This window comes from Meles meles, chromosome 7 (genome assembly GCF_922984935.1).
Source record: "Meles meles chromosome 7, mMelMel3.1 paternal haplotype, whole genome shotgun sequence".
Taxonomy (NCBI): Eukaryota; Metazoa; Chordata; class Mammalia; order Carnivora; family Mustelidae; genus Meles; species Meles meles.
The window spans coordinates 104,229,764-104,373,942 of record NC_060072.1 but is presented as its reverse complement, the minus strand read 5'-3'; the positions used below and the strand labels follow the sequence as shown (position 1 = coordinate 104,373,942).

The 144,179-nt window shown below is 40.5% G+C and overlaps 3 protein-coding genes across 7 annotated transcripts; 1 reads left to right on the top strand and 2 right to left on the bottom strand.

The window, feature by feature from the left end:
* The first annotated feature begins 41,914 nt into the window (after window positions 1-41,914).
* Window positions 41,915-112,053, top strand: C3AR1 (complement C3a receptor 1). Of its 4 annotated transcripts, XM_046011158.1 has the most exons (3): window positions 41,915-42,140; window positions 94,327-94,477; window positions 108,032-112,053. In XM_046011158.1, exon 3 carries the CDS (start codon window positions 108,044-108,046, stop codon window positions 109,490-109,492), a length of 1,449 nt encoding a protein of 482 aa, XP_045867114.1. In that variant the 5' UTR covers window positions 41,915-42,140; window positions 94,327-94,477; window positions 108,032-108,043; the 3' UTR covers window positions 109,493-112,053. The 4 variants fall into 4 exon arrangements, with proteins under 4 accessions (XP_045867114.1, XP_045867117.1, XP_045867115.1 ...); XM_046011161.1 differs by lacking the exon at window positions 94,327-94,477; XM_046011159.1 differs by lacking the exons at window positions 41,915-42,140; window positions 94,327-94,477 and adding an exon at window positions 103,030-103,150.
* Window positions 71,440-83,792, bottom strand: NECAP1 (NECAP endocytosis associated 1). Its single transcript, XM_046011162.1, has 8 exons — window positions 83,673-83,792; window positions 78,009-78,109; window positions 77,749-77,853; window positions 76,995-77,076; window positions 76,074-76,182; window positions 75,807-75,987; window positions 73,488-73,590; window positions 71,440-73,162 (listed from the first exon to the last, which is right to left on the bottom strand). The coding sequence occupies exons 1-8, from the start codon at window positions 83,765-83,767 to the stop codon at window positions 73,114-73,116; spliced, it is 825 nt and encodes a 274-aa protein (XP_045867118.1). The 5' UTR covers window positions 83,768-83,792; the 3' UTR covers window positions 71,440-73,113.
* A 20-nt stretch (window positions 112,054-112,073) lies between the features above and the next one.
* Window positions 112,074-130,784, bottom strand: FOXJ2 (forkhead box J2). 2 transcript variants are annotated; one of them, XM_046011155.1, is made up of 11 exons: window positions 130,654-130,784; window positions 124,306-124,652; window positions 122,982-123,056; window positions 121,971-122,039; window positions 121,678-121,818; window positions 121,015-121,213; window positions 117,977-118,357; window positions 117,457-117,558; window positions 116,684-116,893; window positions 115,968-116,066; window positions 112,074-114,847 (listed from the first exon to the last, which is right to left on the bottom strand). In XM_046011155.1, the coding sequence occupies exons 2-11, from the start codon at window positions 124,636-124,638 to the stop codon at window positions 114,759-114,761; spliced, it is 1,698 nt and encodes a 565-aa protein (XP_045867111.1). In that variant the 5' UTR covers window positions 124,639-124,652; window positions 130,654-130,784; the 3' UTR covers window positions 112,074-114,758. The 2 variants fall into 2 exon arrangements, with proteins under 2 accessions (XP_045867111.1, XP_045867113.1); XM_046011157.1 differs by lacking the exon at window positions 130,654-130,784 and adding an exon at window positions 124,871-124,947.
* Between the last annotated feature and the right edge of the window lie 13,395 nt (window positions 130,785-144,179).

The window sequence follows — 144,179 nt, the reverse complement described above, 5'->3', positions numbered from 1 at the left end:
GGGAGCCTGCTTCTCCCTCTCCCTCTGTCCCTCCCCTTTGCTTATGCTCTCTCTCTCTCAGATAAATAATATCTTTTAAAAAATGAATAGAAAATCTGAACAGAGCAATTTCAAGTAAAGAGATTGAATCAGTAATAAAAAAAATCTCTCAACAAAGAAAAGCTAAGGACCAGAAGGTTTCACTAGTGAATTATTCCAAACATTTAAAGAATGAATGGCAATCCTGAAACTTTTTCAAAAAACTGAAAAGGAGGAAATACTCCCCAAACTCATTTTATGAGGATAGCATTACTCTGATACCACAACCAGATAAGGATACTACGAGAGAAGAAAATTATAGCCCATTATTGTTAATGAATATAGATAGAAAAACACTCAACAAAATATAGCAAACCAAATTCAATGGCACATTTAAAAAAATCATTCACCATGATTAAATGGGAATAATACCTGAGATATAAGGATGGTTCAACATATGTAAATCAATAAATGTAATATACCATATTAATAGAATAAAAGATAAAAATCATATGACCATCTCAATAGATACAGAAAAGGCATTTGACAAAGTACAACATACTCAATGCTGAATAGGTGAAAGTTCTTTCTCTAAGATCAGAACCAGACAAAGGTGCCCACTCTGACCACTTCTATTTGGCATAGCACTAGAAGCTTAGCCAGAGCAATCAGGGAAGAAAAAGAAATGAAAGTCATCCAAACAGCAAAGGAAGAAGTAAAATTGCTTTTGTTTGCATATATGATCCCATATGAAAAATATCCCAAGCACTCCATCAAAAAACTTTTGGAACTAATCAACATATTCAATAAAGTTGCAGGATACAATTATCATACAGAAAATCATTTTGTTTCTATAGACCACCAACAAAACATCTGAAAAAGAAATAAAGAAAACAAATCCATTCATGATAGCATCAAAAACACTAAAATAATTAGGAATAAATCTAAAAAGGGGCAAAATAAATGCACTGAAAACTATAAGATTTTGATTTTAAAAAATGAGGATAAAAACAAAAGGAAAGATACCCTGTGTTCATGGATCAGGAACATTAACATTGTTAAAATGTCTATACTACCCAAAATCATCTATAGATTCAATGCAATCCTTATCAAAATCCTGATGACATTTTTCACAAAATTTTTAAAAAATAAAATAAAATTTTAATTTTATTTATTATTACTTTAAAAAATAAAATAAAATTTGTATGGCACAAGAAAAGACTCTAAACAGTGAAAACAAAAGAAAATAACTGTAACATAACATTTCCTGATTTCAAATTATACTACAAAGCTATAGTAATGAAAACAGTGTGCATAAAAATAGACACATAGATCAGTGTAGCAGAATTGGAAACCCAGAAACTCTTGCATATATGGTAAACAAATTTTTTTTAATACATTTTATTTATTTGACACAGAGCATGAGTGGGGTGGGGGGCAGACTCCTGCTGAGCAGGGAGCCCGATGCGGGGATCGACCCCAGGACCCTGAGATCATGACCTGAGCTGAAGGCAGAGGCTTTAACCCACTGAGCCACCCAGGCGCCCCGGTCAACAAATATTTGACAAGGGAGCCGACAATACTCAAAGGAGATTCCATAGTCCCTTCAAAATGGTGTTGGGAAAGTGGATAACCATAAGTGAAAGAGTGTGGTTCTTACCCTTATCTTATACCACTAATAAAAAAGAAAAAGAACTCAAAATAGATTAAAGACTTTAAGAAGACCTGAAACTATAAAACTCCTAGAAAAAAACATAGGGATAAAACTCCCTGACATTGGTGTCAGCAGTAATTTCCTGGGTATGAGAGCAAAAGCACAAGCAGCAAAAGCAAAAATAAACAAGCCCACTTACACCAAATTTAAAACCTTTCTAGTCAGGCACTTGGGTGGCTCAGTTGATTAAGCAACTGCCTTCAGCTTAGGTCATGATCCCAGGGTCCTGGGATGAGTCCTGCATCTGGGTCCCTGTAGGGAACCTGCTTTTCCCTCTCCCTCTGCCTGCTGCTCCCCCTGCTTGTGTGCTCACTCTCTCGCTCTCTCTCTCTCTCGAAATAAATAATAAAATCTTTTTTAAAAATAAAAATAAATTTGGGGTGCCTGGGGTGGCTCAGTGGGTTAAGCCGCTGCCTTCAGCTCAGGTCATGATCTCAGGGTCCTGGGGTCGATCCCCGCATCGGGCTCCCTGCTCAGCAGGAGTCTGCCCCCCACCCCACTCATGCTCTGTGTCAAATAAATAAAATGTATTAAAAAAAATTTGCTGACCATATATGCAAGAGTTTCTGGGTTTCCAATTCTGCTACACTGATCTATGTGTCTATTTTTATGCACACTGTTTTCATTACTATAGCTTTGTAGTATAATTTGAAATCAGGAAATGTTATGTTACAGTTATTTTCTTTTGCTTTCACTGTTTAGAGTCTTTTCTTGAGCCATACAAATTTTATTTTATTTTTTAAAGTAATAATAAATAAAATTAAAATTTTATTTTATTTTTTAAAAATTTTGTGAAAAATGTCATCGGGATTTTGATAAGGATTGCATCTTTCCATTTGTTTTTATCCTCATTTTTTTAAATCAAAATCTTATAGTTTTCAGTGCATTTATTTTGCCCCTTTTTAGATTTATTCCTAATTATTTTAGTGTTTTTGATGCTATCATGAATGGGTGGCTCAGTGGGTTAAAGCCTCTGCCTTCAGCACAGGTCATGATCTCAGGGTCCTTGGACTGAGTCCCACATTGGGCTCTCTGCTCAGCAGGGGGCCTGCTTCCCTCTCTCTCTCTGCCTGCCTCTCTGCCTACTTGTGATCTCTTTCTGTCAAGTAAATAAAATCTTTAAAAATAAATAAATTAATTAATTAATTAATGAATAAATAAATAAAAGCTTTCTGCTTTCTAAGAGAGCACTTACAAAACACATATCTGATAAGGAATTAATACCTAAAAAATATAAAGAATTACTACAACTCAATAGCAAAAAACCCCTAATAACCCAATTTAAAAATAGGCAGAGGAACTGAATAATTTCCAAAGACACACAGAGAGCCATGAAAAGGTGCTTGACATCACTAATTATCAGGGAAATGCAAATCAAAAGCACAGTGGGGAAAAAAAGCACAATGAGATATCACCTCAAACCTGTTATAATTAAGAAGACAAGAGATAACAAAGATAACAACTATTGACAAGGATATGAAGAAAAGGGAACCCTAGTGCACTGTTGGTAAGAATGCAATTTGTACAGCCCCTATGGAAAAGTGTGGAGGTTCCTCAAGGAATTATAAATAGACTCATGATATGATCTAGTAATACCACTTCTGGTTTCATATATATTAGAATATTGTAGGGATGTCTACTATATTCATTGCAGCATTATTCACAATAGTCAAGATACAGAAACAACCTAAGTGTCCATCAACAGATGATGGATAAGGAAGATATATTATTCAAACATGAGAAAGAAGTAAATTCTGCCATTTGCAACCATTTGGATGGACACTGAGGGCATTAGGCTAAGTGAAATAAGTCAGGTAGAGAAAGATAAATACTGTATGACATCACTTATGTGTGGAATCAAAAAATGACAAATTGAGGAACAGAGAGTAGAGGTGTGGTTACTAAGGGTTGGGAGTGGGGGAAATGGGGAGATATTGGTCAAATGGTACAAATTTCCAATTGTGAGATTAATAGTCTAATATACGGCATGGTGATTATCACTAATATTATTGCATATACTTGAATGTTACTAAAAAATAGATTTTAAACATTTCTGCCACACAAAAGAAAGGCAAATATGTGACAGGATGAAGGTGGTAGCTCATACTACAGTAGTAATCATTTTGCAATTTATAAATGCATCCAATCAATACACTGTATACCTTAAAATTATATAATGTTATATGTCAACTATATCTCAATGAAACTGAGGGGGAAATGTTGTATGCACACAACAGAATGCTATTTGGCAATAAAAAGGAATGAAATACTGCCATATGGTACAATATGGATGAATCTCAAAAACATTATGCTGGTCCTTGGCAAGATGGTGAAGGAGTGCAGTCTCTGTTTCAACTGGTCCCCTGAATTTAGCTAGACATCTACCAAGGCACTCTGAACACCCACAAAATCAGCCTGAGATGTAAGATTATATGTCTAGATCTCTACGGGGGGCAGAGGGTCATCAGTCCTGAGGCATGAAGGATGGAGTTGGGATTGCATGGACAGATGTTGGAGGATAAACAGAGTGGGGAGTGAACTACCAGAAGCTAGCCACTGGAAAGTAATACCTCAGTGCAAAAGTGTCCTATGCTGGAGACCAGGGATAGCTTGCAGAGCTGTGGCAGTAGGATAGGAAGGAACTGATAACAGGGTTCAAACAGAACACAGGGGCTTAAGGGGCAAATACTAGGATCAGGCAGCTACAGGCACAGATCTAAGCCTACAGATTGGGGGAGGGGGGGTAGCCACCACCACCACTGGCTGGGGCTCACCCAGACTGGGATCACTTGTGGCTTTTGAGGCACAGGGGGCAGAGATAATTGGGGGCTGGGGTCCACTGCTGAGAGGATTGCTGGGGGCATACACCACCTGTGGGAAGCTGCAGTTTTCAGTGGCACTTATGGGGGGGAGACTGTGTGTTCTGGAGGATTCAGAGAGGAGAGGACTATGGTTTCTCTCCTCTGTGGTGGAGGTCTAGGTATGGACATTTTCATATGCTCTGACCCTCCAAAAAGCTGCTAAAAGCCACCAGAGAAAAAAAGTCCAAAAAAAGTTTCCATGGAGTCCAGCCCCTTGAGAGGGGGCAGGGCAACTCCATCCAAGCAGGACTGACTGAAAAACAATGTGTCAGGTCCCTCCCCCAGAAGACAAACTGGAAGAACAAGAGGACAACCACAGAGTCCCCATGAAACTGTAAAACCCCAAAACCAGGGGAAAATAGTATATTAAGCTTCTGGTGTTGCCTCACGGCCTGTGCATTTCTTAGATACAACTCTTCCTTTTTTTAATTCTTTCTCATGTTTCCTCTTCTTCTTCTTCTTTCTTCTCCTTCTTCTTCTCCTTCTTCTTCTCCTTCTTCTCCTTCTTCTTCTTCTTCTCCTTCTTCTTCTTCTTCTTCTTTCTTCTTCACCTATTTATCATTTCAACTAGATGTTTAATACAACGTATTCCATGGTAACTTTTTAACATGAACTTTTCCACACATGCACTTTTTTTTTATCTTATTCTTTTTTATGTATATACAGATAAAAGTTTCAATGTAGTCCTTTTTTCCCTATTCAATACCACCTTTATATATATATACCAGCTTTAATTCCCCGTATTGCTGTGAAGTAGTATTCTCTGACAAAGAGAACAAAATACACCCAGGAAGAACTGAAACACCCTACCTCACCCACATCGAGGGATTATAGGTCCCTTCCCTTCACTCCCCCCCACTTTTTTGTAGTTTTTTATTTGTTTTTGTTTTTGTATTTGTAAATCTTATTCTTGGGTTTCATTTTGGCTGGGTTATTTTGCTTTTTTGTTTGTTTTGTTTTGTTTTGGTGGTAGCTTCTGATTGCTCTGAACTTTCCCAGGGTGCTCCTTGCCTGGATTGTGGTTGATATTTTTGACTGCACATCCCCTCAACCATAACTGAAATGACCAGGAGGAGGAACTCCCAACGAATGAAAGAACCAGAGACAATGGCCTCTTCCACAGACCTAATGGATATAAGATGTCAGAAATACACTTCAGGGTAATAGTTATGAAGAGAATAGTTAGGATGGAGAAAACCATAAACAAGAACATGGACTCTCTAAGGGCAGAAATGAGAGCAAATCAGGCTGAACTTAAAATGCTATAAATGAGATGCTGTGAAACTAGATATTCTAACAGCTTGGGCAAACAAGGCAGAAGAATGAATTAGTGATTGAGAAGACAAACTGATAGGAAGGAGCAGGAGGAACCCTGAACAAACACGTTAAAATCCATGAGAATAGAATTAGAGAAATAAACAATGCCATAAAATGTTCCAATGTCAGAATTATTGGGATCACTGAGTGGATGGAGAGAGGGAGGAGACTAAAAGATATACTTGAGCAAATCATAGATGAGAACTTCCCCAATCTGGGGAATGAAACAAGCATTCACACCACAGAGGCAGAGAGGACCCCTCCCAAGATCAAGGAGAACAGACCAATGCTCTGGCATGTAATAGTAAAACTTGCAAATATTAGAACCAAGGAAACCATCTTAAGAGCAGTTAGGGGGAAGATATTCTTTATATACAGAGGCAAGAACATCAAATAACATAAGACCTGTCCACAGAGACCTGGAAAGACAGAAGGGCTGGCAAGCCTATTCATGGTACTAAATGAGAATAACATGTAGCCAAGAATACTTTATCCAGCAAGGCTGTCATTCAGAATGGATGGAGAGATAAGAGCTTCCAGGACTGGCAGAAACTGAAAAGATACATGACCACTAAGCTGGCACTGTAAGAAATATGCAGATGCATTCCTGGAAATCTATAAACTACCAAGACTGAAACAGGATGACTAATAACCAGTAACTGTATTGAAGCAGTGATCAAAAACCTCCCAAAAAACAAGAGTCCAGGACCTGATGTATTCCCTGGGTAATTCTACCAAACATTCAAAGAAGAAATAACACCTAGTCTTCTGAAGCTGTTTCAAAAAATAGAAACAGAAGGAAAACTTCCAGGCTCATTCTGTAAGACCAGAATTACCTTGATCCCCAAACCAGGCAAAGACCCCATCAAAAAGGAGAATTTTGGACCAATATCTCTGAAGAATCTGGATGCCAAAATTCTCAACAATAGGATCCAACAGTACATTAGGATCCAACATTACATTAAAAGGATTATCCATCACAACCAGGTTGGATTTATCCTTGGGATGCAAGGGTGGTTCAACATCCACAAATCAATGTGATAGATCACATTAATAAGAGGAGAGAGAAGAACCATATGTTTCTCTCAATTGATGCAGAAAAAGCATTTGACAAAATACAGCATCCTTATCCTTAATCAGTTTTCTGATTAAAACTCTTCAGGGTGTAGGGATAAAGGGAAAATTCCTCAATTTCATACAAACCATCTATGAAAAGCCCACAGCAAATATCATTCTCAATGGGGAAAAGCTGAGAGCCTTTCCCTTAATATCAGGAACATGACAAGGATGCCCACTCTCACCACTGTTGTTTAACATAGTACTAGAAGTCCTATCAACAGCAATCAGACAACAAAAAGAAATAAAAGGTATTCAAATTGGCAAAGAAGAAGTCAAACTCTCTCTCTTCACAGATGACATGATACTTATGTGGAAAACCCAAAAGATTCCACCCCCAAATTGCTAGAACTCATACAGCAATTCAGTAATGTGGCAAGATATAAAATCAATGTGCAGAAATCAGCTGCTATCCTATACACTAACAATGTAATTATAGAATGAGAAATTAGGGAATTGATTCTGTTTACAATAGCACCAAAAGCCATAAGATACCTTGGAATAAACCTAACCAAAGAGGTAAAGGATCTGTACTGGAGGAACTACAGAACACTCATGAAAGAAACTGAGGAAGACACAAAAAGATGGAAAAGCATTCCATGTTCATGGATCAGAAGAATAAACATTGTTAAAATGTCTATGCTGCCCAGAGCAATCTGTACATTCAACTCTATCCTGATCAAAATACCAATAGCATTTCAAAGAGCTGAAACAAACAATCCTAAAATTTGTGTGGAACCAGAAAAGACCCTGAATCACCAAGGAAATGTTTAATAAAAGAAACAAAGCTGGGATCATCATGTTGCCCGATTTCAAGCTGTATTACAAACCTATAATCACCAAGACAGCATGGTACTGGCACAAAAACAGACACATAGATCAAGGGAACAGAACAGAGAGCCCAGATATGGACCCTCAACTCTATGGTCAAATAATCTTCAACAAAGCAGGAAAAAATATCCAATGGAAAAAAGACGGTCTCTTCAATAAATGGTGCTGGGAAAATTGGACAGCTATATACAGAAAAATGAAACTCAACCATTCCCTTACACCATACACAAAGATAAACTCTAAATGGATGAAAGACCTCAGTGTGAGACAGGAATCCATCAAAATCCTAGGGGAAAACATAGGTGGTAACCTCTTCCACATCAGCCACAGCAACTACTTTCAAGACGTGTCTCCAAAGGCAAGGGAAGCAAAAGAAAAAATGAACTTTTGGGACTTCATCGAGATAAAAAAGCTTCTCCACAGCAAAGGGAACAGTCAGCAAAACAAAGAGGCAACCCCGGAAATGGGAGAAGATATTTGCAAGTGACACTACAGATAAAGGGCTGATATCCAAGATCTGTAAAGAACTCAAACTCAACATCCAAAAAACAAATAATCAAGTCAAAAAATGGGCAGAAGATATGAACAGACATTTCTCCAAAGAAGAAATACAAATGGTTAACAGACACATGAAAAAAATATTCATCATCATTAGCCATCAGGGAAATTCAAATCAAGACCACATTGAGATGCCACCTTACACCAGTTAGAATGACAAAAATTGGCAAGGCAAGAAACAATAAACGCTGAAGAGGATATGGAGAAAGGGGAACACTCTTACACTGTTGGTGGGAATGCAAGTTGGTGCAGCCACTTTGAAAAACAGGGTGGAGGTTCCTCAAAAAGTTAAAAATAGAGTTACCAGAGTTACCCAGCAATTGCACTACTGGGTATTTACCCCAAAGATACAGATGTAGTGAAAAGAAGGACCACATGCACTCCAATATTCATAGTAGCAATGTCCACAATAGCCAAACTGCGGAAAGAGCAGAGGTGCCCTTCAACAGATGAAGGATAAAGAAGATGTGGTCCATACATACAATGGAATATTACTCAGCCATGAGAAAGGATGAACACCCAACTTTTGCATCAACATGGATGGAACTGGAGGAGATTATGCTACGTGAAATAAGTCAAGCAGAGAAATTCAATTATCGTACGATTTCACTTATATGTGGACCATAAGGAATAGCATAGAGGACACTAGAAGAAGGAAGGGGAAAATGAAGGGGAGGAAATCAGAGGGGGAGACAATCCATGAGATACTATGGACTCCGGGAAACAAACTGAGGGTTTTAGAGGGAAGGGGGATAGGGGGATGGGTGAGTCCAGTGATAGCTATTAAGGAGGGTATATATTGCATGGAGCACTGGGTGTTACACACAATGAATCATGGAACCCTACTTCAAAACCTAATAATGTGCTATATGATGGCTAACATAACATAATTAAAATAATTATGCTAAGTTAAAGGATTCAGTCATGACAGACCACATATTGTGTGATTCCATTTATACAAAGTGTCCAGGATAGACAAATTCATAAATACAGAAAGTAAATTAGTGGTTGCCTAGGGCAGGGGGTGGTGGTATAGATTTTGGAGTAATGATTAAGTGGTGTGAGGTGTTTTTTTGGGTAATGATATGTTCTAAAATTGACTGTGATGAAAGTTGCACAAATCTGTGAATATGCAAAAAAGACACTGATCTGTGTAAATGACTGAATTATATGGTATGTAAACTATACCTCAAGAAGGCTCTTAAGAAAAAAAATTTACATCTGAATGTCTATCAACTCATGAACAAATAAATAAAATGTGCCTGAAATATTATTTATGAAAAAGTAAAAAATACTGACATATACAACAACCTCAATGAACCTCAGAAACATTATGCTAAGAGAAAGAAGTCAGACACAAAAGAACACATATTAATAATTTTTTAAAAGAAATATTCACAAAAGGCAAATCCATAGAGGTAGTGAGGAAATCAGTGGTTGCCTAGGACCAGGAGTGGGAACGGGGAGTGACTGTAAATAGGCACAAGGAATCTTTTTGGAGTGATGGAAAAGTTCTATATCTATATTGTGGAGATGGTTTTATAACTCCATAAATTTACTAAAAATCATTGAAATACATACTTAAAGCATGGTATATAAAGTATACCACATTAAAGTTCTTAATAATAACAATAACAGGGGCGCCTGGGTGGCTCAGTGGTTTAAGCCTCTGCCTTCGGCTCAGGTCATGATCTCAGGGTCCTGGGATCGAGCCCCGCATCGGGCTCTCTGCTCAATGGGGAGCCTGTTTCTCGCTCTCTCTCTGCCTGCCTCTCTGCCTACTTGTGATCTCTCTCTCTGTCAAATAAATAAATAAAATATTTTAAAAAAATAATAATAACAATAACAACTTTAAATGGAATAGATTAAATTATCCAACCAAAAGACATAGAGCAGATGAATGGATAAAACAATATAACATGCTTCCTCTAGGAGACTCCATCTTTAAGGACACTCACGGTCTGAAAGTAAAGAGATGGAAAAAGATATTTCAGGCAAATGGAAATCGAAAGAGAGCAGGTTATAGCTATACTTGCACAAAATAGAATTTACGACAAAGACTATAATAAGAGACAACAAAAGTCAAAGTGATAAAAGAGTCAAATCAACAAGAGGATATAAAATTTGCAAATATTTATGCAGCCAACATAGGATCACCTAAATATATAAGGTAAATATTAACAGACCTGGAGGAAGAAACAGGCAGCAGTACAATAATAGTAGGAGACTTCAATGTCCCACTTTTCACAGCAGATGGATCACCCAGACAGAAGATCACTAAGGAAACACTGGACTTAAATGGCACATGGACCTAACGCACATGTACAGAACTCCATCCAAGAGCAGCATGATATACATTCTTCCCAAGTGTACATGGAACATTCCCTGGGAGAGGTCACATGTCAGGCTACAACATAAGTCTCACTAAATTTAAGCAGACTGAAATCATATTAAGCATATTTTCTGGCCACAGTGGTATAAATCTAGAAATTAATTGCAATAAAACACCTGGAAAATTCACAAACTATGAGGTTAAACAACATGCTCCTGTGTGCATACATACTATTCATTGAGTCACTCTGTATCTTTTGATGGAGGAGTGTAGTCCATTTCATTTAAAGAAATCATTATTATTATTTGATTATGGTATACTTCACATACCATAAAATAATGTTTTAACCAATGGGTCAAAAAAGAAATTAAAAAAAGAAATCAAACTGGAAATCAAAATATGTCTTGAAACAAATGAAAATGGAAATACAAAAAAAGAAACACAACATACAAAAACTCATGGGATGCAACAAAAGCAGTTTTAATAGGGAAGTTCATAGCAATAAACACCTACATGATCAAAAAATATTATTTCTTTGAAGTAAAAACAAGAACCAAAAAAAAAGGCAAACATCCTTTAAAAAGTGATATGAAGGGGCACCTCAGTGGCTCAGTCAGTTGTGTCCAACTCTTGGTTTCAGCTGAGGTCATGATCTCAGGGTCCTGAGATTGAGCCCCATAACTGGCTCTGCACTTACCGGAGAGTCTACTTGGGATTTTCTCTCTTCCTTTCCCTCTCCCCCTCCCGCTGCTTGCACTCTAAATAAATAAATAAATAAATAAAATCACCTTTTTTAAAAAGTGATATGAAAATCAAACCAGGCTACTAAAATCATTATGATGTTGGTCAGACAACCGTTCCAAATAAGCAAATCAACGTATGGCAGCCAGGCTCAGAAATGGAGAGGAGTCTGTGGAAAGCAAGCCTGAAAGGTTTGTTAGAGTGAGGGATCCAGAAGAATCTACTATTCAAAACTTCACAGTGCATTATTGCAAAGCCTGTTAGTTGAGAATATTGAGTTGTGTATTCTTTTGGGTTGTACAATCCCCTCCACACTAGAGGTTTTGGTGTTTGCCATTTTCACTTTTATGGCTTTTGTCACACTGTCCTCCAGTATCTCACAGATGAATTATTTCTCTAGAATGAAAGAGACATTTCAACCTCAAATCTTGCATCAAAACTTAGCAAAGAAGTAGGTCTTTGCCTTCAAAGTGTTTGGACTCATCCTGATAATGGAACCTGGGAAAGATATATAGGAAATAAACATAACAGGGCAATTCCTGATGAAGAAACCAAGGCCAGGAACGTGATGGAAATAAAAATAAATCCATTAATTGGTCGCAAATATTTGGAAAGTATTTACTATGTGCTAAGCACTTTGTAGTTTGTGGGAATACAACAGGGAACATTGTCTTTCACTAATTCCACAGTGTACCTATTATGTACTGGGGACTTTTCTGGCATTGGGGAAAAGGCCATGGGCAAAATAAGTCCAAATTACCCATACTCCTAATGCAGACACTGTATTAGGGAAAAAAAGATTTTCAACAAATGCTTATATATTTAACGAATACTACCCAGAAAGAATTAGTGAATAATAGTGAAGAAAAATGGGAGCGCATAACCCAGTCTGGAGCTGGAGTAGGGTTGCTGAGGAAGGAAAGCAGGCATCTGGAGGAAGGGATGACTTAGAAGATGAGTAGGAGCTGTTTGTCCCACCACATCCCACAAGTGCCAGGAGATTTAGAGAAAATACAAGGTTGCATGGTTAATAAATGCAATGGTTAATAACTAATTAGATGAAACAGGGTCCCTTTCAAATGTGAAAGAGACTCAGTATTTTATAAGAAATTTCTTTCGTTCTTTGTTTTAAAATAATAATAATAATTAACTTGCTTACTCACCATCCAATCAAGTAAGTACTATTATTTCCCCCTTTATAAACAACATATCCGAGTCTCTGAAAAGTTAAAAATTTGCCTGAGCTCCTGCAAAGATTATGCTAGAATTGGAATTCAGATCTAGGTAATATGGCACTCCAGCCCATATGGGTAACCACTAGGTTATAGTCCTCTAAGAAAAGAAAGACATCTTACCAGATAAAAAGCCACTAACAGAATAAATATAAGCTGACACAATTTTTTTAAAAAGACTAACAAGAAAAAGGGACAAGATTAGTATGGAGGGAAGACTGGACTGTGCTAAGGGGAAAAAAGGAATTTGTGCAAGAGGCAGAGAAAGGAAAGATATACACCAACAACAAAGTGAGGAAACCAACATAGACAAACAGGATGGAAAATAAAGCAACAATCCAATGACTCAATGGGAACCCACAGTTTCCTCTTTGGTTCTGCAAGTGAAGAGCCCTAAACTGGGACAATATGTTTCTCAGAGGTCAGACAGGCCAGAGTAAACCAGAAATGGTTATGAGTGAGTATTTCTTTTTTGTTGTTGTTTTTTGTTTTTGTTTTTTAATTTTTTTATAAACATATAATGTATTTTTATCCCCAGGGGTACGGGTCTGTGAACTTTACACACTTCTCAGCACTCACCATAGCACATACCCTCCCCAGTGTCCATAACCCCCTCCCCCGTCCCAATCCCACCTCCCCCCAGCAACCCCCAGTTTGTTTTGTGAGATTAAGAGTCACTTATGGTTTGTCTCCCTCCCAATCCCATCTTGTTTCATTTATTCTTCTCCTGTCCCCCTAACCCCCCATGTTGCATCTCCACGTCCTCATATCAGGGAGATCATATGATAGTTGTTATTTCTAAACCAACATTAAAGCTCTGCTTCTCTTCCCACAAATGCTGTGGACACAGTCTTGGAGCCAGACTGTAGTCAAAAACATTAACTAAAGAACTTCGGTCAAGTAGCGTAGACAGCACCCATACTTCCAGACTACTGACTGGGTCTACGTATAGAAGATGAAATCTGTAGAAAACAGGGAATAGACACTTACACCTATATTTCTTTTACAGTCAAGGGCATACTTAACTTTCACTTTAAAGTTATAGCCGATCCCCCAAACCACCATATTATTAGATTCCATCCTGATCTTTCACAGATTATCATTTTCCTACTTTTTATAATCTGTATACCATGATTATTATTTCTGTTGTTTTTCATTTGCCAACAATAGAAAGAAACCTACTAAAAACCACTGAAAAAAAATAAATGTAGAAGATGGCTGCTCATGCATTTCACAGAATCCAAGAAGGAGATGAACAACCAGGCTTCCATAAGTGTCAACCAAGGTAGCTTGGGGAATCACAGACACAAACATTTTTAGATCTTAAACCTAGGGCCCTGCCATCAATAAGGCTTGATTCTTAAAACCAGCCCCTATGTCTCTCAGCTCAAATTCAGAATCCCTTAGAGAATTGGATTTTATAGCCTGGACCAAGTATAGAGAGTAAGGTAATCACAGATGTGATTACTAAGGCTTTTGTGGACAAAGCCCAAAATAATTTTTTAGTAATAGTAGATAACTGAGGATAGCCCTGAACTTCCTGTTTCATCCCAGTGTTTCCCCTTATGCAAATATTCTCTTAGAAAATACAAACAACTTACAATTAGCTCATTTATTTGGCTGTAGGATATATTGGTCAGATTTTTAAGACGGCATAAAGAGGAGTGGGAACATTGATCTTTCTGTGACCAGTCAGGTATCAAAATCTCGAAAGGTAGGATAGGTGGGCCAAAAGTAACAAGCAACTGAACATGAATGAATATTAAAAATCTGTATTTGTGTCCAGAGATGTTATGGTAAGTGATGCATTGGGAAAACATCCTCAGCCCACAGGAGGCTCTGCCACCATGACTTCATCTCCACTTCACAAGTGCCATAGAGAGAAAGATGATAAATATATAAAGTCATCAAGCAGGAAATTATATAAATCAAGCAGAAAACTGTATAAAAAAGTATAAGGCGGGGGCATCTGGGTGGCTCAGTCATTGGGCATCTGCCTTGGGCTCAGGTCCTAATCCCTAATCCTAGTCCTGGGATCAAGCCCAGCATCAGGCTCCCTCCTCTGCAGGAAGCCTGCTTCTCCCTCTCCCACTCCCCCTCCCCCTGCTTGTGTTCTCTTTCTTGCTGTATCTCTCTCTGTCAAAAAAATAAATAAAGCCTTTCAGACCAATATCCCTGATGAATATGGATGCCATGATTCTCAACAAGATCCTAGCTAATAGGATCCAACAATACATTAAAATGATTATCCAGCATGACCAGGTGGGATTTATCCATGGATGCAGGGGTGGTTCAACATTCGCAAATCAATCAATGTGATAGAACAAATGAATAAGAAAAGAGAAAAACCACATGGTCCTCTTAATTGATGTAGAAAAAGCATTTGACAAGATATAGCATCCGTTCCTGATCAAAATAATTCAAAGTATAGGGATAGAGGGAACATTCCTCAACTTCATAAAATCTATCTATGAAAAACAGTGAATACCATCCTCAATGGGGAAAAGCTTGCAGCCTTTCCTTTGAGATCAGGAACACGACAATGATGCCCACTCTCACCACTTTTGTTCAACATAGTATTAGAAGTCCTAGCAACGGGGACGCCTGGGTGGCTCAGTGGGTTAAAGCCTCTGCCTTCGGCTCAGGTTGTGATCCTGGGGTCCTGGGATAGAGCCCCACGTCAGGCTCTCTACTCAGCAGGGAGCCTGCTTCCCCCCCCCTTCCTGCCTCTCTCTGCCTACCTGTGATGTCTGTCTGTCAAATAAATAAACAAAATCTTAAAAACAAATCTTAAAAAAAAAAAAAAAAGAAGTCCTAACAAGAGCAATCAGACAACTAGATAACTGGAAAGGCTCACCTTAACCCCTTGCACACCCATATTAATAGCCAACTGACCAGAGGACCACATAAAATCTTTTAGGGAGTAATTAAGCACTGGATCATATGTGTCCTTAATTTATGGCAACTTTATCTAACTGAATTTTATTGCTAAGTAGTCCAATTTTAACTTTATAATTCAATTTAGGAAAAAACCTCTGCCTTACAACTACAAACAACAAATTATATGAAAACAAAAAAAAAATCTTAACAAAACACATCACTTCCTATATATACTTAACCTGGCATTATGTCATAGGTACCTCCAAATCTTTAGTTTGGATCACGTTCACCAAAGACAATTAAAATGTTTATATAATTAAGGATTCTTGGTTTAATCAAGTACTGCCTTTCTCCGTATAAATGTTTTTTATAATTCACAACAAAGAACAAAATCGGTGATTTGCACCCTAAATAGTCCCTTTTTTTTTAAGATTTTATTTATTCATTTGACAGGCAGCGATCACAAGTAGGTAGAGAGGCAGGCAGAGACAGAGGGGGAAGCAGGTTCCCCACTGAGCAGAGAGTCTGATGCAGAGCTCAATCCCAGGACCCTGAGATCATGACCTGAACCGAACGCAAAGGCTTAACCCACTGAGCAACCCAGGCGCCCCAATAGTCCCATTTTAAAACCATAGTTACCAACTAAATTACAGAAATACCTCAATTTTAGAAAAAAAAACAAAAATTGGATTTCAAAAAAATTGCTTCATTCATGGAAAGCCAATAATATGGGGATTCTTTCAAAGAACACTAAATGTTCCTCTACAAAATTCAAAAGCATAAGTTTGGGGAAATATTATTTCATTTACTTAGCAAAAAGTTTGAAGTCCCATCTATAAGACAGGCCCTGGGAACATAGAGATTAATACTACATAGTCACTGCCATCAAGAGTCATCTGTTCAACATAAAAATTATTCCACTTGAAATCACTGCATTTCATAATCACTGACCAGGAATAGGGCCAGGCTTTTTCATCCATCTCAAATTTATTTTTGTGTGTGGTGTAAGGAAGTGGTCCAGTTTCATTCTTCTGCATGTTGCTGTCCAGTTTTCCCAACACCATTTGTTGAAGAGACTGTCTTTTTTCCATTAGGTATTCTTTCCTGCTTTGTCGAAGATTATTGATCATATTGTTGAGGGTCCATTTCTGGGTTCTCTGTTTTGTGCCAGTACCATACTATCTCAATGATTACAACTTTGTAATACAGCTTGAAGTCTAGAATTGTGCTGCTTCCAACTTTTGTTTCCTTTTTCAACATTACTTTGGCTATCAGGGTCTTTCTGTTTCCATATAAATTTTAGGAATGTCTCAGCACTGCAAAAAATGCTGGTCGTATTTTGATAGGGATTGCATTGAATGCGTAGATTGCTTTGGGCAGCACAGACATTTTAACAATATTTGTCCTTCCATTCCATGAGAATGGAATGTTTTTCCATTTCATTGTGTCTTCCTCAATTTTCTTCATAATTGTTCTATAGTTTTCAGATCTCTTACCTCTTTGGTTAGGTTTATTCCTTGGTATCTTATAGATTTTGGTGCAGTCCTGTAAACAGGATCAATTCCTTGATTTCTCTTTCTTCTACTTCATTGTTAGTTACAAAAATGCAACAGCCTTCTACACATTGATTTTATATCCTGTGACTTTGCTAAATTCCTGTATCAGTTCTAGCAATTTTGGGTGGAGTCTTTTGGGTTTGTTTTGGTTTGGTTTGGGTTTTTTGTTTTGTTTTGTTTGACAGCGAGACAGCGACAACAAGAGCAGGAACATGGGCAGGAGGAGTTGGAGAGAGAAAGCAGGCTTCCCAATGTGGGCTCCATCCCAGGATGCTGGGATCATGATCTGAGCCAAAGCTTAATGACTGAACCACCCAAGCGCCCTCTTTTGGGTTCTCTACATAAAATATCAAGTCATCTGCAAAGAATGAGTTTGTCTTCTACTTTGCCAATTTGGATGCTTTTGTTTTTTATTTCTTGTTGTCTCACTGCTGAGGCTAGGACTTCTAATACTGTGTTGAACACCAGTGGTAAGAGTGGACATCCCTACTGTGTTCCTGACCTTAGGGGAAGAGCTCTCAGTTTTTCCCCATTGAGGATGATATTAGCTATGGGGTCTTTCATATACATCCTTTACAATGTTGAGGTATGTTCCTTCTTTTGTCGAGAAAGGGTGTTGTATTTTGTCAAATGCTTTTTCTCCATCTATTGAGAACATCGTGTGGTTCTTATCCTTTCTTTATTAATGTGGTGTATCACGTTGATTGATTTGCTGATGTTGAACCATCCCTGCAGCCCAGGAATAAATCCCACTTGGTCATGGCGAATAATCTTTTAAGTGTACTGGTTGATCCTATTGGCTAGTATCTTGTTGAGAATCTTTGCATCAGGGATAATGGTCTGTAATTCTCCTTTTAGGTGGGGTCATTGTCCGGTTTTGGGATCAAGGTAATGCTGGCCTCATAGAGTGAGTTTGGAAGTTTTCCTTCCATTTCTATTTTTTGGAACAATTTCAGAAGAATAAGTATTAATTCTTCTTTATTTCAAAGACATAAATAATACTCATCTATTTATTTATTCATTCTAGAAATATAGATTGAGTTCTTATTTTTGCAGGGCAAAAAATTATCTTAATTTTATACAATTAAGTCCTTTCTATCTGAAAGCTTCATAGGAAACTCAAACTTAGAGTGTTCAAAAATGAGCTCTTAATTTCCCATCTAAAATAGTCTCGTAAAAAAAAAAAATAAAAATAAAATAAAATAGGCTCATGCTGCTGGCTTCTTCATACCCAGAAAATTAAAAAAAAATTAAAGCTAAATTGAAATCTTGTCATTCCTCAAGTCAAAAGCCTTCACTGGCTTTCTATCTTGCCCAGAATAACATTTAGAAATCCTTACCATGGCCTACAAGGAATCACATGGGTGGATGTCTGGCCCATCTGCCTCACTGACCTACCTTCTCCCTGCAAATGCACATCCATTCATATTGGCCTCTTGTATCACACAGTCTCAATATTCCAAGTCTTTATCTTCAAGATGACTTAGCCTGGATCCTCTCCTCAGATATCTGCCTGGCTCAGTTTTCTTTGTTTTTTTTTTTTTAAGATTTTATTTATTTATTTGACACAAGTAGGCAGAGAGGCAGGCAGAGAGAGAATGAGAGGGAAGCAGGCTCCCCGTGGAGCAGAGAGCCCGATGCGGGACTCGATCCCAGGACCCTGAGATCATGACCTGACTGGCTCAGTTTTTTTTCTTCTGTGAAGCTATTGCCCAAATGTCACCTTCACAGAGAGCCTTCCCCAAGCACCTATGCTAAATAGTAGCCCACCATCACTCTCTATTTCCTTATTCTGTTTTAATGTTTCTCCAAAGCACTTATCATATGATATACAATGTATTTGTTTATTTACTGCTCCTTCCCATTAGAATGTAATATACATGTGAAAAGGAACTCTGTTTTTTACTGCCTTATCTCTACCTAGGAGAAAACTTGCACATAATAGGTTTGCAATATACGTTTTCTGAATAAGTATTTTTTTAAAAGATTTTATTTATTTGACAAACAAAGATCACAAGTAGGCAGAGAGGTGGGGGGGGGGGGGCGGGGGGGGAGCAGGCTCCCTGTTGAGCCTGATGCGGGGCTCGATCCCAGGACCCTGAAATCATGACCTGAGCCGAAGGCAGAGGCTTAACCCACTGAGCCACCCAGGCACCCCCTGAGTAAGTATTAAACGAGGCATTGGGTTAGACATAATTTGTATCAACAGTGCTTGTTTGTTTTATGAATTATACATTTAATTCTGTATTGCCATACAAGCTTGAGTATCTAACCTCTGCAGCCTACATCAGTGTTTCCCTAACAGATATATCACAAAATACTATGGCAGTTACTTACAAGTACCCCCCCAAAATTAGTTGGAAAACCCTGCATATCCTACACTATCCCACTTGGAAGCTTCACAATGCATCTTGTTCCAGGAAGAAAAGTCCTCAGATTCTTACATAAATTAATTTTAAATGGAATAAGACACCTTTCTGAAATTAATTTGAGTTGTGAACACTTTTTTCTTGGTATACCCATGTGATAACCGTCTTCAACAAACCACCAAAGCTTTAGTCCTAAGGCCTGGCTGAGGCCATCAGTTTCCCAAGCAGGGAGCACTCAGAGCTACCCTGGTGAGTTCCGCTCTGAGCTCCATTGATGGTTACAGTGGTTCAAGAATCAATCCATCTCATTCTCATCCAATCAGGAAATTCATAAAGAAGAATCAACCAATCGTCTTAGTAAAAAAACTAAAATTATGAGGAAAAAATGACAACCACATCATTTATATCACAGATATGTAGGCACAAAGTTCTTTTAAATTTGTCCACTTCCTCCTACCCACAAGTAATCTGCTCTCTTTTCAATGAAAAATACCCCTGTTCATTATATTCCAGATCTACCATATGGGGAATTGAAGGCATATTCTACTTTATGCTTAGAAAACTCTGCACAATTCTGAATGTCACTTATAGTAAGAGAATGCATGACAGAATAACCACGCTGCCTTAAAAGAAGTTTCTAATCATCCTGATCTATTTAAAACCCTCAGCCCCCATACAAATAACAGGTTTAAGTCGTAGCCTAACGTTCCTTTCACTGGAATATTTCTGAAAACAACTTTCTAGATGTGGGGAAGCTCAGCTTCCCCACAGTGAAAGAATGTTTCCAGGACTTTACTATGCTAACTCCATAGTTCACATCATTCCTGCTCTCTTGTGCTATAAAAGAGAACAGCCGGTAAGCACCTGGCTAAGAAAGCAGGCATCACAAAATTAGGACTGATGCTCATGGTAGGGCCTGAAGATAGCCAGGAATCTGGAAATATCGGGCAAGTCACACCCTTTGGCATTATTTTTTGTCTTAATAGTAAAATATGCTGACAATGATACACATTTCATAAAGCCGTTACTTTGAAATGCAATAATGCAGGGAAAGATCCTAGTATTTTAGAAAACGCTCATTAGGTGTCTTGGTATCTAATACCTATTGAATCATCTCCTGAGGCAGGAAGGATCCCATTTTGACAGCTTTTCACAGAAATAAGCCACAAAAAAACCAAAACCAAAACCAAACAAACAAACAAACAAACAAAAAACCCTTAACACCAAACACTACCACCATTTTTACCACAGCTGCCTGGAAACTGGAACTGTATCAACTCTCTGCAACTTGACACAGTCTCTGAATTTCAGGACAGAGATGGAGACAGGAACTGAAACCACCCATCCCTAGGGAACAGAGGAGAATTCACTAGGGACTGGTCACCTAGACATGGTGCCTTCAGTTTGGTTTTCACAGGCAAATTTTTTATGCAAATAAAAATACCTTTGCATCACAATTTTAACTACTGCAAAGTCAGTCCTAAATTTGAGTTAAAAGTATGCATCCAGGACCTGCGGACAGTGGTGCAAGAGGACCCTAGAATGGCACTCTCTTCCCAGGGGTACAGCTCCAGGAGTAACATAAATGACTCCCCACACTGTAATATCTGGAACAGGAGCGGACTCAGGTTATCCAAGAAAAGAGACAGTTACAGCCTTGAGTTTCCTGGAAAAGGAAAAGGGCTGGCAAAGAGAGGCCAGGTTCGTGCTGAAAGAGTTTGATGCTCTAACAGGAAAGATAGAGCATCTCCTGCAGCCTGCTCGTCCCTCCGGCAGGCAGCTAGAAAATGCAGAAAAGCTAACTGGTCCCTGCTGCCACTGCCCTGCAGATGCAGCTGCCTTGACTGACCCCTTTCAGCTCCATACATATGGTGGCGATGTCTGGAACTCCAACACACGCGCCAGAGTGGGAGACCCCCATATCTCAAACACTGGGAACTGATGGTTGCCCTGAAGAAGTGTAAGAGAGTGGAGAACGCCACGCTGGAGAAGCAGGGCAGGGGTGAAGTATGCCTGCAGCGACGCTGTGGCCTACTGGGTTATTTACCCTTGCTCCTTTCCTTGTGCCACATGCACAAAGCCACCTTGCAGCACAGCATTTTTCCGCTCCCACCACCCTCTGAGAGGAACACAGGGTTTCTTCTTTGACCCTCTTCAGCTACTGGGCATGCAGTTTCTTGGAAAGATTTTTTTTTTTTTTTAAGCTATAGTGTTCTATTAGGCCGAACAGTATAACCTCCTATCTTAGCTGTACGGGAAGACTTGTTTTTAAGAAACTCAACTATAGTTGACCCTTGCTGCAAGTAGTTTTTCTGTTTTTATCAATTCCTAAATTTCTGTTTTCTCCTTAAATTACTTTTCTCTCTCCTACAGTTATATTTAGAAGTTGACAGGTAATGGATAGAATTGTCTAGTGATAACAGAAAACGGTAATATTATCGTTTTCACACTGGTGGGAGAGTCTCTCTCACTGAAGGGAAAGAATGTTTCTTGTATCCAGTTGATACTTTGGGATGTGTTTGGGATTTGGCTTGTGTCTATATGTAGTAAGCACATAGTATTTATTAGCAATGACATAATAAAAAAAATACTTGCCATTTTAAAGGCAAAAAAAAAAAAAGTATGTGTCCATAAAATATTTAGTTTAAAAAACATCTTCCTGCTGAGCAATGACCATCCTTAGCACTGTGACTATGGTCTTGAAATGTTATTTTCCACTAAGAGAAAGCCAAGTTTCTCATAAAAATGGATGATTTCATGTCTGGGGGAAGGAATGTAGAGGACGAAACTGGAACCATTCCAAATAGCAAGGAAATTATCAAATACTTCTACAGCCATGTCAAAAATACTCGGAACTCAACTAAGAGTCTTTTTCTGGTTAAAAGTGATATTATTTGAGCTTTAATATGAAGAATTTCAATGTGTTAACACTCACCAAATATCTTTTTTTTTTAAAGATTTTATTTTATTTATTTGACAGAGAGAGAGATCACAAGTAGGCAGAGAGGCAGGCAGAGAGAGAGGAGAAAGCAGGCTCCCTGCAGAGCAGAAAGCCCGATGCAGGGCTCGACCCCAGGACCCTGAGATCATGACCTGAGCCGAAGGCAGCGGTTTAATCCACTGAGCCACCCAGGCGCCCCTCACCAAATATCTTTTAATCCATGAGTTTATAATGTTATTATAAGAACTATTGAACTACCTTCTGAGAGTTACAGAAAACAAATTCATGAAAGTTGATAAGCAGTAAGTAAGTTGAAAGACTCAGGTATATATCTTGTATTTCTTAAATGAAGTTATTGGTACAAAGAGGAAAAATCTCTTAATAAAAGTATCCCAGCTGATAAATCACAAGGAACTTATATAATTATAATATCACCATCTTAGAACCCAGTGAATTAATGGATCTAGTCATCAAATACCCACCAGTGGCTACTAGCATCACAAAAAAAGAAAAACTGTGTGACAGAGTTATTCAGCTGCTAGGTAATGAAATTCTTACTAATGAAAATAAGTCACAAGATTATTCATTTTGAATAGAATTATGGCTTTTGAAAGGGTTCATAGTATAAGAAAAGCTAGAGATAAAATTGGGTATTAAGAAAAATTACCATAATTTAGAAATACCAAAGATAGAAAAAGTATTTTTAAAAGTTCCAGAGAAAAAGAACAAATCTCCTACAAAGGAGGAAAAATCTGATTTACTTCTTGTTTCTCAGTAGTAACTTTGGATACAAGAAGACAGTGGAATCGTATTTTTTATCTATTTTTTTAAAGTATTTGGAATCTAAAATTTATATCTAGCCAAATAGTCTTTTTTTTTAAGATTTTATTTATTTATTTGACAGAGAGAGATCACAAGTAGGCCGCGAGGCAGGCAGAGAGAGAGAGAGGAGGAAGCAGGCTCCCTGCCAAGCAGAGAGCCTGATGCGGGACTCAATCCCAGGACCCTGAGATCATGACCTGAGCTGAAGGCAGAGGCTTAACCCACTGAGCCACCCAGGCACCCCAAATAGTCTTTTCTATACAAGAACACTGTAAGAATGTTCTACCCAAATAAATCTATCACTGAAAATATTCACAAGGAGGTCCTTAAACATATGGGTAAATACAGCCAAGTGTTGCCAGAGATAGAAGAAGGGAGAATAAAACATTTTAATAAAATTTATTGTTTTAGAAAATGACCTAAGACCTTAGTGAAGTTTATTGTTGTCTCAGAAAAACCTAAGACCAAAGAAATTTTCAAAGCAATGTATATCTGTAACAATCTAAAAGTTTAATTACAGACAACAGCAATGTGGAGCCAGGGCAGGGATGGGGGAGGGGACTAACAATGTACTAACATTGCTTGTCTTTTTAAGGAGAAATATAAAGACATTGATAAGTGACTTACTTATTACTTGTGTTTCTCAAATATTCTATTTTTGTCATCTTCTGATCATATGTGATGATTTTACTTCTCAGTCCCTGAAGTAAAGTGGAGTCTTGTGGCTCATTCTGGCCAATAATATGTGACAATGTCACTTTCAGGTCAAAGTATTTAATACCATTAAGAGAACCTCCAGAGCTGCCTCAACAATCATTGCCTCAACAATCATTGCCATTATTCCACATAGTGTCTGCTTCATCTGTTTTGGCTGCCCAGTGAGGAGAATTGTAATGTAGAACCTAGCCAACTAGAAATTGATATGTGGCATGAGAAGAGAACATTCTGGTTTGTTTTAGTATAATTGTTTTTCATTGTATAATACACACTATCTTGACTAAGACAATGTCTAAGAAATTAGTAAGGCAATAATCACAAGCATGAATCTGAGGTTAAGAGTATCCACCCTAAGCCAAAAATAGAATATAACTTTTTAAAATAAGAAAATATTTTTATTAACCTAATAAAAAGCAGGAAGCAATTTTTTAAAAGAAATAAAATTGAAAAAGAGTACAATGAAAATATGAAACAAGATAACAATGATAACTCAGTATAAAATTATCACAATAAATAAAAATGGGTTGAACTTACTATTTAAAAAAACAGAGACCAAAGAAACCTGCAAGTTGGATCAAAGGCTATTGTCTACAAGAGACATGTAAAACAAGTAGAAACATCAAAAAATGTTGAAAGAGGGGTACCTCTTCTTTTTTTTTTTTTTTTAAAGATTTTATTTATTTATTTGACAGACACAGATCACAAGTAGGCAGAGAGGCAGGCAGAGAGAGAGAGGGAAGCAGGCTCCCTGCTGAGCAGAGAGCCCGATGCGGGACTCGATCCCAGGACCCCGAGATCATGACCTGAGCCGAAGGCAGCGGCCTAACCCACTGAGCCACCCAGGCGCCCCAAGAGGGGTACCTCTTCTTATGAGTAATAAACCTATTGGTTTTTTCCCCCCAAGTTTCCTGATGTTTATTGCTGGAGGCATCTTGCAATCATACGGACCACAAAGGCCGAGTCCAGACAACATTGATTCCAGAAGGGGAGATGTCTCTGTGGATTTGCAGCAGGCCCTATGAAATCCCGAGGCATGTCTAGCTGATAGCATCACTATTGATAGGCTGAGACCAACACAAAACAGGGGGTAAATAGAGAAAACTTATTGAAAATGACTCAGATGTGTAATTTGAGTGCTGGGTATATACTGAATTCATTTACTTAAATGGGGAGCACTAGAAGAGGCAGTTTTTTGGTAAAATCTAGGGTCTCATTTTAACATTTTAAATTCTTATTGAAGATCTCCAAGTGAAACAGCCACCTACTTATTTGGAACTCAGAATAGAGATCAGACTAAATGGAAATTTAAACATAAGAACAGGAAGTCTGATTATACATTGCAAATTAGTGTCTTTCAATAGGATTGCATTTCACAAGCAAGTCATAAAAAAAAAAAACCTTATCAGGAGTATCTGGCTGGCTCAGTTGGTTGAGCATGCAACTCTTGATCTCAAGGTCATGAGTTTGAGCCCCACAATAGGCAGAGAGCCTACTTTAAAAACAAAACAAAACAAAAAGCCCTTGTCAAATTTCCATTATGTAAAGCTTTGATGACTCACAGGAAAAGAGGAAGAAGATTTGTTCCCTTACATTTTATCACGTGTTTGTTAGTCTACAAGAACTCAGAGAAATATTTTACTTACTACATTACCAATTTATTATGGAAGGATAGCTCAAGAACAGCCAGATAGAAGAGACGCATGTATAGGGCAAGATATGAGAAAGGACACAGAGCTTCCAGGCTCTTCTCCAAGCACACCACTCTCCCAAACCTCCATGTTTTCATCAAACCAAAAGCTCTCTGAGGCCCATCCTTTTAGGTTTTTATGGAGATGTCATTAATTAAAGTGATTAAATCACTGGCTATCGGTGATTAATTCAAACTCCAGGTCATCTCCACTCCTTCAAGGTCGGGGGGTGGTGAGCACCAGAAGTTTCAACCTTTTAATCACATGGCTGGTTTTCCTTGCATCCAGTCTCCATCCTTAGGTGCTTTCCAAAAATCACCTCTTAAATATACCAAAAGACACCTATCTCATTTTCACCACTCAGGAAATTTCAAGAATTTTAAGAGAAAGAGACCAAATATGTATTTCTTATTGTAAATCACATCACCATTGCACTTTAGATGAAATGGACCTAAAGACATATACAGAACATTTCATTCAAAATCATCAGAATACACATTTTTTGTCAAGTGCACATGGAATAATCTCCAGTATGGGTCATATGTTAGATCACAAAACAAGTTTTAACAAATTTGAGAAAACTGAAATCATATCAAGTATCTTTTCCAACCACAATGGTATGAAACTAGAAATAAATAACAGGAAGAAAGCAAGAATATTTATAAATATGTGGAAATTAAACAATATATTCTGGAACAACTGATGGGTCAAAGAAGAGATCAAAAGGGAAATAAAAAACTATCGATGGACAAAGAAAAATGAAAACACAATAAACCAAAACTTATAGATGCAGCAAAAGCAGTTTCAAGAGGAAAGTTTATGATGAAAAATGCTTACATTAAGAAAAAAAGAAAGATCTTGGGATGCTTGGATGGCTCATTCCTTTAAGTGTGCCTTCAGCTCAGGTCATGATCGCAGGGTCCTGGGATCAAGTGCCACATCAGGCTCCTTGCTTAGTGGGGGACCTGCTTCTCCCTCTGCCTTCTGCTCCCCCTGCTTGTGCTCTCTCACTCATAAATAAACAAAAAGTAAAATATTAAAGAAAAAAATCTCAAATAAACAACCTAACCTTATACCTAAGGAACTAGAAAGAAACTAAGCCCAAGTTAGCAGAAGTAAGAAAGATTATAGCAGAAATAAACTAAATAGAGACTAGAAAGACAACAGGAAAAATAAATAAAACTAAGAGCTGTTTTTTTGAGAAGATAAACAAAATTGACTTTACCCACAAAAAAAGACAGATGGCTAAAATTATGATCAAAAGAAGACACATTACATCTGATACCACAGAAATACAAAGGATCATATGAAACTATTCAGAATAATTATACACCATAAGTTAGATAACTTAGAAGAAATTGATAAATTCCTAAAACACACAACTCATAAGACTGAATCATGAAGTGATAGAAAATATTAACAGACCGATTTTTTTTTTTTTTTTTAGCTCTCAAAGTGCTGTCCTCCTGTGGAGTTAGCACAGAAATCTTTATTCAGTGTATTAAGGGGCAGGGAGCTGGCATGTACATTAAGGAACTCATCCATGTTCTATCATTTAGGCACTTTGGCTTGTTATATAAGTTAACAGACCAATATTAAGCAAGGAGATTTGATCTTTAATTTAAAATCTCCCAACAAATAAAAGCCCAGAACCAGATGGCTTCACAGGTGAAATCTACCAAATATTTCAAGAGTTAATACTAATACTTCTCAACTCTTCCAAAAAATTAAAGCCAAAGGAACACTTCCAAACTCATGTCATGAGGGCAGCATTACCCTAATACCAAAGCTAGATAAGAACACTGAAAAAAAAAAAAATTATAGGCTAATATCCTTGTTAAACATAGATGCAAATATCATCAAAATACTATCAAACCAAATGCAAGAGCACATTAAAAGGATCATACGGGGGTGCCTGGCTGGTTCAGTGTGTTAAGGCCTCTGCCTTCAGCTCAGGTCATGGTCCCAGAGTCCTGGGATCCAGCCTAGCATCTGGCTCTCTGCTCAGCAGGGAGCCTGCTTCCCCTTCTCTCTCTGCCTGCTTCTTTGCCTACTTGTGATCTCTGTCTGCCAAATAAATAAGTAAATAGATCTTTAAAAAAATAAAAGGATCAAACACTAGGATCAGGTGGGACTCATCCCTGAGGTGCAAATATAGTTAAAAACACAAATCAAGGGGCGCCTGGGTGGTTCAGTGGTTAAAGCCTCTGCCTTCGGCTCAGGTCATGATCCCAGGGTCCTGGGATTGAGCCCCGCATTTGGCTCTCTGCTCAGCAGGGAGCCTGCCTCCTCCTCTCTCTCTCTGCCTGCCTCTCTGCCTACTTGTGATCTATCTGTCAAATAAATAAAAATATTTAAAAAAAAACACAAATCAATAAGTGTAATTAACATATTACAGAATAAAAGAAAAAAATCGTATGATTATTTCAATTATATAAGACTTTTTTTTGTTTTTAATTAATTATTTTTTCAGCGTAGCAGTATTCATTGTTTTTGCACAACACCCAGTGCTCCATGCAATACGTGCCCTCCCTATTACCCACCACCTGGTTCCCCTAACCTCCCACCCCCACCCCTTCAAAACCCTCAGGTTGTTTTTCAGAGTCCATAGTCTCTTATGGTTCGCCTCCCCTTCCAATTTCCCTCAACTTCCTTCTCTTCTCCATCTCCCAATGTCCTCCATGTCATTTGTTATGCTCCACAAATAAGTGAAACCATATGATACTTGACTCTCTCTGCTTGACTTATTTCACTCAGCATACTCACTTCCAGTCCCGTCCATGTTGCTACAAAAGTTGGGCATTGATCCTTTTTTTTTTTTTTAAATAAACATATAATGTATTTTTATCCCCAGGGGTACAGGTCTGTGAATCACTAGGTTTACCCACTTCACAGCACTCACGATAGCACATACCCTCCCCAATGTCCATAACCCCCTCCCCCTCTCCCAACCCCACCTTCCCCCAGCAACCCCCAGTTTGTTTTGTGAGATTAAGAGTCACTTATGATTTGTCTCCCTCCCAATCCCATCTTGTTTCATTTATTCTTCTCCTATCCCCCTAATCCCCCATGTTGCATCTCCACGCCCTCATATCAGGGAGATCATATGATAGTTGTCTTTCTCCGACTGACTTATTTCACTAAGCATGATACCCTCTAGTTCCATCCACGTTGTCGCAAATGGCAAGATTTCATTTGATGGCTGCATAGTATTCCATTGTGTATATATACCACCTCTTCTTTATCCATTCATCTGTTGATGGACATCTAGGTTGTTTCCATAGTTTAGCTATTGTAGACATTGCTGCTATAAACATTCGGGTACACGTGCCCCTTCAGAACACTATGTTTGTATCTTTAGGGTAAATACCCAGTAGTGCAATTGCTGGGTCATAGGGTAGTTCTATTTTCAACATTTTGAGGAACCTCCATGCTGTTTTCCAGAGTGGTTGCACCAGCTTGCATTCCCACCAACAGTGGAGGAGGGTTCCCCTTTCTCCGCATCCTCGCCAGCATCTGTCATTTCCTGACTTGTTAATTTTAGCCATTCTGACTGGTGTGAGGTGATATCTCATTGTGGTTTTGATTTGTATTTCCCTGATGCCGAGTGACGTGGAGCACTTTTTCATGTGTCTGTTGGCCATCTGGATGTCTTCTTTGCAGAAATGTCTGTTCATGTCCTCTGCCCATTTCTTGATTGGATTGTTTGTTCTTTGGGTGTTGAGTTTGCTAAGTTCCTTATAGATTTTGGATACTAGCCCTTTAACTGATATGTCGTTTGCAAATATCTTCTCCCATTCTGTCAGTTGTCTAAGAAAAGACATTTTTTTAAAGATTTTATTTATTTATTTGACAGGGAGCACAAGCAGGATGAGTGGGAGAGGGGAAGCAGGCTCCCTGTTGAGCAAGGAGCCCAATGCGGGATTTGATCCCAGGATCCTGGGTTCATGACCTGAGCTGAAGGCAGATGCTTAACCAACTGAACCACCCAGGCACCACCCAAAAAAATTTGACAAAATTCAACATGCTATCTAGATAAAAACTCTCAAGAAATTAGGTATCGAAGAAATTTTACTCGACACAATAAAGGCCATGTATGACAAGCCAAAGCTAACATAACACATAATGGTGAAAAATTGAAAGCCTTTACTCCAAGATCAGAAACAAGACAAGAATCCCCATTCCTACCACTTCTACTCAATGTAGTATTAAAACTCCCAGCTAGAGTAATAGGCAAGAACAATAATAAAAAAATAAATTAAATAAAAGGCAACTCAGGGGCACCTGGGTGGCTCAGTGGTTTAAGTCTCTGCCTTCAGCTCAGGTCATGATCTCAGGGTCCTGGGATCGAGCCCCACATCGGGCTCTCTGCTCAGTGGGGAGGCTGTTTCTCCCTCTCTCTCTGCCTGCCTCTCTGCCTACTTGTGACCTCTCTCTCTGTCAAATAAATAAATAAAATATTTTAAAAAAAAGGCAACTCAACCAGGAATGAAGAAGTAAAATCATCTCTCTTTGCAAATGACATGATCCTATATGTAGAAAACCCTAAAGACTTCACCAAAAAACTGTTAGAACTAATAACTGAATTTAATAAAGTTCAGGATACAAAACTGACATATAAAAATCAGTTGAATTTGTATACACCAACAACAAACTATCTGAAAAAATTAAGAAAGAAATCTTATATACAATAACATCAAAAACAGTAAAACTTAGGAAGAAATTTAACCAAAGAGGTAAAAGAGCTACACTACAGACTCTAAGACCTTAATGACAGAAAATGAAAAAATAATAAATGAAATATATACTGTGTTCTATTTGGATAGGAATAATTAATATTGTTAATGATCCCAAAATTATTACAGCCTATACTACCCCAAATGATCTACAGATTCAATCCACTCTCTATTGAAATTCTAATGGCATTTTTAAAAAGATTTATTTATTTATTTATTTATTTATTTGAGAGAGAGAGAGCAGGGGAAGGGGCAGATGGAAAGGGCAAGAAATCCTCAAGCAGACTCCACATGGGGAGCCAACATGGGGCTCGATCCCAGGACCTTGAGATCATGACCTGAGCTGAAACCAAGAGTTGGATACTTAACTGACTGAGCCACCAAGGTGCCCCTCCAATGGAATTTTTCAAAGAAACAGAAAAGACTACCCTAAAACATGTATAAAGCTATTAAAAAATATATCCAAACTAATTCTGAGAAAGAAGAAAAAAGCTGGAGACATCACACTTCCTGATTCTAGTTATATTACAAACTATAGCTAAAAACAGTATGGTACTGGCAGGAAAACAGGAACATAAACCAGTGGAACCGAGTAGAGAGCCCAGATATAAACCCATGCATATATGGTTACCCAATATTTGTTAAGGGTGCCAAGAACACACAATGGAGAAAAGATAGTTCCTTCAATAAATGGTCTTAGGAAAACTTAATATCCACATGCACAAAGGTGAAACTGGCCCCCTATGTTCCATACTCACAGAATTAACTTGGAATGGATCAAAGATTTACCTGTAAGACCTGAAACTATGTAACACCTAAAAGAAAACAGGGGAAAAGGTCCTTGACGTTGGTCTTGGCAATGATTTTTTTGGATAAGACAGCAAAACACAGGCAACAAAAGTCCAAAACAGAAGTGGGACTACATCAAACTAAAGAGATTTGAACAGCAAAGGCAACATACAGAATGAGAGAAAATATTTGCAAAACATCTATCTGAAAAGGGGATAATATCCAAAATACATAAAGAATGGATACAACTCTGAATCGAAAAAGCAAATTTTAAATGGGCAAAGGATCTGAATAGACACTTTTTCAAAGAACACATACAAATGGCCAATAGGTAGGGAAAGGTGTTCAACATTATTAGTTATCAGGGAAATGCAAATCAAAACTTCAGTGAGAGATCACCTGATACCTGTGAGGATGGTTATTCTTGAAAAGACAAGGGATAACAAGAATTGGCAAGGGTGTGGAGGAAAGGGGATCCTGTACACACTTGGTGGGGATGTTAAGTTGCTATAATGTTTATGGAAAACAGTATGGCAAAAAAATTAGATACTGAACTACTCTATGACCCAGCAATCCCACTCCTAAGTATATGTTTGTAAGAACTGAAATTAGTGTCTCAAGGAGATATCTGCACACCCACATTATGAGCAGCATTACTCATAAATGCCAAGATATGAAAACAACCTAAATGTCCTTTATTGGATAAAAGGATAAAGAAAATGTGGTATATATACAATGAAATATTATTCAACCATGAAAAAGTAACACCTGTCAATTGCAACACATGGATAAATCCGGAGGACATTCGTGAACTAAGTGAAAGAGGTCAGACAAAGAAAGATAGATACTGTATGGCATTACTATTATCACTTATATGTGGAATTCTTTTTAAAAGCAATTTTATAGAAACAGAGAATAGGGCACATGGGTGGCTCAGTTAGTTAAACATCTGCCTTCAGCTCAGGTCATAATCTCAGGGTCCTAGGATAGAACCCCATGTTGAGCTCCCTGCTTGGTGGGGAGCCTGCTCCTCCCTCTCCCTCTGCCACTCCCCCTGTTTGTGTGGTCTCTCTCTTCCTCCCTCTCTCTCTCTGTCAAATAAATAATAAAATCTTTTTAAAAAGAATAAAAAAGAAACAGAATAGATTGGTGAATGCAGAGGCTGGAGGGAAGGCAAATTGGGTGATATAGTTCAAAGATACAAATTCTCAGTTATAAGTTAATGTACAGTTGGTGACTATAGTTAATAATTCAGTATTTCATACTAGAAGGTTGCTAAGAGTAGCTCTTAAACGTTCTTACCATGCACACTTTAAAGGGTTTACTATGTGTGGTGATGAATGTATTAATTATCTTAACCTTGGTAATCATTCCACAATGTATATGTATATCAAAATATCACACTGTAGTCTTTAAATATACAATTATGTTTGTCAGTCATTCCTCAATAATTTATTTAATTTCTTTTCAGTGTAACAGATTTCATTGTTTATGCACCACACCCAGTGCTCCATACAATACGTGCCCTCCATAATACCCACCACGAGTTTCCCCCAACCTCCCACCCCCCACCCCTTCAAAACCCTCAGATTGTTTTTCAGAGTCCATAGTCTCTCATGGTTCATCTCCCCCTCCAATTTCCCTCAACTCCCTATGTCCTCCTCTCCATCTCCCCATGTCCTCCATGTTATTCCTTATGCTCCACAAATAAGTGAAACCATATGATAATTGAGTCTCTCTGCTTGACTTATTTCACTCAGCATAATCTCTTCCAGTCCTGTCCATGTTGATACAAAAGTTGGGTATTCAGAGGGTTTTGAAGGGGCGGTGGGGGGGGGGGTAGGAGGTTGAGGAACCAGGGTGGGTAATAGGGAGGGCACGAACTGCATGGAGCACTGGGTGTGGTGCAAAAACAATGAACACTGTTACGCTGAAAATAAATAATAAATAAATAAATAAATAAATAAATAAATAAATAAATAGTTGGGTATTCATCCTTTCTGATGGAAGCATAATACTCCATAATGAATATGGACCACATCTTCCTTATCCATTCGCCTGATGAAGCCCATCTTGGTTCTTTCCACAGTTTGGCGACTGTGGCCATTGCTGCTATGAACATTGGGTTATAGATGGCCCTTCTTTTCACTACATCTGTATCTTTGGGGTAAATACCCAGTAGTGCAATTGCAGGCTCATAGGGAAGCTCTATTTTTAATTTCTTAAGGAATCTCCACACTGTTCTACACAGTGGCTGCACCAACTTGCATTCCCACCAACAGTGTAAGAGGGTTCCCCCTTTCTCCACAACCTTTCCAACACACATTGTTTCCTGTCCTGCTAATTTTGGCCATTATAACTTGTGTAATGTGGTGTCTCAATGTGGTTTTGATTTGAATCTCCCTGATGGCTAGTGATGATGAACATTTTTTCATGTGTCCTCAATAAATTTTTTAAGAAAAGAATCCAAATTGGAAAAATAGCCAGAACCAGGCAAAGTTACTAAAAATGGCAGCCAATTAATTTTTAAAAGTCTTGTTTTAGCATTTTAAGAGCCATCATAAGGTCAAAAAAGAAAATAAAACATGTAATCTATATTTTGAATTCTATTTGGTAAAAAAGGACAAAATTACAGTAGAAAATAGAAAAGCTATTTTGAAGGACATTTGCTTAAAAAGCTGCATTGGAAGTACTGCAGAGATTTCTCCATTTCTTTTTCTTATAGATTTTTTAAAAGATTTTATTTATTAATTTGACAGAAAAAGACACAGTGAGAGAGGGAACACAAGCAGGGGGAGTGGGAGAGGGAGAAGCAGGCTTGCTGCTGAGCAGGGAATCCGATGTAGGGCTTGATCCCAGAACCCTGGGATCTTGACCTAAGCTGAAGGCCAATGCTTAACATCTGAGGCACCCAGGAGCCCCACAAATTTTTTTAAAAGATTTTATTTATTTGAGAGAGAGAGGAAAAGAGAAAACATGAATGGGGGGAAGGGGAGAAAGGAGTAGCAGAGGGAGAGGGAGAAGTAGACTCCCCACTGAGCAGGGAACCCAACCTGGGACTCAATCCCACGATCCCAAGATCATGAACTGAATCAAAGACAGATGCTTAGCCAACTGAACTACCCAAGCACCCGAGATGTCTCCATTTCAAACAAGAATTTACACAATAAACTACAATGAAATAGCCCGTGAAGGATGGAATGGAAATGAGAGATACTCTGAGGCTTCTCCTAGGACTATCAGCTCTTCCTTCTATCAGGTCTGCAAAATAAAAACAGTCACAATCCCCTCCATCTAACCATTCAGGAAGCCAGTTTCCTATGAGTCTGGAGCATGGAAAGTTTGCAAACTTTGGCAGTACTGAGAAGTCCATACTGCCTATTTTCCTATTCTTTTTCTTCTTGAATGGCATTCTTCCTTTACTGCCATATCTTCCCCCAAACTTTACTACCTTCTCCAATTTTTCATCTCCCAGAATTGTTTTTTTAATCTTCCTAATTTCTCATGAGCTCAGTTATTTCTCTAACTTCATCTTTTTCTAACCAATTATTATGCTCTGATATCTACTACAGTACTCAGATTATCTAATTATATAATTCTTTCACTTGTTTGCTTACTTTATAGAATATCACTCTTGGAATCAACCTCATTTCCTAATCCTCCATTCTTGGTTTTACTTCTACCCTCTTACTGAAGTGAAAAAGAAAATAAGTTCTCACTTCCACTCTGAGGTTATTCTTCAAGAAACATTGTGTTGGTGAGGCATACCAGGAACTTCTTATGTCTGTTTCTCTGATGTTTTTATCCAGAACACCTGGATTTATTCAGAAAGGCTTGGCCTTAGTCATCATACTCTTTTTTTCTTAATATTTTATTTATTTGACAGAGAGAGATCACAAGCAGGCAGAGAGGCAGGCAGAGAGAGAGGAGGAAGCAGGCTCCCTGCTGAGCAGAGAGCCCGATGCGCGGCTCGATCCCAGGACCCTGAGATCATGACCTGAGCCGAAGGCAGAGGCTTTAACCCACTGAGCCACCCAGGCGCTCCAGTCATCATACTCTTAAATGCTGGAGAACGTCAGATATAAAATTCACCTCAAAAGAAGTTAGAGGGGTGCCTGGGTGGCTCTGTCGTTAAGTGTCTGCCTCCAGCTCAGGTCATGATCCCAGGGTCCTGGGATCAAGACCAGCATCAGGCTCCCTGCTCAGCGGGAAGCCTGCTTCTCCCTCTCCCACTCCCCCTGCTTGTATTCCCTCTCTTGTCTCTCTCTGTCAAATAAACAAATATTTTTTTAAAAAGGAGAGCTAAAGTACCCCCAAATTTAAAAGCTTTTCATTTACAATCAGAAAAATGTAAACATCAGAGATACAGAAGGACACTACATAATTCTTAAAGGGACTATCCGCCAAGATGATCTAACAATTGTGAATATGTATGCCCCCAATATGGGAGCACCCAATTACATAAGAAAACTATTAATCAAAACTATTAATAAGAGTCATATTGATATGAATACAATAATAGTAGGAGATCTTAATATGCCTCTCTCAGAAATAGACAGATCATCGAAGCAGAAAATTAATAAAGAAATAAGAGCATTGAATGAAACATTGGACCAGATGGACTTCATCGACGTATACAGAACATTCCACCCTAAAACAACAGAATACTCATTCTTCTCAAGTGCACATGGAACCTTCTCCAGAATAGACCACATACTGGGTCACAAAGCAGGACTTAACCGATACCAAAAGACTGACATTATTCCCTGCATATTCTCAGATCACAATGCTTTGAAACTGGAATTCAATCACAAGGAAAAGTTCAGAAGGAACTCAAACACCTGGAAGCTAAAGACCACCTTGCTTAAGAATGCTTGGATCAACCAGGAGATCAAAGATGAACTTAAACAATTCATGGAAACCAATGAGAATGAAGACACGTCGGTCCAAAACCTATGGGATACAGCAAAGGCGGTTCTAAGGGGGAAATACATAGCCATCCAAGCCTCCCTCAAAAACATTGAAAAATCCAGAATACACCAGCTGTCTCTACACCTTAAAGAACTGGAGAATCAACAACAAATCAAACCAACTCCACATGCAAGAAGGGAAATAATCAAGATTAGAGCAGAGATCAATGAGGTAGAAACGAGAGATACAGTAAAACGTATCAATGAAACTAGAAGCTGGATTTTTGAAAGAATCAATAAGATTGATAAACCATTGGCCACACTAATCCAAAAGAAAAGAGAGAAAGCCCAAATTAATAAAATTATGAATGAAAAGGGAGAGATCACAACTAACACCAAGGAAATAGAAACAATCATCAGAAATTATTACCAACAGTTATATGCCAATAAGCTAAGCAACCTAGATGAAATGGATGCATTTCTGGAAAACTACAAACTCCCAAAATTGAACCAGGAAGAAATTGACAACCTGAATAGACCGATATCTAGTAATGAGATTGAAGCAGTGATCAAAAACCTCCCTAAAAACAAGAGCCCAGGACCTGACGGATTCCCTGGGGAATTCTACCAAACTTTCAAAGAAGAAATAACACCAATTCTCCTGAAGCTGTTCCAAAAAATTGAAGCAGAAGGAAAACTTCCAGACTCTTTATGAAGCCAGCATTACCCTGATCCCCAAACCAGGCAAAGACACTACCAAAAAGGAGAATTTCAGACCAATATCACTGATGAATATGGATGCAAAGATTCTCAACAAGATCCTAGCAAACAGGATCCAGCAGCACATTAAAAAGATTATCCACCATGACCAGGTAGGATTCATCCCTGGGTTGCAAGGTTGGTTCAACATTCGCAAATCAATCAATGTGATAGAAAAAATCAATAAGAGAAGAGAGAAGAACCACATGGTCCTCTCAATTGATGCAGAAAAAGCATTTGACAAAATCCAGCATCCGTTCCTGATGAAAACGCTTCAAAGTGTAGGGATAGAGGGAACATTCCTGAACTTCATAAAATCTATCTATGAAAGACCCACAGCAAATATCATCCTCAATGGGAAAAAGCTTGCAGCCTTCCCGTTGAGATCAGGAACACGACAAGGATGCCCACTCTCACCACTCTTGTTCAACATAGTATTAGAAGTCCTAGCAACGGCAATCAGACAACAAAGAGAAATAAAAGGTATCCAAATTGGCAAGGAAGAAGTCAAACTCTCTCTCTTCGCAGATGACATGATTCTTTATATGGAAAACCCCAAAGACTCCACCCCCAAACTACTAGAACTCATACAGCAATTCAGTAACGTGGCAGGATACAACGTCAATGTACAGAAATCAGTGGCTTTCTTATACACTAGCAATGAAAATACAGAAAGGGAAATTAGAGAATCGATTCCATTTACTATAGCACCAAGAACCATAAGATACCTGGGAATAAACCTAACCAAAGAGGTAAAGGACCTGTACTCGAGGAACTACAGAACACTCATGAAAGAAATTGAAGAAGACACAAAAAGATGGAAGACTGTTCCATGCTCTTGGATTGGAAGAATAAACATTGTTAAAATGTCTATACTGCCTAGAGCAATCTATACTTTTAATGCCATTCCGATCAAAATTCCACCGGTATTTTTCAAAGAGCTGGAGCAAATAATCCTAAAATTTGTATGGAATCAGAAGAGACCCAGAATTGCTAAGGAAATGTTGAAAAACAAAAACAAAACTGGCGGCATCACGTTACCCGATTTCAAGCTTTACTACAAAGCTGTGATCACCAAGACAGCGTGGTACTGGCATAAAAACAGACACATAGACCAGTGGAACAGAGTGGAGAGACCAGATATGGACCCTCAACTCTATGGTGAAATAATCTTCGACAAAACAGGAAAAAATATTCAATGGAAAAAAGACAGTCTCTTCAATAAATGGTGCTGGGAAAACTGGACAGCGATATGTAGAAGAATGAAACTTGACCATTTTCTTACACCGTACACAAAGATAAACTCGAAATGGATAAAAGACCTCAACGTGAGACAGGAATCTATCAGAATCCTAGAGGAGAACATAGGCAGTAACCTCTTCGATATCAGCCACAGCAACTTCTTTCAAGATATGTCTCCAAAGGCCAAGGAAACAAAAGCAAAAATGAACTTTTGGGACTTCATCAAGATCAAAAGCTTCTGCACAGCAAAGGAAACAGTCAACAAAACAAAGAGGCAACCCACGGAATGGGAGAAGATATTTGCAAATGACAGTACAGACAAAAGGTTGATATCCAGGATCTATAAAGAACTTCTCAAACTCAACACACACAAAACAGATAATCATATTGAAAAATGGGCAGAAGATATGAACAGACACTTCTCCAATGAAGACATACAAATGGCTATCAGACACATGAAAAAATGTTCATCATCACTAGTCATCAGGGAGATTCAAATTAAAACAACATTGAGATACCACCTGACACCAGTTAGAATGGCCAAAATTAGCAAGACAGGAAACAACGTGTGTTGGAGAGGATGTGGAGAAAGGGGAACCCTCTTACACTCTTGGTGGGAATGCAAGTTAGTGCAGCCACTTTGGAGAACAGTGTGGAGATTCCTGAAGAAATTAAGAATAGAGCTTCCCTATGACCGTGCAATTGCACTGCTGGGTATTTACCCCAAAGATACAGATGTAGTGAAAAGAAGGGCCATCTGTACCCCAATGTTTATTGCAGCAATGGCTACGGTCGCCAAACTGTGGAAAGAACCAAGATGCCCTTCAACGGATGAATGGATAAGGAAGATGTGGTACATATACACAATGGAGTATTATGCCTCCATCAGAAAGGATGAATACCCAACTTTTGTAGCAACATGGACGGGACTGGAAGAAATTATGCTGAGCGAAATAAGTCAAGCAGAGAGAGTCAAGTATCATATGGTCTCACTTATTTGTGGACCATAACAAATAACATGGAGGACATGGGGAGATAGAGAGGAGAGGGAATTGAGGGAAACTGGAAGGGGAGATGAACCATGAGAGACTATGGACTTTGAAAAACAATGAGAGGGTTTTGAAGGGGCGGGGGGGGGGGGGAGGTTGAGGAACCAGGTGGTGGGTAATAGGGAGGGCACTTACTGCATGGAGCACTGGGTGTGATGCCAAAACAATGAACACTGTTATGCTGTAAATAAACAAATAAACGAAAAAAAAATGTAAATTAAAAAAAAAGGAATGGAAAAAAAAAGAAAAATGTAAACAAAAGAACATTCAAAATTAAAAAAAAAATGTTAAGGACTTCTTCAAATATGCTAAAATCATTTACCAGGTGTTTCCCATTAAGTTTCTCTATTTAATTACCATGTTAGATCTTTCAAAAGACAAGCATGTATATGAAATGAAGGTAATTCATTCATATGTCTTCAATGTATGAACAAACATTCACATCAATTGCTATTCTTATAACTTTCTTCATGGTAAATTTTCAGTGAGGTTGTGCCCATGAAGTAAATGTCTTAGAAGGAAACATAAGTCATTTTAATATAGAAAGATAAGCAACAGCTCAATTTTATAGGTGTGAGTTAAAGGAAGGAAAGAATAGCATAGGACCCATGGATATTTTATAGTGTGGGATATGCTTATAAGACTAGAATTCTTGAAGTTTCAAGAACATGAGAAGATTGTTAATCAGTATTCATGAGTCACGGTTAAGATGAAGCACACCTTGGAAAAACATTTCACGGTTTTCTTGGCTAAATAACAGTAGAATTTCCAAAACAAGAAAGGGTGACACAAGGGTTTGGAATGTCGGAGGCAGGTTCCCTGTCTTCAATATTAGTAACTCAGTGAGGCTCTCTAAATCATCCTTATCCCAAATCATTGATCAAAGCACATTCTTTTTTTAATTTTTTTATTTAAATTCAATTAACATATAATGTATTATTGGTTTCAGAGGTACAGGCCTGTGATTCATTAGTCTTATATAACATCAGTGCTCATTACAACACATGCCCTCCTAAATGTCCATCACCCAGTTACCCCATCCCTCCACCTTCCTCCCTTCCAGCAACCCTCAACTTGTTTCCTATGATTAAGAGTCTCTTATGGGGGGCGCCTGGGTGGTTCAGCGGGTTAAAGCCTCTGCCTTCGGCTCAGGTCATGATCCCGGGGTGCTGGGATCGAGCCCCACATCGGGCTCTCTGCTTAGCTGGGAGCCTGCTTCCTCCTCTCTCTCTCTGCCTACTTGTGATCTCTATCTGTCAAATAAATAAATCTTTAAAAAAAAAAAAAGAGTCTCTTATGGTTTGTTTACCTCTCTGATTCCATCTTGTTTCATTTTTTCCCCTCTCTTCTCCTAGGATCCTCTGTTGTTGTTTTTTCTCTTAAATTCCACATATCAGTGAGATCATATGATAATTGTCTTTCTCTGGCTGATTCATTTCACTTAGCATAATACCCTCTAGTTCCATCCATGTCACTGCAAATGGCAAGATTTTAAGTTTTTATAGCTGCATAATATCTCATTGTATATGTATACACCATATCTTCTTTATACATCCATCTTTCAATGGACATCTGGGCTCTTTTCAGTTTGGCTATTGTGAACATTGGTCCTATAAACACTGGGGTGCAGGTGCCCCTTCAGATCACTACCTTTGATTCTTTGGGGTAAATATACAGTAGTGCAATTGCTGAGCCATAGGGTAGCTCTATTTTCAACTTTTTGAGGAACCTCCATACTGTTTTCCATAGTGGCTGCACCGGTTTGCATTCCCATCAAAGCACATTCTCAAGGAAGTAATATTAAATAAACAGAGACTTGAATAATATGAGATTTTGTTTTCTTTTTTTTTTTTTTTTTTTTTTTTTTTTTTTTTTTTTTTTTTTTTTTTTTAAAGATTTTATTTATTTATTTGAAAGACAGAAATCACAAGTAGGCAGAGAGGCAAGCAGAGAGAGAGAGAGGAGGAAGCAGGCTCCCCGCCGAGCAGAGAGCCCGATGCGGGGCTCGATCCCAGGACCCTGGGATCATGACCTGAGCCGAAGGCAGAGGCTTTAACCCACTGAGCCACCCAGGCGCCCCGAGATTTTGTTTTCTTGATGGGACTTTTAAAATGGAAGAAGTTACTGTGTCGCGGCCAGCGCGACAAATCGACCAGGAACGTGAGGGTAAGAGGATGGTGAAAGAAAAAGACTTGAGAGACAAAGAGATGGGGGCAGGAGGAGCACTGAGGAGGATGTCCAACAATGCTGACTTTATTCAGGGCAGTGAGGCATTATTTAGCCAACAGTAACTATTTTCAGCTGGTTACAAAAGAATTTGCTACATGCACAAAAAACCTCCGGACTTCCCCATTACCTACTTCTCAAGGTCTAATTGCAGACCCTCCGTTTCTTGTGAGAACTAGTGAGAAACGAACGAGGTGCACCTGCAGGCAATGGCTGATGTTACTACAACTGTCCGGTATAGATACAAGAAGTAACAGCAAACCTGAGAGTGATTATGAGCTGTGCTGGAACAGCAAGAACCAGTTAAGTGTTATGACCCCAACCAATTTGCTCCATCTAACTAGTAAACGTGTGAGAAGTCACATTGGCGAGCGCACAACACATAGCACAGACCCTTTCTCAGTGCTACTCAACTTTTCCGTCCTAAGCCTTTTGTTAGGCTATTCGGGTTTTAAAGGAGACACAAGTCAGGGCCTGGTTTGGTCCTCGTCTCAAGCCTTACGGTGGCCTCCCACATTACTGATAAAATGAAAACTCAGGAACAAGCTGGAAATAGTACAAATTCCTTCAGGGTTCAGTGAGAGCAATAGTTTATTCACGAAAGAGGAAGAGCAGATTCTGCAATGTCACTTTCAGTTTTCAGATCCTCTTGGTAACAGAAGATACAATAAACCAAGGCTTGAGAATAATTTAAGGTCTGAACAAAAGAGCAAAGACATCTACTACATCAAGTCATGTAAGTAATAGACCAACTAATAGTCCCAATTTACAACTTGCTCACCTATTCACGATCTTTTATTTTCTATTTTCTATTTTCAAGTGCAGTTGACACAAAATGTTACATTAGTTTCAGGTATAGATTTGCCCTCTGGGTGCTGAGGGGAGGGGAAAAACTAAAAACAGGGGGGATGCTAAAAGGAAAATAAACGAAAATAAATAACATAAAAACATGGGCAAGGTGCCAAATTAATATAAAGCAAAAACAGACCTGAATGTTGCCTCAGGTCACAAATGGAGACAGCAGAGAATCTTTTGACTCTGACCAGGTACAAGTACAAAAACAAAGGATCACAAGAGAAAATCCTAGATAGACTGGCAGATATGGAGGGAAAATGTATACATTGTTCAAACATTGAATTGTGTTCCTTGTGACTTGACCTCTTTTAAAAGGGTAAGTTCTTTCCTGGTGTATACCGTGCTGCTCCTAAAGTGTAATCTATGAATCAATAAATTAAATTACCCAGAGTTTCTGTCCTCAGAAAACATCTCTGGATTCCTCAATAAAGATGTGTGCCTGCTAATTAAAGGAAAGATTAAATTTTCTTGCTCAACAGTTTGAATTGACAATAGCAAGTGGAGTCTAAAATTGCATCTAGAAAATTGTCCTGTATCATAAATTGGACATTTAAGAAATATAAAGAAAGTATGAATTTCTGTTCACTCAGTTGTACAATAAACATTAAATCTTTTTTTTTTTTCTGAATCAGTTTATTTTTACTGTTTAACCACATGCCATTGGACTAGATTTGAAGAAATGTGACCTTGGTTATGTCGAGATTCTTCTCTGCCACAAAAGGCATATTAAGTCTCCTCTAGTGGGTCAGTGCCAAGATACTGAAAGAGTTCAGAACAAGTCTCCCCACATGTAGACTATTTTGAGCTTAAAGCAATCAAGACCCATCAGATTCAAGAAAAAATTTTACCTCTCCCTTAACGGCCCAGAAGATTTTAAAGATTTTTTTTTTTTTTTATTTGACAGAGAGAGATCACGAGTAGGCAGAGAGGCAGGCAGAGAGAGAGGAGGAAGCAGGCTCCCTGCTGAGCAGAGAGCCTGATGCGGGGCTGAATCCCAGGACCCTGAGATCATGACCTGAGCCAAAGGCAGCGGCTTAACCACAGAGCCACCCAGGCGCCCCAAGGCCCAGAAGATTTTAGGAGGGCCTGTCCAGAAAGAGAAATATCACCAGTGATAGCTACAAAGAATATGGGTTAGGTATGATAAACTGGGGTTGTGGGGGGAGCTTGGTGAGGCCTGGAGATCAAATTCCTGTGTCCCATTGTCTCTGCATGGCATGGCAAACATTTGTTTACCACATATTTGCTCTTCCCATCCTGTGAGTTGTCTTCTTCCCTTTTGAGGTGCCAGACCCTTACCACCTTCCCTTTAGCTCAGAATGACATATAAGCCTCAATTGCCTGACCGCTGGTGGGTTTTATATTTTTATGGAGTTGCCATATGTACATAATTAAATTTGTTTTCCTCCTGTTAAACTGCCCTATATTAATTTTATTATTAGACCAGCCAAAGAACTAAGAAGGGTCAAAAATTTTTTTTTCTCCCCAACAATATTGAGAGGCAAAAAGCTAAGGGGAGCCAGGCACATGCCCTTTGTCCATTTCTCTACTAGTTATCACTGGAAGAGTCATCATCTCTACCCACATGACCCTCTGAGGCCCACTGGTTCTCAACTCCTTTTGTTATGTGATTTACACCTTTTGTTATGTCCTTTTAACACACTCCCTCTTTTCTCAGAACCTCTATTTTAATTTCTGCTTTCCAAAATCCCTATAATTTTCTTAAAGGTTATGATTTGGAAAACAAATGCTAGGAAGTCTAATAAGCTACTGCTTCTTCAGCTCTGGCACTTACTTCCCTTGCTGCAATGCATTATAAAATCAGCTTGCTGCCTGAATGAGAAGGAAGCAAAAATTCCCACAAATAGGAATGCATATTTTGACCTCTGATCAGGTATTTTTTGCTATTCTCCCATGATGAACATTAACATTCTTTTAATCAGCCATATTTGTCCATAATTCAGAGCTCACTATAACTCAAGATAACCACCATAATTTGGGTTCCTGGGTGGCACAGCTGGTTGAGTGTCTGACTCTTGATTTCAGCTCAGGACATGGTGTCAGGGTCATGGGATCGAGCCCCATGTTAAGCTCTGTGCTGGGCATGGAGCCTCCTTGGGATTCTCTCTCTCTTCCTCTCCCTCTGCTCCTCCTGCTTGTGCACACCTGGACTCCCTCTTTCTCTCTTAAAAAAATAGAAGGGGTAACCACCAGGACTCTGGTCCCTGGCCAAAAAAAATCTATGTACAAGCTGGCAGTTTAGCTCTTGTCAGCTCTGCCGAGCCCTTGATAACACTCAAACTAAAATCCAAAGGAAGTATATTAGTTCCCTAATGCTGCTATAAAGAATTAACACAAACTCTGTGACTTAAAACAATGTAAGTTTATTATCTTATAGCACTAATGATCAGAAGTTTAGAATGAGTTGGCAGGGCTGTATTCCTTTTGGGAGTTCTAGAGGTAAATCCATTTCCTTGCATCTTCCAGCTTCTAGAAACCATGTACATTCTTTGATTCATAGTCCCTACTTCCATCTTCAAAGCAAGTTGTGTAGTATTTTCAAATCTAATTCTGACCACTGCTTTTGTCATCGTATCTCCTTCCCTGACTCTGATCCCTTTACTTTTCTCTTGTAAATTTCCTTTAGTCCATTAAGCCCACCCAGATAATCCAGGATAATCTATCTCAAAATCCTTAATTTATTAATATCTGTAAAGCCTCTTATCCTATTGAAGGTAACATATTCACAGGTTTCTGGGCTTAGAGTGTGAACATCTTTGGGGGCCCAGTATTCAGCCCACTACAGGAAGGTTCAAAATATCTTCTTGTTGCAGTAAAATATGAGATGTCTAGACTTCCATATCCAGTCATTTGCAGGCTTGATAAATTATACCAGCCCTTTTGAGGAAAACAACTATAAAAAGCTAAATGAAATGTATTTTTTTAATATCTTTAAAACATCAATGGCTTCGTCACAGATTAATTGACCATATAGTTGTGGGTTTATTTCTCTGTTTTCTATGGCTGTCCCACTGATCTATGTGTCTATTTTTGTGCCAGCACCATACTATCTTGATCACTACAACTTTGTAATATAACTTGAAATCCAGAATTGTGATGCCTCCAGCTTTGCTTTGCTTTTTTCAAGGTTGCTTTGGCTAGTCCTCTGTGATTTCATGCAAATTTTAGGATTGTTTGTTTTAGCTCTGTGAAAAATGCTGTTGGTATTTTAATAGGGATTGTATAAATCTATAGATTGCTTTGGGTAGTATGGGCATTTTAATAATATTTATTCTCCCAATCCACGAGCTTGGAATACCTTTGCATTTCTTTGTGTCATCCTCAATTCCTTTCATCAATGTGGGTTGGTTTTTTTTTTTTTTTTTATGATTTATTTATTTGTTTTAGAGAGAGAGCATATACAAACAGGGTGGAGGGGCAAAGGGGGAGGGAGAGAATCTCAAGCAGATTCCTTGCTGAGCACAGAGCCCAACATGGAGTTTGATCCCACAACCCTGAGATTATGACCTGAGCCAAAATTGAGAGTCAGATGCTTGACTGACTGAGCCACCCAGGTGCCCCTCATCAATGTTTTATAGTTTTCAGAGTACAGATCTTTCACCTCTTTAGTTAGATTTATTCCTAGATATCTTTTTTGTTTTGGTGCAATTGTAAATAGGATTGGTCCCTTAATTTCTCTTTCTGCTGCATCATTTTTGGTGTTTAGAAATGCAATAGATTTCTGTATGTTGATTTTGTACCCTGCAACTTTATTGAACTTGTGCATCAGTTCTAGCAATTTTCTGATGGAATCTTTCAGTTTTTCCACATAGTGTCATATCATCTGCAAATAGTGAAAGTTTTATTTTTTCCTTGCCAATTTGCATGCCTTTTATTTCTTCTTCTTGTCCAGTTGCTGTGGCTAGGTCTCCCAGTGCTATGCTAAATAACAGTGGTGAGAGTGGATGTCCCTGTCTTTTCCTGATCTTAGGGAAAAAGCTTAGTTTTTCCCTATTGAATATAATATTTGCTGTGGGCTTTTCATATATGGCCTGCATTAAGTTGAGGTATGTTCTCTCTAAACCTACTTTGTTGAGGGCTTTTATCATGAATGGATGTTGTACTCTGTCAAATGCTTTTTCTGCATCCTTTGAAAGGATCATATGGTTCTTCTCCTTTCTTTCATTAATGTGGCATATCATATTGATTGGTTTGTGAATATTGAGCCACCCTTGCAATCCAGGAATAAGTCCTAATTAATCATGGTGACTTATTTTTTTTATTATATTGTTGAATTCAACTTGTTAGTTGGTTTTGGTTTTTTGGTTTTTTTTTTTTGAGAATTTTTGCATCTGTATTCATCAGAGACATTGGCCTGTAGTTCTCTTTTTTAGTGGAGTCTTTAGCTAGTTTTGGTATCGGGGTAATGCTGGCCTCTTAGGATGAGTTTGGAACTTTTCATTCCTTTTCTATTTTTTTGGAATAGTTTGAGAGGAATAGATATTAACTATTCTTTAAATGTTTGGTCGAATCCACCTGTGAAGCCATCTGGTCCTGGACTTTTGTTTGTTGAGAGCTTTGATGATTCAATTTCTTTGCAGACTATTGGACTCTCAAATTTTCTATTTCTTCCTGTTTCAACTTTGGTAGTTTGTTTCTAGGAATTTATCCATTTCTTCCAGGTTGTCCAATTTGCTGGCATATAGTTTTTCATATTTTCTTATAATTGTTTGGATTTCTGTGGTGTTGGTTGTTATTTCTCCTCTCTCATTTGTGATTTTAGTTATTTGAGTCTTTTCTCTTTTCTTTTTAATATAATACAGGAAAGACTATGCAATGAGAATAGCCTCTTCAACAAATGGTGTAGGGGAATCTGGACAGTGACATGCAAAAGAATTAAATTGGACCACTTTCTTATACCGTACACAGAAATAAATTCAAAATGGATTAAAGACCTAAATGTGAGACAGGAAACCACAAAAATCCTAGAGGAGTGGAGTAACCTCCTTGATATCAGCCACAGCAATTTCTTTCTAGATATGTCTCCTGAGGCAAGGGAAACAAAAGCAAAAATAAGCTATTGGGACTTCAAGGTTAAAAGCTTCTGCACAATAATGGAAACAATCAACAAAACTAAAAGGCAACTTACAAAATGGGAGAAGATATTTGCAAATGACATACCTGATATTCAAAATGCATAAAGAATTATAAAACTCAATACCCAAAAAATGAATAATCCAATTTAAAAATTGGCAGAAGATATGAATAGACACTTTTCCAAAAAAGATATACAGAGGCCAATAGACACATGAAATGATACTCAATATCACTCATTATCAGGGAAATACAAATCAAGACTACAGTGAGATACTACCTTACACCTGTCAGGGAATGGCTAAAATAAAAAACACAAGAAGCAATAGGGATTGGCAAGGATGTGGAGAAAGGGGAACCCTCTTACACTATTGATGGGAATGCAAACTGGTGCAGCCACTCTGGAAAACAGTATGGAGGTTCCTCAGAAAGCTAAAAACAGTACTACCTTATTCTCCAGCAATTGCACTACTAGGTATTACCCAAAGAACACAAAAATACTAATTCAAAGAGAAACCTCTACCCCAATGATTATAGCAGCATTATCTATAATAGCCAAATCATGGAAACAGCCCAAATGCCCATCAACTGGTGAGTAAAGATACACACACACACACACACACACACACGACACTAGAATATTAGCCATAAAAAAATGAAATCTTGATCTTGCCATCTGCAACAACATTAAGGAGCTAATATAATGCTAAGTAAAATAAGTCAGAAAAATCATACCATATGATTTCACTCACATGTGGAATTTAAGAAACAAAACAAATGAGCAAAAGGAAAAAAGAGAGAGAGAGGCAAACCCAGAAAGAGATTCTGAACTATAGAGAACAAAATGATGGTTACCAGAGGGGAGGTGGATGGGGGATAGGTTAAACAGGTGATGGGGAGTAGAGTACACTTGTTATTATATGCAACAGGTGTTGCACAAAAGTATTGAATCACTACATTGTACACCTGAAACTAATATTACACTGTATGTTAACTAACTAGAATTTAAATAGAAACTAAAAAAAAAAAATCAATGGCTAACAAGCACATGAACAAATGCAATCATTAAGAAAATGGAAATAGAAAATAAAAAAGAAAGGAAGAAGAGAAGGAAGAAAGGAATGAAGGAAGGAAAGAAAGATAAAAGACACCCAAATTAGAAAGGAAGAAGTGAAACTGTCCCTGTTTGCTGATGTTATAATCTTATTTTCTATATATAAGATTAAAGATTCCACCAAGACATTGTTAGAATTAATAAATTCAGTAAGTTTCAGAATACAAAAATCAGTTGTGTTTTTAATAATAAACTACTTGGAAAATAAATTAAAAAACAATTCCATTACAATGGCATAATAAATAAATACTATATATAATAGCAATAATAAAACACTTAGGAATAAATTTATCCAAGGAGATAAAAATCTGTACATTGAAAACTATATATGTTGATGGAAGAAATTGGGAAAGACACCAATAAATGGAAACATATCCCATGTTCATAGATTGGAAGACTTAATAATGTTAATATGTCCATACTACCCAAAGCCATCTGTGGAGCCAATGTAATCTCTAGCTATTAAATACCTATAGCATTTTTCACAGAAATAGAAAAACAATCCTAAAATTTGTATGGAACCATAAAATACTCCAAATAACTAAAGCAATCTTGAGAAAGAACAAAGCTGAATCATCACACATCTTGATTTCAAACTGTATTACAAATCTATAGTAATCAAAACAATATGATATAGGCATATAAACAGAAATATAGACCAGTGGAACAGAATAGAGAGTCCAAAAATAAACCTATGCACATACAATATACAATAAGTATTTGGCAAGGGAGCCAAGAATACTAAAAGGGTAGTCTCTTTAATAAATGGTAAAACTGGATAATCACATGCAAAAGAATAAAATGAACCACTATGCTATTCCACCTACAAAAAATTAACGCAAAATGGATTAAAAACTTTTATGTAAGTCTGCAACAAACTTCTAGAAAAATACATAGAGGAAAATCCCCTTGACGTTGGTCATGGCAATAATTTTTTTTGGATATGACACCAAAGACATAGGCAACAAAAGCAAACATTTAAGTGAGACTACATCAAATTTATAAGTTCTGCACAGTATAAAAACAATCAACAAAATGAAAAGGCAACCTATAGAATGAGAAACAATATTGACAAACCAGCTAAATATAAGGAGTTAATATCCAAACTATATAAGGAACTTATAGAACTCAGTAACAAAATTAAATAATTTAAATGCAATTAAAAATGGGCAAAGGACCTGAACAGACGTTTTTCCAAAGAAGACATAAAAATGGCCAATAGGTATGGGAAGATGCTCAATATCACTGATCATTAAGAAAATGCAAATCAAAGCCACAATGAGATACCACAATGAGATAACTTCTGTTAGGATTACTAATCTCAAAAGACACCAAAAGAAAATAAATGCTAATATCAAAAGATAATAAATGCTGTCAAGAATGTGGAGAGAAAGGGCTGTTGACAAGAATATAAATTTGCACAGCCACTATGGAAAACAATATGGAGGTTCCTCAAAAGATTGAAAATAAAACCACACATGATCCAGCAATTCCCCTTTTGAGTATATATCTGAAGGAAATGAACACTATTTTGAAGAGATATCTGCAACTCCATGTTTATTGCAGCATTATTTACAATAACCAGGACATGACAATAACCTGTCTGTAAATGGATGAATGAATAAAGTGTGGAATATAAATGATATAATATTCAGCCATAAAAATGAAGGAAATGATGAATTTGTGACAACATGAATGGACATTAAGGACATTAAGCTAACTGAAATAAGTTAGAGAAAAACAATTACTGTATGATCTCACTCACACAGAGAATCTGAAAAAGCCAAACTTATAGAATGAATAAGTCACAGGAAAAAAGACTCAGCATAAGGAATATAGTCAATAGTATTACAATAGTACTGTATGGTGATAGAGGTAGCTACACTTGTGCTGAGAATCACATAATATATAAACTTGTCAAATCACTATGCTGCATACCTGAAACTAATGTAATATTGTAGGTCAACTGTACTCAAAAATTTAATTAATTAAATTAAACTTATTTAATTTAAATTAAAAAGCCACCATATAATAGACTATAATAGTGGTCCAGGTGCTGGGGTATGGGGGAAATGGGAAAATGTTAATCAGAAAGTATCAACTTCTAGTTATAAGATGAAATCTAAATCCTGGGATGTAATGTACAGCATGGTGACTATAGTTAACAACACTGTACTGTTTATTTCAAGTTGGTAAGGAGTAGAACTTAAATATTCTGGCCACAAAAAAAAAAAGGTAACTATGAGATTTGATGGATGTGTTAACTAACCTTTTGAGGTAATCATTTTGCAATGCATACATATATCAGGTTATCACATTGCACACCTCAAATTCATGCAATATTATATGGAAAATATAAATCTTTAACACTGGAAAAATACTGTTGGAACTAATACATAGAGTCAGGAAAGTAGGATATAAAATCGACCTCAACAGTCAGTTACGTGTCTGTACACTAACAATAAACAGTATAAAAAGAAAATTAAGAAAGCAATTTCATTTACAGCAGCACCAAAAGAGTAAAATACTTAAGAATAAATTTAACCAGGGGAGGAGCAAGATGGCAGAGGAGTAGGAGACATAATTTCATCGGGTCCCAGGAGTTCAGCCAAATAGTCATCAAACCATTCTGAACACCTACAAACTCAACAGGAGATCGAAGAGGAGAGCAGCAATTCTAGGAACAGAAAAGCAACCACATTCTGGAAAGTATGATGTATGGAGAAGTGAATTCAAGGTGATATACGGGAAGATAGACCGTGGGGGGAGGGGCTGGCTCCCAGTAAACTATAGAGCAGTGGAGCACAAAATTGGAACATTTAGAAGTCTGCTCAACTAAGGGACGTTGCTCCACAGGCTAAGCAGGGGATGGAGCCCTTGCTGGGACAGGGTGGTCTCAGGAACCACGCGGTCACAAAAAGACCAGGGGTGTCTGAGTATGGCAGAGCTCCCAGGTACAAGAGCAGGGAAGACAGATGCAGAGATGGAGCCAAGGAGGGGGCTCTCAGCTTGGGATTACCTGAAACCATGATCTGAGGCACAGTCAGGGCCACTGCTCTTCAAAAAGGGACCCCACAGGTGGCAGATCCAGGGAACCTCCCTCCTTCCTCCTCCAGGAGGAGCAGCGTGGGAACATGCTACAAGAATCTGCTGGGTTTGGAGACTCCAAACAGGGCCATGCACCCGAGATAGAAACGCTCAGTCACAGGCCGCATGAGCTCCGAGTTCAGCTAGAGACCAGGGAGACTGGAGTGACTGACTGCTTTTCTCTCATGGCGCACTGAGGAGTGGGGGCCGAGCTCTTGGATCCTACAGGCCAGAGATTGGTAGGCCTACATATTCATTCCCATCCTCCAAAGCTGTATGGAAAGTGTTCAGGGAACAAAAGCTACCAAAAGCAAAACCGAGCAGATTACTTAGCCTGGCCCCTGGCAAGTGTAGTGTAATTCCGCCTTGGGCAAAAACATTTGAGAATCACTGCAAGAGGCCCCTCCCACAGAAGATCACCAAGAACATCCAGCCAAGACCAAGTTCACCAATCAGTGAGAACTACAGAACTCCAGAGCTAGGGAAATGGAACACACAGAATTCATGGCTTTTCTCCCATGATTTTTAGTCTTTCAAAGTTAATTTTTTTTTATTTTATCTTTTTCTTATTCTATTTTTTAAATTTTTCCCCTTTCTTATTTTAACCTTTTAAACTATTTTATCTTATAAATACCTTTCTAAAAATCTTTTTTTAAAGATTTTAATTTATTTATTTGACAGAGAGCGAGCACAAGCAGGAGGAGGGGCAGGCCGAAAAACAGCGAGAAGCAAACTCCCCATAGAGCAAGAGCCCAACATGGGACTTGATCCTAGGACCCTGGGATCATGACCCAAACTGAAGGCACACACTCAACCGAGCTACCCAGGCACCCTCTAAAAATCTTTTTTTAATTTTCATTGTTATAATCATACTCTATCCCTATAAGTTTTTCTTTCCTTAAAATTTTGGGGTACAGTTTCTTCTAACAGATCAAAATATACCCTAAATCTAGCCTAGGGCTTTGTTCTAGTCTCCAGTCTGATCACATTCTCTCCTTCTGTTTTGGTTTGTTTTTTTTTTTTCTTTTTCCCACCAACTTTTTTTTTTTTTAAGATTTTTATTTATTTATTTGACAGACAGAGATCACAAGTAGGCAGAGAGGCAGGCAGAGAGAGAGAGGAGGAAGCAGGCTCCCCGCTGAGCAGAAAGCCCAATGTGCGGCTCAATCCCAGGAGCCTAGGATCATGACCTGAGCTGAAGACAGAGGCTTTAAGCCACTGAGCCACCCAGGTGCCCCTCAACCAACTTCTTATCAATTCCTTTTTTAGACTTTTTTTTTTTTTTAAGATTTTATTTATTTATTTGACAGAGAGAGATCACAAGTAGACAGAGAGGCAGGCAGAGAGAGAGAGAGGGAAGCAGACTCGCTGCTGAGCAGAGAGCCCGATGCGGGACTTGATCCCAGGACCCTTAGATCATGACCCGAGCCGAAGGCAGCGGCTCAACCCACTGAGCCACCCAGGCGCCCCTCAATTCCTTTTTTAAATTTTCATCTTTATAGTCATATTCCATCCCTTGTGTTTATCCTTATTTGTCTGTGTGTGTGTGTGTGTGTGTGTGTGTGTGTGTGTGTGTGTGTGTATGCTTTTCTTTCTTTAAAATTTTGGGAGGCAGTTTCTTCTAACAGACCAAAATACACCCAAAATCAAGTGTGTGGCTCTGTTCTATTCACCAGTCTAAATTTATGCAAACAAACATATTTCCCCCACCTTTCTTCTCTCTCTCCCAGTTTCCAGTGTCTTCTGATATGGTTAGTGCATATTTTTTCTGGGGTCATTGCTACCTTAGTATTTTGTTCTCTCATTCATCTATTCTTCTCTGAATAAAATGACAAAGCAGAAAAACTCACCTCAAAAAACCAAAAAAAAACAAGACATAGTACCAGTGGCTAGGGACCTAATCAATATGGACATTAGTAAGAAGTCAGAACTAAAATTTAGAATGATGATAATAAAGATGCTAGCTGGGTTTGAAAAAAAGCATAGTAGATACTAGAGAATCACTTTCTGGAGAAATAATCCCTTCCTGGAGAACTAAAAGAACTAAAATCTAACCAGGTTGAAATAAAAAAAAAAAAACTATTAATGAGGTGCAATAAAAAATGGAGACTGCTGGGGCACCTGGGTGGCTCAGTGGGTTAAACCTCAGCCTTCGGCTCAGGTCACGATCGCAGGGTCCTGAGATCAAGCCCCACATTGGGCTCTCTGCTCAGCAGGGAGCCTGCTTCGCTTCCCCCTCTCTCTCTGCTTGCCTCTCTGCCTACTTGTGATCTCTCTCTCTGTGTCAAATAAATAAATAAAATCTTTTTTAAAAAATGGAAGCTCTTACTGCTAGAATAAATGAGGCAGAAGAGAGAATTAGTGATATAGAGGACCAAACAATGGAGAATAAAGAAGCTGAGCAAAAGAGAGACAAACAACTACTGGACCATAAGGGGGGAATTCAAGAGATAAGTGATACCATAAGATGAAACAATATTAGAATAATTAGGATCCCAGAAGAAGAAGGTGGGGGCAGCAGGTATATTGGAGCAAATTATAGCAGAGAATTTCCCTAATCTGGGGAAGGAAACAAGCCTGTTCCCTGGGGAAGGCCAGAAAGAACTGGCATGATATATTTAGAGCACTAAATGAGAAAAATATGCAGCCAAGAATACTATATCCATCTAGGCTGTCATTGAAAATAGAAGGAGCGGTAAAAAGCTTCCAGGACAAACAAAAACTAAAAGAATTTGCAAACACCAAACCAGCCCTACAGGAAATATTAAAAGGGGTCCTCTAAGCAAAGAGAGAGCCTAACAGTAACAGACCAGAGAGGAACAGAGACAATATACAGTAAAGTCACATTGCAGGCAATACAATGGCAATAAATTCATATCTTTCAATACTTACCTTGAATGTAAATGGGCTAAATGCCCCAATCAAAAGACACGGAGTATCAGAATGGATAAAAAAAAAAACAAACCCATTGATGTGCTGTCTGTAAGAGACTCATTTTAGACCCAAACACACCTCCAGATTTAAAGTGAGGAGGCAGAAAACAATTTACCATGCTAATGGATAGCAAAAGAAAGTTGGGGTGGCAATCCTTATATCAGATAAATTAGATTTTAAGCCAAAGACTATAATAAGAGACGAGGAAAGACACTGTATCATACTTAAAGGGTCTGTCCAACAAGAAGATCTAACAACTTTTTTTAAGATTTTATTTATTTATTTGATAGACAGAGATTGCAACTAGTCAGAGAGGCAGGCAGGGAGGAGGAGGAGGAGGAGAAAGCAGGCTCCCCGCTGAGCAGAGAGCCCGATGTGGGGCTTGATCCCAGGACCCTGGGACCATGACCCAAGCCGAAGGCAGAGGCTTCAACCCACTGAGCCACCCAGGCGCCCCGAGAAGATCTAACAATTTTAAATATCTATACCCCTAACATGGGAGCACCCAATTATATAAACCAGTTAATAACAAAATCAAAGAAACACATCAACAATAATACAATAACAGTAGGGGACTTTAACATCTCCCTCACTGAAATGGACAGATCATCTAAGCAAAAGATCAACAAAGAAGTAAAGGCTTTAAATGACACACTGGACCAGATGAACATCACAGATATACTCAGAACATTCCATCCCAAGGCAACAGTATTCACATTCTTCTCTAGTGCACATGGAACATTCTCCAGAATAGATCACACCATGGGTCACAAATCAGGTTTCATTGGGATCATTGGATTGGGATCCAAAAGATTGGGATCATTCCCTGCATATTTCCAGAACGTAATGCTTTGAAACTGAACTCAACCACAAGAGGAAAGTTGGAAGGAACTCAAATACAGGCTAAGGAGGCTAAAGAGTATCCTTCTAAAGAATGAAAGGGTCAACCAGGAAATTAAAGAAGAATTTTTTTTTAAGATTTTATTTATTTATTTGACAGAGAGAGAGGTCACAAGCAGGCAGAGTGGCAGGCAGAGAGAGGGGGAAAGCAGGCTCCCCGCCAAGCAGAGAGCCAGATGCGGGGCTCGATGCCAGAACCCTGAGATCATGAGCCACCCCTTAAAGAACAATTTTTTTAAAAAATGGAAACAAATGAAAATGAGAACAACTATTCAAAATCTTTGGGATACAGCAAAGGCGGTTCTGAGAGAAAAGTATATAGCAATAAAAGTCTTTCTCAAGAAACAAAGAAGGTCTCGGGGCACCTGGGTGGCTCAGTGAGTTAAGCCTCTGCCTTCGGCTCAGGTCATGATCTCAAGGTCCTGAGATCAAGCCCTGTTTCGGGCTCCCTGCTCAGCAGGGAGCCTGCTTCCCCCTCTCTTTCTGCTTGCCTCTCTGCCTACTTGTGATCTCTCTCTCTCTCTCTCTCTGTTAAATAAATAAAATCTTAAAAAAAAAAAAACGAAGTAAGTTCTCAAAACCACAATCTAACCCTACACCAAGAGAAGTTGGAGAAAGAACAAGAAATAAAGCCTAAACCCAGTAGGAGAAGAAAAGTAATAAGAATCAGAACAGAAAACAATGAAGGACACCAAAAGAACAGTAGAACAGAGCACTGAAACTAGGAGTGGTTCTTTGAAAGAATTAATAAGATTGATAAACCCCTGGCCAGACTTACCAAAAAGAAAAGAGAAAGGACTCAAATAAATAAAATCATGAATGAAAGAGGAGAGATCACAACTAACATCAAAGAAATACAAACAATTATAAGAACATATTATGAAGAACTATGTGCCAGCAAATTTGACAATCTGGAAGAGATGAATGCATTCCTAGAAACATATAAAATACCAAAAATGAACCAGGAAGAAACAGAAAACCTGAAGACCCATAACCAGTAAGGAGATTGAAGCAGTCATCAAAAATCTCCCAATAAACAAGAGCCCTGGGCCAGATGGCTTCCCAGAGGAATTGTACCAAACATTTAAAAAAGAATCAAGACCTAGTCCCCTGAAACTGTTCCAAAGAATAGAAGTGGAAGGAAAACATCCAAATGCATTTTATGACGACAGCATTCCCAAAGCCAGACAAAGTTAAAGACCCTATCAGAAAGGAGAATTACAGACCAATAACCCTGATGAACATGGATGCAAAAATTCTCACCAAAAGAGTAGTCAATAGGGCCCAACAGTACATTAAAAGGATCATTCACCATCACCAAGTAGGATTTATTCCTGGGCTCCAAGGTTGGTTCTACATCCACAAATCAATCAGTGTGATACAATACATTAATAAAAAAAAAAGAACAAGAACCACATGACATTCTCAATAGATGCTGAAAAAGCATTTGACAAAGTACAGCATCCTTTCTTGATCGAAACTCTTCAGTGTAGGGACAGAGGTACATACCTCAATATCATAAAAGCCATCTATGAAAAACCCACAGTGAGTATCATTCTCAGTGGGGAAAAACTGAAAGCTTTTCCCCTAAGGTTAGGAACATGGCAGGGATGTCCACTATCACCACTGCTATTCCACATAGTACTAGAAGTCCTAGCCTCAGGAATCAGACACAAAAAGAAATAAAAGACATCCAAATCAGCAAAGAAGAAGTCAAACTCTCACTCTCTGCAGATGATATGATACTTTATGTGGAAAACCCAAAAGACTCTACTCCAAAACGCTAGAACTCATACAGAGAATTCAGTCAAGTGTCAGGATATAAAATCAACGCACAGAAATCAGTTACATTTCTATACACCAACAGCAAGACAGAATAAAGAGAAATTAAGGAGTCAATCCTTACAATTTACAATTGCACCCAAAACCATAAGATACTTATGAATAAACCTAACCAAAGAGGCAAAGAATCTGTACTCAGAAAACTATAAAGTACTCATGAAAGAAATTGAGGAAGACAAAACAAAATGGAAGAATGTTCCATGCTCATGGATTGGAAGAACAAATATTGTGAAAATGTCTGTGCTACCTAGAGCAATCTACACATTTAATGCAATCCCTATCAAAATACCACCAACTTTTTTCAAAGAAATGGAACAAATAATCCTAAAATTTATATGGAACCAAAAAAGACTCCGAATAGCCAGAGGAATATTGAAAAATAAAACCAAAGGTGGCAGCATCACAATTTCAGACTTCAATCTCTATTACAAAGATGTAATCATCAAGACAGTACAGTACTGGCACAAAAACAGACACATAGATCAGTGGAATAGAATAGAGAGCCCAGAAATGGACCCTCAACTCTATGGTCAACTAATCTTTGATAAAGCAGGAAAGAATGTCCAGTGGAAAAAAGACAGTCTCTTCAACAAATGGTGTTGGGAAAATTGGACAGCCACATGCAGAAGAATGCAACTGGACCATTTCCTTACACCACACACAAAAATAGACTCAAAATGGCTTAAAGACCTCGATGTGAGACAGAATCCATGAAAATCCTTGAGGAGAACACAGGCAGCAACCTCTTCAACCTCAGCCTCAGCAACTTCTTCCTAGAAACATCGCCAAAGGCAAGAGTAACAAGGACAAAAATGAACTATTGGTACTTCATTAAGATCAAAAGCTTTTGCACAGCAAAGGAAACAGTCAACAAAACCAAAAGACAAGCTACAGAATGGGAGAAGATATTTGCAAATGACATGTCAGATAAAGAACTAGTATCCAAAATCTATAAATAACTTATCAAATTCAACACCCAAAGAACAAGGAATCCAATCAAGAAATGGGCAGAGGACATGAGCAGACATTTCTCCCAAGAAGACATCCAGATGGCCAACAGACACATGAAAAAGTGCTAAACATCACTCCGCATCAGGGAAATACAAATCAAAACCACAAATGAGAAACCACCTCACACCAGTCAGATTGGCTAAAATTAACAAGTCAGGAAACAAGAGACGTTGACGAGGATGTGGAGAAAGGGGAACCCTCCTACATTGTTGGTGGGAATGCAAGGTGGTACGGACCCTCTGGAAAACAGCATGAAGGTTCCTCAAAAAGTTGAAAATAGAATTAGCCTATAATCCAGGAATCACAATACTGGGTATTTACCCCCAAAATACAAAAACACTAATCCAAAGGGATGCATGCACCCTTTCCATTGGCTCCCAGTCCTCAGCAACCAACTTCTTAAGATTCCACATATAATTGAGATCATACGCATTTGTCATTTTTTCCAGTTTTATTGAGACATCAACATATAAAATACGTAAGCTTGAGGTATATAAAGTGATGATTTGATACACACATAGACTGTAAAATGAGTACTACAGTAGGATTAGTTAACACATCCATCTCTTCACATGACTAATCTACATTCTCAACAAGGTTGAAGTATGTAATATAGTATTGTTATTTGACACAAAAGCAAAGGCAACAAAAGCAAAAATAAACAAGAGTGGCTATATCAAACTAAAAAGCTTTGTCACAGCAAAGCACAGACCACCCATCAGTAATAACTCTCCCTGGGTTTTAGATTAAAAAGAAAAACCAGGGGGCGCCTGGGTGGCTCAGAGTGTTAAGCCTCTGCCTTTGGCTCGGGTCATGATCTCACAGTCCTGGGATCGAGCCCCACATCGGTTCTCTGCTCAGCAGGGATCCTGCTTCCCTCTCTCTCTCTGCCTGCCTCTCTGCCTACTTGTGGTCTCTGTCTGTCAAATAAATAAATAAAATCTTTAAAAAAAAAAAAAAAAAATTAAAAGAAAAGAAAAAGAAAAACCAGTAGGAAAATACAAGGTGAATCTGAAATATCATGTTCCATCAGATATAAAGGAACTGGATAGTTATTTTTCAGTATCACCAAAATGGTGACATAGGAGACCCAGTCTCTGTCTCTCCTCAAAGATCAACAGACTGCTATCTATGAGCAAAAACAGCTCTGGAGAGTTCTGGAGTCTATTTGAGAAACTTTAGCAATACAATAGAACAAAAAAACAGAGAATAAGAACAAAGAATGAGAAGAAAGAGTTTTATTTTGCCTGTCTTTTCCCACCACACCCTACCCCTTCACCCAAGGCAACACTGCTCAGCACCAAGAAGGTTCTTCCCAGCTAGAAAGAGCTCCCTTTACCAGAAAAGGAAAAAAGGGATTAGTGATCAGCTTCCCTATCCTTTCAGAGCACTTCATGGTCTCACTTCAATTTCATCCCACCCAGACTGCACAGAGACATCTAGGAACAAGGAAAAACAGCAGAGGCAACCAAAAGCAGCTACATGAGTCACAGGTCACATGTCATAATTCAGTGACATGCTCTACAGACAAACCCCATGGATTCTGCCACTTCAGAAAGTAATGATCACAGCAGAGTCCCTGACAATTTCACCAGCTTTTGCCTCACAGGTATTCACATTTGTTCACATTAGCCCCCTCTCCATACACACTCCCTGCCACCCTTTCTAGAGCCCTTGAATCACACCAGCAGCCAACCAAGGTTGCTGTTCAAATACAAGATGCTAGCACAGACCCCAAAAGATTACCCTAAACATCATGTGCACATAAGTCTAGCTTCTCCAGCTATGCACTTGCATACTACCAACCTGATGCCCATCAGTAACCACCACTATGGTGCACACAACCGGAAGGGGAGACCATGCAACCAGAGGAGAATACACCAACAGCCAAAGCCCCTGTAGCTGCCAGTGAGCCCAAAGCTGGCTCCAGCCATGCTCCTTGCCCTGCCCCAACTACTACATGTGTCTGCAGCTGGCCTCCATCACTTAACAGGCGCTTACGACTGGTCCCAACAGCCAAGTGTGTGCATACCAAAAGCTCCAGTCACCACCACTGTCTGTCCTGGTCCCTAGCTGCTGGGCCTCACCTGGTGGAGTGCTAGAGGCACCACTGAGGACTTCAAGAGCCCTCACAGCCTCTGTAGACCCTGCAGTGCTTGCCAAAAACAACTGTCAGTGCTGTAGATCCCAATGGTCTGAGCCAAAGGCTCATCATGCCCCACCCCATAGATAGTACAACTACACATCCCAGCAGTTAGCACCCTGCACCACTACAACTGGGGTTACAGCATGCTCCAATATGTGCCCACCCACAGGTAAAAGTCTTCCCTCATCGAAGTTAGGCCAAAAGAAGGCTGTTTCTTCAAATATTTGGGAAACCATACTAGGCTAAAGGAATAATGAAGAATCAGGGAAACATGCAGAGAATACAGTAAACCTCTAGTAACTAACCCCAAAGAATGGGAGACCCAGGAATTACCTGACAAAGAAACTCAAAATAATTGTTCTAGGGCGCCTGGGTGGCTCAGTGGGTTAAGCCGCTGCCTTCGGCTCAGGTCATGATCTCAGGGTCCCGGGACAGAGTCCCGCATCGGTCTCTCTGCTCAGCAGCGAGCCTGCTTCCCTCTCTCTCTCTCTGCCTGCCTCTCTGTCTGCTTGTAATCTCTCTCTGTCAAATAAATAAATAAAAATCTTAAAAAAAAAATAATTGTTCTAAAGATGCTCAGAGAGCTGTAAGAAAATAGAGAAAAACAATTTAATGATTGTGAAAAACAATACAAGAAAAAGTGAGAAGTTCAACATATAGCATAACGGAAAAAAAAATCGAATTCCCTGCTCAGTAGGGAGCCTGTCTCTCCCAGTGTCCCTCACCCTGCTCATGCTCTCTCTAAGTAAAATCTTAAAAAACAAAACAAAAACAGAAATTATATAGCTGAAGAATACAACACTTGAGAATTCAACAGAAAGCTTCAACAGCAGACTTAACCAAGAAGAATAATCAGTGATCTAGAAGACATATCAATTGAAATTATCCAGTTAGAGAGCAAAAAGAAAAAAAGAATGAAAAGAGAAGACAAAAGTCTACAAAAGACGAACAATCCACATATCATTAGAGTTCCGGAAGGATAAAAGATGGAGAAAGATTCCCCCTCTCTCTCTGCCTGCCTCTCTGCCTACTAGTGTTGTCTGTCTGTCAAATTAAAAAAAAAAAAAAAAAAATCTTAAAAAAAGGGTGGGGGGCGCCTGGGTGGCTCAGTGGGTTAAGCCACTGCCTTCAGTTCAGGTCGTGATCCCAGGGTCCTAAGATCAAGTCCCACATCGGGCTCTCTGCTTCCGCGGGGAGCCTGCTTCCTCCCCTCTCTCTCTGCCTGCCTCTCTGCCTATTAGTGCTGTCTGTCTGCCAAATAAATTAAAAAATCTTAAAAAAAAAAAAAAAGATGGAGATAGGGACAGAAAGCTATTTAAAGAAATAACAGCTAAAAATAGTCCAAACCTGGGGAGAGACTTGGACAGTCAAATTCATGAGGATAGAGATCACCACACAAAATCTTAATCCAAAATTATCTTCTCCAAAGAAGAACAAAGCTGGAGGTATCACAATTTTAAGATTCACTACAAAACTGAAGTAATCAAAGCAGTACAGTACTGGCACAAAAGACACATAGGCCAATGGAACAGAACAGAGAACCACCTAAATGGTCAATTACTTACATGAAAGGAAGGAATAACAAACAATGGGGAAAAGACCATCTCTTCAACAAGTGGTACTGAGAAAACTGAACAACTACATGCAAAAGAATGAAACTAGACCACTTTCTTACACCATACACAAAATAAACTCAAAATGGATTAAAGACCTAATTGTGACACCTAAAACCATAAAATCCCCAGAAAAAAAACATAGGCAACTCCTCAAACAAGGAAAACAAAAGCAAAAATAAATTACCACAACTACATCAAGATGAAAAACTTTTACACAGTGAAAGAAACAATCAACAAAACAAAAAGGCAACCGACTCAACAGGGAAATATATCTGCAAATGATATATCCAATAAGGGGTGAATATCCAAACTATATAGAGAATTTATACAATGCAACACTTCAAAAAAAACAAATAATCCTACTAAAAATGGGCAGAGGACCTGAACATTTTCTGAAGACATACAGATAGCCAAAACATGTGAAAAGATGCTCAAGATCATTAATCATCAGGGAAATGCAAATCAAAACCACAAGGAGAGATCACCTCACACTTGTCAGAATGGTTAAAATCAAAAAGACAAGAAATAAGTGTTGGCAAGGATATGAAGAAAAAGGAACCCTCAACCACTGCTGGTGGGGATGCAAATTGGTGCAGCTACTGTGGAAAACAGTCTGGAGATTCCACAAAAAGTTAAAAATAGAAATATAATCCAGCAATTCCACCACTGAATACTTACCTAAAAACAGAAAAAAAAAACCAACAAAACAAAACACTAGTTCAAAAAGATACAGGTACCTCTTATGTTTATTGCAGCATTATTTACAATAGCCAAGAAATGGAAGCAACCCAAGTGTCCATCAATAGATAAATGGATAAAGAAGATGTGGTGCTACATACAAGGGATATTACACAGCCATAAAAAAGAATAAGATCTTGGGGCGCCTGGAGGGCTCAGTGGTTTAAGCCTCTGCCTTCAGCTCAGGTCATGATCTCAGGGTCCTGGGATCGAGCCCCGCATCGGGCTCTCTGCTCAGTGGGGAGCCTGTGTCTCCCTCTCTCTCTGCCTGCCTCTGCCTACTTGTGACTTCTCTCAAATAAATAAATAAAATATTTTAAAAAAAAAGAATAAGATCTTGCCATTTGCAACGTGAATGGCCCTAGAGGGTATAATGCTAAGTGAAATAAGTCAGACAGAGAAAGACAAAAACCGTATTTCATTCATTCACATGTGGAATTTACGAAAGAAAAGAAAGAAAACAAGAGACAAAAAAACAGACTCTTAAATACAGAGAACAAACTGGTGATTGCCAGAGGGGAGGTGGGTGGGGAGATGAGTGAAATAGATGAAGGGGATTAAAAGGTACAAACTTCAGGATACCTGGGTGGCTCAGTAAGTTAAGCAACCAACCCTTGATCCAACTCAGGTTATGATCTTGGGGTTGTGGGTCAAGCCCCACATTGGGCTCTGTGCTGAGTGTGGCGCTGCTTAAGATTTCCTCTCTCTCTCTTCCCTTCCTTCTGCCCTACCCCACCTCATGCTCTCTAAAAAATAAAAATAGGGGCGGCTGGGTGGCTCAGTCCGTTAAGTGGCTACCTTCTGCTCAGGTCATGATCCCAGGGTCCTGGGATCAAGCCCCGCATCAGTCTCCCTGCTCAGCAGGGAGCCTGCTTCTCCCTCTCCCTCTGCTCCTCCCCGCTGCTTGTGCTCTAATAAATAAATATTAAAAATAAATGAAATAAATATAAAAATAAAAGGTACAAACTCCCAGTTACAAAACAAATAAGTCACAGAACATTTCATCCAACAAAAGCAGAATACACATTCTTCTCATGTGCAAATCTAACATTTTTCAGAATAGATCATGTTAGATCAAAAACCAAATCTTAGGAAATTTAAGACTGAAATCATACCAAGTATCTTCTTCAACCACAATAGTATGAAACTAGAAATCAGTAATAGGAGGAAAGCTAGAAAATTCACAAATATGTGAAGATTAACACATTCCTGAACAACTAATATGTCAAAGAAATCAAACAAGAAATAAAAAAAAATTTAAGCAAACAAAAACACAACATACCAAAACTTATGCAAAGCTACAAAAGTAATTCTAGAAGGTAAGTTTATAGTGATACAAGCTTACACCAAGAAAAAAGAAAGAGCTCAAACAAATAACTTCACTTTACATCTCAAGGAACTGGAGAAAGAAACACAAAGCCCAAATTTAGTATGAGGAATGAAATAACAAAGGTGAGAGTGAAAATAAATAAAACAGAAACCAGAAAAATGATAGAAAAGATCAACAAAACTAAGAGCTGATGTTCTGAAAAGATAAAATCAACAAAGCCTTAGCAAGACTAAGAAAAAAAGACAACTCAAATAAGTAAAATCAAAAACGAAAGAGGAGACATTGTATCTGGTACTACAGAAATACAGAGAATAATAAGAGATTACTATGAACAATTATATGCCAATAAACTGGATAACCTAGAAAAATGAACATTTCTGAGAAACATAAAGCCTACAAACACTGAATCAGTAAGTAACAAAAAATGTGAACAGATCAATAACAAGTATGGATTTTTAATCAGAAATCCAAAACCTACCAACAAAGAAAAGTCTAAAACCAGATGATTTTATGGAGAATTCCACCAAATGTGTAAAAAAAAAGATTAACACCAATCCTTATCAAACTCTTTCAAAAAATTCAAGAGGAGAAACTACTCCCAAACTCATTTTACAAGACTAACATTACCTTGATACCAATGCCAGATAAAGATACAATAAGAAAATTACAGACCAATATTCCTGATGAATACAGATACAAAAATTCTCAACAGAATATTACCAAACTAAATTCAACAGCACATTAAAATCATCTTACACCATGGTCAGGTGGGATTCAGCCCTGGGATGCAACAAGAGTTCAATGTATGCAAATCATGAACTATCATATACCATATTAATAAAATGAAAGACAAAAAAATTACAGATCATCTCAATAGATATAGAAAAAAAATCTGACGAAGTACAACATCCTTTCATTACAAAAACTCTCAACAAATTGGTTATAGAAGAACTATACCTCAGCATGATATAGGCCATGTATGATAAGCCCACAGATAACAAATTCACAATAGTGCAAAGTTGAAACCTTTTCCTCTAAGACCAGGAACAAGAAAAGGAATCCCACCACCATTCCTATTAAACATAGTCCTGGAAGTCCAAGCTAAAGCAATCAGGCAAGAAAAAGAAATAAAAGTCATCCAAATCAAAGAAATAGTAAAACTGTCTCTGCAGATGATATGATTTTATATATAAAAAAATCCTAGAGTGCACCAAAAAAACTGTTAGAATTAACAAACCAGGGGCGCCTGGGTGGCTCAGTGGGTTAAAGCCTCTGTCTTCGGCTCAGGTCATGATCCCAGGGTCCTGGGATCAAGCCCCACATTGGGCTCTCTGCTCAACAGGGAGCCTGCTTCCTCTCCTCTCTCTCTGCCTGCCTCCCTGCCTACTTGTGATCTCTGTCTGTCAAATAAATAAACAAAATCTAAAAAAAAAGAATTAATAAACCAATTCAGTATAGTGGCAAGTTACAAAATAAACATACAAAAACCAGTTGTATTTCTATATACTAACAATGAAATAATTGGAAAAGTTATAAAGAAAACAATCCCATTCACAATAGCATCAAAAACAACAAAATACTTTTGGAATAAATTCAACCAAGAAGGTGAATTTCTACACACCAAACACTGCAACTTTGACAAAAGAAACTGAAAAGAAAAAAATGGGAAGATAACGCTGTGTTCATCGATTGAAAGAATAAATATTGTTAAAATGTCCACATTACCCAAACCATCTAAGGATTCAATGCAATCTCTATCAAAATTCCAATAGCATCTTTCACAGAAATAGAAAAAACAATCCTAAAATTTGTAAGGAACCACAAAAGTACACTCCAAAGTAATGGCCAAAGCAATCTGGAGGGAAAGGACAAACCCAAAGGCATTATACTTCCTGATTTTAAAGTACTCTACAAAGCTATAGTATTTAAAACAGTATAGTAATGGCATAAAAATAGACATAAATACCAATGGAACATAACAGAGAGCCCAGAAATAAACCCCTGCATTTATCTGACCAGGACGCCAATAATATTCAATGAGAAAAGGACAGTGACCAAAAAATGCTATTCAGAAAACTGGATTACCACATGCAGAAAAATGAAATTGGACCCCCATCTTACAGCACTCTTTTTTTTTTTTTAATTTTTTTTTTAATTTAATTTTATTTTTTTGACAGTTAGAGATCACAAGTAGGCAGAGAGGCAGGCAGAGAGAGAGAGAGGAGGAAGCAGGCTCCCCGCCAAGCAGAGAGCCCGATGTGGGGCTCGATCCCAGGACCCTGGGATCATGACCTGAGCGAAAGGCAGAGGCTTTAACCCACTGAGCCACCCAGGCGCCCCATCTTACAGCACTCTTAAAAATTAACTCAAAATAGGTTAAAGACTTAAATGTAAGATCTGATACAGTAAAACTCTTGTAAGAAAACAGGGAGGAAGCTCCCTGGCATTGGTCTTGGCAATGATTTTTAAGATACGACCTCAAGTGTAGAATCAACAACAGTAAAAATCGTTCAGTGGAACTTCGTCAAACTAAAAAGCTTCTGCACAACAAGAGAAACATTTTAAAAAATGAAGATGCGGCACCTGGGTGGCTCAATTGGTCACACATCTGCCTTTGGCTCAGATCATGATCTTGGGATCCTCGGATGGAGCCCCACATCAGGCTCCCTGCTCAGCAGGAAGTCTGCTTCTCCCTCACCCTTTGCCCCTCACCCCCTCCAACTCCTGTTCTCTCTCTCTCAATAAAGAAAATCTTTTTTAAAAAATGAAGACAACCTATGGAATGGGAAAAAATATTTACAAACTATATTTGAGAAACTATATTACCCAAAATATATTTAAAAAACTCCTACAACTCAGTAAAAAAAAAAAAAAAAGAAATTAAAGTTGGGCAGAGAAACTACATATATTTTTCCAAGAAAGACATAAAATGGCCAGCAGCTCTTTTTCTTTCATTTACAAAAGATAGGTTATGTTTATTTAGAACCATAAGCAGTTAACTGTTTCAGTGTGACTCGAGACCACAAAGATACCATTTCTACTTTACTCCATTCCAAGCCCGATGGTGGGCCCAGACTGGCAGGAGTGATGCTTGGGGCCCATCCACATAAAGACACTCAACATCAGTCATCATCAGGGAAATGCAAACAAAAAGCACAATGAAATATCAACTCACAGCTTTTAGAATGGCTGTTGTCAAGATGACAAGAGATAACAAGTGTTGGCAAGGATGTGGAGAAAAGGGAACCCTTCTACACTGTTGACAGAAAGACAAATTAGTACAGCACTATTGAAAACAGTACAGAGGTCCCTCAAAACACTAGAAGTAAAACTGCCAAATGATCCACTTCTAGGTATACATCCAAAAGTAATGAAAATAAGGAATCAAAGACCTATAAGCACTCCCATGTTTATTGCAGCATTGCTCACAAAGGCCAAAATATAGAAACAACCTGTGTTCATTTATGATTAAAAAAGATATGCCTGTTTATATGTATGTATGCAACAATGTAGAATGACCTTGAAGGGCAATGCTAAATGAGATAAGTCAGACAGAGAAAGACAAATATTATATGTTATTACTTATATATGAAATTGAAAAAAGCCAAACTCATGAAACAAAGAGTAGATTGGTGGTTACCAGGCACTAGGTGGTGGGGGGTTGGTGAGATGAGGTTTAAGGATACAAACCTGAAACCAGTAGATAAGTCAGCCCTGGAGGCCTAACCCACAGCATGGTGATTATGGACAATATTGCATTATAAACTTCAAAGAGGTAAGAGCCTAGATCTTAATTGTTCTCACCAGAAAAAAAAATAAGTATCAAATAAATGTGATAAATTTGTGATGTCAACTGGAAGTGTTATCTTCTAGGGGCAGCTGGGTGCCTCAGTTTGTTAAGCAACTGACTCTTGGTTTCAGCTCAAGTCATGATCTCAGGGTCTTGAGGTCAAGCCCCGCACCAGGCTCCACGCTCAGCAGAGTCTGCTCAAAATGTCACCTCTCCCGGAGGCTGTAAGCTTTCTCTTTTTAAAATAAATAAAATCTTATGGGGCGCCTGGGTGGCTCAGTGGGTTAAAGCTTCTGCCTTCGGCTCAGGTCATGATCCCAGGGTCCTGGGATCGAGCCCCACATCGGGCTCTCTGTTCCGCGGGGAGCCTGCTTCTCCTCTCTCTCTGCCTGCCTAGTTGTGATTTCTCTCTGTCAAATAAATAAAATATTTTTTAAAAATAAATAAATAAATAAAATAAAATCTTTAAAAAAAAGGTATTAGCAACACAATAGTGGTACTCCTATTAAAATATACAAATGTATCAAATGAATATGTTGTATTCCCAAATTTTCTTTTAAAAAAGAAAGGAAGTCACATCACTTTACCCTTACACTTACCATTTCATTGCATACCCTGATACTGAGAATTAGAAAAGCCACCAAGCAGCAGTAGTGGTGGTACCACGTGCCAGACCCTGTCCTGAGCACTTTAAAATTTTTATTTTGTTGTCACAATAACCCAATAAGGTAGGAACTATTATCCTCATACTGCACATGAGGAAACTAAGGCAAACAAAAGTTAAGTAACTTGTCCAAAGTTAAAAAGCCAGTAAGTGGCAAAGCAAAATTTTGTACCAAGGCAATTTGTTCCCTCCCAAATCCATGCTATAACCATTACTACACTTTACTACCTATTAAACATCTATTCTGATGGGGGGGTTATTAAAATTGAGTATATTCCCCATTCAAATATTTATTTAAGTATTAAAGTCTAAAGAAATTCTAATTCTCTACTTCATTTTCTGCCTACCTAAACAGCAATTTTTCTACATTCCCAAAAAACTTTGCATCAAATGCATGTTTAGACTCCATAAATATGTCTCTTGAGTCTTTCTTATGTCTTTCTTTTTAAACACTTTCCCTGTCACCAGGACGTCTGTGCAGTATTTCCTACAGTTGGGCTCGAGTTGCTAGAGGGAGCTCGCCCTCTAGTGGTCCCATGCAGTCAGATTAAGCATTTCACAGAAAGGGCTCCAATGCCTTTTTTCCTATTACAGGTTCTGTGGCAGAGCACACATAAGAAAAAAAGAAAGTATTAAAAAGCAAGTAATCCACAATGTGTCTTAATGCATTATTGTATTTAAGTGAGGGAATGACACTATCCTCAAACTGGTAAGGCAGAACATGAGGTCACCACAATTATTTAACTCCTGGTTCCAAAATAGGCAATTCAAATACAGCAGAGCTTTTTTTTTTTTTTTTTTTTTTTAATTTGACAGAAGGAGACACAGCAAGAGACGGAACACAAGCTGGGGGAGTGGGAGAGTAAGAAGCAGGCTCCCAACTGAACAAGGAGCCCCATGTAGGGCTCGATCCCACATGAGATCATGATCTGAACCGAAGGCAGTCACTTAATGACTGAGCCACCCAAGTGTCCCTCTAGCAGAGCTTTTTAAAAAACCTACTACCCCTGTATCTTATCTTTCAAAAGGGGACTGAAAATCACTACTGCAAAATCTAAAATAAATGTCAAGCCATAAAATTTCTGTGAAAACAATCATAAGGCTACATATATCCTCCAGGCTTAAGGGACCTGGAAGTAAAGATAAAGCTCTTCATTTGCCCTTTCCTTCTCTAGAGAATATGTGATTGATGGGGAGCTCCTGAATAGGAGTCCCCTAGTCACAAACCATATATATTCCCTTCATGTACAGTTAAGAGGCAATAACAGAAATGGATTTTTTAGAAGCTAGAAAATAACTAAAACATAGCCAAAGTGCAATGTAATCTTAGACGGTTATAATAATCAAAATGAGACAGTAAGCTACCAAATCTACCCACAGCTGTGCTTTACAGTATTGTTTTTCTTCTCCCAAGTCATAAGCAAAGTACCAAAGTAAAATTTTTCTTCATCAATGTTTTCCGAATCCTAATACTGGCGTACTCTGGAGCACATAAATGAGATTTTCTCCAACTATGACAAAGTGGTAAGGAATACTTAACATCACGTAGCAAGGAACAACCCTGAGAATAAGTAAAAGTAAAACACCCAACTTACTGATTTCTAGTCCTTCTTCACTGAAATCACTGTTAATTCAACAAGAATTTAATGAGTATCGACTGCATAAAAAGGTATACGGGAAGTACGGTAAAGCATATAAAAATGAAGACATGGTCACTGTATTCAAAGAGTTTACAAACCAGTAAGAATTTCAACAGCAACCCAAACAAAGCAAGCGAGATCATTTTTCAGACTGGAAGGAGAGGTGACATTTCATTAAGTAGCATTTACACGAGCTTTATGAAATGCAAAGTATTTCAACAGACAGGAAGGTATTCTAGGCAGAGAGAACTTTAGCAAGCATTCAGTGCTCATGGTGCTAATGGCATCTGAAAAATGACCAGTCCCCTAGTTCCAGGAGCATACTGGGGGTGGAAGGGAAAACAGAGTTGAGGATGAAATGGTACTATGGACTTTATTCTATACACAAAGAAAATCATTAAAGACAATGAGCTGGGGAGGAAAGGGCATCAGCAGGGCTCAGGGAGGAAGATGATTCTGGTGGTAACAAGTAAGCTGAACTGGAGCTGGAGGAAAAGAAAGCTAGAGGCAAGCCAACGGCCTCGAAGGTCATCAGAGTGGAGGAAGTGGAGTAATGAAAGTTCACACTACAACTGTGAAGGTAGATACAAATGTACAACTGAGGGGATTGAGCTAAAAAAAAAAAAAAACAAACAAACAAAAAAAACTGATTGTCCACATTTTTCCCCAAATAAAACCTGAGGTTTAGGATACACTTCTATCAATGACAGTCCCTCACCACATCAGTAATGATAAGAAAGGCCATGGTTAGGAGAGCCATCCAGGCCCTACTCTAGGACAGCAAATGGAGGAGCTGCAGCAGAACCTCTGGAGTGAGAAGCATGTTACTTTATTTAAAAAAAAGGCCAACACATATGTCATTTTGATTCCCCTTCTGTGAAAATCACTGAATGAGAACTCCAAGATCCTTCTGACTTCCAAAGTCTATGGCCTTGACTTTGGTTCCATCTCCTACACTGATTCCCCTCATTTATGCTGCTTATGGTTCTGGGATATGAGAGGTGGCCTAGATCCTGAAGATAATCTGAAGCAAAGGAAATGAACTATTCCAGCAAATAATTCATATGATCTCTACAAGGAGTGCTCTGTGGGTTTTGAACCATGAGGGCAGAAGTCTAACCTGAATTTAAAAAGGCAGAACTTAATCTGAACCTATCTCTTGAAAGAGTAATAGATATAAAATGTCTGTTTATTACCTACTGGCCCATTTATACTGGGTCAGTTAAATTAAAAAGGCACTGAAATAGACAAGTTAAAAGATAAAGGAGACACTACCTTTTTCCACACTTTTAATTACCATTATTGCACCAATACAGCATATGCTTTATATACATATATTTTAAATTTCATTTTTCAATTTTTCAGCAATTCAAATACATAATATATTATCATCTTGAGAATACAAAGAACACAACATGGAGGAAGATTGAGAAAATAGGTTCCCAGTAGTTAGTCACTAGTGATTCTATAGAACTTCCCATTTAGTGTTTTCTATTGGAATTTTAAAATGTCCTGCCATGGCTCTGTAAGAATAGAGCTGCTTGGAACAGGAGGCAATGAAAAAAAATGGACCCAAAGTTAAAAAGAGTCAGGAAGGAAATGCAGGAGAGAGAATATATTTTGAAACTAAATATAAGACTCCCTTCAGCCAGAATGTACACATCCAAAGAAGTGCTAAGGGAAGAAATTATATCCTCCCATTTCATCCTCAAAACTGTGGGTTAACAAAATAGATAGTGCCCGTTCATCCAAGAAAGGGAACTCTCTTCACAGCATCATAAAAGGAATGGTGGGGTAGAGGGAAGGGAAAGTGGAGGGAGAGTAACTTGCTTCTGAGATACCCCAGGTGACGGTTTATCAAGGCCATCACTCGGGCAAACCTATCACAGCCTGTGCCATGGACTCTCTGACTTCCTTGATAGATGATGATGTAGGTAATAGCAGCTTTCTATGGAAGAGCTAGATGGGCTGAAAAATAAATGTTTATGGAAAGGGGCCAGATACCCAGGCAGCAAGGCAATATGGGTCCTGAAAGAGAGCTACGTGCTTTCAACCCCTCTGCTCTACATATCCAGTTAAAAACTCTAAACCCTTCAACTTCAGGTCAAATAATGGGGCAAATACAAAGTAATGCCACACTTCAAATGCAGCAACTAGATGGAGCTGCAAGAAAGTAAACGCTTCTCTACAACGTAACTTGGGAAACATGGCCCCTTGAACCTCCTTCATCCAAGAGACACCCACTGATCAAAGATGTTGCACTATTCAGCAAACAAAGAACAGTGAAAGTGCCACCAGCAAGACCCTCTGAGCATAGGAAGAAACATGTAAACACATGAGAGGGTGACGGAGCTGCACCTGGCACTGGGCGTTCACTGAACAGGATAAGCCTGAAGGAGCATATATAACACAGACCCAGGAAACAGGTCTTTCTTCACACCTATCCCTATCAAAACTCAATTTGTAAACACTGAGGTCAGTCCATTGTTAGGGTCTTAGGTTAATGGAAAAGGAAATTTCAAGGTTTCTGTCTCCCCTGAAATTGCTAAATAGGGCATACAGGGTCATGAGATGATTCAGAAAGAAGGAAGAATTGAAAAGATGGGAGAAAAATTTTACAGATGGTAGATTTTGTACCCCACCCCCCGCCCCGCGCAAAGAGACCTGGCCTTCTGAACCCTGCATAGTCAGCCACAAGTATGGTAAGACCCATTATTCCCCTGCCTTAATAGTGAACAGGAGATAAGGGATACTTTCTTGGCTGTACAACAAGTAACAACACGGGAGTGACATAAACCAGCTCGAATGCAATGGAGAAGCTATGAAAAAGATTGTCCAGTAATTCTGATTCTGGGGACAGTAGGAGTTCCTAGCTCCCTCACAGATTGGTGCCCTCAAGGTCATTTTTTTTTTCTTCAAGTCTGTCCTTAATGTCCTGCCAATGCTATTCAGAACTGGACCCAGTTGGATGGCTGTGGTGCCTGGTTTGGAACAGAGCTGCAAGACAGGAGAAGAGAGAGAAAGCCAAAGGAATTAGGATAGCTACTCCATTCTTCACATAATAGCTTCTAAGAAATTGCTGCCCAGAATTTCTGAAACTATACCTCGCAGAAATTCTACTTATCAAGTCTTGAGATATCCCACTCAAACATCATCCTACAACTCTCTTACCCCACCAACCCCCACACTCCCCTAGTACTTTACCTAGAATTCCTGCCGAAGACTCTGTGACCTGCAAATGCCCTGCTTTCCCAGATCAAGACTTCATTTAACTGTAACATATCCTCTGACTGAGAGTATGGTGGTTTCATGAGGTTCATACCTGGATGCAGTGCTAAAGTCTCCCCACAGGTCATTGCTTGCAGAAACTGGAGCTGATGCTGGTGTCGTGACAGGAGCAGGAGAATCCAAATCTAAAAGGATATCTGAATACATAGTAAAGAGAAGAGAAAGAAAAGGGAAAACAGAATAAAAATCTTAGTAATAAAAACTTATGCTCACACAAATCTATACACAAATGTTCACTGCAGCTTAATCTTTAACATTAGTCAAAAACTGAAGACGACCTAGATGTCTTTCCATGGGTAAAGGTTAAACATACTGTAGTACTTCCAGACCATGAACTACTACCCAACAACAGAGAAACTACTGACAAGACACAACTTAGATGAATCTCTAGGGAAGTATGCTGAGTGCAAAAAGCCAATCCCCAAAAGTTACGTACTCTATGACTCCACCTACACAACATTCACAGAAGTGACAAAATTATAGAGAGAGAAAAGAAATTAGTGATTGCCTAGGGTTACTGAGGGGGTGTGAGGCAGGACACAGGAGGTTAGGTGTGGTTATAAACGGATGACATGAGGGATCCTTGTACTAATGGAGCTGTTCTGTATCCTGACCATGGTGACGGATCCAGGAACCTACCCACAATAAAAGTGCATAGAACTAAAAACACACATATACACACAAATGAGAATACATAAATCTGATGAAATCTAAGTAAGATCAGTAGATGGTATTGCTGTCGATTTCCTGGCGGTATCTGACTTTGGTTTTGCAAATGTTACCATTTAGGGGAACTGAGTAAAGGGTACACGGGATTTCTTTGTGTTATTTTTTTACAACTGCATGTGAACCTACGATTATCTTAAAATAAATAGCTTAATTCAAAAAAATTTAAAGTAAACCTTAGACATTATACCCAGTGCCTTCTGGAGACACTTATGAAAAGATGCTAGCTCATAACCATTTTTACGTCAAAATTTCAAAAGAAGTTTACTCTTAGCAATCAATGATATGAATGCTCTACATCCTGTAATCTAGTAAATTAAAACTACAGATTCTAATACCTGCTTCTCTAATCTTTGCAAAATTCCTTCCTGAATTCTAATGTTCCTATTTTTTTTTTTTTTTTTTGGAGAAGAGTTGACATTTATTTATTTATTTTTAAAGATTTCATTTATTTGATAGAGAGAGAGAGATCACAAGTAGGCAGAGAGAGAGGGGGAAGCAGGCTCCCCCGCTGAGCAGAGAGCCCGATGTGGGGCTCAATCCCAGGACCCTGAGATCATGACCTAAGCCGAAAGCAGAGGTTTAACCCACTGAGCTACCCAGGTGCCCCTAATGTTCCCATTCTTGAAATGGAAAAACTCCATCTATTCTTTTTCCCCTCAGATAATACAGAAGAGTGAAAATGTATTCACAAACCCAGATGCTATCTAATTTTCTCCCAAATGCCTTTGGGAAGAAACAAAAGATAAAAAAAATAACATTTACTGAATGGCTGCAATGTTCAAAGGACTGTGCTAGGTGGTGTCACATCATTTCTCCTTTATAATCCTGGGGTAATTCTAAGTCTCCATTTTGCAGTTAAGGATATTGAGATGGGATGCCTGGGTAGCTCAGTCAGTTAAGTATCTGGCTTTAGCTCATGTCACGATCCCAGGGTGCTGGGATCGAGCCCTATACTGGGCTCCCTGCTCAACAGGGAGTCTGCTTCTCCCTCTCACTCTGCCCCTTCCCCCCATGCACACTTTCTCTCATAAAATCTTTTTTTTTTTTTTAAGATTTTATTTATTCATTTGACACAGAGAGAGAAGAGAGCACACAAGCACCAAGTAGGGGAGCGGGAGGCAAAGGGAGAGGGAGACACAGGCTCCCCGCTGAGCAGAGAGCCAGATGCAGAGCTTGATCCCAATACCCTGGGATCATGGCCCAAGCTGAAGGCAGACGCTTAACCAACTGAGCCACCCAAGCGCCCCTCAAATAAAATCTTTAAAAAGCAAAAAAGGATATTGAGACCCAAAAATGTAAATAATATTACCAGATACATTCAGATATAAAATAGCAGAGCTATGACCAAAATCTTACTCCATCTGACTCTCTACTAGCAACTCACCAAGGTATAATAAAGAAAATAGTCATTAAATCTACTCATTTTCTAACAAAGAACCTGCCAAATATCATGACTCTCAGTTCACTAGAAAAGCTTTAATTCCTTATTTGAGGCTGCCAGAATCACCATGTCAGTACCAAGTGCCATTTAACAGCAAAAACATCAAGATACTCCTTGACAAATAGGTGCTACCCAATCAAAACCTAAGATATGATGATTTCTCAAAGTTATGAAAAGATTTACCTGCATCACTACCTCCATGGTTAGATTTTGGAATGGGTGGTGGAGTGACATGATTGCTGATGGCAACAGAGGACGGTGGGGGAATAGTGACTTTGCCTCCAGGTGGGGGTGGGAGCAAGCTTAGGCCCCCAGTCCCTGTAGTCTTGGGCTTAGAAGCACCTCCTTTCTTAGTTGTAATGTTCTACATAGAGAAAACAGAGAAGAGAAAGAAAAAGTCACAAGCTTATTACAGAAATACAGGGAGTGGGGGAAAGAAAGCATACTCACCCCAATACTCAATTTGATGGTCTGTCCTTCCTTGAAGCCCAGATCCAACTTAGGACGATTGTCCATGTCCTGAGATTCTTTGGAAATCTCAGATTCCTGCTTTACCCACCTAAAAGAGTAAATTATGTTAATCTGAGATTACCTAAGAGTCCGGCACACAAACTTGAGTGTAACTAACTTACGGGGAACAGGATTCCAGAAAGCAGAGTGAGGAAATATGAAGAATGAAGAAGGAAAGGAAGAAAAATGATGAAAGAGGGCAACAGGGTTCAGTGGCACTGAGGAGCCATACAGAATACATATTTAACTTTTCCCTCCAAGGACAGCGTTTAGCTGCCAATTCCCATCCTCCATGATTGAGAGCTGCCCCTTAGGGAGTGTTAATTCCTCAGTCCTTCCAGGCTGCATTCCTGTGCCAAGTGAGTGGACTTCCACAGTTTCAAAGTTCTGTGCCTATGCCTGCCCTTGAAGTAGAGAGTCAACAGTGTGCATGATGCTACCCACCACAGCTGTGCCAAAACCAGGCAGGCGGAAGAAATATTGAAACAGACATAAAACATGTCAGCTACACAAAGTAACAAAACTGCCCCACACCTCCCCACTATCTCCCATACAGTCCTGCTATTATTGTATGCCACTTAAAAGCACAATTCCCCAGCCACTTAAAAGCACAATTCCTCAGAGACATAAGCAAAAGCATCTCAAAATACCATACGAGGGACCAAAAGCATGTTCCAGGATTTAAGGAAAGGATAGAGCAGATACAAACATAATGTAAGGAAACAGCAAATGGAAAGATTCAAAATCATAAGGTACTGGTTTACCAAATACAGAAACCGAGAGGTAAGAGTATCCATTCAACTGAAAAGGAGCACATCCAAAACCTTTTAGCCAGATAACTAAAGATCAAATTTCACTCACTTGAAGTGATCTTGCAAGGAGACATTAAAGTCAAAGGCATCACCCCGATCTGTGAAGCCAATGCCAATGAAAGCACTCCGCCCTGTGAAAAAGACAGGAATATTCTCAATAGGAAGTACCCCTTGGGGAAAATTCCACCCAGTGAAAAGTCCAGAACATGAAACATTTTCTCACACCCCAGGGGTCCACAATCTACATATAGCCCAAGGGACAAATGCTTCCATCACTTGTCTTTATAAGTAACATTTTACGTGAACACAGCTACACCAATTTGTTTACGTATTATATGGCTGCTTTCACACTACATCAGCAGAATTAAGTAGCTACGGTTGAGAACAAAATCTAAAATATTTACTAACTGCATCCTAACAAAAAGTTAGGACAACTTCTGATAGAGACTATCGAGAAAAGATAGAGAATGATTGCCCTAACATAGATGATTTAAGACAGTCCCACCAAAACCCACCACAAACAATGAGTGAATGGGCAATATGTGTTAATTCTTTGGTTAGTTAGACACTTTGATTTATTTACGTCTACCTATTAATCACCATGTCTTGAACTTGTGTTCGTATCTATTACTAATAACGTGTTAATCCTTGTCCTTGCTTTTAGCAACTACAGTTAACTATGGAGAAAGGAGAGGAAAAATTTAGTAAACTAAAGAAAGATAAATGCAATTAGGACACACTTTCACTGAAGTGCATTACTTATTTTCCTACTATCATCCCATTCAAAATCCCAGATTCCTTACCAGTACCATCCTGGATCCGGATTACAAAGTAGCGGCTAGAATCTGTCACTGTCTCCACAGCAATACCAGGATATTGTTCTACTGGTGCCTGAGCAAAGAGCTCCCCTGACAGGTAAGAAAAAGACTTCTTTGGGCAAAGGAAGCAAAAATCTAAAACTCCAGTTAACAAATAATTACATTCCAGTCCCCAACTTAAATGTACTTTAAAAAGCACCAAACCAATATTCTTAATACATCAGAGAGCCACCAGCACAGATTACCTGAAACTTTATCCTCAAGTTTGATGTAAGCGATCTTCCCTTTTGAAGTGATTCGGAGGCGACCAGTCCAATCAGGCTGGTCTAATTTCCAGTCAGATGCCCTAGAATAGGGAAATAGGAAGTCTCAGGTCCATGACTTTAATTACTAAAAACCTACACAAATCATTTGTCACAGTTCTATTTTGCTATCCTGGGTTGCTTATTCTTTCTACCTATTAAATAATCAATAAGAGTAACTCATGACCCCTCTACATAGATGTCTCATTAGTACATATAGCCCAAAGCAAACAAGTCCTTACTATGTAAGGATTATCCAATAAGCATCAATAAAAACCTGTAAAGTACAAATACAAGCAATTTTTTTGAATTCTCATAATAATACCATTTCCCTACTGCAGATAATAATTTATTTAACAGTATTTTACCAATCAGGTAACAACAAAGTCTACTAAATAAATCATATTGGTAATAGAACCCTTCCCAAATCCCTAAATGTATCATCATCTTTCACTGAATTCAACCAATATTTACAGAGTGTGTATTAAGTCGCAGGCACTATTCTGAGCGCTTGGGATACAATAGTGAATGAACAAAACAAAGACTTCTACCCTCATGAGGTTTACATTATAATAGAAAACAAGTAATTTAAAAAAACATAAAAAATAAGCAATATAAATAGTATATCAGAAGATGATAAGTGCTACAGTAAAAAAGAAAATGCAGAGGCAGAAAAGGGAAATTGGGAGGGTAGTGGGAGAATAAACAGGATGTAACATTCAAGAAGGTGGTTGGGAAGATCTTATTAACACAGTGAAATGTGAGCAAAAATGTGAAGGAAGCAAGAAAGTTACTCATGCAGATATTGGAGGAAGGAGGCAATTCCTGGATTAGAACAATTAGTCAACAGGTGCTGAGATGGGAGTGTGTCTAGAATGTCTGCCCTCAAAAAAAGGAAGCTGCTACAGTGAGAATAAAATAAATTAAGAGATGAAGTGGGAGAGGAAAAAGAGGACCAAATGTTATATGCCCTGTAAGAACTTTGGCTTTCACTCTGAGTGAAGAAGCCATTACGGGTTTTAAGCAGAGGTGAAACATGATCATGATCTTCCTCTTATTTTATTTGTTTTAAGAGAGTAGCTGTTTTTTTAAAAGACTTAACTTATTTGAGAGAGAGGTGAAGGGAGGAAGAAAAATCTCAAGCAGAGACTTCCAGCTGAATGTGGAGCCAGACATAGGGCTCAATCTCATAACCCTGAGATGATCACGACCTGAGCCAAAATCAAGAGTCAGATGCTTAATCTACTGAACCACCCAGCCACCCCAATCTTCCTTTTATTTTAAAAGGATTACTTTGTCTGTTGTGTGTAAAAGCAATGTAGGGATGTAAGTGACGAAGCATGGGGATTAGTTAAGAGACTACTGCAGTAATCTAGGAGTCATAATGGTGACTAGGAAGAGGGGGCAGCAGAAGTGGCTACATTTTGGATATTTAAACCAAAGAAGAAGGATTTTCTAATGGAGTTAATGTGAGGTAGAAGGAAAGAGAAAAGTCAAGGATGACTCTGAATGTTTTAGCCTGAGCAAAGGAACTGCCAATAACAGAGATAGACTATAGGTAGAACAACGTCTGGGAAGAAAGATCGGGAGTTCAGTTTTGAATACGTAGAATTTAAGATAGCAAACAGATTTTCAAGCAAAGATACAGAGAAGGCATTTGAATACGAGTCTGGAGTTTAGGAAAGACATGTGGGCTAAACATACCGATGTCCATGGAAACATTACAAATACTGAATACTTATAATCTGTATGATGATAAATGAATTTGAATGAAATCTAAGACATTTAAATATGACCAATTTTACAAAGCAGTGCCTTGTGATTTTGTCAGTGTGTGGAAAAGAGAGGGCAAAGTAAAGTTATTAATAACTTATCCTGGGGCAGCTGGCTGGCTCAGTCAGTAGAGCACGTGACTCTCGATCTCGAGGTTGTGAGTTCAAGGCCCACGCTGGTGCAGAGATTACTTAAAAATAGTATCTTAAGAACAAAACAAACAAACTCATCCCTTAGGAACCCGAAGACACACACTCACAAGTTAAAAAGGTAACAATAAGTATATATAAACAATAATAAGTTTAACAAGATGGCAAGCAAAAGATGGAAAAGAGAAAGCACAGGTTTTGAACAGGATTTATAAGACAAATCTTTGTCATGTCCACCTCTCTTGATGCCCTGCCTCAAAGACACTCAAGTACTTGAATCTAATCCAGAATACAATGCTCTAAAGGTCCCTGTATTTTAATTTTTTTTAATATGGTCATTACTTCTTCTATTATGCCTCTATGAGCTAAACACAGTATACTGAATATATCAGAACAAGCCTACCAGATGTGTTTCCTGGGACAAGTTCCTTGACTCATTTATCTTACGTGTCTAGTGGCCAATATTTAACAAATTCTCAATAAGTGAATGGATATCCCCAGCAGCAGTCTCCTTCAGCCCTAAGCCTTAGTTCTTTTCCCACTCCCAAGACCTAGCCTGAGGAACTCTTGGTTTCACTGGTCTTCTGAACTGACTTCAAACATTTTCATTCACCTCAGTAATAAATGCTTAGAGCAATCATATGGAACAGGCATGAAAAGCCTATTATCTCTGTCTCTCTAAGTGAAGAACAGTAACACAGCAAGTATACAATGCCTAACTTCAAAGTCCAGTGTTCTTCTCATTATCTTAAAACAGACTACTGAGCTTACTATTGATTTAGCTGAGGAGGAGGGCAGTGATGAATATAAAAATTTTTATAGGCTGAGATACTATTTCTTCATCATTTATAACTTTCTCATCGACCTAAACTATCAGTGAAAGCCTGAGAAGCAACAGCTCACACTAGGTGATCTTAGTCACTCAAACCAAGTGACTCCTGCTTCCTAAAAAGCCCAGTTTTTCCTTTAATGGCAGCCTAAAGAAGTCATGCTTATAATGGAAAATGTGTTCTGTAAACAAGATTAGGCAGACAAAAAGACATAAAAGTAATGTTTATCAAGCATCTATTCCATGCCAGTCATTATGCTCACTCATGAAAATTAAGTGAGAGGATACTGCAAGGTATAAGTAGTATATCCATTTTTACAAATGAGGAAACCACAGTTCAAAAGAGTTAAGTGTCGGGAGCCTGGGTTGGCTCAATCAGTTAAGCGTCTGCCTTTGGCTCGGGTCATGATCCCAGAATCCTAGGATCAAGCCCCACGTCAGGCTCCCTGCTCAGTGGGGAGTCTGCCTCTGCCTCTCCCTCTGCCACTCCCCATGCTTGTGCACTCTTTTTTTTTTTTTTAAGATTTTATTTATTTATTTAACAGAGAGAGAGACAGCTACAGCGGGAACACAAGCCAGGGGAGAGGAAGCGGGAGAGGGAGAAGCAGGCCTCCCAATGAGCAGGGAGCCCGATGCATTGCGATGCGGGGCTCAATCCCAGGACCCTGGGATCACAACCTAGGCCGAAGGCAGATACTCAATGACTGAGCCAACCAGGCACTCCTTGTGTGCTCTCATGTCCTCTCTCTCTCTAAAATAAATAAAATCTTAAAAAAAAAAAAAAAGACAGAGAGAGTTAAGTGTCTTGCCAAAAGCAAATAAATGGGAATCTCGACGCAAACTTAGTGCAGCTCTCATTCATTATAGTAAGTGTGGATAATGATAAAATACCTTTTGGAGGATTACAAATGTCAATAATAAGCAGGAAAACATAGATAACAAGAAAAAGAGGAAAATTAAGAAACTGTTTTGATGGCTCACTGCTGTTAACGGACATAAGGATAAAAGGTTCTGGATAAACTAGGAAGTGAAGGTAGAGAATGCAGATAGGTGAGAGAAGGAAGGTCTTTAAAAAACCTTAAAGCAGTGTGATCTCTGTCTGTCAAATAAATAAATAAAATCTTTAAAAAAAAAAAAAAACCTTAAAGCAGAAGAAAAAGAAGAAAACCCCACTTTATGGTATATCCTATCCTCCAGGAAGTCTTAACTATTAAGTTGGGCTATTCCACCTTATTTAGCAGTTCAATCAATGCTAACTTATGCGATTAAGTATAACCTACTAATTTCTTCCACATTTAGAGTGCCCACTATGTGCCAGACACTATAGTAGACCCCGGTACTATAAAATTAGAAAAGAAACAAGTTGTTCATAGCTAGTCTGGGAAAACAGATTGAGCAATCAATTACAATACAGAAGGAAGAGCACTCACTATGACAGAGATAAGCATAGGTGTTGTGGAAGCATGCAGAAAACATACTACAGCCAGAATGAAAAGGTAAAGGTGAGCTTCCAAAGATCTCTCAGCTGAGTCACACATATTACTACCTGTAACTACCATCAGCAAACATGGAGATTCCTATTCATGGTCAATTTGGAGTCTGATTGAAAGACTGGAATTAGGACTACCTCTTTGTCAAAAGGTACAACCCACAGGGTCTAATGCACAGGTCAGCAAGCACAAAGATACTGACTGAAGATGAACTGATGATGAATGCCTCTCCAGTAAAGAGGCAAAATAATGGACACAGGAGGAGCACAACAGTCAAAGTAATAATGAATGCCAAGAGGAAAATCATGATGGTGATGTGGATCAGAGAACAATAAGAACAGTATCCTATATATTTACATACTGCTTTACTGTTTCCTAAATTCTTTCACATTATATTATTTCATTTAACCCTCCAAAAACTTCTGTGAGGTACATAACCAGAGCAGATTTTATTATCATTAACTTTTTTTTCCCTATTTCACAGATGAGAAAACTAAAGCTTGGAAAAGCTAAGAGATTTGTCTCAAATCATACAGCTGTTAAGTTGTCAGAGGTCATACTCATATTTCTTAGTATGTAATCCAGTTAACATGTTAACTCTTTCCACTACATGACCTCATGACTTCCTACAGCATCCTCAGAACCTCACTGTTATCGGATTACAAGGTGGTTAGTTAGCACTACAGAGAAAATGTTCCATTAAACCTGGAGAGAAAAAGCTACGGCAGAGGTTAAGGGGGCGGGGGGGTGATGTAGGAAAATAGAAAATACTATGTAATCATCAAGAAAACGTACTGAAAAGAAACAGAATGGACAACCACCGGAAAACCTATAATTCTAACCTTTGCCCACTAGCCAAAGAATTGAAAGGAAAACCAAATGGTGGATGATATTTGGTAGCAAGACTGACAACAGCACAGAAGATAAACTGTATCACCTACAGAATGGCCAACAATGACTACAACAAAAGCGTACCGGGTACTAGTAATGGGTATGAGGGAGGACGGGAGGGGGTTTCGACAAGAGTGACAAACTGAAGGACGCAGGAAAGAACGAAAGGTGACTGGCAATGGAGCAGGGACGACTGGATGTGGATGATGGGGAGCAGATTGGTAACCCAGAGGGGCCCAAGGGAGGAGGGGTGTGAGGATGCAGACGGTAATTTTTCTAAAAGCGGAGGAAACCAGGATGGCATTCCACAGTGGGGAAAGAACAGGAGGGCAGGGCCATAACAACCCAGGTGGGCAGGCTAACAAGGTGACAACCCAGAGGTGGCAGTGGCAAGGGACGCGCAGCGTGCTACCTGAGGCGGAAACTTTTATCCCCTACTCGGTATGCGTGTGCTGCAGTGCCTCGGGGTTAGTACCTGTAACCGCGGTTGGAGGCCCGGGGAGGAATCCGGTAGACGCTAACGTCGGGCTTCACACACAGAACAGACTCGTACTCCAACTCGGCCGCCATCTTGGCTCTGCACTCCGCTCCACTGGGGGCGGGGCGTATGGAATGGGGGCGGGCTGTTGGGGGCGGGGAGGTGGGCTGTGCGAAACTTCCGCTTACGCTACTTCCGCGTGATTTTAGTTGGGTTCCTGAGATTAACCTCCGGAGGTACGGGCTGGGGAAGCCATATTGAAACCTGGAAACCGTGAAGCTGCTCAGTTCGCCATCTTGGGTAATGGCAAAACGGCCTTTCCAGTGCGTGACCCACGTTGTGGAAATGTCGATTCCCAAAAGTGATTAGGGAAAGCTCCATCTTGGTTGGGGCTAGCGGGTTCCTGCAGTGCTTGGGCTGGAAGAGGACCATATTGAAATCTGGGAGAATTTTTTTCTGACAAGAACCACTTTTTAACCTGTTGGTAATCCCAAACCGGGTGCCTGCAGTAAATACATGACTCAGTCATAGTCATGGTGGATTTTAATCCTCCGGCGTCTAAATGTTAAAAATGCCCAGCCTGATTAGTTGCCGAACAGCACTGTTTAATCTAGGATTTCACAGAACAACACTTGTTGAAATAGTTTGCCACACTTTCAGTGTACATTTTGGTTATCTTTTTGGAAAATGTGAACCTCAAACTCTTAAATGGGACCAACTCAATTACTGATAAATTAGTGAAAACTAATGAGCTATTAATGCCCACTATTTGCTCCAGATCCTATTGTAATGATAAATCCTATTGAACTCTTTCCATAAACATGTTCTTTGTACACTTCACATGTAAACTTGCCACAATACTATCACTTTGAAACTATTAGCAGGGACAGCAGGTGTCAAAACCAAGTTATGAACTGAAGCCTGTCTGATTAAAATAGGAGTGGTCTTTGCCCTTCATTATACTGACTGGTTGAAAACCTGTCATTAATAATAGCCTACCTGACAAAGGGACAATCTTAAAATTCAAAAAGATTTACTTATTTTTTAAAGATTGTATTTATCCATTGAGTGAGAGAGAGCATGAGAGGGGAGAAGGTCAGAGGGAGAAGCAGACTCCCCGTGGAGCCAGGAGCCCAATGTGGGACTCCGTCCCAGAACCAGAATCATGACCCAAGCCCAAGGCAGTCGCTTAACCGACTGAGCCACCCAGGCACCCTCAAAAGGACTTATGATATATACTCCTGGCAAGGACGTGGGAAACCAGCTACTCTCATACACTCCCATTCACTAGTACCGTGAATGTACGTTGATAGTGTTGTGCCCGAGTTTTCGCGTCTGAGAGACCACCAAGGAGCAGATAGAACATTTTGAAGGGAAATTTAGCAGAGTTGATCAAAATATTGTATATAACTTTAAATTTAGTAAAACCACTAATAGGTATGAGACTTTTTTTAAAAAGATTTTATTTATTTATTTTGAGAGAGAAAGGAGAGAGAGAGCATGCAAGCATGGAAGAGGAGGGACAGAGGAAGAGGGAAAGAGAATCTCAAGCAAATTTCACCCTGAGAAGGGAGCCAGACACCTGGCTCCAGCTCACCATCTGAGATCCTGACCTGAGTAGAAATCAAGAGTCAAACTCTAAAACAACTAAGCCACCTAGGTGCCCGTAGAGATATTCTTATATGCACAATAAAGTAGGTACAGTATTTATTACTGCATTGTTTGTAATAGTGAGTAATGCAAAACAACATGAACACCTATCAGTAGAAAATATATATTAAAATATATATAACATGGGATGCCTGGGTGGCTCAGTGGGTTGAGTGTCTGCCTTTGGCTCAGGTCGTGATCCCATTGTCCTGGGATCCAGTGTCGTGGGGCTCCCCGCTCAGTGGGAAGCTTGCTTCTCCCTCTCCCTCTCCTACTGTCCCTGCTTGTGTTTTGTTCCCTCTCTCACTGTGTCTCTCTCCATCAAATAAATAAATAAATAAAATCTTTAAAATAGATTATATATAATACATATTATGTTATACAATATAATACTATATAATGTAATACATAACATATTATATAATATATCTATTACTTATATCATTTATATTTATATATAATTTATATATATTATTTACATAAAATCTAAAATATAAAAAAGTTATATATAAATATATATTTATAGTATATATATTTTATATATTGTATGTAATTTATATTTAAATTTATATATGATATAGTAATATGTATTATATTATTTATATTGATATAATATATATTATATATTATCTATAATATAAATGTTATATGAATATATACATTATATATAAGATTCATATATTTTATATAAATATTTATATATAAAAAATAAAAAATTATATATAAATATATGTTGGTACCTAAATATATACTTATATATAATATATTTACATATAAAATATATATGTATATCTTGAAATTAAGGCCATAGGAAGGCCGTAGGAAAAGATCCATGATAAAAAAACAAAAAAAAGTCAGTAAACTTTCACTTAAAATTTCAGTAATCCTAAACTACTTCTGGTTCCAGAATTGTCCGTGTTCATCATATTCTTCACACCTTTACATGCATTAAACCTTTTATCTTGAACATTTTCCTCTAGCTTGTCAATTTGATATATTCACGTATCTGCTCAAATAATACCTCCTCTTTGACTTCACCGGGTACTTTTTTCTAATTCCAGTGTAGTTAACATACCATGTAATATTAGTTTCAGGTGTACGATACAGTGATTCAACACCTCCATACCTCACCTGGTGCTCATCACAGCAGATGTACTCCATACTCCCCATCACCTACTTCCCCCCTGCACACACACACACACACACGCACACACACACACCCCAGTAACCATCAGTTCATTCTCTATAGTTCAGATTCTGTTTCTGGGTTTGCCTCTTCTCTCTTTTTCCCCTTGTTCATTTGTTTTGTTTCTTAAATTTCACATGTAAGTGAAATTTACCCACAGTAGAAACACATTTTATATTAGAACCCAATGCACACATGTGTACTTGAAACAAAGTTTTCCCAAAATAATTCTATTAAATGTGATGGCAGTTTATAATTTTATTGTGTTCTCTTCTATTCTATTTTATATTATTGTTCTCAATCCACAAAACTGATTTCAATACTAGTAGTACATCTTGACCCACTTGACCCACAGGTTAAAGAAAAAGTAATGAAGGGGCCCCTGGGTGGCTCAGTGGGTTAAGCCTCTGCCTTCAGCTCAGGTCATGGTCTCAGGGTTGTGGGATGGAGCCCCACGTCGGGCTCTCTGCTCTGCAGGGAGCTTGCTTCCCCCTCTCTCTCTGCCTGCCTCTCTGCCTACTTGTGATCTCTGTCTGTCAAATAAATAAATAAAATCTTTAAAAAAAAGAGTAATGAAGAAAGACCAAGAATGTTTCTGATAATTAGATCATACACTAAGATTAGTGTGTATATTTTACTCTGCGTTTTCAAAGAGTCATCTTACTACCACCTCACACCAGTCAGAATGGCTAAAATTAACAAGTCAGGAAACGACAGGTGTTCGCAAGGATGCAGAGAAAGGGGAACCCTCCTACATTGTTGGTGGGAATGTAAGCAGGTGCAGCCATTCTGGAAAACAGTATGGAGGTTCCTCAAAAAGTTGAAAGTAGAGCTACCCTACAACCCAACAATCGCACTACTGGGTATTTACCCTAAAGATACAAACGTAGTAATCTGAAAGGACATGTGCACCTGAATGTTTATAGCAGCAATGTCCACAGTAGCCAAACTATGGAAAGAACCTAGATGCACATCAACAGATGAATGGATAAAGAATATATATATATATATTATATATATAATATGTATATATACATATATATATGTATATGTATATATACATATATATACATATATATATATATGCCATATCTCATATATATATTTCATTCCAATGTATTCCAGTGTGTGTGTGTGTGTGTGTGTGTGTGTAGTGGAATGTATGGAATACTATGCAGCCATCAAAAAACGTAATCTTGTCATTTGCAATGACATGGATGGAACTAGAGGGTATTATGCTAAGCGAAATAAGTCAGTCAGAGAAAGACAATTATCATATGATCTCTCTGATAATGAGAAATGTGGGGGCCGGGCAGGGGCTTGTGGGGGGGGAAATGAAACAATCTAAGATCGGGAAGGAGACAAACCATAAGAGACTCTTAATCTCGGGAAACAAACTGAGGGTTGCTGGGTGGGTGTGGAGGGAGAGGGTTGCTGGGTTATGGTTATTGGGGAGGGCATGTGCTCTGGTAAGTGCTGTGAATTATGTAAGACTGATGATTCATAGACCTGTACCCCTGGAGCAAATAATACATTATATGTTAATAGAAAAAAGAAAAATAAAAAAATAATAAATTCAATTAGCCAAAAACAAAGAAAGAAAGAAAGTCATCTTACAAACTTTCCACCGGCTGTACGATAAAGTCTAATTTTCTTAGCTAGATGATTCTTAATCTTGCCCAACCTTCTTCTCAGGCTCACATAGAGCCACTTTTCTCACACCATCTTCCTCTTGCTCCCAGTGTCTTCTCTAACTTAATCACATTGCTGTAATTTTCCAAACACACCATCTTTGTTCATGTTGCACATATTTGCACAGGCTGAAATGCCCTTTCCATTCATTTCTTGGTAAAATGCCTTCAGATGTAATTAATATATCAGTTTATCTGAGAAGTCTTTCTCAATTTCCCCAAACCCAGCTCTACACTCCCACAGCATTATTTATACCTAGGTTTTAATTCTTATCACATTGCATTCAACTGTTAATAGGTACAAAGGCAAGAAACATGTTTGCATTTACACAGTATCCATCACAGTTTTTGGAATGTAGTAAGAACACCATACTTTTTTTTTCTACTAAATGAATGATCGTTTCTGTCCATCTTTACTGCTATAATTTGTTCTTTCTGAATCAAAAAAAAAAAAATGCTAAATATCTTGGCTGGAATTCAGCTCTGCCCACCAGCAGGGGGTAGCAGCTACACAATTCAAAAGTTCTGGATTGGAGATTAGATTAACTGTCCCAGAAATCAAGCTAATTTTCTCCTATGTGTGATTCTCCAAGTATATGTGATTTAACTGAGTTCAACAAAAGCACTTTTGTTAGAAATGTCAGGGGCCTCATCCAACTCAAATTGTGATTATTTTTAGATATATTTTAAACATGAAAATAAAGGTCAAGTTTTCTTGACTTTTTCCACTAGTAACGTATTTTTCAGTTCTTTATTCTTTGCACACATACAAAAAGCTATTTACCACAGGGTTTTCAATTATGATTTACCTTTGTTCAGGGTACTATTATCTATCATGAAATTGTACTGGTTAAAGTTTAACCGTCCTAAGTCTTAGGGTTGCTACAAACGCAGTGATAAAAATTGTAATGAGATTTCAATCATAGTTTATAAATATTCCTTGCTTAGAATGGACCTAGTGAACTTGTGGGTGAAATCTTGCACTTTTCATATGGCAGACTTGAATCTGAGACTTATTAAATCATTTGTCCAAAGACACAGTTGGTGATGAAGTCAGGATTGGAAACTCATATTTCATGATTTACAAATTAACATTTTTTTCACCCCACCACACTTTATAAATACAAGAAGCACCCAAGATACTGGTACAAAAATAGAACACTTGTGTAGTTTTGTATCCATATCAATTTTTTTCATTTAATATAAGCCATAAAGATAACTTCACAAGTACACAGAAATATATGGGATATTTACTGCAGAATTTTTGTAATTAGAAAATGGAAATAATCTAAATGTCCATCAATCTGGAATTGATCCATTCCATAAATAAATAAGTTATGGTACATCTATCAGTGAAGTACTATGTACCTATTAAACATTGAAATTTGTCTATATGCTCAGATATGAAAAGGTAAATTAATAAGTGAAAAACTGTAAGGTACAAAAAGGTATAATATTAGGTCATTTCTATAAAAAGTAAATATAAGGGCTGCCTGGCTGTTTCAGTCAGTAGAGCATGTAACTCTTGATCTTGAGATCATGAGTTTAAGAGCCATGTTGGTTCTCGGGGCGCCTGGGTGGCTCAGTGGGTTAAGCCGCTGCCTTCGGCTCAGCGGGGAGCCTGCTTCCCTCTCTCTCTCTCTGCCTGCCTCTCTGCCTAGTTGTGATTTCTCTCTGTCAAATAAATAAATAAAATCTTTTGGGGCGCCTGGGTGGCTCAGTGGTTTAGGCTGCTGCCTTCGGCTCAGGTCATGATCTCGGGGTCCTGGGATCGAGTCCCGCGTCGGGCTCTCTGCTTGGTGGGGAGCCTGCTTCCTCCTCTCTCTCTCTCTCTCTCTCTGCCTGCCTCTCTCCCTACTTGTGATCTCTATCTGTCAAATAAATAAATAAAATCTTTAAAAAAAAATAAATAAATAAATAAATAAATAAAATCTTTTAAAAAAAAGAGCCATGTTGGGTCTAGAGCTTACTTTTAAAAATAATAAACAAATAAATAAAATCTAGACTTGATAGGCATAAAATAATTATGAAACTATAGCAAAGATGCTTAACAGGGGCTGTTGTTTCTGGTAAATGGAAATGGTAAAGAAAGGGAAACTGTTTCTCATTTTATATACTTCTTTATACTACTGTTGTGATAACAAACTTGTACCAGTAAATCAAGAACCATACATATAAAATTTCAATACATAAAAATGAAACTACATGTTATTTATGAAGTCATACATATGTAATAAAACTATAAAAGCCATTAAGGGGAAAAGTGGTTATCTCTGGGGAAAGAGAGAGCTAAAAGATTTGGGGAAGAAGGAGTAATTATCTTTTAAAAGTATCTGAAGTAAACAGCATAATATCAAAACCTTAGTAAAGATGATTAGTCACAAGTTGATAGAGCTGATGCAAATTCTATTTTTATATACTTATTCACCTATCTTAAATATGTCATCATAATAAAATAGAGAATGGGTAATAATTTGGTCCCAGAGAGGTTTGCAGCAATAACTCATCCTTTGAGAATCTCCACTCCATCTCAAGGACATGAGGCATGTGGCAGGTGTGGGATGTAATTAGGAAAAGGATCAGATGCTACAGCTAAATATATCTGATTTTCCTCCCAACTCTGTCGTCTCATACTGCACCAATTACATTTACCAAATGTAAATCCAACAGAAGCAATTTCTAGTCCCTACTATAGTTACTCTGTAGATAATTTTGCAAAGATCACAAGTAGGCAGAGAGGCAGGCAGAGAGAGAGAGGAGGAAGCAGGCTGTCCACAGAGCAGAGAGCCCGATGCGGGGCTCGATCCCAGAACCCTGGGATCATGACCTGAGCCGAAGGCAGAGGCTTTAACCCACTGAGCCACCCAGGCGCCCCTGTAGATAATTTTCTAAGGAAATACTTGATTTCCAGAGTAATCTCCTTATTGAGTGAAGAGTTTTGGAAGACATCCCTCATGACACAACTAGTCACAAAAATTTTTTAAATTGGTCCATATCCAAGGATGTGGGGCAATGGAACTGGTGGGAGTTTGGCTGTTTCTAGTAAAGTTGAACATGGTCATACCTGGAGTACTCCACCGAAGTAAGCGACTTCTGCATATGTTCACTAGGTACAAACATACAATCAGGGGCTGGATGTTATTAGGGAAAATGCACAAGAATTTTGTTGCAACATTGTTTACCATTTATGACCATTTACAAAATAAATGTCCACCATGAGAACAAATCCACTTGGGTATATTGGTATAATAAGACAGTGTAAACAGTGAACCTGAATGAACTACTCACGATGTGCAGCAAAAGGGATAGATCACAAAAACAGAATGTTGGTTGGGGAAAAAAGAAAAAAGTCAGTTAATGAAACTCGATTGTCCATTTGGGCAATATTCAAAAATGAAAAAATCTAAAATTGTATGGTTTTGGGAAATACATTTCGGTGGCAAAGCCATTTTCAAAATGAAGGGAAATGATAAATACCAAATTCCCAATTGTGGATATTGGGAGTCAGTGGGGGGAGGAAGATTAAGGTGGGCACAGAGTGTGCTTGAATGATAGTGATAGCATTCTACTTTTAAAACAGGATGAAAAATTGGATGATAAACTCATGATAGTCATTTCATTATTATTTAAAATGTACATATTCGGGGTGCCTGGGTGATTCCTTCATTAATTGGCTGCCTTTGGCTTAGATCATGATCCCAGGGTCTTGGGTTCAAGCCCCCATCAGGCCCCCTGCTGATTGGGAAGCCTGCTTCCCACTCCCACTCCCTCTGATTGTGTGCCCTCTCTCACTGTGTCTCTCTCTGTCAAATAAATAAATAAAAATCTTTTTTTTTAATGTACGTATTAATTACAGAATTTTCCAAATGTATTATATACCTCACAATACATTTAAAATGTGATATGTGAAGCAGCTAAGTTGTTAGTTATTGATTCCAACAATAAACATTCTGTATGGCAACAATAATGGTATTAACTGATATATGGCACCTTGAAAATTACAAAATGCGGGGTACCTCAGTGGGTCAGTTAGTTAAGCCTCTGATTCTTAATTTCAAAGTCATGGGATGGAGTCCTGGGTTGGGCTCGTGCTCAGCAGGGAGTCTGCTTGGAGATTCTCTCCCTCTCCCCCTACTCCTCCCCCTGCTCACATGCTCTCTTCCTCTCTAAAATACATCTTTTTTAAAAACTACAAAATGTGGGGCACCTGAGTGGCTCAGTCAGTTGAGTATCTGCCTTTGGCTCAGGTCATGATCCCAGGCAGGCTCCCTGCTCAGTGGGGAGTCTGCTTCCCCTTTCCCTCTGCCTGCTGTCTCCCCCCACCCCCCGCCCCGCTGGTTCTCTCTGTCAAATAAATACATAAAGTCTTAAAAATTAAATAAATAAATAAATACAAACTACAAAATGCTTTCACGTACACGATCTCATTTATTTCTCACAACAGTCTTGGCTGGTCGGTAGTAGTATCCCTATTTTCATCAAAAATATGCTGAGATACAGAAAGAGCTATTGATTTGGTCGTTTAATATTTAAATGTCAGGAAAAGAACGCCTTACCTTTCTGGTACTAACACAATAGCTGCTCATAATTTACATTTATGTTCGCATGTATTATTAGTAATACTGTGTGCCTGGTGGGTTATACTAATGACGAACGATTACTGAATGCTGAATACTATTTCACAAGCTGATGTGCAATTTAGCATTAATCCTCACAGCAGATAGGTACTATCATTACCCTGCTAGTTTTACAGGTGGAGAAACTGACACACTGTGATTAACTAACTTGTCTACTGTCACAACTGGCAAACAGATCTAAATGTCTCCAAGACCCAGTCCTTAACCAGCATGCAACTCTGCCTCTGTAATCCCCCTTTTTTTTTTTAGGAGGGAAGAGGGAGATGGGAGAGGGAAGGGCAGAGAAGGAGGGAGAAAGAGATTCTTAAGCAGGCTCCACGCTCAGTGTGAGCCCAGCACCGGCCTTGATCTCACAACCTTGAGATCACAGCCTGAGGCGAAATCAAGAGTCAGATTCTTTTTTTTTTTTCTCCCTAAATCAATTCTTCAGTCACAGCTTTTTTTTTTTTTTTAAGATTTTATTTATTTATGTGACAAAGATCACAAGTAGGCAGAGAGGCAGGCAGAGAGAGAGGAGGAAGCAGGCAGCTCACTGGCAGAGAGCCCGATGCGGGGCTCAATCCCAGAACCCTGGGATCATGACCTGAGCCGAAGGCAGAGGCTTTAACCCGCTGAGCCACCCAGGTGCCCCTCAATTTCTTTTTATTTTTTTTTTATTTTTTTATTTTTTTTTAAAGATTTTATTTATTTATTTGACAGAGAGAGAGATCACAAGTAGGCAGAGAGGCAGGCAGAGAGAGAGGAGGAAGCAGTCTCCCTGCGGAGCAGAGAGCCCGATGCAGGGCTCAATCCCAGAACCCTGGGATCATGACCTGAGCCGAAGGCAGAGGCTTTAACCCACTGAGCCACCCAAGCGCCCCAAGAGTCAGATTCTTAACCAGCTGAGCCACCCAAGCACCGCTGCCTCCGTAATTTTTTCTTCTCCCTCCAACCTCTCCATCCAGTTAATGGGCAGAATATGCAAGACTTTTGGCAATTCCAGGAGATCCTCATTATTATGAATTTTATATGTGTGAATTTGCCTATTTGCTTAAATTTATTTGTAACCTCAAGATCGATAGTCCCCAAACCTTTCACAGTTATTCTTGGACACACAAAGTGGCAGAAAATTTGACTCACTGGAAATGCACATATTCAGCTGAGATTAAGGCACTACAAGGTAGTGCTGTACCTTCTTGTTTCATCTCTCATATATTTTTTTTAAGGTTTTATTTTTATTTGCAAGAAGGAGAGTGTGGGGTGGGGGTGGCAGGGATCAGGCAGAAGGAAATAGAGAAGCAGACACCCCACAGAGTAGGGAGCCCAGTGCGGGGCTCTTATCCCAGGACCCTGAGATCATGACCTGAGCCAAAAGCAGATGCATAACTGACTAAGCCATCCAGGAGCCCCTCACCTCTCATATTTTAAACAAGTGCCGTCTGCAATCTATGTAGTGCCAAGGCTTTTGCATATTTATGGTTTTTCTTGGTGTTTTCTGTTTAAAACAGCTCCCCAAGCAGGGCACCTGAATAGCAGCAGAGAGAGAAGGAGAAGCAGACTTCTGCTGAGCAGGGACCCTGATGATGAAGGGCTCAATCCCGGGACTCCAGGATCATGACCTGAGCCAAAGACAGATGCTTAACCGACTAAGCCACCCAGGTGCCCCATCTTTATGATTTTCTTAACAACATTTTCTTTTTGCTTGCTTACTTTATTGTAAGAATATAACATATAATACATATACAAAATGTGTGTCGATCACTGTTTATTGGTAAAGCTTCTAGTCAATGGTAGACTGTTCACAGTTACATTAGGGGGAATCAAATATGACATGTGAATTTTCAGCTGTGTGGAGGGTCAGCTCTCCTAACTCCCGTGACGTTCAAGGATCAATGTATAGCGATCAGTTGACCAGAATGCTATGAAATCTGGATTTCCTCTAGCAGCAGTGGTTCAGAACTTGCCAATTCAGTGTTCTTGGTGACTTTGCGGAGCATAAACTGCCATGAATACTGAGAGAATAGAGCATTCATGCAGGAGCAAAGTGTCTAAGAGGATAGGCTCTGGAGGCCAGCTGTCTGGTTCGAATTCTGCCATTTACATAGTGGTATGAACATGGATAATTCATTATCCTCTTTGCAACTCAGTATCCTTTTTGACAACAAGATACTAATATTAGTACCTATCTCGTGACCGGGTGGTTGGGAGAGCTATATACATGAAACCAATGAAGAGCTTAGCACAGTGTCTGGTAGATAAACTCTCAGGGTGTAAGTTATTACTACTATTGGTACTACTTTACATTTGAAACAAGAGTTACAATGTTCGTTTAGGTTAAGATAAGCACTGACACATTGATTTTCAGTATTTCAGAAGCTATACAACAGAGAACATAATAACTAAAATGGAGTTACCAGGGCTCCTGGGTGGCTCAGTCATTAATCCTCTGCCTTTGGCTCAGGTCATGATCCCAGGTCCTGAAATGGAATAACACACTGGGCTCCCTGCTCAGTGGGAAGCCTGCTTCTCTCTCTCTCTCTCTCTCTCTCTTTCTCTCTGTGTCAAATAAATAAATAAAATCTTTCTTAAAAATTAAAAAATAAAATGGAGTTACCATTCTAACACGATTTTTCCCTCAATGACTGGCAAATGTGACAAATATATAAGGAATATCTCATCTGAAATGGCCACGTGTGATATTGTGATTTATAATAAGAAATATGTATCTTGATCTCTGCCCCCAGTTCTTTACGCAGAGCTCCTAAAACCCTTGTAACTTCCTAAGTGATAAGAGCATTAGGAGCTATATATTGGGTCTTTGAACTGGATTCCCGACTCAAGGCTCCTGAAACTCTTGTCACCTCCGGGTGACAGGAGTGACTTTTGTTTATGAGGCAGCTCTGGGTAGGCTTCCAGATGGCTCCCAGATGAGGGTTCTGGAGAGACAAAGCCATGATTCGAAGCTTGAAATTTTCTGTCCCATCCCCCATCCTCCTTGAGAAGCTAGAAGAGTGGGGAAAGGAGTTAATAATTGATCACACCTGTGTGAGAAAAATGCCATAAAAATCCAAAAAGTATGAGATTCAAAGAACTTCCAGGTTGGTGAGCACAGCCACACTGGGAAGGTGACATGTCCCACCTCATCAGGGGCAGAAGTTCATAGGGCTATCACCTATGTATCTCTTCATCTAACTGTACACATGTATTCATCTTGTATTCTTTAATAAACTGATAAACATAAGTATGAGTTTCCCTCAGTTCTGTGAACCACTATAGTAAATAAAGCAACCCAAGGGGGAGGAGGTCATGGGAATGTCCAGTTTGTAGCCATGGGGCAGAGAAGTCATGAGTAATCACGGGACCTGCCCCTTGCCATTAGCACCTGAGGTGAAGAGCAGTCCTGTGGGACTCAGTCCTTAATCTGTGGGATGAAACACTATCTCCAGGTAGATGGTGTGGAATTGAGTTAAACTGACACCAGCTAGTCTCACAGAATTGTTTGATGCGGCAAGAAAAAAAAAAAAAAAAAACGCAGGTGTGGTGACCAGAAGTGTCAGAAATGAAATGTTGGCTGCATGAAGGAGATACACAGAAAAGGGAGAAGTGGGTTTGTTTTTTTTTTCCCTACCAGAGGGGAACACTGGGTGGTTTCCCAACACAGTACCACCACGTTCTGTTGCCTTTTACTGAAGATGACATGGGGAAGAAAAGAGGAAGAAGAAAAGAAATGAAGACATTTTCTTTTTCTGTTTTTTATTTTTATGTTCAGCTAGCCAACATGCAGTGCATCATTAGTTTTTGAAGTAGTGTTCAACAATTTGTCAGTTGCGTATAACACCCAGTGCTCATCGCAACACGTGCCCTCCTGAATGCCCATCACCGCTTTCTAAATAATGCACAAGTAGGATAGCAAACATACAAAATCCACCAAAATTTACTCAACAAGTTATGTAGACTTACACTTAGGAGAGCTATCTTTTCCTCAACAGTCCTGAATCCTGTCCCCACCAAAAAACAGGGGCCATAGGGACTATGGCTTCTCATCAGATTAGATAAAGCACAAACCAAAAGCTTGTCCCCTTGTCCACTTTCAGTTTCACCAAATGAAAGCCCCAAAGGGTGTTCGTGGAAAATGTGGGTGGACTCAGTTTCCTTCCCCTTCAATCTCCCTCTCTTGGCTATCCTAAGTACATACTATAATGGAAAAATAATAACAAATAAATCAGTAGTGGAAACATTTACTTTTCTTTAAACCACTCAGATCTGAATGATTTATCATGCCAAACTTGACTGACTTCTTTCAAGATCTAGGCATACGTGCATCAGATATTTTGATGGGATTAACAGTTTTTTGTTTTGTTTTTTTTTTGCTTTATTTACTTTTCAACTGAATTGCTTTCCTTTCTGGGTGACTTTCTTCTTCAATTTGTTTCCCTTCTTGGTTCTACTATAACTATGTGCTAGAGGAAGAAGGGAGTACATCTAATCCACATTCCTGAAGGGCCATGGGCTAGGATTTGATTTGACAGAAAGGACATGACTTAACAATGGGAAAAGAACATTCCGTAAGTTATTTGTTACATGTCCAAGCTGGGAGAATGGTTGTGATATAATAGGCAATACTGGAAGCCACGTAATTTTTTTGGCATAATAATTACTAACATTTATTGAGTCCTTATGTGCCAACTCTCTTTCAAGGGCTTGGCATGCATTTATTAACTCCTAACAATCCTATAGAGTACAGTGAATAGTCCCCTAAATCAGTCATTGCCCAGCCAGGAAAAGAGAAACCATTGTAGGTACATCAAACAGGGTATTTAATATTAGGACCTGGTTACGAAAGTGTTGGGAGGCTAGAGGGATAAAAGACGAGGAGATGATAGAATTGTGGGTGACTGATCCCCTAGAATTGGAGAAGCGTGTCACTTAGAATGGGCAAGTATGCCTTTGGCTTTAAGGTTGAGGGCTCTTGCTGCTGTCCCAGGCATCTAAGAATGCATAGGTCTGAGGAACCAGTAATCCCACGAGAGCCCACAGGAGCGAGCAGCTGCCTCAGCCACGTGTCCCATCTCCTTTGCGGGAGTTACCACAGTTGTCTTCTGCTACAGAGCCAGAAGCTAAAGGATTCCCTTTTCAATCAATCTTTTTCTGTATGTGTATGTGTGTGTGTGTGTGTGTGTGTGTGTGTAATATAGTTATACATATAGTTTTAATGTTTAGTCTGTTTTATGGTGTTTGTTCTTTTTTACTTTTAAAACAGATTTGCGGGGCACCTGTGGCTGTCCTTTAAGTGGCCGACTTGATTTCACCTCAGGTCATGATCTCAGTGCATAAGATCAAACTCATGACAGGCTCCCTGCTGGGTGTGGAGTCTGCTTAAAATTCTCTCTCTCCCTCTCCCTACCCCACCCCCACCCCACTCACATGTGTACACACACTCACTGTCTCTCATATAAATAAACAAATAAGTAAATAAATAAATAATAAAATAGATTTGCAATCCTGGGCACCTGGCTGCCTCAGTCAGTGGAGCATGTGGCTCTTGATCTCTGGTTTGGAGTTTGAGCCCCATGTTGGGCTTAGAGATTAGTTAATACACCAATTAAATAATAAAAAAAAAAAAGATTTGCAATCATTGTGAACAAACGAAGTTCCAGAATTGAATGCAATGCTTCCCTTTACCTTTCACCGTCCAATAGCACACGAGCATAGCCCTTCTGGGAAAGCCTATTCAGAATTCCACTGGAGAGAAGGTCTAGGAAATGTGGTGCCCAGGCTTCCAATAGAGAGATAGTAAGGAAAGATGGGAATGGGCTTCAGTTCAATAGATAAAATCTGATGCAGTCCCCGTTTTGCAGGTGAGGAGATGAAAATGGAGTTTAAATCATTTCTGTACAGTCACACAATGAACTGGCAAAGCTGGGACTCAAACTCAGTCTTCATCGAAGTCCTTAAGGGCAGAAATTTTGTTGTATGTTTATTTTTTAATTCTCTCAGGCAAAACAGGCCAGAGGTTCTACGATTCCAAAGTTTTTAATTTGGCCAGGTGAATACAAATTGCCATCACTGAAAATGTAGAATTAATCAGTAGTTCATAAAAGGTTTTAATATGACTGACTTTGTAATATATATTCAAGATTCCATTCTTTCTAGAGCATCTAATCTCTGCTTAGATGTTTATAATTTAGAATTCAAAATGAACAAAACATGGGGATGACTGATGGTTCAGTCAGTTAAGCCTCCAAATCTTGATTTTGGCTCAAGTCATGATCCCAAGGTCCTGAAATTAAACCCCGCGTCAAGACCTGTGTTGGGCTCCATGCTCACTGGGGAGTCTGCTTGTCTCTCCCTCTCTCTCTGCCCATTCTCCTGCTTGTGCTCTCTCTCTCAATCTCAACAAACAAAATGTTAAAGAAAAAAAAAAGAGCAAAAGATAACCACAGAAGTTTCCCCAATTTTTCAACATTACAACACAAAACAGCTAGTACTTTATAAGAAGGGACAGAAGAGGGGCACCTGGGTGGCTCAGTGGGTTAAGCCTCTGCCTTTGGCACAGGTCATGATCCCAGGGTCCTGGCCCAGGGTCCCGCATCAGGCTCTCTGCTCAGCAGGATCAGGCTCTCTGCTCAGCAGGGAGCCTCCTTCCCCGTCTCTCTCTGCCTGCCTCGCTGCCTACTTGTGATCTCTGTCTGTCAAATGAATAAATAAAATCTTAAAAAAAAAAAAGAAGGGACAGAAGACATCTAGAAGCACGAGAACTATTTACATGATGTTTTCAATAATTTCCTTCCTGATCTGAAATCTAAGGATCACACCTAGAAGTTCTCTAACTGGTTTTAATTGCTTTATAATCTTTAGAAAGACAGGAATTGGTAAAACTGAATCCACTTGAGAAACAACCTTAAAGACTCTTACATCTTTGAATTATATTCGAAAGTCAACGTCCTTTTCAACCACATATTCATTCATTCATTCATTCCCATGTGTTAAACAAGAATGTAGCAGGCACTGGACATAGAAACAAAGTCATGACCTCATAGGGCAGAGAAACATAAAATGTTATTTTTTCTGCACTACAAGGGCCTGTAAAATTTCTACCCATCTTTAAAGTCTAGCTCAAGTGCTACCTCTTCAGTGGTCTGTTTGCTTCAGTAAGAATTAGCATTTCTCTCGTGTTTCTGGGCACATTGGAAACCTCCCAGCAGCCCCCCCCTTTTTTTTAACTGGATAAAATTTTTTATTTTTTTATAGAAAGATTTTTTAAGTATTTTTTAACAGATAATGTATTACTTGTTTCAGGGACACGAGTCTGTGAATCATCAGTCTTACACAATTCACAGCACTCACCATAGCACATACCCTCCCCAGTGTCCATCACCCAGCCAACCCATCCCTCCCACGCCCCTCCACTCCAGCGACCCTCAGTTTGTTTCCTGTGATTAAAAGTCTCTCATGGTTTGTCCCCCTCTCTGGTTTTGTCTTGTTTCATTTTTTTCCTCTCTTTCCTTATGATCCTCTGCCTTGTTTCTCAAATTCCACATATGAGTGAGATCATATGATACTGTCTCTGATTGACTTATTTCATTTAGCATATCTTCTAGTTCCATCCACATCTTTGCAAATGGCAAGATTTCATTTTTGATGGCTGCATAATATTTCTGTGTGTGTGTGTGTGTGTGTGTGTGTGTGTGTGTGTGTACACATATATACACATCTTCTTTATCCATTCATCTGTTGATGGACATCTAGGTTCTTTCCAAAGTTTGGCTATTGTGGACATTGCTGCTATAAACATTCGGGTGCTCATGCCCCTTCGGATCAATACATTTGGGTCTTTGGGGTAAATACCCAGTAGTACGATTGCTGGGTTGTAGCTCTATTTTCAACTTTTTGAGGAACCTTCATACTGCTTTCCAGAGTGACCCAGCAACCCTTATTATGTTATAATGATGTATGTGTTTCATTGCATCTGTATCTCCTACAGCACAAAGTATAGTGTCTGTGGTAGGAACAGAGTACATGTTTATGATACTGAACTTAATGATAAAGACCTTACCTTTTGCAAATGGAAAAGATGCTCTCAAAAAAAAAAAAAAAAGATATTCTCACCACTATCAGTGAAAGTATAAATTGATGGAATCTCTGTATCAGGAAATTATGTATCTTTCAAAAATGTAAATGCACATACTCTTAGACTTAACAGTTATAACTCTAGGAACCTATTCTACAAAAGTGTTCATAGATGTGTAAAATACAAAAGTACTCATTGGAGCATTGTTTGTAACTGCTTTAAAAGTTGATTTAAAAAAATAGGGCACCTGGTGACTCAGTCATTGAGCATCTATCTACTCTTCGTTTCAACTCAGGTCATGATGTCAGGGTGGTAAGATCGAGCCCTGGGTAGGACTCTGATCTCAACAGGGAGTCTGCTTGAGATTCTCTTTCCAACTCTCCCTTCCCCTCTGCCCCTCCCCCTGCTTATGTTTGAACCCTCTCTCTTTCTCTCTCTCCCTAAAATAAATAAATAAATCTTTGAAAAAAAAGAGTTGATAAAAACAGACTATTCATCAACAGAGGACTAATTGATTAAAGGGATAATATGGACCAATTTTAAAAAATATGATGTGGGGGCGCCTGGGTGGCCCAGTGGGTTAGGCCTCTGCCTTCAGCTTGGGTCATGATCCTGGGGTCCTGGGATCGAGCCCCGCATCAAGCTTTCTGCTCGGCGGGGAACCTTCTTTCCTCCCTCCCCCCCGCCTGCTGCTCTGCCTGCTTGTGATCTCTTTCTTTCAAATTAATAAATAAAATCTTTAAAAATAAAATGATGTGGACTACTATGTCCTGATATGAAAAGGTAAATAGAAAAAGCATAAGACAATATGTGTAATGTAATTGCATTTATATTTATGAAAGAGATTCCTCCAGGGAGTAACAATAGGATAGCTAGGTATTCTGGAAATTTTAGTTTTCATTTCATTTTAGTCCTTCTATATTTAAAGTTTTTTTTTTTAGCATGGGAATGAATTATTTTATGTATATATGTGTATATATATAAAATGTGTATATATGCACACTTATGATAATACTATCTTTTGGATGCTCACTATTTGGGCTTTCTGAATACCTTCATTATTCCATGTTTCCAAATACTAGATAAAAATTAAAAAAAAAAAAACAGAATATGGGGCGCCTGGGTGGCTCAGTCTTAACCCTCTGCCTTTAGCTCAGGGCATGATCCCAGGGTTCTGGGATTGAGCCCCTCATCAGGATCCCTGCTTGGCGGAGAGTCTGCTTCTCCCGCCCTCACTCTCCCTGCTTGTGTTCCCTCTCTTGCTGTATCTCTCTCTGTCAAATAAATAAATAACATATTTTTTAAAAAAACAGAATATAATTAATAGAACTATATGCACTAACATGGGAATATGTTCTGATATATTGTTAAGCAAAAAAGCAGGTCATAAAATCACATGTAAATTATAATCCCATTTTTGTTTGAAACTACCTTTTTAAAAGATATGTGTTCTACTTAGAACAAATTTACAAAGAATGAATGTGAAGCTATTAAAAATAGTTACTTCTAGGCAGTGGAATTGGAAATAAAAATTTTCATTCTTTTACCCTTTAACTTTTGTATTATTTCAATTAATCTGAAAAGAAATTTAAAAAATAAATAAATAAATTTTTTTAAAGTCTTTAAGGATCTACCCAGATCTTACTTCTACCTTAAGACTTTCCTAGATTGCCCCAGGCTAAATGGAGCCTTCCTGTTATGTTCTACTATTTTACTTCTACAGGCACTTCTGCCATGATAGTCTGGGTTGTATTGAAGGGGGATTTTTGGTGTGTATCGGTGATTACTCCTACTAGGTCGTGGATCTCTCAATATTAGAACATAGTTTAATTAATCTGATCTTGGAATGGCATGTTTCTTTACACATAATAAGCATTCAGGAGATGCTATTTGAGATTCTTGCATCAGGATTGTGCCAGTCACGCCTTCCAGCCACTCAGCACCCCACCCTCACATAGCATAGGATCATGTGTATGTGTTTCTAAAACGCAAGCAAAAACCTACCAAGTGAGAAGCTTATGTACAGAAGTACTCTCTCTTTAGCGATATTCTGTGTTCTGCAGAAAACAATTACGCCCTCCCACTTCTGCTTTTTTTTACTTTTCTTATCTGAAGCATTGAGGAGTGACTCACTTCAAAACTCATCCTGTGAAGTCAGATAGTAGTCAAAAGTGTGGAGTTTCCTCTGTCACCAGAAACGAAGAGAGGGAAGAGGAAGCGCTCAGCAAATTTCCTAAACATACTTCATAGCTTGATTGTGGGTAAGTGTGAGACCCACACAGGATTTTGGGGGACCTCCAGACCAGTGCTGAGGCCGTCAGCTACTGTCTCAGGTTTTTGGTAAGAAAACCTACATCCACCTGACAACTCGTGCTTCTTCTGCTTATTACTGATAATGATTTGAGGGTCATTATCTCCTCTTCCCCCCATTCCTCCCCCAACTTTTCTTTCTTTTGTTTTATCCCCATATCCTCTTTTCTTTTACTAAATATCCCACGTTCTAAATTTTCTTCATTCTTCATATTTTCATTCTAGAATAGTGAATTTTATGCCATTTTTCCTCTTAAATTGGCTATGTTTCTCTTTCTGAATTTTGAGTCCACCTTTTCACAATAGCTAATTTTTTTAATTTTATATGTATTTTTTCTCACCCCATTTTCCTCTTTTTTCTTTTATTCTTCTGCTTATTTTTAAAAAAAGATTTTATTTATTTATTTGACAGAGAAAGATCACAAGCAGGCAGAGAGGCAGGCAGAGTGAGAAGGGAAAGCAGGCTCCTGCTGAGCAGAGAGCCTGATGCGGGACTTGATCCCAGGACCCTGAGATCATGACCTGAGCTGAAAGCAAAGGCTTAACCCACTGAGCCTCCCAGGCACCCCTACTTATTCTTTATTGTTACCAACTCTGTCTCCCTATCATTAGTATTTGATTCTGGAATCTACTTTCTCATCCTGTTATAACTGAATTTTAGTTTCAGGATTGTCTTTATCCTTTTAACTACTTTTGGCCAATGTAGTATTGAAAACTAAAAGAGAAAGAAAGAAAGAACGGATTCTACCAGTCGTAAATGTAGAGGTATCTTTCAGCCGAAACACTTGGAGAAATGTAAAAAGTGATCTGGTTCATTCTGAAAGATTTTTAAGACTGATTTATACATACTTTCAAGGCAGATGATATGTGATATTTAAAATGTAGTTCATACCTATGGCTCTATTCATATTGGAATTTTGCTCTTTTTCTTTTTTTTTAAAGATTTATTTATTTATTTTAGTGGGGAGAGAGCACAAGGGGGTGTGGGCAGGGGCACAGGGAGAGAGTTTCCAGCAGACCCTGCCCAGTGTGGGGCTCGATCCCACGACCCTAAGATCATGATCTGAACCAAAGTCAAGAGTCAGTTGCTTAACAGAATGACCCACCCAGATGCCTTTCTTTTCCGTCTTTATTACTTCAGTTTGTGCAGCTCTCGGTACCTTTCCCTTGTTATTGTTAATAATAACAATACCAAAACCTTTTTAGTTCTGTGGTTCTTTGTAGTAGAAAGACTATTGGACTTAAGATCTTAGAACCCTCCTAGTTGTGAATATGTGACTGTCCCCTAATTTGCTGAGTTTCTGTGTCAAAAACTGCAAAATAAAACTAGAGACAAGGAAAAATAATTGCTAAGTTTCTTTGCAGTTCTAGCTTCTCTGATTCTATCCTTCTCTCAATGCTTCACGGATGCTGGCATGACTATGTATACTGGAGCAGGACAGTAGACCAGGGTAGCTGCCGTGCCCAGCAAGGAAAGAAGGGGTCCTGATAAGACTTGAGTATTTGAGGGGCGCCTGGGTGGCTCGGTGGATTAAGCCGCTGCCTTCGGCTCAGGTCATGATCTCAGGGTCCTAGGATCGAGCCCCGTGTCGGGCTCTCTGCTCTGCGGGGAGCCTGCTTCCTCCTCTCTCTCTGCCTGCCTCTCTGCCTACTTGTGATCTCTCTCTCTGTCAAATAAATAAAATAAAATCTTAAAAAAAAAAAACTTGAGTATTTAAGTGCATACGGCTACAGAGAGGGAGAATGAGAATCACTTCTTCTTTTCTATTATTTTGTTGACTTGGTTATTTTAACTTCTGCTAATCATGTAAGACCCTATGACAGCATTTGGTTAGCTCAGCAGAATTCCAAGTCACGAAAATATTTTGGGACTCTATGAAAGGAAACATAAAATGCTATTCTAGCCAGTAAGAACTGGAAACTGGAAACCAAAAGGAAGTTAGAAGAGACAGCATCTTTAATGGATTAAGTGGACAATAATAAAAATTTTAAATTTAGTTGAAAAAGAAAATAAAGTAAATCCCAAACATGAACATCCATGCAACTGAAGTCATCTTTGATCTTTATGTCATAGACTCCCTTGTGCTAACTTCAGTAGAACAAGCACTTAAGTAGAATAATCATTTTTACCATTATGAAATTTAAGGCCAGAATAATGGATAAGACAGCCATGACAATAATTATAATACAGGAGTGCCTGGGTGGCTCAGTCGCTAAGCATCTGCCTTTGGGTCATGTCATGATCCCAGGTTCCTGAGATCAAGCCCCGCATCGGGCTCCCTGCTCAGTGGAAAGTCTGCTTCTCCCTCTCCCACTCCCCCTGTTTGTGTTCCCTCTCTCGCTATGTCTCTCTCTGTCAAATAAATAAATAAAACCTTTTTAAAATAATAATTATTATTATACAAGGCAAAATGCTTCACTGCAGAGAATATGAAATTGAGATTCAACACATATACACACACACAAATTTAAGAGGTTGAAGAACTAATTTCTTATTGAGACTATAAGAGGAGGTTTCGAAGAATAACATTTGAGCTTATTTTGAGGAATGGCTAGAATTTCAACAGGTAGAGATTAAGGATGCAGGACAAAGGAGGTTAAGGTGAAGGACGTAATTCCAGACAGAAGTAAACAGCATTAACCAAAATGGTGAGTTGTTCAAGAAAGCTATAAAGTAGGGTGCACTTACGGGAGTCTGCGGAATTAGGGGACGGTAATGTCCAGAGGCCAAGAGAATGGAGTTGTGAATAAAGACAGAGAAAACAATGTTTGGATTTGTTACCTAGAAATAATTTTAGAGCTAACTTTACCCCGTGATGGGTCAGAAGGCAAATTACAAAGTGTTAAAAAATTACAAATTACAAAGGTTAAAAAGTGAGTGGTGAGAACAACAGACCCTGAGACAAGCTAGCATCCTTGACAAACTATGTTAAAAAAGGAGAGAGAGAGACTTAAACATAACATTTGGATGCAAAGTGTGATCCTAGATTGGCTATAACTGTGGATCAATCAGCTACAGAAGATGTTTTGGGATGGTGAGAAAAAAACTACGTCTAGAAAAAACTAGACAAAGACTGAGTATTCCTTAAGGTAAAATATTACTGCATAATGTGGAGACTAGCTGAAAAAAAGAAGTCAATTTATACAATATGCATGCCAGTTCATAGCAGCACTGTTCACAAGAGCTAAAAGATGAAAGCAATTCAGATGTCTATCAAGAGATGAGTGGGTAAGCAAAATGTGGGGTTTACATACAATGGAATATTATTTAGCCTTAAAAAGAAAGAAATTCTGACATATGCTACAACATGGATGAGCCTTGAGAACATTATGCCAAGGGAAAGAAACCAGGCACCAGAAGACAAATGCTGTACAATTCCATTTATATGAGATGTCTAGAGTAGTCAAATACAAATAGTAACAGAAAGTAGCCTGGTGGTTTGCCAGCGGCTGGGGGAAGAGGGAAGTGGGGAACCATTGTCTAATAGAATTAGAGTTTCAGTTTTACAAGGTGAAAAAATTGTGGAGGTTAATTGTACAATAATGTGAATATACTTGATACTGCTGAACTTTATACTTAAAAAATGGTTAGAATGGTAAATTTTGCGTTCTGTATTTGCGTTATGTATTTTCCCATAATTAAAGAATTTTTAAAGATGCACAGACTAATCAAGTTTTGTTAAATTTTGATTAATATGCATACACATATACATATATGTATATATGTGCAAATGTACGTGTATATATTCATGAATAACATTTTTAAAAAACAAGAAAGAAAAGACGGGTGTTGAGGGAATCGATGCTGAGAGGGTAAACAGCTCTTGAGAAATTGGAAAGCAAAAGGAAAAGATGTGGTTATATCTAAAGACATAACTGGGGGCGGCACCTGGGTGGCTCAGTTGGTGAAACAGCTGCCTTCAGCTCAGGTCATGATTAGAGAGTCCTGGGATTGAGCCCCACATCAGCTCCCTGCTCAGCAGGGAGCCTGCTTCTCTCTCTTCTCCTTGCTCGTGCTCGCTCTCTCGATATCTCTCTCTTTCTTTCAAATAAATAAATAATCTTTTTTATCTTTTTATTAAAAAGTAAAGATACAAGTGAGTCTACATTACCTTTTATTGTGGTAGTGAGTCATTGAAAATCTGGTGGAGGGATTGGATGGACCTTCTGCCCTCATAGAAATGAGTCTATGCAACCTTAAAATCTTACATACTGTTTGAGGTGGTGATGGAGCTCCATAAAGCCTTTTTGTGGATCGAAAGCTGGGAACCTCTGGTCTAAAGTTATTGTTCATCCATTTTGCTTATTTGGGGTTTTTTTTTTTTTGGTCTTGTTTTGTTTTCTAAGATTATTTATTTATGTGACACAGAGAGAGAGAAAGAGAGAGAGAGAGAGAGCGCACAAGCAGGGGGAGTAGCAGGCAGAGGGAAAAGCACAATGTGGGGCTTGATCCCAGGACCCAGGGATCATGACCTGAGCCAAGGGAAGACACTTAACCGACTGAGCCATCCAAGAGCCCTGCTTGTTTTTAGTAGGGAACACTGGGTAAGGAAAGGAACAAGTGCAGAATGTAATATTGGAATTGCAAGAAAGAGGAGAAATGTACATTGACAGGAACTTCCAAATGAAATTATGATTTTGGTACACATTTAAATTGACATGGTAGATTTTAACAATCACAGAATGTTTTCGTGTGGCCCAGGGTGAAGTCAAGGAATACAGACTAAAACAGGGGCCTCTGTAGTCTACAGCATTATGTGGGAGGGTTGTAATTCTAAGGATATGCTTTTTAAGAAAAAGATAGTCTTTAATATTATTGCTTATATTTTTAGAGAAGTTCAGCAATGGAGCCTTCCTCCAATGATAACAATTCAACTGGCCTACCCTCACAGCCCTGGTACGAACCCCAAGTCATTCTCTCCATGGGCATTCTCAGCCTCACTTTCTTACTGGGGTTGCCAGGCAACGGGCTAGTGCTGTGGGTGGCTGGCCTAAAGATGCAGCGGACAGTGAACACCGTTTGGTTTCTCCATCTCACGCTGGCTGACTTCCTCTGCTGCCTCTCGTTGCCCTTCTCCCTGACTCACTTGGCTCTGCAAGGACACTGGCCCTATGGCTGGTTCCTGTGCAAGCTCATCCCCTCCATCATCATCCTCAACATGTTTGCCAGCGTCTTCCTGCTGACTGCCATTAGCCTGGATCGTTGTCTTTTGGTCCTCAGGCCAGTCTGGTGCCAGAATCACCGCAAGGTGAGGACAGCCTTCGCTATCTGTGGATGTATATGGATGGTGGCTTTTGTAATGTGTATACCCGTATTCGTGTACCGGGAAACATTTACTGTAGATGACCATTACATGTGTGGCTACAATTTTGGTCCCTATAGCTCCTTTGGTTATTCAGACTTCACCAGTGATCTACTGGAAAATGGGTCTCTTGACAACTCCACTGCGCAGCTGCCTGGAGAAATAGATGAGGGATTAGAGTCTTTTTCGTTACAAACAAATGATCTTCCTTGGACAGCCACCACTATCGTCTATTCTCAAACATTTCAAAGAACTTCTGGAGAGTCACTCCCTGTGGATTCAGTGAAATTATCTAATCAATATCCATATTATAATTTACTTGCTGGTGAGGTCTCATCTATAAGCCCCAGTGGGTTTCCTGTTGAAGATCGCAGAACTAACCCACCAGATAACTCTGATAGTTTTCTCTCTACAGATTTAGAGCTTTATTCTGGTACTTCCAGCAACTCCTTATACGCATATGAGCTATTCCGAAATCTCCAGGATTATGATCTAGGCCAGTTTTCATACGACAATCAAGTACCAACACCCCTGATGGCAATAACCATCACTAGACTACTGGTGGGTTTCCTTCTTCCCTTTATGGTCATGGTCACCTGTTATGGTCTCATTATCTTCCGAATGCGACGGGGCCGCTTCACCAAGTCTCGGACCAAAACCTTGCGAGTGGCCATGACTGTGGTGGTTGTCTTCTGTGTCTGCTGGGCTCCATACCACATTACTGGAGTCCTATCATTGTTTTTTGACTCAGAAACTCCCTTTGGAGAAGCTCTGCTGTCTTGGGACCACGTGTCCCTTGCTCTAGCATCTGCCAATAGTTGCTTTAATCCCTTCCTCTATGCCCTCCTGGGAAAAGATTTCAGGAAGAAAGCCAAACAGTCCATGAAGGGCATTCTGGAGGCAGCCTTCAGTGAAGACCTCACACACTCTACCAGCTGTCCCCAAAGCAAAGTCTTTTCGGAAAGAAACAGTATCAGTACACCTGTGTGAAGATACGGAGCTGTGGACCCAAGCCAAGGTTCTTAGGTATTCACCCGGTGTGATTTGTTTCTGAAGCAACAAGTGGTGTTGTGAGCAGGGGATTCTAGAAGCCATCCAAGAATCAATCCATAGGTTCTCAAAGTATGGTCTGAGACTAGAAGCTTCTGCATCACCTGGTAACTTGTTAGAATCACCTAGAAACTTGATGAATCAGAATCTCCGGGGGTGAGGCCCAGCAAGTGTTTTAATGAACTCTCGTGTTTCTGATGAATGCTAAATTTGAGACTCATCCCCCAAATTAGTGTATTTCTATCCCAAACTAAGCCAGTGAGATCAGGGAGAACCTAGTCTGTTTTAAAATGATTTTGCCGTCATGAACTTTTTTCTTTGGGAGTGTCCAAATCCCCTCCCAGATGCAATTTAAAACCATTTTGTCTAATCTTACATGAGTGAACAATCATCATCTCTTTTTGGCTTTGTTGTGGGGGTGGAGATGTTTTCAAATGAAAACATGGTGCAAAAAGACAAAGTCCACGAAAACAAGCAGTTATGAGATGGAATCTGGAGCAGAGTACAATGTCAGATGCTTGCTATGTGCAATACTCCTGGATACGGGACATGGGAATTCCACGTTTCCACTGTTACTACTGAATAGGCATCTATTGTGTAAAGACAGGCTGCTAAGGCATCTGAAAACTTAGTCATAAAATGGCACGTAAGCTGTGGTTTGGGGAGTTTTCTATTTGTTTACTTAGTCTGCCTATTGATAGAACCATCTCTCTTCCATTCCCTTTCTTAAGCTCCTTTATTCCTTTATTTCTCCCCTGCCTCTAAATCTTCTTCTGTATTAGACTTTGTGCACCTAATAACCTCTAATTTCTTAAGATTCAAATTGCTCCCCTTCTCTTGCTTGAAACTAATATTCCCTGAGAAACTCGTTTCCAGTGAGAAGAGGAGGAGGGTGGAGGATGGAGCAGTAACCCTTGAATTCACTGCACAGTGACTGAGTACCCTCAGGAATGCCATCAAACTTTGTAAAGCATGGCTACGCTTGTGTATCATTCACCAGGTATATCTTTGGGTTTTTGAAATGAATTTTTATCTTTCCCAAAGTAACAGATGCATGTAATTTAAAGAGAACCCGAGGCTTATAATGAAATATAAAGTTTCCTGCCCCTCTCTGCCCAACCAATCCCTCCTCCCACTCCCATCTCCCAGAAATAACACTTGCAACAATTTTAGACATTTCTTCTGGTATTTACCATAACAATCATGTGCCTATGCAGCTAGTTTTCATACACATGATAACATCACTTCTTGTCTTGAAAGATGGATTTTATCCACATTCATACTTTTTGCTTATCCATCATCCTAATACTCATTAATTACCGTATTTCAGTTGGCTCCTGACCACACTTTCTTCTGTTCTGTGGATCCATCCCAACCCCACATACAGCTTTCCTTCCATCCTTTCATTTAAAAAAAAAAAAAAGTTATTTAACCCTATCACCTTCTCATTTGTCTGTGTATTTAAACTTTATTGTGTTAAGCTTCTAAAATCTCAGGGTTCTTGTACTATAATATAGCCTCCCCTGGGTGGAATATAATTATTTAATCTAAAAAAAAGAGAAAATGAGATGTTTAGACTTGCAAGGCACTATTATTTGTTCAGTGATTGGGGTGAGGCTTTGGACTACAAATAAGTAATAACGTGCTATGCAGAAAAATTGCAAATCACTGAGAAGTCGTTCATGTGTGAGGTAACAATGTGTGACATGATGTAAGATTTGCAACGCCACCTTCCAATGTAATCGTCTTATGTATTTGACATAAATACATAATTTATTTCCACTTGCTTTCTTGTGGTTCCTTGTAAGACTGGGATTCATGGATCCTCTTAATTGTTGGATACTCAGAATATGTCATAATCTCTGAACATACAGCAAATCATAGTAGGCAGCTGGAGGCTTGCTATAATGGCAATTAGCTAGGATCCTGAAGTCCCAACGGGTCTCACAAGACCCGGATGTAAGTCCCAAACTTCTGCATTTAGTGTACAGGATATTGGGGTGATGGCACAGTTATAAGATTCCATAGTTGCTATCACTGGATTCCCTTTGAGAGTTCCATCCCTGGGAAACGTATTCTGAAAACAAAATCTTAACAATTGGAATTCCCTCTTTTCTTATGAAAAACTCTGGTAAGTACCTGTGAGTATTTGCCAGGAAGTCCCAGATGGAGATCCAACTCCTCCCAAAATTGTAGTATCTCTGATCTTTGAAATATCCTAGAACACAGGCAAGGTGACCTAGTCCACACACCAAGCTACAAGGGGTAACTGCCTCTCCCAACATTATTTCACTGTATTTAATAGCATGGGGCGGGGGGGGAAGCAATGTTAAATGCCTGTTTTTTAATTCTTCTTTCCCAGCAATCTTACAAAACAAATCCAAGATCAACTGATTGGACCCAGAGGTGGGAGGCAGAGAAAGGGTACAAGGCTAGTTGAAGACAAATGCTTCCCCCTTCCTGCCTCCTACCCTGGCAAAAAGAAATCTGAGACCAGCACCAGTGAGATTAAACCATAAACATTCTTCCTTTTTTTTTTTTTTATTAAGAAAGCATGCAAAACACAACAACAACAACTTGTGAGATCATACACCCCCTTGCCAGCCTGCACCAATGCAAAGCACTATGGGTGGTATGAAGGACTCACCAAACCAGAAACCTGGGGGTCGAAGAGAGGAAAGTGAGGATGAGTGGATCTATACCACATGACTACTCCATCTGTCCCTCTCCTCCCATTTCTCCCTCCTCTCCTCCTGGAGGCAGGAGCGCCTGCACTTTTGCACACGTCACCCAATACGACACTGACTATACTTGGAGCCCAGCAATGCTGGACCAACAAGAAAAAGTAGTATTCTTTCCATTTCATGGAGGGGAGGGGAAACTGAGGCCCAAAGAGGGTAAGCTTTGTCCTGTGCCATCTAGCAAGGCTGAGTTTAATGGAAGGGAGCTAAAATCCCAGGAGGCCCGATGGTCTCCAGCCCTAGCCCCAAACTTTAGTTACTCTGGCTGCCCACCAGAGTCTTCATGAGACTAATTTTCAGAAGACACAGATGAATTATAAACAAGGGACATTTACATGTACAATTTCATCTACCCTCGTAAATCCTGTGTGGATCCGAGTAGAAAAGGGGTTTAGAAAAGAGAAGTGATCATTTGTAAAGGGGGGAATCTTGGGGAGAACAGGAGAACAGATGGGAAGTTGTGTATATAGGAGGCACCTTGACTGGAAGGAATTCGGAAGAGATGCCTAGAAAAAGGACACAGGGCAAAGGCATTTTGCCACCCTCTAAGAGATATTCTCCTTTCCCCAATGGGAAATATTATGTCATACTTCAACCCCACTGACTGCCCAACAACGGGGGATTCAAGCCACTCATATCCCCATTTCTTACAAAGAACTTCACAGGAAATAAAGTGCTCTTTAGTTAACCGCCCTTTCTTGCCCTTTGCTTCAGCCTTCTTTGACAAACTCTCACATATAACCCCCTTACAAAGAAAGAAAGGGGTGGGTGAGGGAAAAGCAGAAGAGCAGAAAGCTAGATCTCCTGGACGTCATGGGTAAATAAAAGAATACGAACAAGCAGCAGAAACCACAGAGAGAGTGGCCTTGTCCGTTCCTTACATTTGTCCTGCAGCTTTCGGAAAGTGAACATTCAGTGAAATAAAAACAGAAGTAAAATTGCCCTTCCCTCTCATAACTAATATTCAACAATTAACGTGAAACATACACTAAGTATTTTGCAGCAGTAACTCATGGCCATGTCTTGTTAAAGGATAGAAGTTGTCCCTGGACCTTTTTTCTTTTTCTGGGGGGTCTCCCTTGGCCCTCACAATCTCTCCTCTCTAGATTATTTAATCCCCTTTACCAATTTCCTTCACCCCTTGAAAGTCAAATGGCAAAAGCTTCAGCCTCGGTGATTTGGATTCCAAGAGAAGCATTTGCTGACACAATTAAATAATTGAAATATTCCCTACCTATGTGTATGCCAGCTCCTTTTCCCTTGCCCCACGCCCCAGCACCAACGCTATAGGTTTGGTTCTGCTAAGATCAGTGGGAAAGTGGTTCCCATCTTGTCCTAGGACATAATGAAACTGAAAGAGTGATAATGGCTTACTTTTCTTTCTTGAGAGTTCCAGAAAATGGGGGGGGGGGGGGGGAGAAGATAAAAGGGGAGGAAGAGTTGAGCCAGCAACTGAAGGAGGACAAAACAGTATTTGCTGAATGGGAAAAGGGGACTGAAGGATAATTTGTAAATGCAAATATGAGCCACAGTTAATTTCCAGAGAAAACTATGTTTAAAAACTCTAAAGGGTTAAATTGAAACCATCTCCTAAAAGCTGAACCTACGCTGGACAGGTATCCTCATCCCTACCACAGAAGCAAGACCAACTCTATCTCCAATAGACTAAGGGCTGGGAACAAGCCCATGGAAGTTTCTAGCAGCATACAGAAACTGTTTTATATTCCATCACCCCTCTACACTACTTGGCTCCACCCAACCCAGACATCTTATTCTTCTAGGATTTAATGGTCACCCTCCTGCACCACCACCATCACTCCTACCCTAGATGGGGAGTGAGGATCGGTAGAAGTAAGGATCGAAGATAAAAGGGACAAGGAAGAGCTCAGAGGACAAAATTAGCACCATTGAGTAAAACCTGCAAATTCATGGCTGCCAAGCAGTGTTTTAGATCCCTTTTTCCTTGAGAATGTGGCTTCTCTAGTACTGGACTGAACTGACAGGAACAGAAAACAATTTAGGGTCGGAAGGTGAGATTAGCATTGATTTTCTCAAAGAGAAAGGTAAATCAAAATTTGAAACCTTTCTCTGTAGCCATCAAGGCCTCACCTTCCGGCCAGATGATTTTAAATTAGCAAGGGGTGGACACGGTCTGTGGAGGAGGGCAGAAGACTGGGGACAGCATATAACCAATAATAATAATAACAATAATAATAATAATAATACCATAATAAGAATAATAATAAAAGAATTCAGAAAAAACAAGAAGGAAGAGGAAGAAGGAGGCAGGAAAGAGGGGGGTTATCTTCGGCAGCATCTTGCGGTGGCTTTTCTGACAGAGCAAGAAAAAAGAGGATATATAAGTATATACAGCAAGGAGGAAGGGATGGGCTGGGGCTGCTCTTGCCCCACTCCCAGACTTCTCGCCACCCAGCCTTGGGCTCATGGCCACGCTCCATGAGGCCCTAAGTGATCAAGTCCCAGTCGAAGTCATCAGGGATCTCCTCGTTGGTACCCGGAGGGGGGACCGGGGGCCGAGGGACCATATGGTGTGCTGTCAGGAAGAGAGAAAGAAATTAAAAGGAGAGTGGACGGGGAGTTATTCTATCCATCTAGATAGGCAGTGCTCAACCCCGAATACGACCACGAGGAAGGGCTGGTGAAGCTATGCTCCTGATCAGCCCAGAGTTGATTCTGTTGCTAGCGCCACTCCAGTGGGTCTCAGGAAATAAACCAGAGTAAACAGAGGGCACATGGCAATTCAACACTATGCAGCCCCCAAGAATTATACTTATGAAAACCATGTAGTAATGAAAAAAACATACACAACGTACTATTATATGAAATCACAGTATAGAAATTTGTAGACGTGTTACATGGATAAGGAAGACATGGACAAAGAGTCTGATGTCACCCAAAAAATCCAAAACCCTTGTGGTTAGGCAGGATAAATAATAGCAATTTTTCTGAAATGTATTTAAAAGCAAATGATCTGTTTATTTTATATTATTTATGGCAAGTTAGGGTCTACCTCCACCCCCATCAGAGGTAGTTCAATCCCAGACCCCTGATACAGGAGTCAGGTGACAGGAAAACAGACATGGGCACAGAGCAGGTATATCTGTATAATATGCTCATTGTATCTGCCTGACCATACCTTCCATCTAGATTCCAAAGCTGGACATAAATGTTCAACATTTTGGTCTATTTGCATGCTTTTACTGCCTTTTTTTTTTTAAAGATTTTATTTATCCATTTGGGTTGGGGGAGAAAGAGCATGAGCAGGGGGAGAGGCAGACAGAGGGAGAAGCAGACTCCCAGCTGAGCGCAGAGCCCGATATAGAGCTTGACCCCAGGACCCCAAGATCATGACCTGAGCCAAAGTCAGACATTCAACTGACTAAGCCACCCAGGTATCCCTGCTTTTACTCCCTTTTATTATTTCAGGCACAAGTTATGCTCAAAGTAAATCAGTCTTCTTTAGTCTCCCATGACATGTACCTCCCTAGCAAGGGGCCCACCCTCCAGCCTTAGGAATCATGAAGGCTCACACGCTCCCAGCAGGGGTGAGCAAAAGGGAAGAGAATGCAGGCTCAGAGCCAGAGGAAAGCAAACACAACTTGTCAGGGTAGAGAGTGTTGGGCTGTTGGAGAAGCAAGCTTCCTGGTTCTTACCTGGGCGATTGTATCCTGCTGAATCCTGGGTGGAGATTGGGTACATTGGTGATGGGCCGGGGTAGAGATGGGGGGCTTGTGGGTGCACATAAGAGTTCACTGCCAAAGCAAGACAAAAGTTACTTGAGCAGACTTCACATACTCAGTGAAGTGGGGCCCGATATAGAGGGGGAAAGAAGTACTCTTTCTCCCCTTGATGTCTCCCCCCTTCCTTGCTCTGTTCTATAGTTTCAGCAGGCTTAAAGGCTTTCTGGAGGAGCCATCAGTCCTCACCACTTAAGACAAAAAGGGACCCTAATGGTCCCTAGAACTATGACATGGCTAGTCAAAGGATGACAAATGGAGAAACATGATCATTGAATCTCTCTCATTACACTTGTCTGAAGATTGTGTAATTGTAGAGAATCACAACCCCATCTGATACGATCCAGGTAGAGGTTACTGAGACACACATCTGGAATGAGCACCTTTTCCACCCTTTTCTTAAGTAATTCTGATCTCCCAAATTAAGGTGGAAAAGGGACTCATACAGTGTTTCAGTACAGGACTTGACTGATGCACTAGATGTTCAGTCAACGTAGCAGACAAACGAGTCCCGCTGCTCAGTCTGGGTCACTGCTCATCAGATGACTTTGCTCAATTCTCTTCTGCCCTTTTCCTCCCCCTCTCTTTTCGTCAGAGCCTCCACCTCCTTGGTAACTTGCTTGGTTCACTACCTTGGTTCATGGCTGGCTCTTGTTTGCCACTGGTAAGGGCACAGGAGTCAGCAATGCGGGCAGAGGCTGGTGGCCGGTGGGAGCCCCCTTGGGGGGGCACATGACCAGTTTGGGTAAGGAAGTGGTTGAGAGAGTCACACAGATTGGCAATGTGATGCTGGTCGAGGCTCCAGTTCTTCTGCTCTGCCTGTCGCAGACTCTCCATCAGTTCTACAAACAGAGAAGCAAGAAGGGCTACCCTTTGTGGAGGTCCTAAAGCCCCTACCGTATCTGCCCCCATCTCACTGCTCCCACCACATCACAAATCAACACCACAGACTAGATTCATTGCCAAGAATAACTGACATCTCCTAGAGCTCTACATTTTCCAACTCTTCTTCTGCTGGCTCCTTCCTAAATTCTTGTTACAATTTCCATCTTGCTGGTAAAGAAAACAAAATTTCAAAGGGAGTGTTTGAATTAGCCCATAAACAGTGACAAAACTACAAAATTGTGGTCCCGGTTTCTGAATTTCTGAGAGCCTTCCCACTCCAGGGACAAAACAGGGTAGGATAAAACATGGTCATATTTTTGGGTGAGTTCAGGCAAAATTAATTGAAATTAATTTGCAAATAACATTGGCATCATCCGCCTTGTGAGATATTGAGGGAAAACAATGGAATCCTGCTTCCTCAAAGCTCACTTCACCATCCCCTTCTGGTGCTGGTTTCTACTGGGCTTCCCACTCACCATGTCCTCCTCTCCCCTCTGGTCATCTTCCTCTCCTCACTCACCTGAGAACTGTGACTGCTCAATGCTGGACCAGTTGAGCCGATTCACCATCTTAAAGCTTTCCTTTAAGGAGTCGATGTTGGAGCACCAGTCGGGAGGAAAAGCTATAAAGGGGCAGGGAGGGTAGTAAATAGAGTGCCAAGGCAGCCGGCTGACTACGTGCAAGGTTGTCAATGACATCACCAGGATAATCTGAAAATCTCCCTCCCTGGAGATGGAGGACTAGTAAAGCTGATCGCTTTAGGGAGAGACAGCCTAGCTCCCAGGCAGGAGAATCCATAAAGCAATCGCAGGTGGTCCAAGAATCCCAAAACACGGAGCTCTGAGTGGCAACTTCCGCGGGCTCAGAGGGGATCCTGCCGTTGCGGGGGGGGGGGGGGGGGGGGGGGGGGGGGGGGTGGACGACACGAGTCTAGAGACGACCCACTGTTAACTACCTGGCCAACTGCATCTCCAGCCCCAGTCAGAACAAGCGGGTCAGCCCGCCCTCCTCTCGGAGCCCGCCCCACCCTCCGTACTCACCAAAGCCAGTACTGTTGATAGGAGCCTGGCCCTGCGCCTGCTGCGGAGCTGGCGGCTGTGGCTGCTGGGCCGGGTGGGGGTGGGGATGGTGCTGATGCGGGTGGTAGCCCCCGTGCTGCAGCGGGGGTGGGTGCATGGCCATCACAGAGGGAGGCCCGTAGCCTTCGGCCCCAGCCGGCTTCCCCCCGGGTGGGGTACACCCATCCGGGCTTGGGGTGTGCAGCGGAGGGGCACCCCCTACAGCAGAGGGGCCTTGGGCGGGAGCCGGCTGTGGCTGCGACTGCTGGGGGGGCGGCTGCGGCTGCTGCTGGGGCGGCGGCGGCTGCTGGTACATGTAGTAGTTGTTAGAGGGCGGCATGTCCCCCAGGAGAGACGAGAAGCCTAGAGGGCCGGAGGAGGCAGCCAAGTGAATTGGGCAATTCATTTTTCCTTTTTTTTTCTTTCCTTTCTTTTTTTAAGGGTTTATTTATTTGAGAGACAGAGAGCATTGCGAGCAGGGGGAGGGATAGAGTCCTCAAGCCTACTCCCCACTGAGCATGGAGCACCGCGTGGGGCATTTGATCCCAAGACCCTGAGATTATGACCTGAGCCGAAACCACGGTCAGGCACTCAACCGACTGAGCCTACCAGACACCCCAATGCATTTTTCACTGAACAGGACTTCCACAGGGATGAGATGGGAGGCGTCATACAGAAACCCCAGACTTGAAGGTGTCCTGAGAAGGCATGGATCCTCTGGGCTCCCTCTGCCCTCCATGGCTCCCCCACCTCTATAGACACAACAGACAGATGGACGGCCTTGACAGTGCAACAACTGCTCAAATTCTAGCAAAAAGGTTAGCATGTACCTTTTCATGCTATTCCTCAGAGATCTGGGGGTAGGCCTGGAATCAGTGTCAAGAGCAGTCAGATATCAGGTGAAGTTTTAAAAGTAAATCACACGGGCACCTGTTAACTGTCTGCCTTTGGCTTGGTAGTGATCCCAGGATCCTAGGATGGAGCCCTGCCTCAGGCTCCCTGCTCAGGGGGGAGCCTGCTTCTCCCTCTCTCCCCTCTTCGTGCTCTTTCTCTCAAATAAATAAATAAAAGGTAAATTACTAATAAAATAAAGGGTACCTACTCTTTCTTCTTCCTGTGTCTACACTCGTCTGCTGTTACTACCTACTTGGATTCACCACCAACAAAGGGAGTTGGGTGAGGCACAGGGTAAGGATGGATGAATTTTTCACATACATTGGGCAGGGAAGAACTAGAGACTGAGGCTGGGCAGGGGCTTTCAGCCACCATGAAACTTGAGTGAACACTTGAATCCTCACTCACTCTAATTTTTCACTTTGTCTCTGACAGCCCCTCCCTGCTCCCCACTTCTGATCAACCAATCATCTGACCTGGATTCATTTCTCAAGCAAAGGCTGCAATCTCAGAGCATAACTCCAGCTCTAAATCCCCCGAGATATAAAAGAAGAAATCCACGGCAGTTAATATAAATTTTCCGAAAGGTGGCTTCTAATCAGTTTTCATCATCCTGTTTATCCCCTGAGGCCTGTACAAGGCAACTACACAGAACAAGAGGCTCTGATGTCTCACCCGAAGTCAACCCCCACCTCTAATTTCTTTAGGACCACAAACAAGCAGCACCTGGGTGGCTCAGTGGTTAAGCATCTGTCTTTGGCTCCGGTCATGATCCCAAGGTTCTGGGATCAAGTCCCACATCCGGCTCCCTGCTCAGCAGGGAGCCTGCTTCTCCCTCTCCCTCTGCTTGCCACTCCCCCTGCTTGCGCCCTCTGTTTGTCAAATAAATAAATAAAATCTAAATAAATAAATAAAAACAGAAACAAACAGAAGTCGCAGAGGGCTGGACCAGGTGATCTCTCAAGGAGCTTTCCAATATGAACTTTACTCTCACATGGTAATTCAGGAAATTTGAGTATGGACCAAATATAAACTGATATTAAGGAAGTATTATTGACTGTGCTAAGAATAATAATAGCAGTGGATAACCAAGTCTTTATCATTAAGACTTCACACTGAAGTAATATCTATAGGTGGGACAGCACATCTGGGAATTGCATTAAATTACTCCCATTTAAAAAAAAAAAAAAAGTGGCTGGTAAATGAAACGAGCTGAACAAAATATTGCAGTGTATTACTGGGCTATCTTAAAAGTTGGAAACCTGAGGGTTTATTATACTATTTTCTCTATTTTTGCATCTGTTTGAGATTTTTTTCTAACAAAAATTAACATGGGGTGCCTGGTTGAGCATCTGACTCTTGATTTCAGCTCAGGTCATGATCTCATGATCTCAGGGTGATGAGATTGAGCCCCAAGGTGGGCGCTGCGCTTGGTGGGGAGATCCTCTCCTTCTACCCCTCTCCCACTTGCTCACTCTCTCTCTCTCAAATAAATAAATCTTTTTTTAAATATATGTGCTGCCAAAGTGAGCACAAAATTTTTTTTAAAAAAGCAACTAGAGGGAGGCCTGGGTGGCTCAGTTGGTTAAACATCTGCCTTCGGCTCAGGTCATGATCCCAGCGTCCTGGGATCGAGTCCCACATCGGACTCCTTGCTCGGCAGGGAGCCCTGCTTCTCCCTCAGCCTCTGCCTGTCACTCTGCCTGTGCTCACTCTCTCTCTCTCTCTCTGACAAATAAATAAATCTTTAAAAAAAAAAAAAGGAACTAGAAATATGCTAAAAAATTAAATTGTCTCATAATGAAATGGATTCTGAAGGAAAGGAAACCACTGCTGTCCCCTAGTGGCCATCCTCTAAATGACCTGCTTGCAGCCATGACTGCCCCTAGTTCTAGAACTCACTCTCTGAAGCTAATAACCCAGCCTGCCTCTCAAAACAGCTCCAAAACAGCTCCAAACTAAGCCAGAAGAGCTTGACTCCAAACAATTCTGGTTTCTTGAGATGCTTCCCCTAACCAGTGATCAACCTCTCCTCATGTGAAAAGTAAGACAGAAGGGAAAGAGAATGTGACCACCCATCCGGGAGTATAAGGATATTCATGCTCTTATCCCAACAGCAGGCTCACCATGCTGAGATGAGGAAGAGGATTTCTCCAGCATGGATTTGTAGAGGTTGCGAAAGGACCAGCTTAGGTCCTGAAAATTGATCTCTGAGTAGGAGAATTTGAAGTCATGGTTGGTGTTATACAGGGGAGGAGGACCCTCGGCACCTTCTCGGCCAGGAGCCCCTGCTGCCACCGCTCCACCATCCACAGATCCTGTGCCCTGCAGAAAGGAGTAAGAGAGACTCAATCCATGTGCTAAATCAGGAAAACAGCCCTTTCATGGTCACCAAGCTCTCTGGCTTGTCTCATCCTGTCCTAACTTTTCAATAAATGAACATCATTTCCCGTCTGTCTCATTGATTCCTATTGTGATGTGCCTTGAGCCATTTTCCCATGCTCCGTCCATCTTCCATTCTCATAACCTTTCTGGCTCCCCTTCTTCTCTTCTCACTACTTTTCATCCCCATGATCTTTCTCAAAGTTCTGTTACATCTCTCTCTCTCTCTCTCTCTCTCTCTTTCTCTCAGCTTCCCTTTTCTGCTTTCCCTGTCTTTCCCAATTGATCTGCCTACTACATCACAGATAGTCAATACAGTATTTCCAACTGGCAGATCTCTGACTCTGTTCAATGACTTGTCCACCCATCCATCCATCCCCATGCACCCTGACACCCCTACTTCTTACCTGGCTGTAGCTTGTGATAGAAGTGGGGCTCTGAAGGGACATCTGAGGGTTCCCCTCAGAAGGCAGTGAGGCTTCTCCACCCCCAGGAACGCCCCCCCGTGGGCTCTTGCTTGCCTCCTGTTCTGGTGAGTCTTGGGATAGCTGAGGGTTGGGAAAAAACAGAAACCTAGAACAGAAACTAAACATCCTCCTGAGACCCATGGTTTCAGCTCACCCTTCGTCCCAAACACCGGAAAGGACCAAAACTACAAGACAGGATGTGGACCGAGCAGTTAACTCAGGTGGGGACTTACATCATCATCTGGAGGGTGTCTTCTCTTTCGGGAGATGTCAGGGCAGGTGTCGATTGTCCAATAAGAGCCCTGGAAGGAGAACCCAACCCCACAGAAAACAAAATCATTATATATGAAAATTCCCACCTTTGGAAAAGTAGATAGTTGGGAGGGTTTTCACCAAAAAAAAAAAAAAAAAAAAAAAAAAAAAGTTATATTAAGAAAAATAACTGGAGAATCACACAGAGTCCTGAGGGTACTGACTATTTTTGAGGAGTAAATTTGTCCTAAAAGTTCAATGAGTATGTCAGGGGTATAACTGGTGGTCCAAACACAGACCTTGATTGTTCTGGTATCTCGTTCAAAGAGCTGGAAATGCCCACACACAACCATCCCCTTCTGTGTGATCTGTGGCAAGGCTCTCCTGAACTCTAGCATCCACATCTTTCGAAAGAAGAAACTGATTTATCTCTTTTCCCTTTTGAAGATAAAAGTCATGGGATTTTTGTAGAGAAAAGTCCCTACAAAGGTTATTTAGCCTACCTTTCACATCTAAAAAGAGGGCCACACATAAGAAAGGGGGCATTAAAGTCAACTTTACCATATATAATTCTATTTAAAAAAAAGGATTTCAGGGATGGCTGGGTGGCTCAGTTGTCTCCTGCCTTTGGCTTAGGTCATGATCCCAGGGTCTTGGAATCTAGTCCCACATCAGGCTCCTTGCTCAGCAGGGAGCCTACTTCTCCCTCTCCCTGCTGCTACCCCTGTTCATGCTCTCTCTCTCTCCCTCTCTCTCTGACAAATAAATAAATAAATCTTAAAAAAAAAATTTCACAATCTTTCTTAGTCACTCATCTAGTGGGGGCCCAGAAGCATGATAGCCAAGCTCTTCCTTTGAGAAAAAATAAAGCTGCTTCTCTAATTAACATGATTTCCTCTTCTGGGTAATTAAAACAGCCATAGGACTCTAGGCTGTCAACTACTCCTCTCTCCTTCCTGCCCCTCCTTTCAATGCTTACAGGAGTGTCTCACCTTCCCAGGGTCATCCCGAGGTCTGGGCACCTTCCGGAAACACTTGTTGAGAGAAAGGTTGTGCCGAATTGAATTCTAGGGAAGCAGAGAAGCAAGTTAGGCTTCAGCATGGTGTACAGCAGAAAATTTTCCAATAGGGCACAGAGGGACACAAAAGAACATAACATAATCATAAAGTTCAAGTATCAGGCAAACTTAGGACCTCCTAACTATACTGGTGGAGGACCTTATCTAGCAGATAGCAAGAGCACTGAGATGAGAAAATGCAGAAATTAAATGGATGGGAGGTAATGCCTATAAACTTGACTACCAAGTGCTTCTGGTATCTATATAAAAAACAACTATATAATCTTTCTGGTTATATATAACCAAAAAGATTAAATTAAGACAGATATATATATGCCTTAATTTATTTTAATCTCCCCTAAAAGAATACTACTTTAAGACTGCTTATATAAATAAAAACAAATATAAATTAGAAACAAAACAAAGGCACAAGGTCACCTTTGTTTTCTCAACAGCCCCCTGGAATGCTACATTCGGAGGAAAGAAAGAATGTTGCCGCTGTGTACTGGACGAGGCTGGGTGTTGTGGTAGCTAGCAGGGACAGGGTCAGGGAGGAAAAGCTGAACTCTTCCAGTAGTCTCCAGCTCATCATCTGGTTTGTATGTCAACTGGTGATTTACAGAGTGAAAGAACTACCTTAAATCCCCACTCCTTCTCAACAACTGGCAAATGAGTTGCTGCTCCAGAAGACGGGGAACAGCAGTCTTCCTTCTTTGCTTGGAAGAAGAGTTTCCTTCTTCCTTTACTGCCAACCAAACAACTTATCCTCTTACTACTTGCTTGGCGGATGAGCTGTTGGTGAAGGACCTTATTATTATCATTATCATTATTATTATTATTATTGTTACTGGTATACAATTTTTCAGAAGATGAGGACTGCGTGGAGTGAAGCTTTGGAAATCTGATGAGACTCCTACCTCTAGGTAGGAAGAAGCAATGCCATCCCTTGCACAGTGACTTGAACATAGTAGAGTGGCAATAAGTATTTGTGAAATGAATGAATCTCCTTTTCGAAGACTCAGAAGGTAAGAGGGTATGATGAGCAACAGCATCCTGCCATCCTCATAACTACACTTAGTGGCTCGATATCACTGGAGTTTCCCTGATAGAGTAGGGGATGGGAGATATAAGATTTTAAGTTCACACATCTCTGAAACAGGTCAGAGTGAACTGGACCAGGTTAGAGGAAGAAACAAAAGAGTAGAGAAAAAGGCTGTCAAAGGCTAAAAACAATCTCAGGTTACAGAAGCCATCCCACCTTCCAACCAATGCCAGCGTTCTTGTAATAGGGGAAGTTATCACAGATCCAGCGGTAAATCTCACTGAGGGTCATCTTCTTGGCTGGAGAGGAGTTGATGGCGTAGGTGATGAGGGTGGCATAGCTGTATCGTGGCTTGCCATCCTGGTGCACTGCTGCCTCATCTTTGCTCAGGGTGGCATTTGGATCTGTGGGTGAGCCTGGGGGACACTTGCGGCTGCCACCTGGAGGCCCAGCCTGAGAGGCACTCCCAAGCTTCTCGATGGTAGCTCGAAGGGTCAGCTGGGGGAGCCAGTCTATGGAGGTGAGGCTACTCTCTAGGTCAGAAGCCATGGTACTTCTGGGTTCTGCAGAGAAGAGAACAAAGGGGAGAGGAAACTAGAACAGGTGAGTGTGATAGCTGGTTACTAGTGGCAAATAATATTCAAATGTTAGTGCGCTAAGGGAAGTAGAGTTTCTTCCCACTGTAATCCCCATGGGAGACTGTCGCAGGACAGCCCTCAACCAAGTGTTCCCAAAGCCCCAAGACAAAATATCATCTACCAGATGACAGACTTGTACTTACCAGTCTTACATCTTAATGTAGAACACAGCCAACAGGACTCTCCATTCAGCACTAAGAGAGAAGTCAGACCCCCACCCAACTGAGCTATTCCCTCAATCCTCCTTACGTGGAGCCCTACAACATAATATTTTAAACTACATAATTTTTTTTAAAAAAACTTAATATCAGTAAAATCAGCCAAAGTCTACTCTCCAATTATGTGATGCTTGTTTTAAGTACATAGAGACAGCACAAGTGAACATGTAAAGAAAAACAGTCCAAGTAAACACAAATATACAGCAAAGAAGCACACACCAACACTTTTACAGATGTTTCACGGTGGGTGTATTTGACCCCTCACCTTTTTACCCCATATATGTGCACGTAGGCATATTCGATTTACCCCAAGCATAAATTACGCATGACAACCAGCAAAGGACAGAGGCAAGACACACATGTAAACAGTGGCCCCCATACCCAGAGATCACAATGAGATATACGATGTACATTACCAGCAGAGCACAAAGTCACACACAGGTAACAGATCCTGAGTTAGAGCCGCCCTCACACCTTTAAAGCTGCCCCTAATCGGCTCCCGCCCACAGACACCAACACCAGGAAGAAAGCATCGGCAAGGACCTCCCACCTCCCAGCCCGCTGGGCTTCACTGAGCCAGGAGGTGGGGGACACCCAGCTGTGTGCACACCGCAACAATCAGATAGCCTAGCTAAAAATAGCTACTCTGGGGCTAAGAGCTGGCTCCCCTTCTCCCGCCCTCCTCCTCTGTCCTTCCTTCCCAGCCAGGCACGCACGCTTGCTGCACCTCCATGCAAACTCCTGGCGCTGCCAAATCGCCCACGCCTGATGTTTGCACACCCTGCTGCCACCCACACCCCCTGGGCGCTCTCTCTGGCAGAGCGGTGTGGCCGGAGTGACGTCTTAGTGGGGGAAGGTGAAGAGCGCCCGGTGCTCTCTGCTACTGCAGGGTCTAGAAAGGCTGGCAGGAAGCGCTTGGTAGCCATTTGGCGCTCCCTGAAAGCCCATGCCAGCAACCCCCTAAGCACTTGCCGCTTGGCAGGTTTGTGCCTGCTCGCCCGAGGAGGAGAGTCCAGCCAGTATTTCCTTCTCCTCGCCCTGCTGACGGTCCCACCAGGGCTAGCGAGCCTCAGAATTCAGAATCCCGGACAGAAACACATCGCGTATGTAATTTCTAAATGCGCACCCAGATAAAATGCACGAGCGGTATGGATTCAACTACACACAAACCACATTCTTTGCCACGAAAAACTCAATCCCAGGTACGACTGCCTACTCCCCTCTCCTGCCTCCAACACACCTTGCAAGCTGTCAGATCACTCTGTCGCCTACAGCCGGGCCTCTCCTCCCCTTGAGATTTACCCTTTCTCCTAAGGGTCAGTGTTCTCACTCTTGTGTTCTCCCCCAAATTCCCCACCCACACCACCTCTGCATGTACACACAAGTAGCCGGCACCCTGCTCCTCCCCAGCAACACACCCACTCCACAAGGCTGAGGGAAACACCTTATGCCTCAGGGCCTGAGCAGCATAAGACCCAACTGAAACCCAAGAATTGCTTGACAGGAGAAAGAAAGAAAGAAAGAAAGAAAGAAAAAAGCTGTGTTTATAAATAGTATCATGAAAGGGTTTCCCCTTTATGGTTAGCTTCTCTCCCACTACCTCCTTTACAGCCCACCACCACCATCTTGCCTTACAATATCATGGAAACTTGGAAGCTAATAGGGACATTTAATCATTCCAGAAAGCCTCAAACCTCCTAGCGCATTACTGAGTCAAAATGCCACAGCATCTGGAGTAAAGCAGGGCGCTTAGGGCAGTGAATTGGTCCTACAGCTGGGTTATCGCAGCCGAACAGTAATGTGACAATAAGCAGGTTCTCAGTAACCAGGGTTTTCCTGGGTCCTCCTCAGAAGGGGAGGTCTGTAAAGGTTTCCCTATTATCGGGCACCCAGGTGGCTCAGTGGGTTGGGCCTCTGCCTTCCGCTCAGGTCATGATCTTGGGGTCCTGGGATTGAGTCCCGCATCGGGCTCTCTGCTCAGCAGAGAGCCTGCTTCCCCCTCTCTCTCTCTGCCTGCCTCTCTGCCTACTTGTGATCTCTCTCTGTCAAATAAATAAATAAAATCTTTTTAAAAAAATTCCCTATTATCTCCTGCTAAAGATCCCTAGGAAATCTCAACTTATGAATACAGAAGCCTTCCATGGACCCTTCATTTGGAAGTCTCCCAACACGGGACACGGACATGAGAGTAGATTTCACGTGGTTTACAGAACCCATTTGGCACATGCCAATCGCTGTGAATTCCAGAAAGGGAAGCACTCCCAGCCTTTGCTAGTTGTTCCATGCTCTTCCCTATCCTTACCCCTGCACCAGGTTAAGAGAGGTTAAATTTAACTTTTCTCCAGCACCCTCCTGGTCAGCCCTCCAGATACCACCCAGCACTCAAAATATATCCTAATCTTACCAGCTACAAGAAGCTTGCAGCAGAAGGTCCTGCTGATCTGTTGGCACCATTCTCCCTCAACCCACCCCACTTCCTCACCCCTGTCACTTCCCCATTCTGGAAGGGCCATCCAGTGCACAGAACCTCAGAGATGAGGTCCCTCTGTTCTATTCCCAGCCTTGACACTGACTCACTAAATGTCTCTAGCCACCCCTTGCTCCCTGAAGTCTTGATGCCTCAGTTTCCCCCTTCAATAAAAGGGATGAAGTCATCAACACTGCCAAAGCTTCATCCCTGGAGGGAAGTGAATGAACCTTAATGAGCTTGTGGCTGCCACACATTCCATGCTCCCCAAAATAATGGCACGAGGTTAATGTTCAGGGCTAATATTAGAAAGGCAAACAAGAGCTACTTCCATTTCTTAGTCCAACCAACCTAGTTACCCAGACCTCTCCAGGTGGGCCTTGTGCCACTGGGCTTGGGCAGAACCCGAGTTAGGCCACATTCTTCTCTGCATGCTGGAAGACTGAAAGGAAATACCCGTAGAAACTGGGAAAGGCAGCCAAAGGGCAGGCTCCATCACATCCACAGGACATCTAATGAAGACTACAGTACCAGGAGAAAGGCAGAGAAAAACAGAAAGACATTCTGTTGGTGTGGAAGACTGATCCTGGATGAGATGTGTAAGATCCAAAATAACAGGCACGGTTTTCTTCCCACTTTATCTGAAAGGCCAGAAATTATTCTCTGTATGGTGCCAAGGTCAGGTACTAAGGAGTGATAACTTCCTGCTCTGGACAGAATGCCAACACTAATAGAGCAGTGGTTGAGTTTACCACATTACTAATTACCAGTTAGGACGCCTGGGTTTCAATCCTGGCTCCACTAACTACTGGCTGTGCAACCTCAGGCAAGTTACTTAACCTCTCTGTGTTGTCGTTTCTTCCTCTATAAAATAGAGATGATAACTGTACCTTTACAGGGTTGTTGTGAGGATTGCCTCAAGTTAATAATTTTAAGGCATTTAGTAAGTGTTAGGTAAGTGTAGCTATCATTATTTTTGAATGAGGCAAAACAGAGAATATTGGAAATGAGAAAGCAGACTGTGGAGGTTAAGACTGAAAACAGCAAGGCTGCCATGGTTTATGTTACAAAACCTGCACTGAATTTGCAATAGCTTTCGAGATGTCAGAAACTCCACCTTTCACTTTGGGGATAAGGTCACCCCACTACTAACCAATGCCAGGACCAGGCAGACTTCAAAGATGAGGGAACGAGGGGATATCATCTCTATTTTTCAGCAGGGACCAGGTCTAGTCATAAGACATGATCTGGAAAACACCACTCTCTAAAGCACAGTTAATCCACCCCAACAGCCATCTGCTTCCAGCGGATTCCACAGAGGCAAGGAGAATTAGGGAAACTCCGTCCTAGTAGGATCCGTTGCACTGTTGGGGGGTGGGAGCGGAGGTCCACCTGGAGCCGCTGTGATACAGTTCCCTCTGAGTCTCTCAACAAGTTGCGTTCCAGCATCTGGGAAAGCACTTTGGGAAAATTGGGTTGCTATTACACTAGAGTCGGCTCTTTTCACAAAGTGGGGGAGGGAGTTCTAGGGGTAAGAGCCAAGGAGTCTCATGCTTTTGAGACCAGAGATACCAGAAATGATACTCTCTCGCTAGTTCTAGAAGAAGTGGCCACAGCCTGACACTGAGCAGCCCTACCACAAGAAAGGACTCTCGTGCAGCCATTCATGAGGGTTCCCAACTGTCCAGGGCAGGCCAAGGCCTTCCTCCCAGCAGGGCAGCCTTACCAACAACCTCTCCATGTTCTCCGGCAGGGGCACCTGCTTCGAGAGGCCTACCAGAAACACAGGATTCTGGGTAATTGGAGGCTTAGTCCGAAAAGCGCGGATGCAACTGTCCCCACACACATACCGACTCGAAACAGAGTCAGAGCCCCATTCACCTGAAGTAAGAGACATATGTACACCGCTCTCTAGCACAGCTGTGCGGACCTGGATTATACCCCTGCCTCATATACCACTAACCGGTAGTCTCCAGGGCCAAGTGGATGTACGTAGGGACTCGCACAGCCCACCAAGGCCCAGACAGAGAAAGAAGAAGTAGACATAAAAACCCACGTAAGATGAAGTCTCCCACTTGGTTTTGCTGTGAGGTACACACAGGAAAGCGGGCGCCCAGCTAGTGGTCCCAGGTAGAAAGACACACTGCTAAACGCACATAGCCCAGCATCCACTAGAAGGATTTCCTAGCACCCTTCTCCCGCCTTTTCTGATGATTCTGGGCTTTGATGATTTCTGCTCCATATCTCATGAAAGAAAACTTAAATACCAGATTCCAGAGACACAGAACTGAACAAGAAACAGGAAGGGAAAGATGAAACTATTGGGTGCTTTTCTGAAAGGAGATTCATCACAGGTCAAATCTCCTGGTTGGGGGAGGGAGGGCGGGCAACTTATTTCGATGGAAGACTGGAATGAGGCTGAGCAGCAACACCCCTCTCTTCCTATCCAGGATCTGCTTTTTCCTGAGGAACTATCAGTGAAGGACAGGAGCTGTGGACAGGAGCCGTGCAGGACATGAGGGCAGTGGTACAGGACCAGCACTAGGGAAGAACTTCAACCCAGGAGTTAGCGTTCCCCTGCATCCTCTCTTCTTGCTTTGGGAAGGCGGGATTTCCATTGTCCCTTTGGATTTTACTGACAGAGCCATGCTTCCATGCAGGAATAGGTAAGCCACAAGGGAGGCCTCCTGATGTCTGAGTAAGGGTGAGTGGGGACAGGCTGATTTTCTTGTCAAGGAGACAGTGGGTAGGAGAGAATAGCTCTGGTGGACATGAAGCTGAGGTAGGCTTACAAGGTAAGACAAGGTAGTATCACTGGAAGCCCTAGACAAGTGTAGGCCATGAAATGCCACGATCACTTTAGTGAAGTAAGAAAGCCCAAGAATGGAGAGCGCTTTGGGAGTCTGGTTGGGATGTGTCCATCACTATTACACAGTACCGATGCAGTTCTGGAAATGCAGGCATTTGCTGATACCCCTTTGCCTTCAGCATGAAACTCTACACGTCCCCAGGGACCTCAAATGACTCCCATCCATGAGTTCCCAAACACTAAGAAACCCATTTCTCAGAGCCTCTGCAGAAGGTGTGAGTCTGAAGCCAGGAGCTTCCTCAGAACACACTCCCCTGAGGATTCTCTGAGTATTACTCGTCCTTCCCCAGTGATGAAACCCAAGAGCCACCATCTTAGCCCCTACCCCCACTAGTACCTAAAGAGCACAGAGAGGTGAAAGAAAGCACTAACCTGTCTCCAAGCTTCCCCCAGCAAAGGGAGGGAACCACCTGGTACTGGAGTTTAGGGCTGGAGGGACTCCCCTCTTCAATGGCAGATGAAGAGTCTCATCGTCAGTGGCTCTTCCTGTACTTGGCTGAGCATCCCAAGCTGGGGTCGGGGGGAACTGGGTCCCCTGAGGATGGGGAGCGGAGGGAGGAGGAGGAGGGGGCGGAGGAGAAGGAGGTCCTACCTGGGGAAGGTGGCACACCCCCCACACCCTGCCTGTAACCCTGGGGAGGAGGGGAGGAGCCTCTCCGAACCAGGAGTTGTCTCCTCCCCCTTGGGGGAGTCCCCCTCCCCCCCAAACTGGATCTTTCGGGAGTGGAGGGCTCCGTCTGTCTGCTGGAGATCTGAGCGGAGGGGCTCTGCCCTGTTCCACTGTCTAGGTACAAGGAAGTTGAGAGGAGAGTCCTTCCCCTCTCCTGAAAGGCCGAAAGCCGGCTCCTCTTCTTGCCTGGAGTGTCCTCTGCTTCTGAACGTAAGGACTCCTCTCCCCTGTGAGTACTGGATAGGATGGAGGGCGCCTACTCCACAGGCATGTCCCCCTTCTCTTAGCCTCAAAAGTCCTGAACTGCTGAGAGTGTGCGTTTGGAGGGGTGGAGGCACGCTGGGGCGGGCTCACTCTGTCTGCCTCCTTCAGCAGGATCGCCCCTTTCTACTTCTGGAGGTCTATTCCCGGGCCAGGATGGGGGTTTTCCTCTCCCCTACAGGGGTCTCTTCTTCCCCTCGCCCGAGTGGCGGTAAGGGTCTCCGCTCCAGCGGGGAGAGAGGCTGCTCCCGTCCCCGCGCCCGCCTCCGCTCCGGGGGTGCCCCCGAGGGTGGGGTTTTCCTACTCCCCGCGCTCCCTGAGCTGGCCTGGGCAGCAGGGTCCGGGAGGCCGCGGCTGCCGACTCCGGTCCCTGGCTACTGTGGCCAGCGCCTCCTCTAGTCCCGTCCCGTCCGGTCCGCTCCCTTCGGCGCGTGAGGCCCCCGGCGCTGCCACCTCTCGGGCTCCGGCCAGTCCGGGCTCCCGGGGAGCCAGAAGGCGGACGGACAGTGTCAGGGCTCGGCTCGGGCTCGGGCTCGGCTCGGCTCCGCTGCAGGCCCCGGCTCCTCCCCGGCCTCCGCGCCGCGCTCCACGCCCCTCCCCCTCCCCCGCCCGCCCGGCCGCCGCCGCCGCCGCCTCCCCGCGCGGGTTAAGGAGGAGCGGGCGGCGCCGAGCCGCGGGCCGAGCCGCAGAGGTTCGCTGCGCGGGGAGAGACGCGCGGCCCGGAGCCGGGGGGATGGCGCGGGGTAGGGGGGCCGCCGCCCGGCCACTGGGCCGCGCGAGCATCTCGCCTGGGCGCGCGACGGCAGCCCCCTGCCCTCGGTCGGGACGGTCCCCCGGTCACGCCCGACGCCGTCCGCCGCGGCTGCACGCGCGCCTTCGGGGGTGTTCTCTGCACGGCCGACCCGAGGCGTTCTCTCCGGAACGGCGCTGATGGGCTTCCCGCTCCCCGGAGACGGTGTATGAGGGGTTATGGCGTTGGGACCGGGTTAGTCTGTCATCCTGACCTCATCCTGGAGTTCAGTACGTGCTGCTGAAGGAGCGGATGTGTGGAGAGAAGGAGCGGGTCACGGAGAGAAGTCTAGACTAAACTCCGTATAAACTTGTGCAAGGCCTCTCTTCCGCGGGGTCTGAGCGACGAGGGGACCTCGATACTCGCCCTGGCTACCCACTAGGCCTGTTGCAAGGACCACAGGAGATCACTGATGTGAAAATGCTTTTTAACTGTATAGTATACAAAGGATGCAAAACATGACTTCTCGTTCAGTTCACTTGGCGACCTTGTAACATACCTTATTCTGAGTGACACACAGTAAAGAATGTTACTTTCTGCCCCTTCCGGAATCATTCCCATGCAGAGACAGAAAATGCCACCCGGGAGCCCACCTCAACTTTTCCTCCTTCAGTCACATTATTCCTCTGGAAATTCTTACATATGTCGCCCTCTGACCTGTTCAAACTTTTCTCAAACTATTCTAATTTCTATCATACAAAAGATTATGAAAGCAAAAAATATCATCCATGGAATATTTGAATTGCTCAAAAGAAAAGACTGCGTATTCAGGATTACAACTTGATGACTACATCACATTTAGATAGTAAAGTCTTTTATCTTCTGGCTAAATGTATGATACTATTTAAGTTACACATGTATAAAATTGCATTATATTTACAGTGTGCCAGGCATTGAGCTAAGAACTCTGCATGTGTTATCACATTTAATTCTTCTAGCAATCCCATAAGGTCCTTATGGTACCCAAAAGGTACCATTTACAGATGAGAAAACTGATTTAGAGATTATGACTGTGTCTACATTCACATGATTAGTAAGTAGCAAAACCAGAACTTAAACTAACAAATCCAAGTAACTCCAAAGACCCAACTCTTAACTTCTATTCCATTCTCCTGAACTCCTCAGAATTAAAAGCCATCCTTAAACTTAGTTGTAATAGAGATGTATGGAAACAGATGGTAGCTGCATTTATGATGAACATAGCATAATGGATAAACTTGTCCAATCACTACAGTTGTATGCCTGAAATTAATGTAACATTGTGGGCAAATATACTCAAATAAAAAAGAAAATAGATGGCATTTCCTCTACAAAAATAGAAAGCAGAAAGGTCAATTGGTTGTTTGTGATTGATTGATCTATCTGTATCACAAACATGTATATATTAAAAAAATCCTTAAATTTATAGGAAATGAAGCCCAGTTGAGTCTTTTCTTTCTCTCCACCCTTCCACTATCCCAATTTAAGCTGTATCCCTTCCTTTAAAAAAAAAAAAAAGTATTTATTTATTTGAGAGAGAGAATGAGAGAGGGCAAGAGAGGGGAGGTCAGAGGGAGAAGCAGACTCCCCATGGAGCTGGGAGCCCTGTGCAGGACTCAATCCAGGGATTCAATCCAGGGACTCTGGGATCATGACCTGAGCCACCCAGGCACCCTATATTTTTCCCCTTTTGAAATATTAACTTTTTCTCCCACACAGATAACTTGGCATCAAATGCTTGCTTCTTGCTACATGTTAGATGTTTTGTTATGTTTCATTTGTCAATCATTTTTGACATTTTTGTATGTATGTGGAATTTGAGAGGCACGGTAGAGAAGTAGTCCTAAAAATGGGAAAGCTAGGGAAGGATTAGACCACCCTTAACTGGAGATTTAGAAAAATTAGAAGCTCAAGAAATTATTTAACATATGCAAGATATTTGCTGTATTATTTGTGACTGTAGAAAATGAGAAAATTTGCTTAAATAACCATAATAGGGTAACTCTTAAAAAAATAATGGTATGTCTATATAATAGATAGCTGATTTTCTTTTTATATCTTCTTTACCATTTAGATATTTTACAATAGGTGTACATTATTTTAAAAGAACCATTTTTTCATATATCTGAATATATTCCAGTGAGAAAATCATGTTTTAAAAGTTTGTATAATAGAGGCATCTGGGTGGCTCAATCGTTAAGCATCTGCCTTCTCCTCAGGTCAAGATCCAGGTTCCTGGGATTGAAACCCACAAAGGGCTCCCTGCTCAGTGGGAAGCCTGCTTCTCCCTCCCCCACTAGCCCCTGCTTGTGTTCCCTCTCTCTTGATGTCTCTCTCTCTGTCAAATAAATATGTAAAATCTTAAAAAAAAAAAGAAAAGAAAATTTGTATAATATAATCATGTAATTGCTTTTTAAAAATATATACTTATCGGGCGCCTGGGTGGCTCAGTTGGTTAAACGACTGTCTTTGGCTCAGGTCATGATCCCGGAGCCCTCGGATCGAGTCCTGTCCGGCACCCAGCTCCATGAGGAGTCTGCTTCTCCCTCTGACCTTCTCCCCTCTCATGCTCCCTCTCTCTCTCAAATAAATACGTTAATTAATTAATTAAATAAAATATATATTTAAGTGTATGTATATATTTGAGTATACACACAGACACAGGTGGATATACACTAAAGATGTGAACTTGAAGATAATTTAATTTACCTCATTTTCTACTATATCTATAGTTAGTGTTCTTATGGGTTTTGCTTATGTAATTTTTAAATTAGAAAAAGTGATAAATAAACCTACGTTTGTTTTGTTTTCACCCTAAGACAGGGGGAAACACCTGCATTCATTCTCTGTATATTTGCATTAAGAAGGGTGATATGGGGCGGAATAAAAATATAGTCACTGAGAGGCATCTGCTGGTTCAGTTAGAAGAGAACATGCCACTCTTGATCTTGAAATCATGAGTTTGAGCCCCACCGTGGGTGTAGAGCTCACAAACACATAGCTCTAGAGAGAGAGAAAGAGAAAGTGAGTCACTGAAACATGCAAGAAACCAAAATGTAAGGATTCACACTTTTCTAAAATAGAACATATTACATAATTCACAAGTGTTAGTTTGCCTTGAGCAAATCGTTTCTTCATACTATTGGTGACTAATATGTCACAATACTGTTTCAGGAGCATTTATTAAAGACTTATGTATTATATAAAACACAGTGAATATGATTTGTGTATCCAAGTCCCAGCTTTGGTGCTCTATAACTGTGAGAACTTAAATCACTTAACTGTTATGTTTCCTCAACAGTAGTAAAATGGGAATCATAATAGTACCTACTTCACAGTGTTGTGGAAAAACGATGTGACTTCATGCATGTAATGCATTTAGGTAAGTGCACAGAGAAAAAGAGCCTGAAGCTTAAAGGGGCTTAAAAATCATACCAAACAAATGCAATGTATATGGCCAAGAGACATATCCATCAAATATAATATGTGGACATTTGGGCCGGGTGGAGGGAGATCCTGATTTGAACAAAGCAACTGGAAAAGATATTATAAAGCAATCAGTAAAATTTTAATCTTGACTCTGGTGATATCAAAGAATTATTGTTATATTAGATGTGTTAATGGTACTGTGTTATTGTTTAAGGATCTCTATCTTTTAAAAATGCATACTGCAGTATTTAATCATGGAATGCCTGAAATCCCCTTCAGAATAATCAAGCGATGGGAGGAAAGAGGTATAGATGATAAAAGATCGAGCGGGGTCGCTTATCACATGTTTTTTGTTTTTGTTTTTGCTTTTTAATAAACTATTCTCAGAGTACCTGACTCAGTCAGTGGAGCATATGACTCTTGATCTTGGGGTGGTGAGTTCGAGCCCCACCTTGGATGTAGAGGTGCTTAAAAGTAAAATCTTTTGGGGGCGCCTGGGTGGCTCAGTCGTTAAGTGTCTGACTTCAGCTCAGGTCATGATCCCAGGGTCCCAGGATCTAGCCCTGCATTGAGCTCCCTGCTCAGGGGCAGGCCTGCTCCTCCCTCTCCCACTCCCCCTTCTTCTGTTCCCTCTCTGTTAAATAAATAAATAAAATCTTTTTCTAAAAAATAAAATCTTTTAAAAATAAATAAAATACTATGCTCTCTACATTTGTACGCGTTTGAAATTTTACAAAATAGTTTTTTAAGGGGCACCTGACTGGCTCAGTCAGTAGAGCCTGCGACTCTTGATCTTGGGGTCCCGAGTTAAAGCCCCATGTTAGGGGTAGAGTTTACTTTTAAAAAGCTTTTAGGGGCGCCTGGGTGGCTCAGTGGTTTAAGCTGCTGCCTTCAGCTCAGGTCATGATCTCGGGGTCCTGGGATCGAGTCCCGCGTCGGGCTCTCTGCTTGGCGGGGAGCCTGCTTCCTCCTCTCTCTCTCTGCCTGCTTCTCTCCCTACTTGTGATCTCTATCTGTCAAATAAATAAACAAAATTTAAAAAAAAAAAAGCTTTTAAAAAATATTGTTTAAAAAAGTGTTAGAAAATAGTAAGGATTATTCAAGTCTTTGCTGTTACTATATACTTTGTATTTATAATACTGTATTATCTATGCTTACACTTTTCAGATTACAATGTTTTTATTAACGCTACGTATTTTAGCAGTGAAAAACGGAGAAACGTGGTTGGAGGGCGGGAAGACGTCACATCCCGGTCGTTCTGAGGCCCAGCCTCCCAACAGCTCGGTTCCACCTTAAGAAGCTTTAGCCTCTCCCCCAGCGGAGCAGACACACAGCTCCTCCCACTCCCGTGTCAGCTCCGACCCGGGAACGTGGGGAAGGGAGGAGAGACGCACTGAATGGAAAGATTGGTGCCCGAGGCCGTAGGGTCTGTCCTTCCCCTCCTCTGCCCGCACGAGAGGAACGTAAAGCCCCGGCAACTGGGTTCGGTTCTTTTCCGCAGGATTCTGGATGGGGGCGTGCCAGTCTGAAATCGGAGGGCGGGGGGGGTGAGGGGAATATATGTGAGGGGTGGGGCTCATCTTGGGGTGGGGTCGAAGAGAACAGAACTGGGGCATTAGAGATAGACAGTACGCAGTGACTGTTGGTGGAAAACTGTAAGTTCAAGAAATCCGGACGCACCTCTCCAAACCATTTCCAAAAGAGGGGGCAAGTTTTCCATTCTCCGCCCCGATTCCCCGTCTCCGTTTTAATTGATTGGGTTTAAGGTAGGCTGGGCCCAAGGTTGCTGGTTGATTGGCTGCGTCAGTAATCCATCAGGATGACGCAAGCGAGGGGTGTGGCTATTTGGGGAGGAAGTGAAGATTATTTTGGTACCGCCTACCGCAACTACTGATTGGTTGAGGTTGGCAGTGAGGTAAACGAGGCATAAAAATGTCCACTAAAGGGAAGGGCTTATTGGCCATTCTCTCAGGGACGATATCTAGGGTGGGACTGCGAAGAGTCAGGGGACTCTGTTATTGTACTGACGGACCAAATTGATTAGAACCCGGAAATGAGTTTAAGAAGGGAACTGAAGGAAAGAGGGAAATCCGCAGCACTTTCGTTGCCCTCAAACAAGGTCATTTCCTGGATAGGATCGATAATTTCCTGTTTACTCAACGAAGTCAGCGTGTACCCGGGCTTTCTGGAATACATATGATAATTGAATTCTTATGAGCCTTTGGTGCCATTTAAGTGGGACCAAATTTAAGATTTCCCATTTACTTACATTACCTAAAAGAATGAGACAGGAAAGGAAAAACATGGGTTTAACCTTGACTCTAGGAAAGGATAGAAAAACTGAGACTCCAAGAGAAAGCTAAGGATGGACCCTGGATTACCGTATCCAAGCAGGTGCGTTCCTAAAGAACTCATTCATAAAAGAATGAAGAGAGTGGGCGGAGATGTAGAGAGCTGAAACGATTTGTGGAAAGGAAGAGCATTCATCTATACAGAAACCTTCGGTAGGGAATATATTTTGTTCATCATTGTATCCCTCATGCCTGGTGGTGTCGGATACATGGTCCGAGATCTGAACCAAACAAAATGAGAAGATGTTTTATAGTATAATGGACAAATTCTAAAGATGCCAGAACTTTAGAATGTTTTTCACAGTATATATCAAAATAGGGGCGTCTGGGTGACTCAGTCCCTTGAGTCTGCATTTGGCTCCTTGAACCTGCTTTTGGCTCAGATCATGATCCCGAGTCCTGGGATGGAGCGCCTCACGTGAGGCGCTCCCTGCTCAGGGAGGAACCTGCTTCTCCCTCTCCCTTTGCCCCACCCCTAACCCTCTACAATATAAATAAATAAATCTCTCTCTCAAATAAATCTTTTTTAAAAATACATCTATACGCACATATTTAAAAAATAAAGTATCTATGTCAATTTTATAATCCTGAAAAAATGTTTCACACTTACCACCTGGGTTAATCCAGCCGTAAAATGAAAGGTAGATCTGCTTCCCAAACCTGCCATTTTCCTCTTAACACCCTGGGGCTTTAAAATTTGGAAGCAGATTGCCCCTTAACCTACATTCCTAGAAAAAAATTGAAAAGATAGATGGAATTAGTAAAAACAAAAATGGCCTCTACATCCAATGAATGGGAAATAAGTTGTTTAACCTACAATCTGAGAGTCAAGGGTAGGAAGAATTTACTATCTGAGAGTATTGAGAGATAACCAGAAATTATGGAATCGCTTGCTTTCCAGCAAGATTATAGCAAGATTTCACCCATGCTTTAACATGGTCTAAAAACGGCTCTGAAATTGAGAAAACTGCAAAAACTTCCCAAGAGTGTTGTAACTATCCCACCACAAGCAGGACACTGCACAGGCGGTCGGTCAAGATTCAAGTACCTTCTATTTATCCAGACCGAGTCCCTCTTTATAATTTTCTAGAATCTTCTAGGTCAGATAGTTTATAGTTTATAAGAGAGTGTATCATACTGGTTTGTCAATATAATTTGGACAGTAGTTTGAGATAAGGGGAGGAGCAGGGGCAGTTCTATTTGCAATAATAAAAGTACCATAGGAAAATTATTTCTAAGCTACAAATAATTTTAGCATAGTAAGGTATACATTGCTTATATGCAAGTAGGTAAGGGAGATACTAAGAAAATTTTCAAGAATGGTGTTTATCACTTAAATGTGCATTTTTTTCCTGGTAATATTATATGAATATGTGGAACCATGCAAAATGATTTTGGGGTCAATAATTCATACAGTGAGAGCACTGTACCTTTCCTTTTGATGATATCCAATAAATCAGAGTGGAAATTGTCTCTAAGGAGAATTAGAGCCTACCACTAAGTCTAAGGAAGAAAAAAACTGGCATTGTTCCTAATCAAAGATCCAAGCCCTCTAGCATGTAAAGATAAACCAGTGGCATCTTGATTAGTGAGAACATTAGACACTGAGTCAGAAAGAATCTTAGGCCCTAGGAAAATCTTCAACTTCCTCCAGCCTAACAGCTGCCCCACCTCCCCAAACCCCTCCTCTGTGAAACCCAGTCATCTTTTTTTCTTTCCTCTGGAGGCCCAGCAACAGTTGGAAGGCCTCTAAAGCCAAGGATGAAAGCACCAGGTTATGCTGCACTTGGAATTTATGGAAAGAAGAGGAAAAGGGCAGACAGGGGTTTGGAGGGGCTGGTAGAAGTCCAGAAGGGACAAAGTACTATTGCTCAGTAAGTATGCGATCTGGTTGTCTACAGGAAGCAGAAACTATTTTAAGCAGAAAAGGCCTTAATACAGGGACATGGGTACTTAAAAACTTGTTGGAAGGATTTAGAAGGAGCGGGGCCTCTGCTATATCCCAGATATGGCTTCAAGAACAAGACTACTCAACTCACCCTCCAGGGGAAGCTGCAGAAAGGGGAGAAATCAAGACTGTTCCTAAAATTGTTGAGTGCAAGAATATAGTGCCTTCCCTAAGATCCAGGCATCAGGAAGCTACCGTTGCTGTCTCAGCAGCTTTCAGTGGCCATGGAGCTTATACATGGTTGCTGCAACACTACAGAAACCTCCCCTAAATCCCATGACCATGCCGGCCAGCAGCCACTACCAAAGTGGCCGGGAGATGGCCCTTGCCTCACTTTGACTTCTCAAGTCTCTTGGATGTGCAAATTTTTCATAGATCAAAACTCACAACTAGAATCCTAGCTGCGAGAAAATCTATGAAATTGAGGTTTTGGTTTTCCAGCCTCTGTAAGTAGAGGAAAGTATATAAAAAGGAGGGAGGGGCACCTGGGTGGCTCAGTGGGTTAAGTGGCTGCCTTTGGCTCAGGTCATGACCCCTGGGGTCCTGGAATCAAGCGCTGTGTCAGGTTCCCTGTTCAGAGGGGAGCCTGCTTCTCCCTCTCCCTCTGCCCTTCCCCTATCTCGTGCTCTGCCCCCCACCCCAGGACTCAGTCTGTGGAGCAGTGACTCTTAATCACAGAGTTGTGAGTTCGAGCCCTACACTGGGTATAGAGATTACTTAAAAATAAAGTCTTTATTTTTTCAAAGATTTTATTTATTTACTTGACAGAGAGACAGTGAGAGAGGGAACACAAGCAGGGGCAGTGGGAGAGGGAGAAGCAGGCTTCCCACTGAGCAGGGAGCCTGACTCAGGGCTCAATCACAGAACTCTAGTCATGACCTGAGCCAAAGGCAGACACTTAACTGACTGAGCTACCCAGGCGCCCTGGAAATTAACATTTTTAATACCAAAAATATGGGAAGGATATACTCTCATAATTTAAGAATTGGATACATATCACTTCAAAAAAAAAAAATACTGCCTTGTTTTTTCCCTTCCGAGGAAACACTTTATTCCAGCGTGGCATCGTTATGAATCCACTGATATAGTTTAAGGTGACCGCCATACCAGGAAAGAAACTCAGCTTCTTGTTCAGTCTGTTTCAGACTTGCCAAATAGCCTTGGACAGGTCATTTTACCACTGGGCCTTCATTTACTGCTTCATTTAATTTATTAAAACTAGTAGTCCAAAAAATATTAACATTTAAGAAAAGAGAATAGAAAGTTTGGAAGAAACAGTTTCTAAAAGGAACATAGACTAGAAAAAGAAAACCTGTTATTTAAAAATTTAAAAAGGCATTAGACTAGTGGAACTCTTAGTTCTCTTACAATTCTAAAAGTCATTATTCAACTTTTTTTCTGGACTCCTAATAACCTCTCGACCAGGACTTTGGCTTGTAGAGTCTACTTATGTCAAATCATCCCCTTCAGTGGCCCAGATTTAATAAAGTGCAGATTTTTTTAAAATGTCACTCTTTTTGTTCAAGAGCATTCCATGGCTACCAATTGTCAATAAAACATATTCCAGAGGAGTGCTGGGTGGCTCAGTGGGTTAAGCCTCTGCCTTCCGCTCAGGTCATGATCCCAGAGTCCTGTGATCGAGCCCGGCATCTGGCTCTCTGCTCAACAGGGAGTCTGCTTCCCCCTCCCCACCCCTTCTGCCTGCCTCTCTGCCTACTTGTGATTTCTGTCAAATAAATAAATAAAAATCTTAAAATAAAATAAAAAAACATATTCCAGACTATTCAGCTTGGCATTCAAGGCCCTCCTGAAACTGATCCTAATCCCTACCTGATCTGCAATTCCCTGCCCTTCAAAAACCAACTGGTATCATCTGATAGGGTGCCTTTATTTGTTACCATTTTCCCCCCATTTTATTTCAACAAATATTATTGAGCTTATTGAGCAGCTTCTATGTGCCAGACTCTGTAGAAACTTCAGGTTCAAAGATGAATCGGGGGGCACCTCGGTGGTTCAGTCAATTAAGCATTCAACTTTTTTTTTTTTTTAAGATTTTATTTATTTGACAGAGAAAGTGAGAGGACACAGGCAGGGGGAGCCACAGAGGTGGAGGGAGAGGCAGCGAGGTCCCTGCCATGCAGGGAACCAGAGGCAGGGCTCTATCCCAGGATCCCGGGGTCATGACCTGAGCAGAAGGCAAACGTTTAATGACTGAGATATCAGGCGCCCTAGCATTCGCCTCTTGACTTTGGCTCAGGTCATGATCTCGGGGTCATGAAATCATCAAGCCCTGGTGGGGCTCCAAGCTCAATGGGGAGTTTGCTTGAGGATTCTCTCTCTCCTACCTCTGCTCCTCCCCACTTCTCAAGAAACAAAACAAAATAAGGGCAGGGGAGCCTGGGTGGTTCAGTCAGTTAAGCATCTGCCTTGGGCTCAGTTCATGATCCCAGGATCCTGGTATCGAGCCCCACATTGGGCTCCTTGCTTGGCAGGGAGCCTGCTTCTCCCTCTCTCCACTACTTCTACTTGTGTTCCCTCTCTCGCTGTATCTCTCTCTGTCAAATAAATAAAATCTTTAAAAAAAAAAGAAGAGGAAGAAACAAAATAAAAAATGAAAACAAAGATGAATCAGGCTCAGCTCCAGTTAGAGTGACTACCCATCCCAGATTGCCCAGGACTATTCCGGGGAAACCCCTTAATCCTGGGATAACTGAGACAGTTGATCAGCCCAGCGCCTGTTCCCAAGAAATTATAAGGATCTTAAGATCCCTCTAACTCGGGTGCCTGGGTGGCTCAGTGGGTTAAAGCCTCTGCCTTCAGCTCTGGTCATGATCTCAGAGTACTGGGATAGAGCCCCACATCAGGCTCTCTGCTCAGCAGGGAGCCTACTTCCCCCTCTCTCTCTGCCTACTTTTCTGCCTACTTGTGATATCCGTCTAATAAATAAATAAAATCTTTTTTTTTTAAAAATAAACGAATAAAATCTTAAAAAAAAGAAAGATCCCTCTGACTCAGAAACTCTGCCTAGATGCATATACTTTTCCCCAACTTTCTTCCAGAGTATTTTAATAGGATTTCCCTAGCAATTAGCACAGAATCAAAGACTATTCCCCAGCAATGACTTGCTTATACCACTGCCTAGATTATGAAATCCTGGAAGGCAGACACATCTTTCCAGGACTCCACAGTCCCTGCTAGATCCTTATAATGATCATAAAAGCGATGCAGGTTGAATTGAGCAGAGAAGTTGGACAAATTAATGTCAGGCTTTTTGTTCTGAAAACTTTTTAAGGTAAAACATATCAGGAAAATGTTTTATTGGATATTGGGGTTTTTTTTCTTTTTGTTAAAGATTTTATTTATTTATTTGACAGAAAGAGAGACAGCAAGAGAGAGGGAACACAAGCAGGGAGCTCCATGTGGGGCTCCATTCCAGGACTCTGGGATCATGACCTGAAGGGAAGGCAGATGCTGAATGACTGAACCACCCAGGCGCCCTTGGGAATGTTGTTTTTATAAAGATAACAGCACCCAGACCAAGTGACTGACAGACCCCAGAAGCCATGCTGTCCTTTCTAGTCACAATCCCCCGAAAGGTAACCACAGTCTGGATTTATGACACCGTATGTTAGTTTTGCCATTTTTGATCCTTATATAAATAGAATCTTTTAATATATTCTCTCTCTCTCTTTTTAAAGAGTTTACTTATTTATTTGACAGACAGAGATCACAAGTGAGGGGTGGGGGAAGCAGGCTCTCCGCTGAGCAGAGAGCCGGAGGGGGTGGGGGGGCTACATCCCAGGACCCCGGGGTCATGACACAAGCGGAAGGCAGAGGCCTCAACCCACTGAGTCACCCAGGCGCCCCAACATATTCTCTTTTGCACTCTGGTTTCTTTCACGAAACTTTATGAGATTTATCCATATCGTTGCATGTCACCATAATACACATTTGCTCTAATTGCTGTATCCTATGTCATTAGATGAATATACTCATCACGTATTTATCCATTCTTCTCTCAACGGACATTTGGATTATTTCCAGTTTTGGAGCTATTATGAATACTGCTGAGATGAACATTCTAGTATCCATGTTTTGGTGAGCATGTATATGAATTTCTGTTGAAATCCGTTGGAATGAAATTGTTAGGTCACAGGGTAGGCCTATGTTCTGTTTCAATAAATATGGCTAGTTTTCCCTAAGTGATTGCACCAATTTATCAATGTATATCCCCAATTACCAGTGTATGAGAGTTCTGGGCGCCTCATATCCCTCCCACGTTTGGTATTCCTTCTTCCTTTCCTTTTCCCCCTTCATTTTAACCATTCTGAGGGGCGTGCAGTGGAATCTCATGTAGTTTTAATTTGGAGTTTTCTGAAGACCGATTCAACTGCATACCTTCTCCTGTGTTTATTGTTCACTGGGACAATCTCTTTGGAGAAGTTCAGAGTAGATCTTCAAAACAAACAA

Coding starts and splice junctions, on each gene's coding strand:
- FOXJ2 (XM_046011155.1), bottom strand. CDS start 124,638: ATGGCTTCTGACCTAGAGAGTAGCCTCACCTCCATAGACTGGCTCCCC. Junction 121,214..121,677: donor CTATCACAAGCTACAGCCAG/GTAAGAAGTAGG, acceptor TCCTTTCTGCAG/GGCACAGGATCTGTGGATGG. Junction 116,894..117,456: donor TGAGCAGTCACAGTTCTCAG/GTGAGTGAGGAG, acceptor CTCTGTTTGTAG/AACTGATGGAGAGTCTGCGA.
- C3AR1 (XM_046011161.1), top strand. CDS start 108,044: ATGGAGCCTTCCTCCAATGATAACAATTCAACTGGCCTACCCTCACAG.
- NECAP1 (XM_046011162.1), bottom strand. CDS start 83,767: ATGGCGGCCGAGTTGGAGTACGAGTCTGTTCTGTGTGTGAAGCCCGAC. Junction 75,988..76,073: donor CCATCAAATTGAGTATTGGG/GTGAGTATGCTT, acceptor TTCTCTATGTAG/AACATTACAACTAAGAAAGG. Junction 73,591..75,806: donor CCATGGAGGTAGTGATGCAG/GTAAATCTTTTC, acceptor CTATGTATTCAG/ATATCCTTTTAGATTTGGAT.